At 41.4% G+C, this 136,271-nt stretch overlaps 1 protein-coding gene across 1 annotated transcript; it reads left to right on the forward strand.

The window, feature by feature from the left end:
* The first annotated feature begins 227 nt into the window (after window positions 1-227).
* Window positions 228-90,894, forward strand: LOC308284468 (E3 ubiquitin-protein ligase rnf213-alpha-like). Its single transcript, XM_080725082.1, has 73 exons — window positions 228-258; window positions 1,340-1,455; window positions 3,180-3,292; window positions 5,048-5,217; window positions 5,421-5,555; window positions 5,696-5,937; window positions 6,029-6,294; window positions 6,506-6,762; window positions 10,649-10,840; window positions 10,981-11,185; window positions 11,276-11,325; window positions 11,439-11,598; window positions 11,824-11,937; window positions 17,998-18,096; window positions 18,183-18,305; window positions 22,611-22,794; window positions 22,964-23,131; window positions 23,320-23,472; window positions 28,618-29,219; window positions 29,318-29,477; window positions 29,575-29,792; window positions 30,120-30,260; window positions 30,378-30,539; window positions 30,650-31,856; window positions 32,066-32,250; window positions 32,389-32,544; window positions 32,833-36,516; window positions 36,783-36,913; window positions 37,064-37,156; window positions 37,234-37,355; window positions 37,449-37,562; window positions 37,667-37,716; window positions 41,494-41,568; window positions 41,874-41,948; window positions 42,243-42,285; window positions 42,535-42,587; window positions 45,457-45,534; window positions 46,388-46,462; window positions 46,757-46,799; window positions 47,106-47,158; window positions 57,067-57,193; window positions 57,313-57,436; window positions 57,741-57,926; window positions 58,668-58,792; window positions 58,896-59,041; window positions 59,133-59,336; window positions 62,126-62,313; window positions 63,657-63,774; window positions 63,971-64,071; window positions 66,610-66,755; window positions 67,070-67,169; window positions 67,306-67,420; window positions 69,335-69,506; window positions 70,130-70,329; window positions 70,467-70,589; window positions 70,772-70,882; window positions 72,502-72,744; window positions 73,617-73,719; window positions 73,826-73,860; window positions 74,017-74,123; window positions 75,944-76,100; window positions 79,036-79,204; window positions 79,415-79,509; window positions 79,849-80,100; window positions 82,739-82,868; window positions 83,033-83,113; window positions 84,553-84,733; window positions 87,035-87,221; window positions 87,815-87,892; window positions 88,504-88,701; window positions 88,913-89,002; window positions 89,341-89,522; window positions 90,109-90,894. Exons 2-73 carry the CDS (start codon window positions 1,350-1,352, stop codon window positions 90,263-90,265), a joined length of 14,988 nt encoding a protein of 4,995 aa, XP_080581208.1. The 5' UTR covers window positions 228-258; window positions 1,340-1,349; the 3' UTR covers window positions 90,266-90,894.
* The last annotated feature ends 45,377 nt before the right edge of the window (window positions 90,895-136,271 follow it).

The following is a 136,271-nucleotide window of genomic DNA, read 5'->3' on the forward strand; positions in this document are numbered from 1 at the left end:
GACTAATGTAACGTTATCTTTATATGTCTATCTAAGCTCAGCCCGTTTCACAGAAATGGATCCCTGACGAAGGTTAAAGTTTGTTTTGTGTCAAGTTAATATTTACACACTGTACACTCCAGAAATGGGCTGACTGACAAAAAAAAAAAAAAAAGGAAGAAAAGAAAAAACGAAACTAAAATGCAGCTATAAAACAAGATGGGTCTGCACGTAGACATCTAGTCCGACAACAGCCTACCATGAGGCAGCACAGAAGAGGTATGTCATGTAAACACCATGATATAGTATCATAATGCTTCATAATAGCTGGAAAATTGTAGCCTTTTATATTCTATTGGCTAGGTTCATATTGTGTTATAATTCTCAACGCTGTAGGTGTAATACGTTATAATAATTGTATAATGCTATATAATCACTGTTTTAATGTATATAGTGTGATTATATGTCACTATAAATGAGTGCTTTAACCCTGCAAGGCCCGAATTAATTTCTACTGGCCAAAAAAAATAAAATAAAAAATCAGATGGTATTGTAGGAGTCCTAATCAAAGGAAAATGTAATGTTTAAAATAAATCATAAATCATGCTCTAATTTACATTTTGGGGATATCTTTCACAATAATAACATATGTACATGTTCTAGACATTCTAATGATCACGAAAAAATAAATTACAGTCATTTTACTTATGTTTTAGTGAGGAATAGCTTCAGTGAAAAAGTGAGATGTTGTTCGTCCAGAGATCTTGATCTTGAAGTTGTGTGAATGTCAGCCTCTGTATTTATATGCAAATATCGTGGCCAATGGCATTGTAATACTAAACAATAGGATCCAATGGTGATGTTAATGTGAAAAAAGAACAGGAAAACAAATTATTTAAACAAAAAATGTGTCCAAAAAGTGACAGTGGGCCTTGCAGGGTTGAGCATTACATCTTTATGACAAAACAAAATGTTTCCGCATACACCTTATTGAATGTCATTACTTTGCTTAAAGCATTCATTGACCATTTCATTATAGTATAAAACTATAAAAAATAATAGGGATTATAATTATAATAAAGTTATACAATTACCGTATTTCAATGCATTACTATGAGAATACACTATCATCCTTGATAAAATCTCTTAGAGTGTCCAGCAACAATAGCCTACGTCATTATAACATGCTTCATAATGTGGATTTATATAATTATACAGTGATTATAATGCATTAGCTGTATATATTTCTAATGCATCATACGGTAGGCATAGAAGTGTTGCCCTGCTGATAGTATAAGTTACATTTTTGATTTGGTTAAAGCTTTGGTTAAGATGTTGTGTTTGATATCATTTCAAACAGGTACATCAAGATGTATTGCCCGGAGTGCAGTTGGTGCAAAGTAGAACTATCACAGAAAGAATGCCCTGAGTGTGGATGTGACGTAACTCCATGGACCAAGGCTCTACAGTCAAAAGGTAAGGGCCAAGGGCAGTTCATGAAAAATCATCATCAATACGTATTATATTAGAAGAAACCTGGCTATACGTCATACAAGCAATTGTGGTAGCCACTGCTGTGTGTGTGTGTGTGTGTGTGTGTGTGTGTGTGTGTGTGTGTGTGTGTGTGTGTGTGTGTGTGTGTGTGTGTGTGCGCGGGGCGGGCGTGTGCATGCATGCGTGTGCAGCATGTGCGTGTGCATGTGCGTATGTGTGTTTGTGTGTGTGTGTGTGTGTGTGTGTGTGTGTGTGTGTGTGTGTGTGTGAGGGACCAAAGTTGGTCGGCCAGAGACACCAGGACAAGAGTGTAGTTTTCATTAAAAAGTACTTTTTTTGTCTTTATTTTCTAATATTAAAACATTCCAATAAATAATTTCAATAAATAATTCTGGCCCAAAATAAATAAGGGCAAACCAAAGTGCACTTGACATCATGACAGACTTCCCCAAAATGAGACAGAAGAGAAACATAATATATAGTGGGTGATCAGTCCACTCTACACACAGGGGAAAAGAAAAGAATAACATTTAAGCATACTACAAATCACTACAACATAATCCACTACAACACCAACTCATATTAAAGAAAGTACTTTAGAACTGAAATCTCAAAATAAATTTCTTCACAATTGTAATACATTCAAACTCATAATAAATCCCTGCCCAACCCCATATGCACAGGGGACATGGCGCAGTCCAATTACTAATCAGCTCCTTCACTAGATCTGAAGCGATGGTCATATTGCCAGCCATCTTAACTCCAGCACCTAGTTTCAACTGATTACTCAACAAAATCCCAATAACCGTAAATGACTTCTGATCAAACAATTTGGCATTGATAATAGAAACCTGATGGCCATATAAACCGTCCATAACTTTATCACCACAATTGCAATAAACAGTATGCAATTTAACTTGTGTGTAGTCCTTTATGTATAGTTTGTAGTACTGAAAATAAACATAAAATGAACCAATAACCCAGAAAAAGACAAGTGTCCACCATGTTTTACCAACTTTCTGTGGCTGCTGGTGTGGCTACACTAGAGCTTCATAGTGTATTATAATTCCCCCGATGTTGTAAATCAAACCATAATGCATGATCCTTAATAATAAACAATATGCGTCTTATTTACACACTGCATGTCAGGACCAATGTATTACATATTACACATCTTCACTTCCTGGGGGTGTAAACATGACAAGGAGCAATTTGTCAATTCTTTTAGCTCAAATGTATGTTTTTTAGTGCGACCGAAGGTCGCAGTTTAGTATGAGAAACGGCACATCATGTCTTCGGCCGGCCGGCTGTCTGTCCCTACACTTGTTTTACGGTCTATGGGTTTCACACACACACACACACACACACACACACACACACACACACACACACACACACACACACACACACACACACACACACACAGATGACTGACATCATAGACCACGAGACTGACACAGTATGTCCCTATATGGGCATTCCAACTTTCCAAGATATGGGCTTAGTATTGATGACATCAGGGATCTCCATGGGCATGAAAGGGACTAATGGGAAGACGCAATACATTTCCCAGCAGATCCCTCGTGACTCGCGCGTCGCGTCAGGGCCACCACACTTTCTTTCTAGTTTATATTTGCTTAGGAGAACAGAAAAGCTACCAGCAGGTGAACTAGCATGTTTATTTTATAATGTGTTTGTTAATTCAGATGAGAGAGTCTCCGAGTCTGGAGAGGAGAGGCCCAAGGGGGACAATGAAGACCAGCTGATCCCGACACACAACAACTCCACTGGAATACCAGAGGACAACGACCAGAATAAGGTAAAAAGTCTGAAAATGTTTTGTGATCAACGCATACTTTAATGTCATATATACAGACCAGAAACAGAACAACAGCAGGTCTGGTGTTCACAAGGCTTTTCAAGCGGCTGCAAGCTTTGTTTTCATTCCAAATTGACCAGTGTGAACCGGTCGAGTTAAAGACCCACTCAATCACGTTTTTTGGTATGGCGTATTCTTCTTTTTTTTTAATCTCAGCCATGAAACCCTGGTGGGTGGATATTGCTTAATCATAAAGCAATAAGGGTAATAATAATATTTCGGAGCCCCTGGGGCCTTGTTGTAATTTAGGACTCACCATTGTGCAACAAAAAACAGCTCACATACATTCATTCATTATTCATTTATTTATGGACTAAAAGGTTTCCACCTGACATTATATAGCCTATATATGGTTCTGTATCCGTATGTCAGTAAGTTTAAGCAGATTTCATTCCATTTGGCTCCTATATGAACTTTACAGGCCAGGGGTGGACAACCTAACCTGGCGGAGGTTTTCCCACCGCAGAGCGCAGCACAGCATAGCAGGGGAGAATGATCAACTGCAACTAGGAGATTGATTGACATGTGTACAGCTCAAACAGCTCAAACGGTGTCAAACTGATTAGGCTATATAGCTGCTGAAAACTTCATGCTTAAAAAAGCAAGATAGGCCTATCACCGATGTTTTTTGCATAAGGATTATATTTATTAATTGTCCGTCATCATGTGGGCGTCATGTCAGTCTCAGAGAGTTGAAGTGCGGTTGGAGGTGCAGGCTTCTCTCTTTCCCTCTCAGCCTACATGGATTTCCAGTAGGCTAATTCATTCCTGTGGCTTGCTGGATATTTAATACTCATTATTTGGGGGTTTTGATTTATTTTATCACATGTAGGATATTAATCTAGGCTGTTAAGCAATTGTCGGGTTTGCGCACCTTATGCGCTGCCTGCCACAGAGGCGCCACTCTTTTTTATCTTTTCTCTCTCTCTCTCTCTTTCTCTCTCTCTTCCTAAAAGTAATTTCTTAGCTTGATATTATAAATCTCCTTATTTGGGGGTTTTGCTGTATTTAGTCTTTTTTTAATCTATGTGCAACTGTTATCAAATGTCGGGTGCCTGCTACTGTTCATTGCAGGCATGTCACCGTGGCATGCTGCTGCTGACTCACTTGTGTTTGATTACCTCTTCTCTGGTTAGTTATTTTAGTGAAATGACAGTTCCAATGTTCTAAAAGACAAGTGATGATGATACATTTTGTGATGATGATTGTAGTAACGAGTGACGAGTCAAAAACGGACCGGTAAATTGTAATGTTATTAATCAATTTGGAAGAGTAGTGCCGTACCGCTACACTACTCGTTACCGACAAAAGTAGTATTATTACAGTAACCCCAACTCTGGTAATATAATATATAATATATCACTCTTGATACAAAGTCATAAGTAATATAATATACATTTTTAATGTTATAATAAGTATAAGTAAGTAAGTAAGTAAGTACAAGTAAATGTAACTGAATAAATGCAATGAGTTTCTACAAACCACCTGTTTAGTTGGGAATGAAAATGACAACATTCGATTAGCAATTACACTTGTGATGCTCTGATACCCTTTCACTTCTAAATCCCATGGCAATCTATCCTGTAGTGTTCTTGTTTGGATGGACGGATGGACCGACATGGCCATCCTCAGAGCTCCACTACGAGTGGGGTTAAAAGGTGTAGTGTTCCTTAACAGTATATAATTCTATGACAGGATGGAATCACGACACCAAAGACAAAGGAAGACACACAGAGATCAGCTCAGCAGCACTTCACTGGAGCTGCGCCATTAACACGTTCCTCTTCCCAAGATGGAACACCAACTCAAACAGAGGGGTCAGCAAATGACGATCAATATTATACGCCTCCTCCGTCTCCAACATTGTAAGTGTTTCGCTCAGAAACATAAACTAGTACTATAAAGATCTTTTGTGCAACAGATCAAACTGTATGTGTATGTGTGTTTGTGTTTGTTTGTGTGTGTGTGTGTGTGTGTGTGTGTGTGTGTGTGTGTGTGTGTGTGTGTGTGTGTGTGTGTGTGTGTGCGTGCGTGCGTGCGTGCGTGCGTGAATGTGTCACATTCACAGCGACTATGGTACGGTCTATTTCCATGCTGTCATTTCCAAAGGCTTCGAATTCAATCCAGAAACAGACAAAGTCTTCTTAAGATCTGGAGACCTATTTGGAACATGGGACAAGAAGCGTGAAATGCATGTCACAAGGTAGGGCCCCTGGTAATTCATATATTTCATTTAATTTCATTTGGGTTGTATATACCTGTATGTGTGTGTGCGTGTGTATACTGTATATATACACGCACACACATCTTTTATCGTGCCAAATATGTATGTTTGTTATCCAGCGTCTCAGGGGATCATCCATTCCTTGTTCAAGGACAATGCAAGATTTGCAAACCTCATGTTGGCAAAGACATAGCCTACAAGTATGTTGTTTCGAAGAAAAAATATGAGGAGGAGTATGATTACATCCACCAGGAGTATGAGTACATCTACAAGGAGTATGATGAGTACATCTACCAGGAACACTCAAAGGAGGCGTTCAACAGGAATCTACGCATCAGCTCTAAGAACTTGACCAATGCAGGTATGTCATTTACTACTTCATGATATGTTGTCAATTTTATAATGAAACTGGGATTGTAAAATTGTAATATTTGTTTTTTGTTAATGTCAAGGGGATTGGCACCAATATGACGGCATCATACAAGCAGAATCAGACCTAAAGGGCATGTTCACTTCAGCTAAGAAAACCTTGGTCAAAGGACGAGCACAGGCTGGAAGAGTGATGCTGAAAACCATCTTTGATCTGCTTAACACCTGGGATAAAGTCAATGTGGATAATTTCTTTGACCAGCTTCAGCAGTTCTTTACAACATACAGTTTCCCTAAGCTCCGTGGTCGAGAGACAAGGTCATGGAATATACGATATGGAGAGGAACAGGTAATGTACTGTACTAGGAATTATTTTCTGAATGATAATGAAATGCAAAAACATATGAGCAACAAATACATAGTACATTTCTAGAGATACATCTATCCATGCCATTGTGGCTTTTTCTGAACAAGTTTGCAAATTAGTTAATATCTATACAAGTTTAATTGATAGAGCTTCGAGAGGGAATACCAATTAAATTCATGATTTTTTTCACAAGGTAAGGGAACTTATCGGGGAGTTCCTGAAGGACAACAAGCATTTCACGACTGGAGAAGATCCAAAGCTCTCACCAGATCACCTCCAAACAGGAATAATAGCTTTACTTGTCCATTATGAGTACCTGTTTATCAAAACGAAACCTACTAGACAACAGCTCTCCAATCTCTGCCAGCTTCTCTGCCTGCCTAAGAAACCACGAGAAGAGTTCCTCTACTACTGGACACAACTTTTGAGAGTTTTACCTCATAAAACATGGTAAATATTCAATTGAACTAATTTCAACTGTGTTTAGCATATGTGAATTGTGCACAAAATCTCTTTCTCAAAGTTTGCTGTACATTAGATACAAATCAACTCCAAATACTGGCGAACAGAGTTAGCAGGTTTTTGACCTTTAATGTGGAGATATTTCCCTATGTCTTTGTCATTCTAATCAATGATGGTCAAAACAACATTGAAATTAGTTTGTTTGACCGACAGTTTAAGGATCCAATAGAGGTTTAGTCAGAAGCTTTTTAATACTCATTGGGTTCAATATTTTTAAAACCCACACATAGACGTGTTCGAGACTGACTCTCCACTAAATATTTCATATGTATGGGAATTGACAACCTCAGGGCAGTAGAGACATGGAGACTCTTTAAGGCACATCACCTGTGGTGGCCACGCTCCTATTAGCAATCAGTGGGGTATTTAAGCCCCACCCGAGCATGGCCACATGGATTATTTGATTTCCACGAGAGCAGAGAGCAGACAGCAGACAGCAGACATGTGTTATCTCAACAGTTTAGGACAGAATAATAATTTAGAGTGTGTGTTTGGCGGTCCACTTATTTTTTGTGAGAAAGGAGAGCAGGTCTCGGAAGTTAGGCACCTCTCTTGTCGCAGCGTTGGTCTTATTCACATAACCAAAAGAAAGCAGGGAGAACAGTAGCTCGACCCGGTGAGTGCTATAGCGTACTGGGCCGCAGAATCTGCACTTCAGAGGACATTCCAGACGCTGTATCGCCACTCGAACCGAGCCCTGTGCAAAGCTGACTTAGTCGGTGGATCGCTTTGCTGGTTACCGGGATTGTAGCTCGTGTTGAATTCGCACAGCGAAGGAGAAGCCAACTTACTCTCTCTTCCCGATTCGGTGAGTGGTACCTAAGCGTACTGGCCGCGAAAACTGCACCTCAAAGGACGCTCCAGCCTCTGTATCCCCGCCCGGTCTGGTTAAGCACCGAACCAAGCTGAGCGCCTAATCTAACTTTCAGAGGAAACCCCAGCCGTGGTGTCACCACCACCCCTGAGATCGATGTATCATTCCCAGATGAGGAGACTGTTCCCCTTGCTCAGCCACAGGCTCATACAGAAAATGAAGTGGTGTCAGCGTTTGGGTGTATGGTTCCGTCTGTGGACCTGGGTCGTGCTAGTTCTGTCGAACATTCCCTTGAAATCGGGCAGTCATCATAGCACACTATATGGTCATATTGTTGGTGGTGCGTCAACTCACGTGGCGGTGTTGTAGTTCTGGCTGTGGATCTGGGTGCCAGTAACACAGACAGAACGCGTTCGGTTAGCCAGAAGCATTTCCTTGAGTTAGTCATTTCGCACTATATGCCAACTGTGTAAGCTCACTCGTCCGTGGTGTAATTTCGCTGTGGAGCCGGGTTCGGGGGTACACAGCGAAGCGTGCCACGACTGTCGGGTTTAGCGCACTATATGGTGTATCACGGCGGAACCGTTTACACACCTAGGTGTAGTTTTGTGTGGTAGAATAATCCCATCATCGGAGTGAAGCCACAAAGTGATCTCCCTTTTGATCCCAATAATGAAAAAGGATGGAGCCACAGCTGTCCAGACGCAGCTAGCTGCTTCCTACATAGCAATGCTTGGGTGTTGCCAGTACCAATCCCTGCAATCCACCCTATTAGTCCATGGGCCATACAAGATGACGGTATCCGAAAGGTGGCAAAGGTTACCATGCATTTTTGAAAAGCTCTATATCTGTAGATTATATTTTGGTATGAGAACCCTTTCTGAGACACAGCTAGACATCAGCCGCTAGAGTTGGTGTCCCATTAACTTTACTGTACAGAAAAAACAAGCAAAACATTAATCTTCTTTAAGTAGCATATGAGGGGTCAAACTAGGGATTCTGAATCCATTGCAATTTGTTTTGCACGAAAAACATTCCTTGGGCTAAAAACTTCCCCACACGACTATGGTTTAGTGATGAAAAGTGATGAGTCATCACTTTTCACACTTTTGTGGGGTCCGTTTTAGCCCAAGGAATGTTTGCCCAGCAAATGCTTTCAAAAACCCTAGTTTGACCCCTCATATGCTACTTAAAGCAGATAAATGTTTTGCTTTTTTCCTTTATAGTAAAGTTAATGGAACACCAACTCTAGCGGCTGATAACACCAATTTAGCTGTGTCTCAGAAAGGGTTATCATACCAAAATATAATCTACAGATATAGAGCTTTTCAAAAATGCATGGTAACCTTTGCCACCTTTCGGATACCGACATTTCGTATATGGCCCATGGACTATATGGCCTGATCAGAGAACGAGCCAGTCAGTCTGAGCTGCACCTTTCCCTCCCTCCTCAGGGTAGTGAAGTAGGGTTGCAGTCACTGTTGGGCCCTGTCAGCCTTAATTTTCAGGCCCGTTGAGAACTCTAAGTTAGGACCCACCGGCCATACAGACAGGCATACAAGCAGGCAGGAGTACCAGTACCGCCTGAAGTGCGATGGGAGCGTGTCGCTGTTACTACATGTCATCTTTTCGACACCCGACTCTAACCCTCACCCTAACCTTAACCTCCGCGGAGTGAGTCGCTAACCCTCCGGTCGAAATGATGGGCGTTCGCAAAAGCGAGATTTCCCCAAGTGCGACCACACCACCCGTGGGATGGTGGCCTCCTGAGCGCTGAGGACCAAGGTAGCGTCTTGCGCTTACAGTAGGCCACGTGTAAGGACATGCAGAGAATGTTAGAGAGGCAGTGATTGAAAATTTTAAAAGGGCCTTTGGTAAAAATATTGAAAATAGCAGATCTCCAAGCTCACGTGTCGCACTGCGGGTAAAACAGATATGGCACACTGATGCTTCCTGGTGTAGTTACAAACTACAACAGTCTTCTGCCATCAGTGATTCTGATGACATCACTGAAACTCACCTGTATGTGTCATCAGATGAGCCTACAAGAAAAACTGCTCTCAGCAGGAAATGCCCAAACAAGGCATTTCCTGTCTACGGGGTCTTTAAAACCCCACTGATTGCTAATCCAAGCATGGCCACCACAGGTGATGTTTCTTTTTTTTCCTCCTTTATTTAGATGTTTTTGGGGCTTTTTGCCTTTATTGATAGTACGTAGGTAGACAGGAAACAGGGACAGAGCTGGCGAGTGACAGGCATCAGAGCCTATGTGGTATGGGCCTGGACCGCTAGGCCAGCGGGGCACTCCACAGGTGATGTGTCTTAAAGTGTATCCATGTCTATACGGCCTCGAGGGGGTCAGTTCCCATACCTATGAAATATGTAGTGGAGAGTCAGTCTCTCCACTCAGAGAACCTGGGTTACAGTGTAACCCTACGTTCAATAGCACATATTTATTAAAACAACAGAGAAAAGGATGAGGCTGGCAGGGCACTGTGTCAGGCACCCAGAACTAGAGGCAAGAAAATTTACACTATGCGAGCCAACCCAGGGCAAAGCAAGGAATGACAAGAAGTGCACCACCGATGTAGATGCACTTGTGTCGTGACAGCTCAGCTAACAACACAGTAGAGCTCATGACAAAAAAATGTTAGCTTTTCTGCCCCGACAGCAACAATATGTAATACGAGTTATGAAAAGCATATCAGTTGTGTGTGAAGGTGCATGATGGCAGTGGGCAATGTGAGGTGAATATTGTCCATGTAAGAAATAATACACAGCACAGCAAGTAACAACACCAAACAATCTAGATGATGAGGGCTGCAAAGACCAACATGGCATGTATTTGGCCTGGGAGGCTTGAGTAGCTTGGGAATACTGGCCAGGTCAGACACAGGGAAGAGGCAACAGTCTCAACAATGGATATGATAGGTATTGGGTCAGAGTAGAGATATAGATAATGATTGAAGAACACTAATCAAGTTCCACCTGTGATGTTAGTCTCAGTGTTGCAGATGCTGTTGAGACTCTGTGCAGGCATGCAAAAGATGAAGGACTATATGAGTGGATCTTGGTCCTACCTTTGCTTCATCTGCTGAAAGGAGACATCGAACCATTTGTTAAACCAGTCTCCAATCCAAACTTGGACAGCTGGGCAGAGATTAAGAGGGCTCTGCAAGACTATGATGCAAGGTATGTCAGACTACAGTACACAAATATTATCATTCAATGTCATGCACATTTAATAACCCCTCCCCCCCTCTACAGAGATGATTAGTCAAAATGTGCCTGCAAATGCTATTATTTATTTTTCAACGTTGACTCTCAACTAGGAAACTGATGGGGGTAATGAAAAATAACATACATCTGCTGAAGGTGGATCATCTCCTCATGCGGTTTTGGATGTATGTGCTTGGAAGGGATAAGGACAGTCTAATGACATTCCTATCCAGTACAGAAGTGGATCTGTTGGACATCCTTCACTACCTGCAGTTCAGCACCTGTCTTACATCTCCCACTACCGACCTCTATATAAAGGTATGCATTATCGTGTAATAATTATTAATGAGATAATATTAATGAACAGTTCTCCAAATCTTTTTATTAAAAGAAACATTTTATTTTTAGACTCTGGAGTTGGTGAGACATCTGAATGGGAAAGATATTAAGAATCCCTGGTAAAAAATACTGCATAGGCCTATATTACAAACACAGAAATCTTCAGTCATACATTACAGCAATGTTTTATATTTGTAACTTTTATTACATGTATTTTGTCCAATTCTGTTAGTCATGATGACAGGTATGGGGACATTTGCTTGACAACAGCAGTGAAACTTCTTATGATGATCTGTGAGAAAACAACAGATCAAAGTCGCTGCAACCTTCCAGTTGAACTTCTCAATCTCATCTGCCGCATTGTGGAGACTTATAACTGTGACCTTTCTCAGGTAGGCTATTCCCATCAGCTTGGTTAGCCAGACCACACTAAACAGTCTTTATATTTGGTTTTGGGCATTAGAGAGGACTGTAATAATATCTCCAAACATGCTTCGTCATTGGTCTCTCTCTCTCTCTCTCTCTCTCGCTCGTGTGCACACATGCACTGCACGCATGCACACAAACGCACAAATGTATACCGTATGCAAACTATTAAAGTGTTCACTGCTTTGCAGTCAGAAGGGAATCAGTTTGAGGAGATCCTGGAATCCGCGAGAAAATGGCGAAGACAAACCTTCAAAAAGAAGTTGATTAATGGCATGGAATATGCATCACCACTTGAAATTCAGGTAATATTTTTAACACCATACAATTATCTGTCTTGATTCCATGATATTTAGAGAATTCTTGAGCTTACAACCTGCAGAGAATTCATAAAGTATTCATGCCAGCCATCCAGCAATTAGCTCCTAATGTTTTCACTATCCCAGATTTTTATTTTCACATCAAATATTTAAAACAGTGTCTCTGTTGTACAAGGGATAAAGACTAGAAGAAATAAAGACATTAGGAAAACAGGTCATATGTGAAATATCCAATAATATGATCAATGCCAATAGTTATATAGGCTATATGATATACTGTATTTAAATACTTTAAGGTGCAACATACTTAAAACATTACACTATTTCACAGGTGAGCCGTTACAGAAATCAAACATGAGTGTGTACAGAAGTCGATAAGAGACAGTACACAAATATATACACAGATTAATGTTAATCCTGTATGGCAACCTGTGTCATCAGGACAGCCTGGCAAGGTCTTGGGCTTCAGATATATATATATATTTTCAACATTCCATATCTGTGCCTATAAAAAATATATTTCCACACAAATCTGGTTGTTACATCAACATTGTTCATGAGAATATGTTTGTTTATATAGTAAAACAAGAAAAAAGAAATGCTAACTAGCTTTCATGTATGGTCTTCAAGGGAAGGCGAGTGTACAGTAAGTGCTATGGGTTTAGGTGGAGTCTGAAGAGGTGAGTCTTTAGGCCATGGCAGAAGTTAGGGAGTGAGTCTGTAGTTCTAAGTGCGACAGGGAGTTTATTCCACAGTTTGGGGGCCAGGAGGGCAACTCTCTAGGCTGAGTCGATTTTTGCTGTGAGGTTTTTAGCGAGGGTTCAGTCAGCATCCCTGTGTTAGCTGATTTGAGTGAACGGGTGGGGCTGTAGGGGTTGATCAGGCTTTGGAGGTATGGAGGTGCCATACCTTTGGCTGCCTTGAAGGCCAGTGTTTTGTATTCTGTGTGGGCCGCAACCGGGAGCCAATGGAGGGCCCGGAGAAGGGGGAAGACATGTGAGAATTTTGGCTGGTTGAAGACCAGTCGTGCTGCAGCATTTTGGATCAGTTGGAGAGGTTTAAGTGCACATGCCGGGAGGCCAGTGAGGAGAGAGACAATAGTCAAGTTTTGATATGACTGACGTCTGGAATGAGGAGCTGGGCTGACTCCTGGGTGAGGAAGGGTCTGATTTTACGGATGTAGAGTGTGAACCCGGGTGAATGATGCAATGTGTGCCTTGAATGATATCTGGCTGTCCAGGACCACACCAAGGTTTTTAGCAGTTGGAACCGAAGTCACCAATGCGTTGTTTATGGAAAGTTTACAAGCAACAATATGAAAAAGACAAAAGTACTGTAGTGTATACAGAGAAAAAACAAGGAAAAAAAAAACAAGGAAGGAAGGAGAAGGTAATACCAAAAAAGCAACATATCTACCGGTATGTATAAAGTGTCCAGTGTCACGACACCCCACAAATAGTAGGCTACTATAATGGATTGCAATTTTATAGCGCTTTTCTAAGCAAGTTGTGAACTCAAAGCACTTTACGAAGTCATGGTTGCCCTTAGTAGTTGATAGATTCATCTGAAAAGCAACAAATCAAATATATACTCACTGGTATGGTCGTATGGTGTGGAGTGGTGACATGATATCGTCTATGTCGGTTATGCAACTTTGGGAAAGTTGAATAAGGTTTAGTGATGATCTTTTACAGTCTCCTCATACAGAACTTGTGTCTAATGTTTGTTTATGGGTTGATAGTTGGGACTGTGCATTCATTCCATTATTCCTGACTTAACCTGCAGTGCACGCTGTTTCGCAACCTAACGCTGAAATGGACTGCTATTGTTTCTGATATGCTTCATCTTCAAGTGCATGTGCATTGTTATTGATTTGTGGTAAGACAACTTTGTGTATTCATATTTTCAGAGACAGTTCTACTGTACGCTACTCCTTTGAAACAGAGCGGCTCTGCTCAAGTTTCTCCGACAATGTGCGTGCGAGAGAGGGAGTACGCGCGAGAGAGAGAGAGAGGGAGAGAGTGAGAGAGAGAAGGAGGCAGCCTGCCATACAGAGAGGCACAGAGGATTTAAAATGTGTCTGATTTGCAGACAGCGATAATAATAAATTACCGTTGGTTTTTAAATCGGTCAGGATGTTCTGAGGGAATTTTATCTTTCAGTCCCGTTCAAAAGCAGCAATTACCAGTCTAACGCAACCTCTGATATATTGAGGTTGCGGTAAAAAAAAAAAAAAAAAAAAGCAGAGCCGCTTCAAAGGAGTAGCATACTGTAGAACTGTCTCTGAAAATTTAATGAATACACAAAGTTGTCTTACGAGTTACCACAAATCAAGAACAATGCACACGCACTTGAAGATAAAGCATCATCAGAAACAATAGCAGCCCATTTCAGCGTCAGGTTGTGACACAGCGTGCACTGCAGGTTAAGCCAGGAATTATGGAATGAACGCACAGTCCCAACTATCAAACCATAAACAAACATTAGACACTTATTGAAGTTCTGTTTGAGGAGATGGAGATGGAGACTGTACAAGATCAATCAAAGCTTATTCAACGTTCCCAAAGTTGCATAACAGATGCGCTCCTGACATACAACATAGGACCATACCAGTGAGTAGCCTATATTTGATTAATTCCTGGCCAGATGAATCTATCATCCTTATGAAACATTTGCGCAGACTGACTTTTAGACTATTTCTCATTATTCTGAAGACATAGACCGCCCTATTTTGAAGCCGGTAATTAACGGCCGTGCTAAGGAGATTCCGGCAGGCGACGATCGTGTTTGACGCATGAATAACGATCAGCAGCTTATTACTGTATGACATTTTCGCTGTTCAAATTGTGCACCAAGTGCACAGAAAAATTATTCATGGGTGTGTTTCCCTGAAGAACCGATGGCATGACCGCAGTTTTCGGCCGGTAGGTAGTACATTCACCAATCAGAAGCTCGTCCGTCATTCCCTTTTACTGGCATTCTTGAATAGGAAGGATGAAGGGGCTAATGTGTCATATTTGCACATAAATGGACAGACAGTAATGTAGGCCTATAATTCTCCCTGGCCTAGTCCCTCTTATTCACATATCAGTGATATCACACACGTGTACATGAAAATTTTGAAATCCGACAATCCGAAAATTTATTATTATTATTATTTAATTGTAATTTCACCCAGAAAATAGCCAGAATTGAGTAGGGCCTACTCTTGATACTTTTTTCAAAGGAGGTTTGCCCTAATAGATCGAAATGTAGCTATATAAAAGTATTTTCAAATGTTAGGCTATTTGGAATCTTGCTCAAATAATCAATTGCAACTAGGTCAGATCTATTAACTCCCGCACGCAGCTGGTGAGCCCCAAAGCACGCTAGTACTGACCATGCACTAACCAGCTCTCCTCATTCCTCAACTTTACATTAAACCATAATTTATCCTATCAGCCAACATATTATTAAGCCTTCTCTGCTTCATCCATGCACTCACCTCAAAATGGATTTTTATTCTTCAAATGACAGGACAGAGGCAGCAGTAACGAGGAAAGGATTAAGGAGTGATTCACATAGGTCTTATTGAATACGATCACATAATGTAGCAACTTTTTTATGAGTGGTGTTGGGCTGAAGCCGAAGCAGAAGGGTTAGGGTTAAACAAATTAAACAAGTGGCCAATTAATTAATACAGAAAGGTGCAGCGGCCTCCGGCCACATACTGTACGAAAAAAAGAAAAAAAAAGGAGAAAAAAAAACTTCTGATGGAACCAGTAAATAAACAAAATAAAACATACAGTATCCCACCTGATTTCGTTTGATCTTGAGGTTGAATAATAATCTACATATCCTATGTAGATTATCCTAGGTATATGTGTTTTATCTTTTTCTTTTAATCGGACCATAATTGACCTTGTGTGGCGAGGTGCGCCGTGAGCGCCGCTGTTTATTTAAAGTCTCCTAATTTCTAAGGCGATATTTTTTAAATAAAATAAAAACTCCATGACCCTGTGGAATTCTTCTTCCCTTTCCGACACCAGCCATGGGTCTAGTCTACTGTGCACAAAATTTGTGCCACAAATGAAAGCAGGCAAAAAAAAAAAAAAAAGAAAGAATCTTCTGGTGGAACCAATTAAATAAAATAAAATATATCCCCCCTCATTTTGTTTGATAATGGATAAACATTAATATATGTACACATGTCAGGAAATATTTAGACATTTACATTTGTAAAATTAGACCAGAATTGACAGAATACTAGAAAAGAAAATGTCCACGAAATTTTAAGTGTGCCTGCAGCTCGCTAAGTGTGTGCAACCTTGTGTAGCGATTGATGTTAGCATTAGCGTTAGATTTTTTTGGGTGTTAGCATTAACATTAGATTAGCGTTAGATTTTTTAACATTAGCATTTTTTGCATTAGCTTAACATTATCGTCTGTACGACAAACGGTTCATGAGATATAGAGGCACTTCCTGTTTGGCGAAGGAAACTTACTGTTTGGCGAAGGAAGCACCAATTAAGGTTACAGACTCTTAATCAAGTCATTTGACGCCACCCACAAGTCTGTACGACAAACGGTTCATGAGATATATGGTCACTTCCTGTTTGGTGAGAGGCACTTCCAGTTTGGCGAAATAGGCCCCAATTAAGGTTAAGGACTCTTAATCAAGTCATTTGACGCCACCCACAAGTCTGTACGACAAACGGTTGATGAAATATAGAGGCACTTCCTATTTGGCGAAGGGCACTTCCTGTTACAGAGGGGGCGGGGCTTAATCAATTACAGCTCATCCCTATTGGCCGGAAAAACACCAAAGTTGTGTGTGAATTTTAAAGTTTAAATGACGTTGCTAGGCAAAAGTATGTCAGAGTTATGTGGTGCCAAAGTTTCTGGGTCCCCCATTCAAAGTCAATGGGGTTTTTTGCTCGTCGTTTTTTGCTAATTACGTTGCCATGGTAACGCGGATTGGAAAGAAAAGTAATAGCACCCCATTCCCGGCCGAGCCGCACGTTTTGATGTATATATTGCGGGGGTGGTGTAAATCGTACGGCAGTTATTACGTGCCAAAATTTTGTGAAGTGATTATTATTATATAAGTATGGCGGATTACAATAAGTGTTTTGCCATTGCGTTGCATGGCAGGCACACTTAAAAACGAATATAGCTATTGGTTCTTAATGCCTGCCTGCAGCGGCGCCAGCACGGCTAAACGTCACATCCTCTCCCAGGGGGAATAAACATGTCATTTAGCGCATGTGATCAAAGCACGTCTAAGCGCTATGCCATATTTTTTTAGGAACTCGACCATCATAATTGCACTGGACGCATAGCGCAGGTTGATTTCCATATGTTCCCTCCCCATGCCTTAAATATGCGTGCGAGCGCCGCTCAGCGCGCCGATATGATTCAGCACCCACTTCTTAATTGCACAATAGGGTGTGCCAAATGTAGTTCTAAGAGCGGCCATTTCTTGGGTCAACATAGCCTTACACAGGTGTTCTGATTGGAGTAAAGCAAACAATTGAAACACCTGTGTTTTTACCCAAAAGATGGCCTAAGGACTACAATTGCGTCACCGTTGGCACACCGTTGGCGCTCGCCGATCATGGCCGATTTTTCTGCCGAGCGGCCTTAATTAACGCCATTCTAATCAGGCCCATAATGTCTTGACATGAAACATGATGCAAAAGTGACACCTTGTTGTGAAACCATTACAAACACAGTATGATGCATTTAAGGTGGAGCGGTGTGGAAGATAGAGCCCTCTGTATCCCTTCAGTTCGGTATCTTCCTAGTCTTTGCGGTATAGAGAGCGGCGCTGGCCGTTCAGTGCCCCGAAAAGGTGAGCTAGGTCGGGCATGAGGGTGTGGAGGGTCGGCCCATGTGCTCTGGAGGTCCCTAGGGACCCCTGTGAGTGCTAGGGCTGTTGCCCTAGCACTCACCCTAGCTTCATGTAGCTATTTGTCTATAATGCAAATATATTGATTTTGATATTACCCCTAATACCCCTACAATGAAAACAAAAATTAAATTCCATGTTTTGTCACATTGTAGGTATGGAACCAGTTAATCTCCATCTCCTTCAATGACAAGGGCCTTACCTCACTCTGGAAAACCACATTTCTGACTGACTTCAAAGGGAAATTACAACAGGTAAGGTTGGAGGGTTGAGTTACATGATTTGCCTGAAGATAATATGCATAGTTTGCTAAACAAATTAAGGTCTATTTGTGTTTTAGGAAAAACAAATGGATCAGATTGGAATATACTGTGAAAAGAAGGCAGACATTAGCAGGACAAATCCTTCAATAAGCAACGCAATGGAGGAATGTGCCTTGGAAGCAGCTGCTGATATGTGTCAGGTAATTACTGTCAGAAATATTTGTTGCAACCATAGGTCACAGTTAACTACTAGTAAGACACCTCAGGGTGACATGCGACCTCGCCTTAAAGGGCGACGTCGTGCCAATTCTTGTTCATCTGGCCAATGATGTATATGGGACCAGTTACTCATATATGGAGAGCCCTGCATGATAGTCAACAATGTTATGTCAAAACATGCCCATATATGGGATTACCAAATATGGGCATTCCCAGATATGTCCTTAATATTTATAACATAATATCCTTAATAATGTCCTTAATATTGATAATATATAGGAATCTCCATATATGGGCATAAAACATATGTTAATTAGTAAAGCCAAGCAGGGCCTTGGCAAGTTAGGGCCTGGGTTTGATGCCTGGGGATCTCCATATATGGGCATAAGGGGGTAGCCTAACAGGGCATCATCTGGAAATGCCCATATTGTATATGGACATTTTATTTATTTTATCCTTTATTAATATATATCCATATACATATATGGACTTAATATTAACATTTTCGGCCTGGGATTGATCACATCAGAAATCTCCATATATGGGCATAAAATAGATTTTCTTTCTGGGAATGAATATATGGACTCTCTATTGTATTTTATCCTTGATTAATAATAATATGTATCCATATACATACAATATATTTTATGCCCATACATGGAGATCTCTATCTGAACCAGCCACACAGATATGGGCCATGCCTTTGCCATCTGGCCAGTGATATATCTATCTATCTATCTATCTATCTATCTATCTATCTATCTAGTATCTATCTATCTATCTATCTATCTATCTATCTATCTATCTATCTATATATGGACTGTCACTGTGATGAGGTGAGGTGATGTCACATGACATCACTTCCTGTACTGACTGAAAGACGGACAATTCCTGTACTGACTGAAAGACGGAAGCTATATATGGGCGTCTGCTGCCGTCAGTGCCATGGCTGGCTCAGCCTGGCTGCAGCGAGCTGCGTCCCGCTGTGTGGACTGGAGAGATATGTCCATAAAAAGGGACAATGACTGTGAGACAGATACTGACACGCACGGACGTATGTCTGGGGTCTCACAGCACGCGATTGGTTCTACATACAGGGATCTCCATATATGGGTATAAAAGGGATTGTATGTATGATGTAAAACGTCATAGGACTTTCACATAACGAGTAACCAAGTAAGCATGTCTGGGGTCTCACAGCACACGGTTGGTTCTACAGACTCCAACTGTTGCACACGGATAGCTCAGAATTTTGCCTATGTTCTTAGCTGCTTCCCCTGCTGTTCCCCTATTGTACTTGCACAATGTACAGTTGTATGAAACAAAAAATGTTTGTTGAACCAACCAATATGATCCAACCAATGTGCCCAATATATGCCCATATCTCCATATACATGGATCTCCATACATGGGTATCAGGGATCTCCATATATGGGTACCTGGTCCGATATATGTTAACTAGAAAAGCAAATTTCTACGAAATTTAAACGTGCCTGTAGCTCGCTATTTGTGTGCAACCTTGTGTAGCAGTTGGTGTTAGCATTAGCGTTAGATTTTTTAACATTAGCAAGCATGTTTTGCATTAGCTTTAAAATTATCGTAGCATTAACCATTTTAGAATTTTTATTAACATTAGCTTTAGCATTTTAGCAATAGCATTTTAGCATTAATTTAGCATTCACTAGCAAATAGAATGGTTGTTGGTAGAATAGCCGTGAAATTTCTATTATTGTATTGTGATCTGAGACATAATATTATGTTTATAAACATGAGCCCGCCACCATTCCTTCTTGGACCGCACCGTTGTTTTTTTATTTCCACCCCCCCCCCCCCCCCCCCCCAGGTCATTAGCTCACCGTGATTATCTGGATCTCCGTTGGGATAGAGTGGTAGTTTTGGCCGAGCATCGATCTCCCTGTGCGTTTCGCGTGCGCGATCCGTGCGCATAATAATCCAATCATATAATTCAAGAATGACTGAACAGTCGATGTGACCATTTTGGCTAGCTTAGCCCTTAGCACTCCAGCTATGCTAACGTTATCCTCCAAACAGTAAACGGACGGCAGGAAGGAAGCATGAAGAAGGAAAGGCCATGACGTCACCTCTGCTTCATGTCAGAGCAGCCATGCGCTATCGATGGACGCGTGGTGACTAGGGAAGGTTAGACGATCGCTTTAATGACACAGTACGGGAAAAGACGGCGCGGCTGCCTCACCCTTGCTCAGATGTCCGGTATATTACGGTTTTAATATTAAGGGGCTCCCCGTGGCTTGGAAAGGGTTAATCAAGTCATATGACACCAGCCACAACTCTGTATGACAAACGGTTGATGAGTAATAGCCAAAAAAGGAACAATCAAGTTTCGGCCAATCAGAAGAGGGGGCAGGGCTAAGTTAAACCAATTAAGGTAAAGGACTCTTAATCAAGTCATATGACACCACCCACACGTCTGTACAACAAACAGTTCATGAGATATAGAGTTACCTCCTGTTTGGCGGAGGCCACTTCCTGTTTGGCGAAGGAAGCACCAATTAAGGTTAAGGACTCTTAATCAAGTCATATGACACCACCCACACGTCTGTACGACAAACAGTTCATGAGATATAGAGTTACCTCCTGTTTGGCGAAGGGCACTTCCTGTTTGGCGAAGGAAGCACCAATTAAGGTTAAGGACTCTTAATCAAGTCATATGAAACCACCAATGTGTCTGTACGACAAACGGTTCATGAGATATAGAGGCACTTCCTGTTTGGTGAAAGGTTAAGGACTCTTAATCAAGTCATATGACACCACCCACGCGTCTGTACGACAAATGGTTCATGAGATATAGAGGCACTTCCTGTTTGGCAAAGGGCACTTCCTGTTTGGCGAAGGAAGCACCAATTAAGGTTAAGGACTCTTAATCAAGTCATATGACACCACCCACACGTCTGTACGACAAACGGTTCATAAGATATAGAGGCACTTCCTGTTTGGCAAAGGGCACTTCCTGTTACAGAGGGGGCGGGGCTTAATGAATTACAGCTCGTGCCTTTGGCCAGAAAAAGTCCAAAGTCGTGTGAGCGTTTTAAAGTTGAAAACACGTTGCTAGGCAAAAATATGCCATAGTTACGAAGTATCTGTTTTGTTCTGCTTTCCCCCATTCAAAGTCAATGGGGATTTTGCACATAGTTTTTTACGAATTACGTCGCCATGGTAACGCGGATCGGAAAGAAAAGTAATAGCACACCATTCCCGGCCGAGCCGCATATTTTGATGTATAGATTGCGGGGGTGGCGTAAATCGTGTGGCAGTTATTAAGTGCAGAAATTTCCCCCATTCAAAGTCTATGGGGTTTTTGGGCGTCGTTTTTTCGCGGATTACATCGCCATGGTAACGCGGATCGGAAAGAAAAGTAACAGCACACCATTCCCGGCCGAGCCGCACGTTTTGATGTATATATTACGGGGGTGGCGTAAATCGTGCGGCAGTTATTACGTGCCGAAATTTGCGGGAAGATTATTTTGAACTATATAAGTATGGCGGATTACAATAAGTGGTTTGACATTGCATTGCAGGCACACTTAATAATGAATTATGTCCTGTGTGAATTCCGTCCTGCGTGACCTCGCCCTCTGTGCGACCTCACCCTTTGGCGTCTTACTGGTACTCTTACTCAAGTAAATTTCTAGGAAGGCTGAAAAGTACAAAGTACTCTTTTAGGGAATTTACTCTTACTCTTGACTACTTAAGTACATTTAAAAGCAAGTACTTTTTTACGCTTACTCAAGTAATATTTTTACTGGGCTCCTTTTACTCGTATTGGAGTAAAGTTTTACCAGTAGTATTTGTACTCTTACTCAAGTACTGGGGTTAAGTACTCTGTCCATCTCTGCGTATAGATTCCTGGGGGCACTCCAGTCAACTAAGTACATATAATGTTGTTAACCTTAAAGTCATACTGTGTAACATTTATGTCATGTTTTTGGTGACAAATATGGTAGCTTTGTTGTCATTGTTAAAGAAATAGTCAAAAACACAAATAGTAGGGAGAGTAGTTTTTTTTTATAGAATAAAAGTAAGAATTGTATATGCCACATGGTCTGACTAAGTTAGCATTGTATATTCTATCAATACATTGTTATGAAGTGTAACTATTAGCTTGCTAAGCTTCATTTAAAACAAACAAACAAACAAACAAATAAACACACAAACAAACAAACAAACAATTTGTTGATTCTTGTGACCAACCTATGGGCCATTTCTGACCTTGAGTTATTCTTTCTGTTACTCCATGTTTTCATTAGGATAAAACTGGAGAGACAGTTGCTGAACTGTTGAAGAAACATCCTGTCATAAGGAAGTTTGGGAAGCTGATGTCAGTGATCATGCTGAAGTCATGGCCCATCAATGCTGATGGAGACAGGGAGGAGCTTGTGATGGAGCACCTTCTCAACTGGCCCCTGACCACAACAATCTTCCAAATGAAAGGTGATTCATACTGATACTACTTATTGTTAGCTTTTAAATGTAGCTACTCTAAGTAGATTGTTATAATGTTACCGATTGTTTTTTTAATTTTATATATTTGAGACACTTGATGTCATTTTTCAGAAATACAGCCATACTGTACAATTTATGAATTTTGTAATATTTCTAGGTGGAGAACTGATTGACCAGTTGACGAGTGATGCTGAGGTGAAGCTGAATATGGCGAGTTCAGCATTCAAAGCTGTGACACAGAAGTTCATTAATGGCAACATCCAAATTAAAACACTGAAGAAACTCCAGTTGAAGCAACATGAATTCACTAAGCTGCTGAAGATAGGTGATTATACACACGTGTGCACACGCTCATACGCACGCATGCTGACTGCACGCACGCACGCGCGCACGCACGCGCGCACGCACGCGCGCACACACACACACACACACACACACACACACACACACACACACACACACACACACACACACACACACCAATTATTTATCATTGGTCTATTTCTATCTCAGGTGGCTTGTGTGATGATGACGGTTGTAAGGATGACAGCACAGTGATGAGTCTTCTGAAACAGAGGATAAAAGAAGTTGAAGCTGTCTGCCATGAACAGGACTTGGTGAAGGACCTTCTACAGATCTGCCAGGACCTTCCACATCATGTCAAAGGTAAAAGTTATATAACTACTGGTTATCGGTATGGCAGTGGATATTCAGCATTTGCAAATTACATATTACCGTAAATCACCAATTAGTAGCCCGGGCGTTTATTTCGCAAAATGGGGTCGGACCCCGAGCGCTTAAAAGAGGCCAGGCGGCTATTGGTAACAGGATTTTTTTTATTTTGGCACTGGCCAGCACTGGGCCATTATTTGGTTATTTTTTCTTTCTTAAACTATATAATAGTAATAACAATAAGGGTAATAATAATAATAACATTTAATAACATTTTGATTATTATGAACACCCAGAAAATAGCACATTGTGATCTATTAGACCAAACCTCATTTAAAAAATATCAAGAGTGTATGAAAGCCTTAAAAAAAAAATATATATATATATACTATATTTATACTAAGGGAATCTTTCTCCAAAATAGTCAATTAGGGTCAACGAGTCAACGACCCAATTAGCGCAGAAGTCCTGCAGCTGGTGCTCTGACTGGACTCGCTGACGTGACCACTGAACAGCTCCACTATCCTGACATTAAACCATTATGGTATTGCATTATGATTAAGCCTTCTGCATTCCCCTTGAACCTCAAAATAATGGATTATACTTCTTCAAAATGCGGACTGGATAACAAGAGGCAGCAACAGTAGGTAATGAGTTATTCTGATCCAGCTGGTCTTTATTGGCCAGTCTTTCTCCATCACAACGTTTTGCCATTAAATTACTCACGTAAACTTTGCACTGTAGCAACGTTTTAGACAGTAATGAATGATGGTCAGTGCGCAGAGAGCAGCAGACTCCTTTTCTTTTTTTCCTCTCTTTTTTCGGTGTCCTTTGGCAATCTGTTCCCGACGCACAGACAGTGCGTCCTGCGCGTCATGGTAGCGCAGCACTGGGCTGGGCACCATATTTGGCTTAGAAGTGTCTGTCCACAGTAGAGCTGGGATACCCGACTGAAATCCGACGGGACCCGACAAGCCCGACGGGCTCGGACTCGGGTCGGACGCATTTTCACAATTAATTGTCGGACGTCGATTCGGGTCGGACATAATTTGGATTTATAGAAAATAAAGTGTAAAACGATACAATTGTCTCTGTGTGTGCTATTTCCTTGTCTTCTGGTGCACTGCACGTGACTACGCTCAGTGCGTTGTCTTGACAACCATGCACATGTTCATGGGGAAAAGGAATAAGTGGGAGTGTCATATGTGACAGAGAACAAACAAACAAACAGATACACGAGAAGAAAAGGTGAATGAGTGAGATAATGTTGCCGCCAGCCGAGATAAAAGTTAATTTGTCTACGGGAAAGTTTAAAGCAATTGAAAACGAAAGAGGGAAATCAGTGGTATGGACGCATTTCAACGTAGTTGTCAACGCAGACATAATTAAAAAGTCCGATGTTGAATGTAGCCTAAGCCTAAAACCCATAAACCATAATGGTTGGATTAATTATAGTTTTTGATTAAGAAAGACGGCCAAGGCCGCTGTTACGTGGACTGGAGTTTGTGGACGCTGGATATTAAAAGCAGAGCAGATGTCAGATTCGTCTATGCTGCTGGTAAGACTGAATACATTTTGATATTGATTGAACTGTGGAAAAGGTTTGTGTGTGAATACTTTATTAACAGTTTGTAAAAGAGGATTTTAAGTGTGTGACTGCAGCGAGTCACTGACAGCAGTCAGACCAGTCACCAGACGCGCAGTGCACGTTATAGCTTATTATTTAATATCAACGTAGCCTACTTATGTAATTATCTAAAACACTTTCACAAGCCACAATGTGGCTTAATATTATTAAGGGTAACAAACAGGCACGCTGCATGCACTCACTGCACATTATAACACGTTTGCTAGTGAGTGTAAATCAGTGGCTTCCTCAAAGAAAAAGAAACAAGGCGAAAAAGCGTTGAAAACATAAGTTTCGGGCCTCGGCTCGGGTCGGACGCTTTTTCATGATTAATGCTCGGACGTCGACTCGGGTCGGACAGAAAACTGTCGGACACGGGTTCGGAACGGACAGAAAAAATGGGCCCGATCCCAGCTCTAGTCCACAGGGCTGTGAGCTTGTAGATTTGCTGTTTTCGGCGCACTACCGTCATGCAACATATGACCAGTAGCAACGCACAGCGAGTGCGGTGCGTTGCAACGTGCTGTCACAGTAGCCTGATAAATCAGTCCGCACATTACCACCCCCTGTTGGTGGGTGGTGTGTAGTGTGGACTGAACCCGGAGATTCAATATTTTATTTTCAGCTCACCCGAGGAGCGGGCGAATTGAATGGGCCAATCAGGGCTGTAGACTTGGGGCACGTGGTTTGGCTTCTGGTGGATTCCCAAGGCTGGTCCGGTCCCAGCCCCCCCCAGCCCCCTCCCTTCAGAGCTCTTCTGCTCACGTGAGAGTCACTATTGGACTCTGATTGGTGTCCTCTGCCCACGTGAGACTCTGATTGAAAACTGTCATGGCGGCGTCAGACTCGACTCGAATTCTTTTAATAAACTATACAATAGTGCCGTTTCATTATGTTTTAAGACCATTTTGCACTAACGTAAACATGCAATCATATAATATGTTATAATAAATAACTTATTTTTGCAATGTCACGCCACGTCGCCGTCGGGGGCTCTAAGCGTGTGTGTGTGTGTGTGTGTGTGTGTGTGTGTGTGTGTGTGTATGTGTGTGTGTGTGTGTGTGTGTGTGTGTGTGTGTGACGTCAATAGGCTTTAGCCCGCCCCCGCTGAAATAGAATCTCCGTCCGAAGGATCAGACTCTCTCCCCAAAACGAAGTGAAACGTAGTGTGTGAAGAGTCTGACGCTTGCAGTTAGGCTACCGTCACAGCACTGCTGTGAGCTTGTAGATTTGTTTTCAGCGCACCACTGCCATGCAACATAAATGACCAGTTAAGTTAAATAAATACAAATAATATCAAACAACCAAACAAAGATAAAATAAATGGCAAATAATAGCCCAGGCTCTTACATAAAACCTAATAAGGATAATATTAATTGCAAATAACAGCCCGGGCGCTTATACGAACCTTGCGCTTATTTGAGACAGGCGTTTATTGCGCAAAATGGGGTCAGACCCCCAGCGGATATATGAGACCCTGGCGGCAGTTTGCCACCGGGCGGTTAATTGGTGATTTACGGTATGTGGTCCATATTACATAATGTGCTGGATTCATTAGAGAGTCATGTTTGCAATTAGTGAATCTCCTCTCAGATTCTTGACCCTCAAACAGCCCACAACAAACCCGAAACCTTACCTAACATCTAAACCAAAGCTTATACCAAAACTTGAAAACATACAGATGTCCCATTTCAAAACTTCACACATCCTGCCATTGGCAAGAAAGTAAATTTTCAGGGGATTTGCAGAACATTGAGCTTGTAGCTATTTTTGCTATTTTATGACCTTCTCTGACTTTAAATTAGAAAAAAAAAAAAAAAATACCTTTGAAGGTGGATTCTACTTTTCAATGGGAATGGAGTGGTTTCTTGCCATTTGCGAGTTTCTGCAAAAATACGCTCCATTCAAGATACAAATTTGAAAGGCAAACGGGGAAAGAAACCTGTGGAAAAAATGCTTTTGCATTTTCAAGAAAAGATCAGTGAAGCATGAAGAGTTGAAACGGCACATCTGTACTTAACCACTCCAAATTACAGATTGTTTGGGGTCACATTGCAGATTTTTTGTAAATAGACAGCACAGCAGGATTAACCACATTGATAGTAAAAAACTAAACAATTTAGGCCTATACAAAAAAGAATAAACTCCAGCACAAGTCCTAGAGTAACCAAATGTCCTGTATCCAGTCTGTATCCTCAGTGCTACCAAGACAGCATAATACTGTATGTGCATATATATATATATATATATATATATAAATATATATATATATATATATATTAAGACCGGGACTTTAACACGTTAATTTCGATTAATTAATTACAGAAAAATTATCGCGCAATTATTACGCAATTTAATCGCACTTATTTTTGCACCGCGGGGTACTCTTATTCTGAAGAGATTGACCACCGGAGGTCTCGTCTCTCCAGTCCACACATCGGGACACAGCTCGCTGCAGCCAGGCTGAGCCAGCCATGGCACTGACTGCAGCTAGGCAGTCAGACGCCCAGACAGCGTTTCATGGCTCCGTGGATTGGAAATTTGAATGGAAGCGTGGACTAAAAGCACGGTTTTGTGCATCACAATGCAACATGTTGCACCTAGCATGGAGGCTAACGTAACACAGCTCTGGTGAAGAGGAGTCCTCCTTTACGTTATGACATGGTTCTCATAGTGGGGTCCAAGGACCCCCAGGCCCCAGGGGTCCTTGAGAGAGTTCCAGGGATCCCCAGCTAAATGATAGTTAGGAACTAAAGGGACCCTTAGTCTATGGAACCAAATGGGCCCTACCGAATCCATTTGTAATGATTTTACAATATAAATTGGGGTCCCAGAGATAGAAATGCCATTAAATGGGGGTCCGTAGCCCTAATGCATGTCAAACTGGGGGTCCTTGAAATTAAAATAGTTGGAAATAAGTTCTAGGTGACGGTCTGTAAAAGATCTTCTCTTATATGGGGACCCCTGGTGTATATTTTCAAATGGGGGTCCCTGGGGCTGGGCTAATAGTCCTTGACATGAATAATTTTGAGGTGTTATGGTAGCCTAATGATGAGCCCTTCAGTCATCTGTAAAAATAAAAATAAAACGTTCACTACTAAAAAATAAGCTATGTTCTGTTGTTTAAGCTTATGTATTCACTATTAATTGATTCACTTGTACCAAAATGCATTCAAAAAATGTTTCTCACTGGGTCAAATATCGATGTGCGATTAAAATGCGATTAATTGCGATGGACATGCATGAACTGCAGATGAGGAATCCTATTGATTTTGGTGATGCCTTTCCTCACAAATTCTCAATTTCCACAAGATATCTCAAAATCTAATGGTCAGATTGCCCATTAGGCGTGATCGCATATTGTAGGAGGACCATAGAGCCATCATTGAACACAATATGATGCTTTATTGTATGAAATATACAGTATATACACTACTAAATATACTATACATTTTACTATAAATTAGAACAAAATATTTGTAGTTTATTAATAATGTCACGTTAATCCATAGCTGACTTCAAGGGACTAAATGAAAAGATTCAACACAACATTAACCTGAAGGCCCTGGATGACTTCATGGAAGTTTACAGACATGACAGAGAGAGCTCAGCTTTGACTGGGATAGTCACATATTTCAGCCTCAATGAGAACACCCGTAAGATGGCATCTGTACTACATTCCATCAAGGACAGCTACATCTTCAAAATGTGCTGGAAGAACCAAGTCGATCATCTATCAAAAGAACACACCGAAGAGGAAGAAGCAGAAGACGTTTTTACTCTAGATCAGATCCATAGCAAAATTTTCCTGAGCTGCTATGCTGAGTACAAAAGGATTTATCAAAGTGTGAAGAGTGGTACTTTGTCACTGGAAGAAGTGGACCGCATCTTAGAGGTCTACAAAGGAAGATATGATGAGATGAAGAAAGATCTAGAGATCATGTGCAGGATCAACCAATCTGACGACAGAAAATGGATCAGCGAGCGTATTCATCAGATCGAACAATACCATGGCCTTCATCTTGCAGTGGAATCTGCCAAGATAATTATGGAAGTCAAAGAGACAATATGTCCTCATGGAGACTTCAGTGAACCAAAGAAATTGCTAGAACTGGTGAGTTGATAAAAAGAAAATGTAATATTGTAAAGATGTACATATTCATCCTCTGTTCTTACATTTATTCATTCTTTTTTCCTTTATTTGTTTCACAGGACAGAATTGACTTCAAGAAAAATAGTTTAAGATACATTGATGAATCTTTGCTGATGACCAAAAAGATTCTTGAAGACATAAATGAGCTTCACAAGAAGTGTCTTCAGGAACTCAGTCTGGCGAAAGATTTTGTCCTTTGGGTTAAAGAGACACTTAATGGTGAATACCTTTTTTTTTTGCAAGAAACACAGTCATGTGCATCACTATCAGCTAATTCAAAGTTTACCAGGCATTGAATATACATGTTTTATTTCAGGTATCAAAGAGTTGAAAGTGCTTGTTGACCTAGCGTCCATTTGGGCTGGAGAGAATGCTCTGGATGTGGGTCGGGTAGCTTGTTTCCATGACGCTGTCCTTGGTTACTCTTCCATACTCTACGGACTTGAAGCAAAATCAGACTTTCCAACCTTCAGTGAGGCACTGAAAAAATTGTGGAAAGCACTTGAAAATGACAAGGATTTACCAAAGAAGCTGGTTAGATTCAAATCTTTCAATGAGTTTGTAGTTATTTGATATATCTCTAGTGTAACCCTAACCCTAACACTTTTTTTTATTTTTTCTATAAAAACTAAATATTGTCTGACCAAAATAATCTATTTAATTGCTATTCCGTTTATTAACTTGTATGCAGGTTAAATTATTCAATGTCTAATTATTGCAGCTAGATGTTTGCATTTAATTCATTAGTCACACCATGATAGTAAAATATGTCATTTGGTTTAGCTACATGTAGTGATTGGCCTTGACAATTCAAAGTGGCTTGTACATTGAGACAACGTTGTGTTTGCTATGTCATTTCAGCATGATACATCACGCAATTTGGAGTGGTTAAAGAAAGTAGTCAAGGAAAGCCATGGATCTGTCGAACTTTCATCTCTATCTTTAGCAACATCCATTAATGATAAAGGAATATACATTATCAAGGCACCAAATCAGAAGAAGGTATTTAAAGTAATATTATAGTATCAGTAAACACAGTAGATATGGGCATCATGTGTAAAAACATCTGACAGCCCTTCATGGTTGTATTAACTTGTCCCATGTCATAACCTCCAATAGCTCAGTTTAGAGACTGCGCTGACACTGCAAATCCCAGAAGGCTGTGAAAACAAGTTGATACGCGACTATGACTTAGAAAAACTCAGAGAATTGCAGAACAAGCTCATGCTTATGTCTGGGAGAGGTGACCAAAATCAGATTGAAGTAGACTACTTTGCTGAGGTATAGTATACATGGTATATTATTCATCAAGTATTATTTTTAATTGTGACTACTTTTATCCATTCAGCAGTATCAAATGTGACATATCGTTATATCGTCTCTGTCCTCAGGTTTTTGACAGTGCCCAAAGACTTACCCAAGCATTTTTAGACCTTTACGCTGCAGGGAACCCACTTTTCAGGCATTGGGAAGCTAGAATTTACTGCAACAATAAGCAAAGCCCTTGCATTACCATGAACTTCAACCTTGGTAACATCCAGCAACAACTAACAGGCAAGTTAATGGACCAGCTCACAAGCCTGTGCAGAAAGATGGAGGAGTTCTTAAAGGACTGGCAAAACTTCATGGATACACAGAGATCTGACCACTACTATCTCAACTATTTCACTGCAGAACAGATAGTCTACCTGTGTAGTGTTCTGGCTAAGACAAAGGTGGATACAGCGATAGAGGATAAGGCTTTGACTATGCTTTCTTTCATCAAAACAAATTGCTCAGCAGCAGATGTTTGGCAAATATGGAAAAAGTATCACAATCAATCTTATGCTGACTATAGACAGCAGGAAGATGTCGAATTTCAAACTTGCTTTGATCATCAGGAAGACAGCAAAGACAGTTATTCTGCCTTTGAGAGTCAGGCAGATGGTGTTGGCTTGGTAGAGTTGGAGAAGATGTGGAATTCCTTCATGAAGAACATGGGAAGTTCCCAGGATACTTTGGATTTAAGGAGGTTAGGAGGTCTGTTAAATATGCTAGCCTATGCAGAAAACCATGCTGAAGTCACAAGAGAGCTTCCAAAAGGCCTCTCCTCAAAGCAACCTAATCTCATCATCTGCCCGCCTGATGAAATCCTGGCTTCTAGCATCTGCCTGTACATGGCCAGTGATAATGAGTGCTTGCCAACCTATGACGAAGTTCTCTTGTGTACTCCTACCACTTCCTACGAGCAAGTAGAAATGTTTCTGAGAAGATGTCTCACACCAGGTTACCAAGGCCAGAAGATCTACACAATGCTCTTTGCAGACCAACTGAGCTATACTGTTAGCAGTGCAATGGAAACATCTTTTCGGAAACTGAGTTCACAGGGGAGACATGCCTACAGACTGGTGATCTACTGCCGTTCTGACAGAGAAGATGCCTACATTCCCACAGCATTTAGTCAGTTCAAAACAGACTTTGTCCCCCAAGCGGCACTACAAAGTATTCAGTGCTATCTGTCCAAACATTTCTCTGTTCCTTCAGATCAGAACAGCGCTGCATCTGTGTTCAATGGTGGACAGTGTGTTGGCATTGTTTCTTCCAGACGAGCAGGTGTTGGTGAGTCATTTCTCTGTACTCCCTAATACAAAGTATGTCCTCTGCTGCTACAGTAACAAGTATTACGTATTTTTTGTAATTGTTGATAGCAATATCTGACCGTTACAATATCATTCATATTAATCAATAGGGTAATTTCATACATGATATATACAGCCCCTTTAATGCATTAAATGCCCTAACAAAATGTAACACGGTTAACTTTACAGGTAAATCCCTGTATGTACAGAGATTGTACGAAATTATGGAGGCAAACGTTCAACATGGAGCTGCATTTAAGAAATGCATTCGATTAACCGACCCTGAAATTGATGAGCACAAGATACTTGGATATTTGTACGATTCACCAAGAGACAAAGATCACAAGCTGTTTCACTTTGATGTCACATCATCGGTAGGGATTGTCTTTTTCACTTATTCAATATCAAATCGTATGACCCTTTAAATATTCATTTGTTTTTGTTTCGTTTTTTTCTGTAAAGTGAACAATGACATTTAAAAAAAATGCAATGATCTACTTTGGTTCACCCAGGTGCGGAAAGGCTTGAATGAATTTTTATACAAGCTGTTCTTTCTACGGTACTTCATGGATTCAGATGGATTGATGTGGCAATGTAGCAACAAACACTTGTATGTCACTGAGTTACTGGAGACCACACGAGAAAAGCTCAGACGTGACACCAGACATGTAAGTTGATCTACAGCATTATATCTATATTATATTATCATTCTAGTAGATACTTTTACCTGAAAGAGAGAGAGAGAGAGAGAGAGAGAGAGAGAGAGAGAGAGAGAGAGAGAGAGAGAGAGAGAGAGAGCTCTTTGATTAGAAGAAAATACATTTTCAGAAGAAAGTACCCATTTATCAGTTTCAATTTTATATATTTTTCTTTTCCTTTTTGTTCCTTTTTCATCTTAGATTCAATTCTGATTTCTGGCAGTAATCATCTAAACATGCATCGTCATCTCTTTTTAGGTTGAAACGGAAAGCTTTCCATTCTTTAAAGTATTTCCAAACGTCCTATGCCGCCCACCAAAGGATGTTCTGACACTGGAAATTAGTAAAGAAGAAAAGCAAGACTTTGAGTGTGATGACCCTCTCATGGATGATCTGTGTTTCCGGAGTGAAGAATATCAAAGACCATACCAGTATCTAACACGTTTTCACAAGCATGCCAATCTGGACAAGTTCACTTACAGTGGCATTGAAGGAACACATGTGGAATGCTTACAAATGTTATTTTTCTACTGTGGCATAACTGATCCATCTTGGGCAGAGCTGAGAAACTTTGTGCGGTTCCTCAATGTTCAGTTGCAAGACTGCGAGAATTCTCCCTTTTGCAAATTTGAGTTTGTTGGTGACACTCTACAAGGCTTCAAAAACTTTGTGGTTGAGTTCATGATATTGATGTCCAAAGACTTTGCAACCCCGTCACTCTGCATTGCTGATGAAAGCCAAGGAAGGCTAGGACAGAAAGATCTCGCTGGACTAAATGAAGAAGACCTGGCTCCATTCCTCCTCAGAAAGAGATGGGAAACTGAACAACATCCCTATATCTTCTTCAATGACGACCTATCCATGACTTTTATTGGGTTTCACTTGCAAGTCAATAACGAAAAAGTCGACGCCATCAACCCTTCTACCAAGGAAGTAATCAAGAAAAACATAATGACGAGACGACTGTACACTGGTCTCAAACGTCAGGGCGTCCCTTTCAATGTAGAATTTGATAAACTTAAGAGATCAGAAAAGATTGGGTATCTTTGCAATGTTCTTGGCTGCAAGCAGCAAACAGATCCAGATGAAACATATGAGCTCACCACGGATAACATGCTCAAAATGATGGCGATCCACATGAGATTCAGGTGTGGTATCCCAGTCATCATCATGGGAGAGACAGGATGTGGCAAGACAAGGCTCATTAAGTTCTTATGTGAACTGAGAAGGTGTGGAGCACCCACAGAAACCACAGAAAACATGAAACTCGTCAAGGTGCATGGTGGGACTTCATCAGAAATGATTCATGCCAAAGTGCAGGAAGCAGAAAAACTTGCACTGGCCAATACAGAAAAACATGCCGAACTGCTGGAAGCAGAAAAACTTGCACTGGCCAATCCAGCAAAACATGGGTTTGATACCGTTATCTTCCTTGATGAGGCAAACACTACTGAAGCCATCAACAGCATCAAGGAAATCATGTGTGACAACACTGTGCAAGGTCAGCATCTTGACTCTAAAACAGGGCTACAGATTATTGCTGCATGCAATCCTTATAGGAAGCACACAGACACGATGATCAAAAGGCTGGAGGAGTCTGGATTGGGCTACAGAGTCAGGGCTGAGGATACTGAAGACAGACTGGGATCCATACCTCTCCGCCAGTTGGTGTATCGTGTCCATGCGTTACCTCCAAGCATGATTCCTCTGGTTTGGGACTTTGGCCAGCTCAATGACCAGACAGAGCTTATGTACATTGAGCAAATAGTGAAAAGACAGGTAGATACCAACTCAATCAACAATACGTACACCAGGAAGATAACTGAGGTGTTGTCTGAATCACAAAGGTTCATGAGAGAGAGAGACGATGAATGTTGCTTTGTCAGTCTCAGGGATGTAGAACGATGCATTCAGGTGTTTGCATGGTTCTTCAAAAAGAACTCAATGTTCAAAACAGAACTGATGAAATTCCTCCATGCAGACCTTCCTCCAGGCAGATTTGCTCATCTGACTACTGCACCTGATGCCTATGCCAGTGACAGAGTGATTTGGTCACTGTTGATGGCCATTGCAGTCTGCTATCAGTCCTGTTTGGAGACCAAAAATACCAAAAAGGCCTATCAGAACCAAATAAGACAAATACTTTCTTCAGAATACACTGCCAAGAGAATCAGAGAAGAAATTCAACTCATGCAGGACCTTCTCCTTGCTGGCATTCCAATGGTTGACACAATCGCAAGAAATGAGGCTTTGAAAGAGAATGTGTTCATGATGGTCATCTGTATTGAGTTAAGAATTCCCTTGTTTATTGTCGGTAAACCTGGAACCTCCAAATCTCTGTCCAAAACTCTGGTTGCAGATGCAATGCAAGGCCAAGCATCACATTCTGAACTTTACAAGAAGCTTAAGGAGATTCATCTGGTGTCTTTCCAGTGCAGCCCTCACTCAACTCCTGAAGGCATCATTGGCACCTTCAGACAAAGTGCCCATTTCCAAGAGACCAAAAACCTAGATGAATACATCTCTGTAGTTGTGCTAGATGAGATTGGACTGGCAGAAGACTCCCCTAAAATGCCATTGAAAACCCTACATCCATTGCTAGAAGAAGGCTGTATTGATGATAAGCCACTACCTCACAATAGAGTTGGTTTCATTGGGATTTCAAATTGGGCATTGGATCCCGCTAAGATGAATCGAGGAATCTTTGTGTCCCGTGGTGATCAAGACAAGACAGAGCTCATCGAAAGTGCAAAAGGGATTTGCTCATCTGAAGTCACGTTATGTGAGAAAATTAAACACCTCTTTGAACCCTTTGCAAATGCATACATGGAAATATGCACAGAGGGCAAGGGTTTCTTTGGCTTGCGTGACTACTACAGCCTTGTGAAGATGATATTCTCCAATACCAAGGCCTCCAAACAGAGCCCCAGTCCAGAACAAATCACTGAAGCAGTCCTTAGAAACTTCAGTGGAAGAGATGATGTGGATGTCATGAGGATATTCAGTACAGCGCTGAACGACAATTTTACTGACGTGTGCATCAATACTGTTGACCTGGTGAGGCGAAGTATCTCACCTGTTTTCCAAGCAGAGGAAAGTCGCTACCTTCTAATCCTCTCCAAGAACTATGCAGCTCTCCAGATTCTGCAACAGTTGTTCTTTTCAGATCAAATCCATCCCGAGATAATCTTTGGGTCGAGTTTCCCCAAAGACCAAGAGTACACTCAGATTTGCCGGAATATCAACCGTGTCAAGGTGTGTATGGAGACAGGGCGGACTGTTGTGCTTCTGAACCTTCAGAACCTTTATGAAAGTCTGTATGATGCTCTGAACCAGTACTATGTGACCCTCGGGGGTCAAAACTATGTGGATCTGGGATTAGGAACCCACCGCGTGAAGTGCAGAGTTCACAAAGAATTCCGTTTGATAGTCATTGAAGAGAAAGAGGTGGTCTACAAACAGTTTCCTATCCCACTGATCAACAGGTTGGAGAAACACTACCTTGACATGAACAATGTCCTCAAGGATGAACAGAACGATGCTATCAAAAAACTACAGAGCTGGGTCGATGACTTCTCAAATAATCTAATGACGAAGCAATCAGCAGACCCGAGCAGCGGCTCTCCCTCGAAGCAATATGTGCCAGGGGATGCATTCATTGGCTTCCACTCAGACACATGCTCCTCTGTGGTCCTGCAAGTATCAGAGCAACTAAAGAATGATGTTGTTTCCACGCAGAGGGTCCTGGACAGAGCTAAGCACATTTTGCTGAATTGTGCAACTCCAGACTCAATTGTTCGACTGGATCACTCAAATTTGTCTGATGAGGAAAGGGAAAGCTTGGCTCAAGAATATTTTAAAGGGGGAATTCACAGATCCCTGAGTGACTTCATTGCCATGCACACACAGCAAGAGGAGCAGAGCCACACATGTTTTACAGAGGTAATTGTCTTCATTAAGCTATCAATTGATGTCTGTCACAAATGTTTAGAGTTCTTACCAGTACTAGTACTAGTTACTGCACTGTCCTCTTTCAAACTAAATTAATTCCCTGTTACAACAAATGATCTCCTTACATTCTCACCTTATATTGTCAGGCCATGGAACCCTCATGTACATCAGTATCCAGGCCTGATTTCTCAAGAATTTCAAGTTTCATAGTTGGTAGTTATATGTGGCGACTTTTAATTGCTCATGCTGTTTTAAAGGTTACAACATTTTCAAGGCTACTGACTGCAGCCGATGCTGAACAACTCAAAGACATGGCAAAGCTTGAGGACCTCAAGCTACTCTCTCTCCATCAGTTTGACACAGAACTCTCCTTCCTCAAGGAAATCAGGTGTGTAATATTTTAAATTATTTTTTCTAATAATGTACAGTAACTACTGTACAGGAACATAATTATTATTATTACCCTTATTAATATTAGTAAGTATTATTATTATTACCCTTATTAAACCATAACAACATGCCTATATCTTGGAACCAGGGAGTTTATTGACTCAGCACAAGCAGACAAAGTGCTCATCATCCAATCAGTCTATGATGAAGAATCCCGTATGAAGCATCTTTCTTCAGCCAAGTAAGTCACAGGCATTGGTATGCAACCAACAACTCATAGTTACAAAGTGATGTGAAGTTTACATTTGGGTTTCTTAGGTACTCATGCATCAATGAAGTAAACAAGAGTGCCACTACTAAAGGCTGCAGGATGTTTGTGTACTTTGTCACCAAGCTTGCTCGAATTGACGGGGGAGCCTCTTATATTGGGTTTCAAGGCGGTGAGCAATGTTGTCTGTCTTTGGTCAACATATCAAAGTAGTGTGTTTTAAGAGACATAATAAAAACACAGTACTTTATATCTAATTTTTCAGGATCTTGGAAGTCAGTTCACATCGATGATCTCAGAAGATCAAAAGAGTTCGTATCAGATGTCCAGTCCTTGAAAAATGTACCAATCAGCCAACTGTTTGAAGATCCAGCTGAGGGTAGCATTCTTTTTAATATAATTTATTTATGTATTTATTTATAGAATGTTAAATTACCATATGTATATATATTTTTTAATCATTTTATTTATTTATTTGTGAAGCCATGGAGACAAATGTCCCCGACTACGAGCCACCAGCGCAAGAGACCTGTGTAAGTATTTATCCATTTCCCACTGGTCCTACAAACAATTTAAAACCAAAGGAATAATTGTATTAAGTCGGAATTCAGATATTGTGTAGTGCAAATATCTAACCTAATCTGTTAATGTTCCTGATAGGGATGGGTATCGTTAAGATTTTTGCGATTCCGACTCCGCTTCCGGTTCTGCTCCGATCCGATTCCTTATCGATTCTCATTGGAGGGGGGGGGGGGGGTAGTGGCCAATGGTATTTCCTACCTCATCCCCTCCTTATGCTCCTCATTTACTTCTTTTTGTAGTTTTTTTTATTTTTCACCAAAAAAGTTTTTTTTTTTACAGTGTGCTGAATCCAACATCGCGTTTTTGCAGTGCTCAGAACGTGAAGGCACAACGCCATTTTTTACAGAGTAGTCATTAATGTCGCCTGCGAAGCTTGCGGAGCTGCTGCTGTACATACAGAGCTAAATCAGAAGCACTGTCTTTTTACAGTTTGGATCAACGGATTTACAGGCTTTTCTTTCTTGCACATGTGATGTATAGGGGAGCATTTAGCAACACGGAGCACATTGGACGTGCAGCCTGTTTCGTAGTAAGAACATGGGAGGCGGCTTGCAAAACAAACTTTTTAGGAGACTCTAGCTCGGACACAGAACGGAGAGATTTGTCCATTTATGCAGCGAGCTTGAGTAACAACTGAACTATAGGAAAGCTGACGCCTCATTATCAAAACTAACGTGAAATATACAGCCAGACTTTAGAACGCTCTGCTTAGACAACATGTTGGCTGCGGTCTTACAAAACAAGCGTGTCGCGTGTGTGATGTCATCGCGCATATGCAGGCATCGATAGCGGAACCGTTAAGGACTTTGGCTAACGATTCCAAGGAATCGACAAGAACCGGTTCTCGATACCCATCCCTAGTTCCTGATTTGAAAGTTGTAGGTTTTCACTTTAAATGCAATATTCACATATTCTGAATATCAAATATTTTGTTTCCTATTTTAAAGCAATTTGACTTGATCAGAAAGGTGCATTGTATGAATAAACTAGAAAAGAACATGTCTAAGAAATTTTAAGTGTGCCTGCAGCTCGCTAATTGTGTGCAACCTTGTGTAGCGGTTGGTGTTAGCATTGGCGTTAGATTTTATAACATTAGCATTTTTTGCATTAGCTTTAACATTATCGTTTTTAGCATTAACCATTTTAGAATTTTTATTAACATTAGCTTTAGCATTTTAATTAGAATTTTAATTAGCATTTTAGCATTAGCATTTTAGTATTAGCATTTTAGCATTTGTTAAATATTAGCTTTAGCATTTATTAGCATTAGCATTTTTTTGCATTAGCATTAGAATTACCATTTTTAACATTAGCTTTTTTAGCATTAACATTTCTTATTAACATTTTTTTAGTAATAGCATTTTCACCATTAGCATTTTTAGCTTTAGCATTAGCGGGAGTAGCGGTTAGCATTAGCGGTTAGCCATTGGGGCCATGGGACCACCCACGAAGTTTGAGACCAGTAACGTGTTGGGAAGTGGAGTTATGGCCAAATAAAGCTTCGGCCAAACAGAAGAGGGGGCGGGACTAAGTTAAACCAATTAAGGCGAAGGACTCTTAATCAAGTCCTTGTAAATATTCATAGTTGCAGGTTGCTATTGTTAAAGTGATAGTTTGCCTATTTTTGAACCAAAGCTGTATTCATTACTAGCAAGGGCATTATTTGGTTAACTGAGTCCTGTGGACAGAGCTCTGGTCATTTTTGTGCTCAATAAAAAGTAGTTCCATTGAGTTGCCGGACCCATTATTTTGTAATAAACTAATCCACAAAACTGCCGTCATTATTATTGTTGACATATTCTACTTTATAGAGCAATGCTCATTCAACTTTGACCCCTCTGTCACATGGTACTATTTCTTATCTCGATAGATCACTGTGCCGCATCACGGCGTATGCTCTGTGCTGCAGCAGACGCCCCCATAACATGCTGTGTTGTGGTCGCTGCTGATCGCTCCTACTAGCCTTAGAAGCTTAGCTAACCTTTATCTGCCTTTGCTAACACAAGGGGGATATATCCACGCATTATTGGGTAAAAAAACTTCTTCCACCATTTCCCCATGGATAAAGACATCCGACAATTTTGGCTTGTTAGAGCCAGCGAGCTTTCCTGTTCTTTTTAGCTCTGGTCCCGTATCTAACGCTACGCTATGTCACTGGTGAGCACTTGCGCTCAGAGCCGCGGCAGCCCAGGCTGCTCAGCCTCTCGTCTGTAGTAAAAATAAGATATACACTTTCACTACTCACCAAAACAAAGACGGATGTTGAAAGCCTACTTTCCTTAGTGGCAACACTCGTAGCCCCCCACCTCACGTCAAAAATACATATTTGGTCCAGAAAAGAAAATATTTCACTCTAAGTTTAAGCTACTCCACACCGCCCTCTACAAATCTTGTCAATAGAAACGTCCATTGACCAGATTTTGCCTTCGGGTGAAATATTCTCTTTTATGGCGATAAGTGCATTTTAGATGTGAAATAGATTGCCCCCACTACGGAAAGTAGGCTTTTTACTCTATGAAGACGTCATTGTTTTGGTTCAAAAATAGGCGAACTATCACTTTAATGTATATTTTGCTTAGTGTAGTTGATTACTTGGGTCTTGCTTTCCATATTATTAAATTAAAAAGCTGATGTAATAGGGCTAAAGGGGTAAAAATGGTCGCTTCTTTTGGGCTTGTATTCATAAACCAGTTTGCTTGTTTCACTCACAAATTGGGTCAGATGTGGCAACACTCTTCAGCCTCGTAGCAAACAAACGGTGCGATGCGGCTATTACTAGCGTTTTTTTGGAGTTGATTAGTATAGGAAATTGAGAGTTGACATTGTGAATATGCTATTTAGTTAAAATGTGCGACGGGAAAATGTCTCTGGCTTATTTAGACTTGGTTTTGCAGCAGTAGCAAACTAAAGGTCCACTCTACAACTCCCTCAATTCTAACCGACGGACAGGGGCGACAGTCCAGTCTTCCAGTTTTCCGTCGATACTGGTCGATAGCGTTCCCTATACCCGCTGCCGAAAATCTGGCGATGAGCTCCCTGGTGGCAACAGATGCTTTCCGTCTTCTTCCGCCGCCGATTCGTGGCCGAATCTGTTTGGTTAAAAGCCAGTTTTAGAGATGGCACACTCTTTAGAACAAATAGTCTTTATTTAAGATTTTAACTTTTCCAATTGCCATTTATGCTGGACATTGTGAGATGGTAAACCTCATTCCACAATCTTGGTTTCATCTATTTCAACATTAAATGCTTGCCACCAGAGAATCTGTCCAGCCTAAACTCCCAGTTCTTGCTGCCTGTGTACAAGACTGAGGATGTGAAAAAGTATAGAATGGATGCCACAAGTTTCCCAAGACAAATCTGCGATGTCCCCGCCATGCTTTTATCATAAAGTGGCTCAGGGATGGAAAAAATAAAACATTAAAATCATCATGAATCCATGGCTTCATGGGAGTGTAATTGATAGAAAATAAATCACTTTTTGAATGAACTACTCCTTTAATGCTGCTGTTGTTACAGTTGTTACATTGTCTAGGATTCAGATTGGGTGAACTACTCCTTTAATGCTTCTGTTGTTACGATGTCTAGGATTCCGATTGGGTGCTGCTGTTGTTACGTTGTCTAGGATTCAGATTGGGTGAACTACTCCTTTAATGCTGCTGTTGTTACGGTGTCTAGGATTCAGATTGGGTGAACTACTCCTTTAATGCTGCTGTTGTTACGTTGTCTAGGATTCACATTGTTCTGTCAACGATGCTGATGAAAAGAAGGAGGTGGACAAAGAGATGAAGAAGAAACGGAAGAAGGTAATGGAAAAAAAAACACTTTTGATGTTCAAAAGTTCAAACTCTGGCTGCCACATTTTTAACAAGTTATAATTTGTCAGTTGCTTTTTTTGGCAGGCCAGAAAGAAGAGCATTGCAGTAATCAAACCTGATGTTAATGCTGACATATGGTTTTGTTATAGTTATAATTATCTTTATCGTGCCCGGTGGGAATGACCCTTAAAACATCTGACACATTGTGTGCAGGGACGGATTAATCCCCGCGAGGGCCCTGTGCCCCCCCCACTGGCCCAATGGCTAATCCAGCCCTGATTGTGTGTTTGCAGGACTCTGGTTCCGGTAATGACAGTTCCTGTGGGCGAGACCAGAAGAAGCAGAAGAAGAAAAATAAGAAGAAAGAGGTGATTTATTTTTAACATATAAAAGTAAAATGGCATCATGTAAAAGTCTAGTCTTGTATAATCTTGATCCCAGGACTACAGAGATAATGTGTTATGTATTGTACAATACCAATTTGCAAGAGGTTTCAACAAAACCTGCAAGAGTAGGAGCAAAAAGTGTGTTTTACAAGAATCAGAGGTACCTCTGTAGCTACTGGCAGCATGCTACTGGTCAGTCCAACAGTTTGTGAGATTAGACTGATGTGTAGTCCTGATAGAATGTATTGTTGATCAATCTTTATTTTCACACATCAGCAGAAAGCTACAGACGCTGAACCAGGAGTGTCTAATGATGAAGGTGAGCTGAAACTATGACTAGATGTCTTCAATAAACTGATTAACCACTTGAACCCCAGCATCCATATTCTGGGGGAACATTAGACAAAATAGCTTGTGTTGTGCTGGACAAACAGTCAACACAACACTGTACTATACTGAACAAACACTCTATAGCAATGACTATCACAATATAAAGCTATTTAACACTGTTACTGAACAAACTGTGGTACTTGTAATGAAAGATTACAATTTTTCTTTCCTCTTTCAGCTGTGCCTCATCCAGAGAAGACCATGGCTTCCACTCACTTAGACACTCCACAGGTAGGTTTACTCACAAAGGGTTCCTCCCTCCCCAGGTTCTATGTTCCCCACATCCCCCCAAAAAAGGTTCTATATCCCCCATGTTCTTCCTCTCCCAACCTCCCCAAAAAAGGTTCCATGTTCCCCGCTAAACAAAAAAAAAAAAGGATAATTTAGGTGCCCACTCGTCCAGTTGTCCATGTGCAAAGATGTCCAGGTGCCCACTCATCCAGATGCATACAAAAATATGGTGCCCAGATGTCCGTAGTGCCCCCCTGTCCCACTAGTATTAGAAGTTAGAAATGTATGTTTCCTGCATTTGTGGATGAGCAGGGAACAATTAAACTTTTTTTTAGTTGAGTGGGGAACATAGAACTTTTTGTGGGGGTAAGTGGGGACATAGAACCTGGGGAATATAGGTAGGGTCCCCTGGCAAATAGCAACTCAAATAAGATTTCATTGTAACAATTGTTGCATATTGAAAACATTATAATACCTGATACGAAGTTCTATAGGGCTAGTCTGAGAACATATCGGTCACCAACGAGGTGAAACTTGTCGAGTGCTACATGCTTTTTGCTTTACCTAGGGGGAGGCGGGGGTAAAGCACCATCCAATTCATTCCCTATGGAAGTCACATGCTTTGACGAGGCAAGCTTGCTCTGTGGCTTAAGGACAGCCTTAAAGAAAGCTTAGAGCAAGCTTGCCTCGTCAAAACATGTGACTTCCATAGGGAATGAATTGGACACTGCCTCCCCCCAGGTAAAGAATAAAGCATGTGCCTTAAATGTGTGAACCCAGCCCAGGAACAATGGAGAAATCAGAGTGGAGAAAGTACAACAGCCCTCGAGGATCTTAAGGTGTCTCCACACCAACAAGAAACTCTTTCCAACTCCTGGCAGACTGGTGGTCGGTGGCATTTACTCACACAATCTAAGCACAAACTCTAGTCGGCAGAAATAACATTGTTTTTGCATTGATCTCCTTCTGCCAGTGTGTTGCCAGGTCTGCTCATTATAAGCGACTTTAGGTCTTCCTGTAAAGTAGCTTGTAAATATTCATAGTTGTGGGTTGCTTTTGTTAATGTTTATTTTCCTTAGTGTAGTTGATTACTTGGGTCTTGCTTTCCATATTATTAAAATAATATGTAATAAATAAAATGTAATAGGGCTAAAGGTGTTAAAATGGTCGCTTCTTTTGGGCTTTTATTCATAAACCAGTTTGCTTGTTTCACTCACAAATTGGGTCAGATGTGGCAACACACTTCAGACTCGTAGCAAACAAACGGTGCGATGCGGCTATTACTAGCGTTTCTTTGGAGTTGATTAGGATAGGAAATTGAGAGTTGACATTGTGAATATGCTATTTAGTTAAAATGTGCGACGGGAAAATGTCTCTGGCTTATTTAGACTTGGTTTTGCAGCAGTAGCAAACTAAAGGTCCACTCTACAACTCCCTCAATTCTAACCGACGGACAGGGGCGACAGTCCAGTCTTCCAGTTTTCCGTCGATACTGGTCGATAGCGTTCCCTATACCCGCTGCCGAAAATCTGGCGATGAGCTCCCTGGTGGCAACAGATGCTTTCCGTCTTCTTCCGCCGCCGATTCGTGGCCGAATCTGTTTGGTTAAAAGCCAGTTTTAGAGATGGCACACTCTTTAGAACAAATAGTCTTTATTTAAGATTTTAACTTTTCCAATTGCCATTTATGCTGGACATTGTGAGATGGTAAACCTCATTCCACAATCTTGGTTTCATCTATTTCAACATTAAATGCTTGCCACCAGAGAATCTGTCCAACCTAAACTCCCAGTTCTTGCTGCCTGTGTACAAGACTGAGGATGTGAAAAAGTATGGAATGGATGCCACAAGTTTCCCAAGACAAATCTGCAATGTCCCTGCCATGCTTTTATCGTAAAGTGCACGATTTTTGCCCGAAACGCTCAGACTAATTGGATCATGGGATGGGGGAAAAAAATACATTAAAATCATCATGAATCCATGGCTTCATGGGAGTGCTATTGATGGAAAATAAATCACTTTTTGAATGAATTACTCCTTTAATGCTGCTGTTGTTACAGTGTCTAGGATTCAGATTGGGTGAACTACTCCTTTAATGCTTCTGTTGTTACGATGTCTAGGATTCAGATTGGGTGCTGCTGTTGTTACGTTGTCTAGGATTCAGATTGGGTGAACTACTCCTTTAATGCTGCTGTTGTTACGTTGTCTAGGATTCAGATTGGGTGAACTACTCCTTTAATGCTGCTGTTGTTACGTTGTCTAGGATTCAGATTGGGTGAACTACTCCTTTAATGCTGCTGTTATTACATTGTCTATGATTCAGATTGGGTGAACTACTCCTTTAATGCTGCTGTTGTTACATTGTCTAGGATTCAGATTGGGTGAACTACTCCTTTAATGCTGCTGTTGTTACATTGTCTAGGATTCAGATTGGGTGAACTACTCAAGTGCACGATTTTTGCCCGAAACGCTCAGACTAATATTATTGGCTCATGGGATGGGGGAAAAAAATACATTAAAATCATCATGAATCCATGGCTTCATGGGAATGCTATTGATGGAAAATAAATCACTTTTTGAATGAACTACTCCTTTAATGCTGCTGTTGTTACAGTGTCTAGGATTCAGATTGGGTGAACTACTCCTTTAATGCTGCTGTTGTTACAACGTCTAGGATTCAGATTGGGTGCTGCTGTTGTTACGTTGTCTAGGATTCAGATTGGGTGAACTACTCCTTTAATGCTGATGTTGTTACGTTGTCTAGGATTCAGATTGGGTGAACTACTCCTTTAATGCTGCTGTTGTTACGTTGTCTAGGATTCAGATTGGGTGAACTACTCCTTTAATGCTGCTGTTGTTACATTGTCTAGGATTCACATTGTTCTGTCAACGATGCTGATGAAAAGAAGGAGGAGGACAAAGAGATGATGAAGAAGAAACGGAAGAAGGTAATGGAAAAATAAACACTTCTGATGGTTTGACAAAATTACAGTAATGATTGATTGTAATAAAACAATACATTTTCAAGACAGTGCGGACATGAATAACAACACAGACATGTAAACAAACTAATAGCAAGAGTGAAGAAATAGGTGTTGAGATGTGCTTTAAAGCTATCCATAGATGCTGCCTGTCTTGGTGTAATGGGAGTTTATTCCAAGCTGTCGGTCCGTAGAGGCAGAATGCTGCTTCACCGTATTTTTATGCCATTGTAGAGCAGGTCTTCACTAGAAGACCTGAGGGGCGGTTTGGAACGTATCAAGGCAGGCAGTCATAGAGATACCAAGGTGCCAGACCATTGAGAGCTTTATTCACAAGTAAAATACATGTCAAATGAATGCTAAAAACACCTGGAGCCAGTGTAGCCAGGCTAAGACTGGAGTAATGTGTTCTCTCATCTTAGTTTTAGTTCAAACTCTGGCTGCCACATTTTTAACACGTAATTTGTCAGTTGCTTTTTTTGGCAGGCCAGAAAGAAGAGCATTGCAGTAATCAAACCGAGAGAAAACAAAAGCATGCATTGACAGTTAATCGTCATTCCCACCAGGCACGATAAAGATAAAGATATCGTTCTCAGTCAACTCAAGAAAATGGTAGCGTCCACACCACAACGATACCGCTGACATAATTGATGTTAACGCTGACGTATCGTTATAGTTATAATTATATTTATCGTGCCCGGTGGGAATGACCCTTAAAACATCTGACACATTGTGTGCAGGGACGGATTAATCCCCGCGAGGGCCCTGTGCCCCCCCCACTGGCCCAATGGCTAATCCAGCCCTGATTGTGTGTTTGCAGGACTCTGGTTCCGGTAATGACAGTTCCTGTGGGCGAGACCAGAAGAAGCAGAAGAAGAAAAATAAGAAGAAAGAGGTGATTTATTTTTAACATATAAAAGTAAAATGGCATCATGTAAAAGTCTAGTCTTGTATAATCTTGATCCCAGGACTACAGAGATAATGTGTTATGTATTGTACAATACCAATTTGCAAGAGGTTTCAACAAAACCTGCAAGAGTAGGAGCAAAAAGTGTGTTTTACAAGAATCAGAGGTACCTCTGTAGCTACTGGCAGCATGCTACTGGTCAGTCCAACAGTTTGTGAGATTAGACTGATGTGTAGTCCTGATAGAATGTATTGTTGATCAATCTTTATTTTCACACATCAGCAGAAAGCTACAGACGCTGAACCAGGAGTGTCTAATGATGAAGGTGAGCTGAAACTATGACTAGATGTCTTCAATAAACTGATTAACCACTTGAACCCCAGCATCCATATTCTGGGGGAACATTAGACAAATTAGCTTGTGTTGTGCTGGACAAACAGTCAACACAACATTGTACTATACTGAACAAACACTCTATAGCAATGACTATCACAATATAGAGCTATTTAACACTGTTACTGAACAAACACTATAGCAATGATTGCTGTAACAATATAGAACTATTTAACACTGTTACTGAACAAACTGTGGTACTTGTAATGAAATATTACATTTCTTCTTTCCTTGTCAGCTGTGCCTCATCCAGAGAAGACCATAGCTTCCACTCATGTAGACACTCCACAGGTAGGTGTACTCGCAAAGGGTTCCTCCCTATGTTCCTTCCGCAGGTTGTATGTTCCCCACATCCCCCCAAAAAAGGTTCAATATCCTCCATGTTCTATCTTCCCCTCCCAACCTCCCCAAAAAGGTTCCAAGTTCCCCGCTCAACCAAAAAAAGTATAATTTAGTTGCCCTCTCGTCCAGTTGTCCATGTGTGTTCTGTTCCCACAACGTGTTGTATACTTCCAATATGTTAACAAGGTTAAACAGACAGCCAAACTCGGTTTTCACGAGCCAGGAAGCAAGCGCCTTGCTCCTTTTAATAATTACAATCTTCAGAGTTACAGGTGAAAATCGTGTAAAACTGCCCGGGTAGCTCAGTCGGTAGAGCTCTCGCCTTTGTACCGCAAGGTCATGGGTTCGATTCCGGGCACCGCCAACTCAGCGTATGAGTAGCACGGCTTGGCAAGTCGTGCGGCAAGTACTGGGAGCTGATGGTAGGTGTGGCGCTCCACCTCAGCAGTCCATCTCCCAGGGGTCTAGCGCATTGTAACGGGGACAGACTCCCGCGTGTTACCGGCTGATACCGACAATAAGCCACTCCCGACCTACTTGTATCATCAAAATACCACTATATAGTCGGGGGTCCCAGGGATATTTTGGTTCAGATTCTCGCAAATTCGCCAAATTTGGCACAGATGTTGTCCATAACATACTTAATCATTTTAAGATGGGTGCCAAGATGGGCACCCCATGGTACTGCCGTATTGCGCAATCCAATTGGGCTCCCATTGACTTTCTATACAGGAGGAAAATACCCAGAAAAAGATTTTTTTTCTGGGTATTTAAGGAGGATCTGAGGGGTCTAACTAGGGGTTTGTCATGATGCTGAATCCATTGCAGGCATTTGTTTTGCACAAAAAACATTCCGTGGGCTAGAAATGGTCTCAGAAAACAATACACGTTTGGGTGAGTATTCATGTTAGTCGGAGGCCTTAGGGTTTTTTTTTTCTCGTGCTAATCAGTCTAAAAGTTCAAAATTTTGCACAGATGTAGCTCAGGGCATGCTCTAATGATTTAGCTAGGGCGCCCGAGTCTGCGACATTCGGGGTCGCCACAGCGGCCAAATCAAGTTGGGCTCCCATCGACTTTAGTGTTGAAAAGTGATGAGTCATCACTTTTCAGACTTTTTTGGGTGCTGTGGCGACCCCGAATGTCGCAGACTCGGGTACAAAAATGTATATGGCAGAAATGGATTCTACAGGGAAATATACATTAGAATCAACTGTGAAAAGTTTGGTAAACCCTTTTATCAATTTTTTATGATTTTCTTTTTTCTGTTCTTTCTGCCCATGTGTCAAATTATTTGTAACATGGGTGGAAATGACAGGACAAACCCTATTTAAAAATGGTAAAAAGGTTTACCAAACTTTTCTCAATTGATTCGTATGTATTGTTTTCCGTAGAATCCATTTCTGCCATGTATACATTTTTGTATTGTGCATAATTAATGAGATAATTAGCATATTTGACACAGGGGCGGAAATAACAGGGCAAACCCTATACTGGGGGAGCCAATCGAGCAGATTCTGTTGGTCGTAATATTGGAATGTTAATTTTTGGAGCCATGTATATCTTGATTCTTGGGGTTCTCAGAATGTAAAAAAAACATGTCTCCAATTTTTCTTTTTGGGTTTAGCTTGTGTAATTAGCATAATTAGCCAATTAATTGCCAAAAACAGTAAATGGCAATAACTTTGCTTCTAGGTAACTTATAAAGGTGATTTAAGAGTCTAGTCCATGTTTGTGAGGTCCAGAAATTCATCTCTTACCATTGTGAAGTCATACAACATTTCCTAGTTAGCATAATTAGCATAAATGATGCAAAAACGAGGCGAAAATAAGCAAATTGCTGCATTTCTTTAGTTTTAGTCAACTTTGAAAGCTTCTCACAAACTCTAAGATGTATGTTTACAAGTCATCAATTATCATCATCCTAAAATAAATCATGCAACCCTTTGTCTGTGTAATAATTATGTAATAATCAAACCGAAACCAGAAATAGCTATATTTCTTTGCTTTAAGTTAATTAATAAAGATAATCTTACAGACAGTGTAAGTCTCTTTGCATGTCTAGAAAATATTCTCTTTCGATAACTAGGATATCTAACCTTTCCTTATTAGCTTAATTTGCATATATATTGTAACGACCCTGCAAGAGATCGGGCCGTAACTCGCCATGCCAAGCGAGCTGCTTGCCTTGTCTGCTGAGTGGGGGGCTGGGGTTCGCTTCCCGGTTTGGGAGCGAACTGCCTCACTCAGTCTGCAAAACGTTACATTAGTGTCAGACGGGCGGGCCCGTGGAGCATGCTTTTGCGTGAGGGACGTGAGGGACTCGGCCGTGGGCAGTGAAGTGATATAAAATAAAGAACAATACGAGAAATGGTCACAGAATTATCTGATTGTTTATTCTCCGAAAGTTCTGTAAACACATTTAAATAGAAGGGTCTCCATCTTCGTCGTTGTCATCATCAATCCCCAACAGATGTGCCTTGCTTACATTACAACACACCTATTCATCTGCCCCACATGCACATCTCAGAGCAGTTAAAATGTTGAGATCGACAAGAACAATGTGACATGCACTGGGATTTTTCGCAGACACATTTGATCAGTTGGGTAATGGTGGCTGGAGCTGGGGGATCATGTGTTGTGACTAGCACCAGTTGATCTCCATCCATATTCAGTTGCTGGTGGTATCTGTGGGTTATGTACGTGGTCCTGACTCCTATACCATACCATTGCCTGGTAACGGGCACGGGCAATGGCTTGATGTAATGCTCCTTGTGTAGGTTGCAGCTTCTCGGCTTCTAATTGTTTCTTTGTGAATAACCTCCACCTGAGCTCACCAACATCCACAAGATTTGTACCGGGCTCGTACAGCTGGTAAACAAATGCTTCAATCTTGTTTTCTGCGTCAGAACTGAGCTTTTTTGTAGTACCTAGAGTAGCAAATGCAAATGGGAAAGCCATAATGGATCAAGAGATGTTCCCAGTGGGCTGACCACTTCATAGCCACACTGGACAGGAAGACCAAAGAACATAGTGAGACCCATGTAGTATTTGACCGCCATGACATTGCATCTTCACTGGGGGAGGCCACATGTAAGCGATGCCAGGGTGGCAAGCCCCCTACCACTTATCATGTGGAAGACAACACACTGATAGGGAAGGAGTCAGAAAAAACTGTCAGGTATCCACACCAAAGATGAGCTGACTGTCTATATGACTAAGAAAGCCCTCCAACACTTCCAGGGGAAACCCAACATTTTCATAATCACGTCAAGGCAACATGTCCACTCAAACTCTATGAATGTAAAACATCTCCACAGCTCACAGGAAGAGGCTGACACAAGGATAATCCTGCACAGCCTGCTGTGTGTGGGTTACCATCAGCTGTACAAGGACCCCCATTTCATCACCGGTGTGGGGAACAAAAAACGTATCATCTCACTGGAGCCAGTAGTGCACTGGGTAAAACAAGGACTTCAGCCTTACCAGGGTTACATGCTATTTCTGGAGCTGACCAGCCAGGCCATTTTGCTGGCAAGGGAAAGTTAACCTGTTGGCAAGCCCTACACCCGTGTCCTGTGGAGGTGGTATCTGCATTTGCTACTCTAGGTACTGCAAACAAGCTCAGTTCTGACACAGAAAAAAAGATTGAAGCATTTGTTTCCCAGCTACAAATACAATCCCGGTACAAATCTTGTGGATGTTGGTGAGCTCAGGTGGAGGTTATTCACAAAGAAACAATTAGAAGCAGAGAAGTGTCAACCTACACAAGGAGCATTACATCAAGCCATTGCCCGTGCCCATTACCAGGCATTTGTATGGTATGAGGAGTCAGGACCACGTACACCCACAGATACCACCAGCAACTGAATATGGATGGGAGGCTGAGGGAAATCAACTGGTGCTAGTCACAACACATGATCCCCCAGCTCCAGCCACCATTACCCAACTGAAATCCCAGTGCATGTCACATTGTTCTTGTCGATCTCAAACGTGTAACTGCTCTCAGATATGCATGTGTGGGGCAGATGAATAGGTGTGTTGTAATGTAAGCAAGGCACATCTGTTGGGGATTGATGATGATGACAACAAAGATGGAGACCCTTCTATTTAAATGTGTTTACAAAACTTTCTGTAAATATTAGAACAAACAATCAATCTGTGACCATTTCTCATATTGTTCTTTATTTTATATGAGGGATATACAGTATATATAGGCCTATATATATTGTAACGTTTTGCAGACTGAGTGAGGCAGTTCGCTCCCAAACCAGGAAGCGAACCCCAGCCCCCCACTCAGCAGACAAGGCAAGCAACCCGCAACGCCAAGATGGCGAGTTACGGCCCGATCTCTTGCAGGGTCGTTACACTACCCCCTCCTCATGCTTCACTGCCCACGGCCGAGTCCCTCACGTCCCTCACGCAAAGGCACGCTCCACGTGCCTGCCCGTCTGACTAATGTAGCGTTTTGCAGACTGAGTGAGGCGGTTCGCTCCCAAACCGGGAAGCGAACCCCAGCCCCCCACTCAGCAGACAAGGCAAGCAGCTCGCTTGGCATGGCGAGTTACGGCCCGATCTCTTGCAGGGTCGTTACAATATATATGCAAATTACGCTAAAAATGAAAGGTTAGATATCCTAGTTATGGAAAGAGACTATTTTCTAGACATGCAAACAGACTTACACTGTCTGTAAGATCATCTTTATTAATTAACTTAAAGCAAAGAAATATAGCTATTTCTCGTTTGGGTGTGATTATTACATAATCATTACACAGACAAAGGGTTACATGATTTATTTATAGGATGATGATAATTGATGACTTGTAAAAATACATCTTAGAGTTTGTGAGAAGCTTTCAAAGTTGACTAAAAATGCAGCAATTTACTTATTTTCACCCGTTTTTGAATAATGTATGCTAATTATGATACCGTAAATGCTCTAATAATATCCTATATTTAATAAAGAACCGGACCTGCTTTAATTTCCGGGTGCGCAATTGAATTAAGTAATTAAGAGCCGACGCTCCAATAAGAGCCTCCTTTTTCCTCTTTTTTTTACGTTACGTATCATTCAGGAGTACCTTTCTCCACTCTGTCTGACTGTCACTCACATCCCAAGCCAGCTGTTACGGTGATTTACCGTACACTGTCTACAAACTGCGCAGCGATATTTGGACGCCGCTCATTTCACGTTCCGTTTGGCAAAGACGGATGACTTTGGCAACTTACCGGGGCGCGTGCGTGTGCGTAGTCCTCGCGAACATATACACTCTTGTGGATGACGGCCGCACATGAGATCTTTAGCGTGGAAGTTTAATCCAAACAGTAAATGAAGCTCAATGAAGCTAATGCGGCTATACTAGTATCCATGCTAGTATCCTGTGGTTCCTGTTTACCAGGGAGAGTCGCATCTGAATGACGAAACGAGCCGCTGAGCTTGATGGGAAATGTAGTGTTTTTTATTCCCCAGCAGTATGCTGTGTGGACTGTATTCTATTCTGATACACATTATGAGGAGCTGATTTTCAGTATGAATTGGTTAATGCAATACAATACAGCAGAATGTTATCTCTGTATGAGCCTTTCTATGATGATTTTCCAATAAAAACGCTTTTCTTTATAAATAACCTAATATATAATATATAATATTTATATTCTTTTCCAAAAATACGGTATCTAATAAAAAAATCTGATCTGAATCATTCTGATATTTTTGAGAAATAGGAATAAAAGCCTTGTCTCTTATACTGTCCTGCTTCCAACAAGAGCCTGGTGCCCGCTACTCTTGAGACAAATAATAGCCCGGGTTCCTATAAGAGAATTTACGGTAATTAGGAAAGGTTGTATGACTTCACAATGGTAACAGATGAATTTCTGGACCTCACAAACATGGACTTAGACTCTTAGATCACCTTTATAAGTTACCTAGAAGCAAAGTTATTGCCATTTCCTGTTTTGGGCAATGAATTGGCTAATTATGCTAATTACACATGCTAAACCCCAAAATAAAAATTGGAGACATGTTTTTTTGGCATTCTGAGAACCTCAAGAATCAAGATATACATGTCTCCAAAAATTAACATTCCAAAATTACGGAAATTGATAGGCTCCTCTACTACTATAACAATTTGATGAAAGGGTGTAACAAACTGTTCTCAGTTGATCCTTATGCATTTTTCCTGTATTATCCATTTCTGCCATGTACATTTTTGTATTGTGCATATTTAATGAGACAATTAGCATATTTGACACATCAGTGGAAATATTTGTATAATAATCTTATCCTGTGTTTCTTAAACTGGCAATAGGCAGACATAATTATGTATTTAGGCCACAGAATATTTATATTTGATCAAAATAAACATATTTTTATATAAAATGTTTTATATAAAGGTTATATTAGATTGGCTGAGCAAATATGCAAAGTAGGCAATGATTTAAGTGTACACAAATGTGTTTGCTTACTTGTAAATACCGGTACTTATGAAATTATATGCAAATCCACAATGCACAAAGTAACGCAAACAATATATATTTATGCTAATTCATCTGCTTTGCTAAAACTCAATAACTGTAATACTACACTAAGGAAAATAAACATTAACAAAAGCAACCCGCAACGTGCCGAAATTTGCGGGAAGATAATAATGATGATGATAAGTATATAAGTATGGTGGATTACAATAAGTGTTTTGCTATTGCATTGCATGGCAGGCACACTTAATGAATAATACTGCTTGAATGTGACGCTGCCTGCGTCATTAAGTGTGCCTGCCATGCAATGGCAAAACACTTATTGTACTCCGCCATACTTAGTTTTTTTCGATTGCTAAAACACGTTTTTCAAAAATGTACGTTTTTTTCAAAATTGCAAACACAAAACTCCAAACATCACACACAAATTGCTAAACCCTGGCATCCCTTTGCAAAACAACTCTTTGCCATCAAATCTCTTAACATGTTCACAAAATGGAACTTTTTTTCATTTGGTAAACACAGCCATATTTTCACATAACACACACATACCATTCATTGAATAAACACAACTAAGCTTTTGGCTGAACACTACCAAGCATGTACAGAACACTGAAGAGCAAAATTGAAAACACAATTATAGAAATGGAAAACACTGAATGAATGACAATTACTCTGGTAAATGAACGAATTCCCTCTTTGTAAAATGACCCAGTGTATGCCCACTTCTCTCATAGACAAACATAAAACAGCACACAAATATGCAGACAAAACATTTTATTGACTGATCTACAAGCACACAACGCCTTGCATCGCGATCGCGTTGTGTGCTTGTAGATCGGCTGTTTTCACTATTTGCGCGACAGTCTTGTATGATGAAGCAGGGCTTTACTTTACCAAAAGACGTATACATTTGAAACTTGGTGATACGAGGTTTCTGCCAGACAGTGACGATATTTTTAGTGATTATGTTGCGAGGAAAATGTTGAGATAATAGGCATTTTGGTTAGAACTGACTGAAAATAACTTTGTACTTCAAGTTTAAAATGATACTAAATATTTGTTCAAGTGTCCAAATAAATTCCAAATATTATCAAATTATCTCGCGGCACCCCTGGACTGCCGTCACGGCACCCCAGGGTGCCCCGTCACCCACTTTGAAAACCCCTGGCCTAGAGTGCCGCATGAAGCCCTGACAGGCCTCAAAGCCCACATCTCCACAAATTGCTCGCCAGACCCGAAAGTTTAGAGATTTGAATATTTATGTGTTGTGGATTGATGCTTTGAGATTTTATGTGAGAAGTGTGTGCAAACCTGAAAATTATGTGTTGTGTTTTGACAACAAGGTGATGTGAAAATTGATCAGAGTGTAAAGAAGGAAAGTCAGAGTCTAATATGATAAGGAAATCTAAAGTAGTAACAAATTGAGTCAAGCGATTGGGGACAGAAGTAAAGGTTGTGAAAATTGTGCCTAATTTTAGCTTTTTGTGTTTTAGCAATCGAAAAAAACTGTAAGTAAGTAAGGAAGTCAGTAATGTTCTTGCAAATTTCTGCAAGTAATAACTGCCGCACAATTTATACATCAAAACGTGCGGCTCGGCCCGGGAATAGGTTGCTATTACTTTTCTTTCCGATCCTCATTACCATGGCGACGTAATTCGCAAAAAACTACGCCCAAAAATGCCATGGACTTTGAATGGGGGAAATTTCGGCACATAATAACTGCCGCACGATTTACGCCAACTACGCGCAAAAAAACCCTTTTGACTTTGAATGGGGGACTCGGAAAAAAAACCCAGAAACTTTGGCGCTACATTACTCTGCCATACTTTTGCCTAGTAACGTCATTTAAACTTTAAAATGCACACACAACTTTGGTCTTTTTCCGGCCAATAGGGATGAGCTGTAATTGCTGAAGCCCCGCCCCCTCTTTAACAAGAAGTTCCCTTCACCAAACAGGAAGTGCCTCTATATCTCATGAACCGTTTGTCGTACAGACGTGTGGGTGGTGTCATATGACTTTATTAAGAGTCCTTAATCTTAATTGGTGCTTCCTTCGCCAAACAGGAAGTGCCCTTCGCCAAACAGGAAGTGCCTCTATATCTCATGAACCGTTTGTCGTAAAGACACGTGGGTGGTGTCATATGACTTGATTAAGAGTCCTTAACCTAAATTGGTTTAACTTAGATTGTTCCTTTTTTGGCTATTACTCATCAACCGTTTGTCATTCAGAGTTGTGGCTGGTGTCATATGACTTGATTAACTCATTCATTGCCTTTTCAAAATGGCTGCCAAGTTCCTCACTGCCATTCCATGTCATTTTTAGTGCACGGATCCGTGCACGCCCATGCCTAGATCGTGCACCATGTTTGTGCAGGCTGTTCACAGCTTTCAAACAAAGACATCCGCTTGGAAATCTGTTCAGGCATTCATGAGATAGCCATTATGTTTTCTTCAAATGTAAACAAACATGGCTGCCATGTTTGAAAGATATGGTTGGTATGGGGGTTAAACATACAATTTCGCGATTGCGATCATTTCTACTACACTACAGTTTTCTCGGGAACTCTGGAAACTCTGCCCATGGCACTGGGGGGTACTGTAATAACTCGGGAAACTCGGGAGGGGGCAGCAAATGAGTTAACTCACTTAGTGCCAAACGACTTTCAGATCAACTATCTCACTATGGACTTCCCTGCCAAGCGACTTTAATCGACTTTTACTTATAAAAAAATATATATATATTTTTGGACCCCATTAAATCTAGTAAACATGATTTCAATCGCGATTTTGCATGTTCCACCCCCATACAACCCCATCTTTCATACAGGGCAGCCATCTTTGCTTACATAACATGAAAAACATAATGGCTATTTTCTCAAGAATGCCTGAACGGATTTCCAATCTGATTTTTTTGTTTGAAAGCTGTGAACAGCCTGCACAAACATGGTGCTGATGATCTGTGCATGGGCGTGCATGATCTGTGCACTATAAATTACATGGAAGTCTATGGAGACTTATGGCAGGGAGATCCCAAAGAAGGCATATTTAAATGGCAGTAAATGTGTTGAAATGCTGTTTAAATGCTAAAGCTAATGTTAATAAAAAATCTAAAATGGTTAATGCTAAAAACGATAATGTTAAAGTTAATGCAAAGAATGCTAAAAAATCTAACGCTAATGCTAACACCGACCGCTACACAAGGTTGCACACACTTAGCGAGCTGCAGGCACACTTAAAATTTGGTAGAAATGTTATTTTCTAGTTTTTCTTACTGTTGAAAGTGGAGTGAAAGCCATATTCACACTGGCAGTGAGTGGCAGAAATATTTATAATATTACATTATTATGTTTATTAGTGCCATGGGTAAACTATGTGCTTTTCAGGTTTTTGACACAGCAGGTCTGGTGAGGAGTTGTGTGCAGAGTGCAGTGAGCATGCTCAGTGACGACAATGACAGTGGAACAATAAGCACCAAAAGAGTTGAGAACCTGCTCACACTTATAGGCGATAGTGAGTTGGAATTCTTTTTAAAATATTAGTTCTTAGGATTTCCATAAAGTTATATGGGTTTCATTGCTGATGTTTCTGTTGCTTTAATTAATAAAATGTCATATATTTTCCAATTTAAGCAAAGTTTTTCCACACCATGAGGAGACGTCTGCACTCACTGTTGGAGCACCATAAAGACAACAAGAACTGGGTTTTCAGAGAAGCATCAAACATCGATGCTCTGCAAGAAGGAGGAACATTCACGTAGGCTTTCCCTTGCTAGCTCCCATGACACCGTTTATGTCCCAATGCAAACTTTATACGTTTTAAACATCATCATAGACACTAGTTTAGCTCATTTGAAAGCATGATAAGTAAGTAGGTCATGAGGTTCTGTCCTACTCATTGAGGCTTATATTTGGCATTAGAGAGAGAACGAGGGGATCTTTATCTCTTTTTCCCAGCCCTTGGAGTAACATAAACCTCTTAAACCATCAATTTAAAACAAAACAATGACTTGCTGGATAAATCATATATAATAATGGATGGATGCTGATGTTTCTTACAGACACACTCTGTGGAGGAAAATCCAAGGCGTCGTCACGCCTCTCCTGGCTAAAGTGGTGTCAGTCATCGACCGTGACTGCAATCTGGACCTCTTGATGGACAGCGGAGATGACATAAGGAACTTGTGGCTTGAGATTTTTGACCACAAAGACATGATTGATGTGCCCTATGTTAAGACAGACAGCGAGTAAGTTATACTTAAAAGGATATTTCACTTTCAAATTTTTTTTTTTCATTGTATCAGGCTTTTGGGTACTCCCGGGACAGTTTCAGAATGTCTTCATTCAGTATTTAGATATTTGATATTAATTTCCCCCCTTCCAGGACCTTCCTATACAAACCCATTGTAACTTCAAACTCCATTTTAACCATGATAGATTTTATGAAAACAACTGTCCTTTTTTCTGGTGACTCCTGACACCCTCCGAATACGTGAGCAGGCCGTAACTTTTTTTTTTTTTTTCTTTTCATTTATTTTTTATAATATTTTATTGTATTTAATCATTTTCATTTCCCCAAAAGATTAATAGAAATCAATGAAAAATGTTATCGAAAAAAAAACATGGCTTGCTCACGTATTCGGAGGGTGTCAGGAGTCAACAGAATCAATCATGGTTAAAATGGAGTTTGAAGTTACAATGGTTTTGTATAGGAAGGTCCTGGAAGGGGGAAAATGGTGGGGAAATGAATATCAAATATCTAAATACTGAATGAAGCGAATTAAAAACTGTCTTGGGTGTTCCCAAAAGCCTTATTAGATGATGAAATGACTGAATTGAAAGTGAAATATCCCTTTAATGCCTGATTACAGAACATCATAAGATAAATACTGACATATCTTTTCTGCTTGTAGAATCAGATCGAAAGTGTTGCTATTGTGGGGAATAAGTCCGCTAATCCTAATTCTAAGAATCTGCTTGCTTCACAGTACCAAGGTCTTCAAGGTACAGAGCCATGTCACTGCTGGGAGGACCATGTGCTGTGCTCTGCCCTTCAGCTGGAGGATCAAAGAGTTCCTGGATGAACTCATGATGCAAAGTCTCAGTTACAACAGTAAATCGCTCATTATACGTATTGTTCCTGTCTGTTGCATAACATCCATTGTCTTGAGAACCTTGAACTCATCATCCAAAACTTGTTTATTTATTTATTTTAGATCCCAACTGGTGTCAATTTGAAGGTTGCTTTCAGAAGTCACCAGTTGGCCGGTGTGTTGCCCACAACCGGAACGAATTCTTTCAACGGTACCTGCAGGATTTTATCTCAATGACAATGAATGTAACAACTGATGAAGAGCTACAGGTAATTCCCATAAATTCCTACTGCAAATCCTTATTATTATTTTTATTTTTTATTTTGTGCATCTATTTACTTCTTTGCATGTTCTCAACAGCTTTGTTGTGAAGCCCTGACCTGCTGTGTAAATGAACTACAGAGAGGAGGAAACCGCAGTGAAAGCCCCTCTCTTCCTCAGATCCACATAGCCTACCATGTCTACCGCAGCCGACTACAGAACCTGTCCAGGATGACTGCCCTCCAGCCTCAAATTGTTTCCCATTTGTTGGGGAATGAGCAGAATAGAAACGTCCTAGAGATGGTAAAGCCATATTTCTAAGAAAGTTTTGTCCGAGCAGATTCCACAAGTGAAAAGTGAATATCTGTTTGAAATTGTTAGTTTGTCACAGTTAGTTTGAGATTCAGTTAGATAGAGATGTAGTCACTGACTACACAAGTGAATGGCTGTGTTGTCTACAAAACGCTCTTACCCCAATCTCACTGAGTTACCCAAACTAACTGTAACACATACATATATATATATATATATATATATATAATATATATATATATATATATATATATATATATATATATATATATATATATATATATATATATATAAGCCTGTATATAGGCCTATATATATATATTAAAGAATTGGCATCGGACAGTGTTTCAAAACTAAGAATCTCTTTACATTAGTCGACTGGACTTTTTTTTCTTTTTTTTTCCTTTTTATGAGCCGCTCCTATATTTCACTTTTGGTTTATTTAGCTAAAACATATTAGCACGGGACGATTCTTTCATTATTCATCGATTGGCTAGTTGATTAACTAAACATTAGAATTGACCAATCAGAAACCTTTCTACCCATGACGACATTTGTTAGCCAAACAGAACAGACCAATCAAATGCTGTATTGTTCATGTCAATTTAGATCAGGAAATTCAGCACTTTTTTGGCTTCGGCCGCAAAGTCTGACCAACCCCATATCCAGGACTTTTCCTGAACTTCAAACCGAACTTCAAGCTGGTGTGGCCTGGGTATAGTCTGTGATCCTAGACAGTGACCAGACCACACTACATTACACTTGCAGATTACAATCGCTGTTTCAGATCCCAGGCTACACCCAGTCAACATCAGGCCAAAATTCGAGCACCGCTGAACAAAAAGCATTCTGGGGTATTTACAAGTCTTGGCAATTCCAAATGGAATGTCATATTTCATGAATACAATAGGTGGGTCTCTCTTTCTTAGGTCCTGAAGTGCTGTCTTTTTGTCATTGCCGGTCTGTGACTGTAAGAGGGAGGGACTATCTCTATACCTCTTGCTTTATAACCCACAAGAAACTCTATTTGGGAGGCAAAAGGTGGGTCTCTCTTAGGCCTGAAATGACAGATGTATAGAAATTTGTCTTTTCCTGTCTGTTTGTCTGACCCCCTGTCTGTTTTCAGACAGCGACATTTAGGAGTTTCTCCTGCATCTCGGCTACTCCAAATGGAGTTTCTGGTGACACATAAATGTGCACATGAATGTGCACGATAAATTGTTATTAGCCTTTGGTCTGGTCAAGGATGCTAACAAACCTGGCTGGTATGTTGCACATAATATACTCCTGATGGTGTAACCGACCAAGAGGCAACCCAGCACTTCTTCCTGGTCGTCAGTCAAAGTTAGAGGGAAAAGTCTGACCAAACCAATATCCTGGACCTTTCCTAAACTTTAACTTTTACTGGCAGATCGAACACCACCAAGGATTCGAGACAGCGACCACGCTACATTATCCTTGCAGACTATGGTTGCTGTTTCGAATCCTGGGTGGTGTTCAATCTGCCAGTTTAAAGTTTAGGAAAGATTTGTGACGGTTTAAAGTTCAGGAAAGGTCCTTCCATCTTTCTGTCTGTCTGACCCCCTCTCCGTTCCTCCCTCTGTCTGTTTTGTTTGAGCTTCTGGTCTGGACTGCATATTATTTTTCTCTTCTATTCACTCTTTGACTGCCACCAGGCTGTTAATGGCCAGGCTGTTTGTCTGACCTCCTGTCTGTTCTCCCTCTGTCTCCCCCTTGCTTTATAACCCACAAGAAGCTCTATTTGGCTCTATCTGTTTTCAGACAGCGACATTTAGGAGTTTCTCCTGTATCTCGGCTACTCCAAATGGAGTTTCTGGTGACACATAAATGTGCACATGAATGTGCACGATAAATTGTTATTAGTCTTTGGTCTGGTCAAGGATACTAACAAACCTGGCTGGTATGTTGCGCATGATGGTGTAACCGACATAATCTGTTTCCAAGAGGCAACCCAGCACTTCTTGGCGTTTGCCGTCAGTCAAAGTTAGAGGGAAAAGTCTGACCAACTATCCTGGACCTTTCTGGCGCAAATCGACCCCCACCCAGGATTCAAGACAGCGACCACGCTACATTACCCTTGCAGACTATGGTTGCTGTTTCGAATCCTGGGAGGTGTTCGATTTGAGCCGGTGTAAAGGTCAGGACACACGAAAACCTTATATAGTCTGAGAAGACCTCTAGACTGACATCATACACAACACAAAGAATATTGCCATGCATGCCTATCAACACTGATTCGCGCCGGCGCCCTTGCAGGAATTAGTTTGCACCGCTCACTTCGCACAGGTGCGATTTTTTTTATATAGCCTACAGTACAGTATGTTAAATAATGTTGGACTGGTGTAACAAAGGGTTTGACTGTATCCACATGACTGTCCAGTGTCCACTAATGAAAAATCAAGTGAAGCGGTGAACTTTTATTCTATGTGTTCTAGAGTTATGAACTCTGTGATCTATACATTCTTTATATTCTGAATGAATTAATGATTTTATCTGGAGGGCCGAATTGTCATGTGAAGCTTGACCAATCCTCAAAGTATCCAATCATCAGACTGGGATGGACACTACACACATACGTACGTACGTACGTACGGACGGACGGACAGACGGGACAGATAAAACCTGTTCATTCTGGACTGATATGACCATATATGGGCTTGGGACACAGAAAGCCACTCATTGGAAGCGGCTTTCACCGCTTCAAAAATCACACATTCTGCATCTTAACTGAACCCTCAACTTGTGCAACTGTCTTTAAGGTTCAGGACGTTCATGCTGCAGTGGCTTGTACTGAATCCCTGGAGCCGCCTCAGTTCCATTCTGAAAGTCAGTGCCTGGACTGGCTGCAGCAGGTCAAGAGGATTCAAGGCTCTATAGAGCTGATTTGTTCTCTGCAAAATGAGAACAAATATGGAGAGAGATGCAAAGAAAGACTCCAGCACATTCGGTAAATATGTTTTATTCATTCATTCATTAATTCATTCATCCATCCATCCATCCATCCATCCATCCATTCATCCATTCATTCATTCATATACAGTATATATATATATATATATATATATATATATATATATATATATATATTTATGCCTTTATGTTGGAGTATTAGTGGAGGTGGACAGGAAACAGGAAGAGAGAGCCTTATGATGTGGTATATGTGCCTTAACCACTAGGCCATCTGGGCCCCAGTGTGTGTTTTAACTACAAATAAATTATATTTGATAATGAATATACACCTTGCAGAGCATGACATTAAGGCTTGTTCTGTTGTCCAGGACAAGTAATACATCTTTATGGACAAGTTCATAAAAAATGTAATTGTCCGTTGGACAAGTGGCTCTTGGTTTAAGACAAGTGGCTCTTGGTTTAACTTGTTCTGCTCCTAGCTTTGGACTGCCCATACTATGGAGTGGAGGGTGGAGGGGGCCAAGGGGGTTCGTTAGCAGTCCTTTTGTTATTGTCAAAGGCATGGCTGAGACTATGTTCGCACCATGTCCGTCCGTCCGTCCGTCCGTCCGTGTGTGTCCATCTGTCAGTTACCAGCTAATGTTAAGGAGATTCAGCAAGAAAAACAAAAGCAAAGAACAAATATTTCTATATATTATATAAAGGTGCATGAGCATAGCAGCAGAAGTGTTATATATATATATATGTATATATATGTATATATATATATATATATATATATTAGGGCTGGGACTTTAACTGATTAATTGTGATTAATTAATTACAGAAAATTAACGGGATTAAAATAAATACGCATTTTAATCGCACTTAGTTTTTGCACCACAGAACCTTCAGTTTCGGGCATACCGATCATCAAGAAGAGACAACAAACGCAAAGGGAGAAGTAGCCGATCAGAGCGCTTTGATGCCGCAGTGGATGCGAAATTTAGATTTAAAAAAACTCACTCGTTGATTCACTCATACAACAAAATGTGTTTTACTTGAAAAATAAACGCTTCACGGGTCAAATATTAATATGCGATTAAAATGCGATTAATTGCGATTAATTAAATACAAAGCCTGTAATTAATTAGATACATTTTTTTAATCGCATCCCAGCCCTAATATATATACATGATACGTATATTTATGATATGCTTATGCATAGCAGCAGATGTATACTGCCCCCCTTTCCCAGGCAGTCATTGTAGGGGTTTGAACAATTTGTGACTTGGGTGTTGCTTGTCCTTGATGAACCAGAACCAAGGACGGGTGTTTTCGATGAATCTATCTATCAAGTGAAATATACTGTACCTTTAACTTGAATGTGATATGTTGCAGCAACGCCTGGAACCGTATCCACATCCTGTGTTTGTTTGTGGAGCACTTGCTGCTAGGAGTTTACTCTGAAGACAAGCTGAAGGACCTGGTCCTTGAACACATTGGTAAATTAGGCAGGGTGAGTGTCTCTACTGATGCCTCAGAACAGCAAGTGTGAATATTGTTTTAATATCAGTATGGCTTTGTTAAATATCTGTTTAAGTGCATTTGATTAGTGTACAGGAACACACATTATAAACTGCAGCAGTAGGCTATTATGCTCTCAGTAATGCTTAGGCCTACTGTTAAGTTTTGTTCTCTTTCTACTGTATAAGGTGCTTGATGGGAACTCAGATGTTAAATCTGAAGAAGGTTTTCGAGCTGTGATTGAAGTCTTGCATTTGTGCAAAAATGGGGCGATTGATCAGCTTTTGAAGTAAGTTTTTGTTTTCGTAGCGTCACAGTGTCTGACTGTCTCTATTGTAGTTTGATACAATCCTTTTTGATGAAGGTTTGGTCTACAATGCTGGGTTTGCCTGAAAGAACCACAAGAACCGGTGGAGCTACCTTGCCATCACATCCTCTGCCTACAGTGCATTGAAGGATGGCTAAAGAGGGCCCAGGCTGAACAAAAGTCCTGCCCTGTGTGCAGGCAGAACATTCCCCGTAACTTTGATCAAAAAGTGTCTGTAGATATTCTGTAAGGTTTCATTTATTTAAGAATGACTGCTAATACTATATATTTTAGAACTGAACTGAAAATGTGTCAGGCATGTTATATCATTTTGGCACAATGTCTCATTTACTATTCCTGGGATTGCAATTAGGGATGGCCAACGGTTAACCATTACCGTTTAACCGATAAGAAATTGGTTACCGGTAAACTCTAACGGTTAATTTTGACCGATAAAAAAAAAGAAAAGCAACCCATGTGTCACACCAAAAGCCCCGTACACCAATGTCTATGCAACATCAAGTTATCAACCATGCATCTATACGTGCTGCGGACACACATTTCTGGGTCACCAATGTCTGTGTAACATCCATGCATGCAACTGCCTGCGACGCTTGATTTGGATTGGAATCGTACACGGCACATCAGGAAACAAATGCTCCGATTGGATTTTCCTAAACAGACCGTCACATTGAATCCTGTTTAAGAAGAGCTTAAAACACAACTTTCTAATGTTACATGACGTGTGGAACGCTAACGTTGACTCGTCTTGGTTACAGAGTAGGCTATGCGAAAATAACACAAAGCTCAGAGTCGCAACGATCGCTGCATCGTTCAGCACACACAAAACACGGGCGAGAGAGAAGAATATGAATGAAATGGACATCACGTTTAGCCGATGTTTTTTCAACCATTCCAAAAGTCATACGATTGGAAATTATTGCTCTACACAACAAACACAGAGGAGAGGGGGAAGTGAAGTCTGAGTGTCTCGCTGGCACGCTGCTGCTGCTGCTGCTGTTAGGCGACAGACTACAGCCAGGGACGTGCAGAAAATGTTAGAAAGGCAGGGGCTGACATTTCTAAAATGGCCTTTTGGTGGAAAATTCTCTTGAATGCAGCCTTCAGTTATGGTATGGAAAGGGGACATTTGCATTTCTTTTATCATAGTAAAAAGAGGCAATTTTTACAGACGGATAAAAGGGCAGGGGCTCAAGCCCCTTTTGTCTATGTATGCACGTGCCTGGCGACAGCGCATCACATTACAGACGATTATTTCAATCCCACCGTTTCTTTGAAAAAACAAATTTCTTTTAGAAAACATTTGCATTCTTGTTTCTCCTAGTTTTATTGTTTTTAATGTGTAAATATGGCACTTTATTATGGGGGAAAAACTGGTGTATTTTCCTTTTTAAAATAGCGCATTTTTTAACACATTTCCTTAAAGCTATACTGTGTAAGTTGCTCAACTAGTGGTCAGAGCTGTATAGCAAACCGTCTTTCGGCCGTTTTTCGCCGCGGACCGGGCCTCACACCACCGCGTCCGCCTGCACCTTGCCGAGATCAATCTTTAGAGGGGTCCCTGGTTCCTGTGCGTTCAGGCATTCCGGAGAAACAGACTCCTTATGCTGTATATGCTGTTGTTATGTTGAGGCAAGCTACTTCCTGAGAAGTCATCAAGATGCGCTGTGATTGGCCGGCAGTGTATAACCCTCGCTGTGATTGGCCGGTAGTGTATGATGACGTAATTTTGCCACGAAATCCGGTCCCCGGCGAGAATCATAGAAAACATTTACAGAAGGCTTTAGGGGATGAAATTCACGGAATGGGTGTTCTAAAACTTTAGCGATTTAACAGTTAGGACAATTTTAAGATTTGTTTTATAAAAAATGTTACATGGTATAACTTAAACGGTTAACGGTTAATTAACCGAAAAGGCCTTGCGGTTTTAAGTTAAGAAAAATTCTGCATTTGGCCATCCCTAATTGCAATGTGACACTGCTTAATAACAATAATGCAAGAAAATCTATGTATCTGTCTGTGGGATGGGTGATGGCTGATTTAAGCAGCCACACCCAGCTTTGAGGCCAGTTAGTTTGACTCAGGACTCACTTTTAAAGATGCTATTTCTTCCTGGCATATTCCTGCTGTTTATTAGAGGCAGGAAATAAAGATGGGATCATATGTGTCAAAGCCTTTGACTATCAAAGGTCATGAGGTTAGAAACAGGACATCACTGATTGGTTCTGTCACCAGGAATGCAGAGTATTTGGGACCTTCTAGTGGTATTTGCAGGGTGCCCCTGGATCACAGACCACATAGCATTATAGCCTAAATAAAAAAGCCCTTCCCGCAGCTCATCCCCGTTCGACCAAAGTCAAATCCTATCCTATGTGTCGTCTTCATATTGTATTGTATATTATTTTATGTTATTATTATTTTTAATATTTTAGTTTTCTTCATTTTCTTTTTATTTTATTATTATTATTATTATAATTATTTTGTATTATGTGACTATAGGGCTTCTGTCAGTCGGAACAAAGACTTCAGACAATGCTGTGATTCGTTTTTCATTGAGCTGGTGTCCATGGTGTGCTTCAAAGACAACACCCCACCAGCAGAGGGCGTTGTCAGGCAGCTTTTCTCCTACACTATGGTTGAGACAGGTATATGTTTTATTGATTATAAAGGTTTCTGTGCGGTGTTACAATGTCAACTGATGCCTTAATAGTAAAACCCAGATTGTCTGATTGTGCAGTATGCTACCTACTATAAGCTACAGTCTGGGACTTATTTTAATGAATTGCATTAGTATTTCTGTATGGTAAAGTACAGTAAGCCTACATGTAGCTATGTTAGATTATATAAATATAATATGTTTATGAAAAAAAAAAAAAAAAAAAAACTAATACATCATTGGAGATTAAAGGGTCTGGAATCACAGTATTCAAACCAGAAGTTATTTTATGTTTTACATCAGAAAACCAGATTCAAACCAAAGACCTGTCACCCTTTGATGAGACTGTGGACAAGAACCCTGTGGTTCGCTCTGTGATTCTGAAGCTTCTTCTAAAGTACAGGTAATTTAACATTAGCGGATTATGACACTATAATGTTGAACCTAAATGTATGTTAAAATGGATTGATAGAATATATGCCTCAGATTAATAGAATTTGTGTTGTAGTATATAACCTTGTTTTTCTCTTTTGTTTTAGTTTCAATGAAGTCAGCAGATATTTGCAACAGCATTTGTCATCTGTTGAAAAGAGTAAACTTGTGGGAGAGGAGGATAAAACAGAGCTCTATGCTTTGTACATCAACTGCCTTGAGGTAAAGATCCCTAAAGGCTTAACAGTATGGTTCTGGCCAAAGTCAGTGTTTGTCAACTTGGATGTATATTCATTTAGTTTCACCTTTAAATGGACTTGAAACCCCGCCTCTTTATTTATGATGATAGAATATGAAAATAAATAAATCTAAAATGTAGGCGTGGTTATCTGTTGTTGCGGGGGAGAGGGCGTAGTTGAGCGGATATCATTAAACTCTAGCCACAAGGAAGCTGTTCCGCACTTGCTGTCCGCATTTTGGAAACAAAAAATAAAACTAGCCAATGCATTAAAAATTATAAAGATTCCGCTACTCCATGGTACTGTATATTTACCAGTAAAATGCTTTTACAAAGAAGCCCTCTGAGATTTTATCCATGGTTTAACTTTTTCACCCGTGCTCATGTGAATTGTTTACCGCACGTCGAGCTGTCTTATCCGCAGGGACAACCAGAGCGATGGACGCTGGTAGCACTGTCGGCTATTTTCTGTGTCAGTGTGTGTGTGTGTGTGTGTGTGTGTGTGTGTGTGTGTGTGTGGGTGTGTGTGGGTGTGTGGTTACAGTGCGCGCACACACAAGACTTTCACATGCATGAAAAATAGGCCAAGCTCACAAAGTGTCGTTGTGAGCTTGTAGATCAGCTATTTTTACTTTTACTCTACGACGTTTACTTGTAACAGAGTGTTTCTACATCACAGCATTTATACTTTTACTCAAGTAAAAAAAAAAATGTATTTTTCCACGCCCCCCTGATACAAATCTATATAAAACAAACATTAGATATGCCTAAGTCATGTCGCTGAAATAGAATGGATTGAGCAAATATATAATGAGTGGCACCAAATATTTCTCAGAAATAGCTACAGAAACAGCAGAAAGCTCTGAATCCACAATGTCACTGTGATGTCAGGGGAACCACTCTAACAGAATGGGTTTGCTGCTCTGACATCACGCTCTGTTTTATGCCCATGCATGGAGATCCCTGATGTCATCAATACTACGCCCATATCTAACAGGTCTTCATATGGGAATACCCATATATGGACACCACATCGGCCTCATACCACACTAACAGAATCCATATATGGCCAAGACAGATGGCCAAGACAGGGATCTCCATGTATGGGCATGAAAGGGATTCTGTTAGTGTGACATCACAGTGGAGCCAGAGCGTGATGTCAGAGCGGCACACCCATTCTGTTAGAGTGGTTCCCCTGACATCACAGTGACATCAGAGCATGATGTCAGAGCAACAAACCCATAGAACCACATACGGACAAGCTGTGACCGTTCACGTACTAAACTTGCGACCTTTGGTCGCAACTACTATTACCACTACTATTACTACTATTACTACCACTATTACTACTATTACCAGTAAGACGCCCTAAGGGTGAGAAGCGACCGTCAGGGTGGGCAGAAACAACAGAATTGTAAGAGGGGGCGGGACACCAAGAGACGGTACCATATGCTGCAAACTGGAGTTATGTCTGTTTAAAGCCCAGCCAATAGGAGGAAAGAAGGGGCGTGGTGTCAACAATTGCAGCTCTTCTCTATGGTCTAACTCCAGGCACCAAGCTTCGAGACGGTACCATGCTGGGAACTGGAGTTATGGCTGTTTAAAGCCCAGCCAATAAGAAGACAGGGGGGCGGGGCTAGGCAAAAGTATGGTTATGTGTGAGAGCAAAGTACTTTATTGCAAAAACGCATTGATTGTAATTGGGGTCATTTTTGACCCCACTCATGGAAGAGTGTATTGGTAGGTCATGCATCCAAGGGTTAATGTGTGTCTTTGCTATAGACCCGTTTTCTCTGGTTTCATCATCGTCTTCATCTTGTTTTGAAATGAATTGCTTGTGAGACACTCTGTAAATAAATGTATAGCTTTGAAGAGTCATCTTCACATCTTGTCCCCAGGACTCCCTGTGGGACAGAATTCCCCAAGAATACAACAGAGAGACAGCATTCTTAAACCAGATTGTGAACTCCATCACCCAGTCGCCTGCAAAGGTGTCCATCAACCACCTGCAAGAAGTCGCAAGAATCCGTCTGTCACTCAACATGGCCTCTCAGATTATCAATAACTTTGGTGAGAAGCAAGGTTTTTCTATGGTAAAGGAGAATTCCGGACTAGCTGCTTCATTACGATCGGTAAATAATGGGCTAAAAGGCGAACGGCCGCCTGTGTTAGAAATTGACTTTTTCTTCTCGCCTCTACAACTGGTTAATTGATGGAATAACATCAGATTACAGTAAGAAAGGCACTCGTCTGGAATTCTCCTTTAATTAGGCCTATTTGTGATATGTGAGATCGTCTTGTCATGTAGAAAGAAGTATTGCAGTGTGCGACTGTGCATGTGAGTTGTATTGTCTCTGCCAGGCTGAAAGTGTGGCGGAGACTATGTTTTGCACCCTGTCGGTCTGTGCGTCCGTGTGTATGACCGTCTGTCCGTGTGTGTCCCCATCCGTCTGCGAGCAGCTAATCAACGGCACCATTGGCCCAATTACAGCGAAACTGTTGTGCACACACATTCCCTGGAGGCGACAGCAGAACCTATGCCCTAAACCAGGGGTCGGCAATTAGGTGGCCCGCGGGCCAAAACTGTTACATACATTTCAGTAAAGAAAACTAGGATTGTCAAAGTTGGGTGTGCATGTTCTAGACTCCGTTGTTATGTTTTCTTTTTTTCTCTCTTTTTTTTCTCCTGTCAGATAAAACCATCCCAGATGACATTAAAGAGTTCCTGGATGCCATTGCTGTCCTGTGTAAGAGGAGTGGTAATGACTGGTACAGGGTCTACCTCATCCGTATGATCAGTGGACAGCGAGGGATCGAGGCAGTCCAGAAGATGGTGAAGGAACCACAGTTCAGTTGGCTTTTCCCGTTTGAGGTCCATCAGCAGGCATACAAGGTGATGATAATACAAAACAAGACATAAAGATGTATTTATTTAATATAATATATTTTAGATTGTACAGTTATAACTGTGCATTGGACAGTTAGATCAGGACAAACAACAACATTTCTTCTGTACTCCTGGTGGGACAGAATACCGATGGATGCCAGATGGACCAGTACCTTGTTTACGGACAAGAATACAAGGTCATACATGACACAGTTACCAAGGCTGTGATGGACGGCAGTGCTGATGAAATGAATGCAGCATGTGAGGTATTGCATACTATGACATTTTCTCAATCTAGTTGTTCTCAGTCTGAAAGTAGTGTACTTCAATACAAAGATCACCCACATATTAAATATAACTGTCAGACGGACCTCAATAACTGTGGTGCTTTGAAAACATTCAATTTATTGCCAATGATTCCTCAACACTTTACCCTGGTTTATTTCAGAAATTAACTTCACCTCCAAGAAAAAGGACTCTATATATCCTCCTGGCTCTTTTCAGAGAGGTGACGTGTCTGTACAGATCCGCCAAAACAAACCTTCATCCTACCCCTGAGGTAAGAACAATGTAGAACCACTGTTTAAAAGGAAGGTCCACACTGATACGTGAAGCTCATGAATGGGAGAGACATTTACAGTGTCTATGACATACAGTAGCCTACTGATTGACCCATGACTCCAGGTTAAGGATTATGTGTGATCACACTCTTTTACTTTTACTATTACCCATAGCCTTATTTATCTTTCTGTATGCTTTGCAGATCGCAATGGGAGTAGATCCTAATTACTTAAAGATGCAGTGCCATGATCCCCCCCCCCCCCCCCCCCCCCTCCCAAAAAAAAACAAAAAACAAAAAACAAACAAACAAAAAAACAAACAAAACATAGGCCTACTATTAGGGCATCGCAGCGGCAGTGGTGGTCCCACTAAAAAATCTCCCATTCATTTTCCCCATAGACTTTTATAAAAAATATTTATAACAATTATGTTAAGCCTAGAACGAAGCCATCCAGGATTGCAGTGAATCATGACCATACAACCTTTGATCCTATGTGAAAACATATGTTAATATTACATTATTTGATTATGACATTTAATAACTACCCTTTGATTAGCCTCGTAAACCGCCCTCTTCCGGAAACCATTTCATACCCTTTGTTTAGGGTTTTTCAAAATGTTCTTTTCGTAGAAACAAGGTTTTATGGTCATGATTCACTGCAATCCTGGATGGCTTGGTTCTAGGCTTAACATCATTGTTATAAATATTTTCGTGAAAGTTTATGAGGAAAATGTATGGGATATTTTGTTGTGGGACCAGTAAACTGCGATGCCCTATACCACTGAACCTTATGTTACATGTCATTTAAAGAGAGGACAGAGGCCCCTCTGTGCCCAGCTAAGATCTAAGAGCTGGCAGTTGAGGTGGGTAGGTATAGTATTTCAGCAATTGTGTGTTCTTTGTGACCTGGGAGTTGTGGAAGTTGAGTAAAATTTAGTTTTTCACTGTCCATTGTGCAATGATTTAAGAAATTATTTATTTGAAAATCAATCCAGATTAGTTTTGGATGTCTGAATGTTATATGTTAAGTTGGCTGTTCAATAAGGAAGTTTTTTGTTTTAGGAAGATTCATAGAGAAGGCATGGCAGTTGGGTTGGAGAATGTTGTATCTGTAACTTATAGCTTGAACCATCAATATGTTTATGTATTTGGTTTGTGGTATATATTGGTGTTTGTAAATTATGTAAATGTTGTGAGTGTCTTGTAAGGGCTGAGCATCTTGTGGTGCAGGACACTATAATAAAACAATCTATCATTCATCTTTGGACGCAGCTGTTCCATAATGTTGCCTGACAGAAAGTTAAATCATTCAATCACAACATCTGTCTGTGAGGCAGAAATACTTTGGACGGAGATGTTTATAATATTGTCTGGTATAAAGCTAAATCACTTCTGACCAATTACTTGGGCAATATAGCATATTTGGATTGAACTTTCAGAATTCAGCTCTTGGGGCAAGAAGAGCACGTTACATAAACATCAAAGCTTCTTCCTCACTTCTCAATGTGTAGATATATCTTACACATTCAGCCAACTTTAAAACAGCATTAAAATAGGCTAATATGAACAGGCTTTTGATCGATTGAAACATATATTAATATCTTATCTTTCACCAGCAATGTGAAGCATTTGACAGACTCATCCAGGACGGCAGATTCCTGTCTAGTGGACAAGTCAGGGCCTTTGCAACAGACTTGGTACACAACAGGCTGGGGGCCTTGAGAGTCTGTGCTGAAAAGGGGACTGAAGAACACTCTGTCATTGAACTGACAGTCCACATGGCTGCTGTGCTCCTCACTGGGACTGACAAGTTACTGGCACCAGTCCAGCAGCTTGGCTTGTCTCCTAGCAAAATGCTGGTAAACAATAATAATAATTAATAATTTATAATTGAATATTATTGTTATGAACATGTTTTGTTTTGTTTGCTATGACCATTGTTCCATAATTACAGTTGGTCCATGAGAAATGTTTTTAGAAAGATAAAGGTATTGTGTGGGGGGAAAAGGCTTGAAATGAAATATTGGCTGATGAGGGCTTGATGTAATTTGTTATGCAGTGTTACCCACAGAAAATAGCAGATCAACAAGCTTACAATGTGTCAGCTCAATGATGTGTTTTGAGCTTGTAGATTGACTATTTTTGGTGCACAACATCAGTGTCCAAGAACAGTATAAATCTAGCTTTAATCGCTAAAATTCGGGCTGGTGCCTGTGGCAACGCAGGCGGTCCAGTAATCATTGGGGGAAATTAAATGGTTGGAATAACGTGTTCCTCCACACGCTACTTCCAACCCCCTGTCAGGTTGGCAGGGGAGCGTGTCGCTGTTACTACATGTCATCTTTTCGACACTCAACTATAACCTTCACCCTAACCCTAACCTCCGTGGAGTGAGTCGCTAACACTCCGGTCGAAATGATGGTCGTTCCCGCGGTTTTGCCGGTTGGCAGAGGGAGTGTAGTGCCCAGGATTACATTACACAATTGATACAGGGTAAAAAAAAGGGTTACAAAAAGCTTTTTAAGTGAAATATCCCTTTAATTGTGTCTTTAAAATTAAAGTGCCTTTAGTAACTCAATTTCTATAGTTGCCTTTTTTCCATCTTTGAGTCGTTGGGTGATGTCTGGTTTTAGAATAGTTTCCTTTCTTGTTATTCTAAGTATTTAATCTTGTAAGAGTCTAATTTTGAAGATGATCAATGAAAATGATCTGATTTTCTGATTGTCAACAGCGGTCCTTTATACCCACAATGCCTGATGACATGCTGGCTGCAGTCCAAAGGATTATTATGCAGAGTCGGTCTCAGCATGAGACTGGGCCTGGGGGCTGGTATGGTAAGTATTATAGATCACCTGATATCAATAACATCATGGACTGATTTATTTGAAAATTGATTTGAGCTTGTGTCCTGGATTGTCATGCACTGATTTTCTTCCACAGTGTGCCCAAACAATCACCCATGTTATGTTGGTGAGGTAAGTTATTAAACCCTGAGCACGTGATTGTTGTAATCTCTCTCTCTCTCTCTCTCTCTCTCTCTCTCTCTCTCTCTCTTTTTATTTGTTGTCTAAAAATGATGATGATGATGATGATGATGAAAGATGAAAGATGATTGGTGTGTTTCACTACAGTGTGGCCGGCCCTATGGCAAAGGGAAATGTTTGGATTGTGGGCTTGAGGTTGGAGGACAATCAATGCACGTACCTATGCAGGGATTCAATCGAATGCAGGAACAGCAGTAAGTAGAACCAGAAACATTTGTACTTGCAACGACTTTGACATGCTTAGTTGACTTCTACACAAAATCAAACAGGGATAAAGAATTACAAATACAGTATCTCCGTTAGCTTAAGGCGGGGTAACTGTGTGTGTGTGTGTGTGTGTGTGTGTGTGTGTGTGTGTGTGTGAGAGAGAGCGCACACTCATTACCATATAATTATTGCATTACTGTACCAGCGCAGTATCACATTACCATTCCTGTTAATTACCTCTGTGTCATATATTCTTTCTAACCAACGTGTGGTGGCCATGGAGAACCTTCGGGATTAAAAAAAATGTTTAATAATCATTGGGATTGCATCTTTGAGCAAACTGGGAGGTTTTGAGGTTAGATTTGTGAACCCCCTTTTTTCTTTCTTTTTTGTCTCCACCAGCCGAAGGCATGGGGAAGAGTATGTTTTCCCCTCCGTCCGTCCGTGCGTCCGTCCGTCCGTGCGTCCGTCCGTGCGTCCGTCCGTCCGTGCGTGCGTCCTCGCAGTTTGTGAGCACCTAATCTCAGTCGCCGTTGGCCCGGACGCTGCCAAAGTGAGCACACACACTCCCTGGATGTCAATCTAGAACCTCTGCCCTAATTTTTTCAAATGGGCCTTTTCTAGCGCCACCTAGTGGCCGATGTTCGCAAAACACATTTCTGTGCACTACTCTTACAGATTTTGTCCAAAAATCCTACAAATCGGTAGACAGTATCTCGACAGTCATGTGATGGACACGGATCTGTCCGATTTAGCATATTCCATCCTGATTGGCTAAGGTTGGCTTCCAAACCGTCCGTCCGTGCATGCGTGCGTGCGTGCGTCCTCGCAGTTTGTGAGCACCTAATCTCAGTCGCCGTTGGCCCGGACGCTGCCAAAGTGAGCACACACACTCCCTGGATGTCAATCTAGAACCTCTGCCCTACATTTTTCAAATGGGCCTTTTCTAGCGCCACCTAGTGGCCGATGTTCGCAAAACACATTTCTGTGCACTACTCTTACAGATTTTGTCCAACAATCCTACAAATCGGTAGACAGTATCTCGACAGTCATGTGATCGACACGGATCTGTCCAATTTAGCATATTCCATCCTGATTGGCTAAGGTTGGCTTCCAAAGTTTGCAGGATTTGGCAGTTTTGAAAAAAATGCCTCAAATCCCAAACACAAAGTGCAATTATCATGAAATCGCGCACACACGTTCCCACTAGGTCGAGGAAGAAATGCCACAGCATTTTTTTTTATCAGCCTCATGGTGGCACTATAACAGGCCGATTCGTGGTTTTACCTATAACTCCACCGATCAGTTTCAAACTTTGTAAGCTCAGTCCCTATAGGCCAAGGAAAAACCCATTCCCTGCATTTTTCACATCAGCCTATTATAGCGCCACCAGGAGGCCGACTTATGTAAAACACAATTATTCCTATTATTCCTTGAGATTTTATCCAAAAATCATGCAAATCGGTACACAGTATCTCTATAGTCATGTGATCAAGTCCGATCCGTCTGATATTTCATATTCCATCTTAATTGGCTAATATTGGCTTCCAAAGTTTGCAGGATTGCTCAGTTTTTGGAACACAATGCCTCAAATCATGCATGCAGTGTCCGATTGCCATGAAAGGTCTATGGTGAAGAACATATGCCAGCCTTTTTACATTGGCCTATTATACAGTAGCACCATCAGGACGCATGGCCTGGTGGAGACCTGTGCTCGGAAGAGCACTGCTTCTAGTTTTCTTTTTTTTGTTTTTTTTTGTTGAGGCTGCATTTTCCAATAGATTGACCTCACCATCTGTTCTTTTAGGGGGGATTCCACGAGGCCAGGCCACATCCTGGGTGACCCACAAAGGAGGAACAATCCAGACACCCTGGACACTAAAAACATGTCCCTCACCCCTTTCACCTTGGTCAGGTTGGTGACTCATTTAGCCATGCTGCTGGGAGCCTCAAAGCATCCACAGGTAAGCAAATTAAGTTTGAAAACAAACAACTACAGTATATGTGTGTGTGTGTGTGTGTCTACGAACCATCACAGAGCTAGGCTATAGGTGCAATCTATTTGTGTTCATCTTTGGCAGCCTTGGACATGTACATAGGTTGGTTGTTAGAGGCTTCCAACAACTTGGGATGCCAAAAAAAGCAGCTAAACGGTTTGCAAAGTTCTGTGCAATCTCTTCTACTATCTGTAGTCGCCAAATATGGCAAAGGCGTTGTTATATATTATGTACCCTTGAATGGTGTGTGGTTATTGAATATTTGTCCAGGATTTGCTGACTATATTATTTACAGCACCTTGTAATATTTGTGTCCTTGTACTTGTATCTCTTATGTGGACATAAATAAATGCGTGCGTGCGTCCAAGCACAGGTCTCTGCCAGGTCAGGTAGTTATTGTGAGCCCCTGGCTGGTGGCGCGTAATAGGCAACTGTGAAAAGGGTCATCTGGGGTCATGATTTGAGGCATTTTGTTCCAAAAATGTGTTTTGCTTGAATTGAGCTGCTGGTGGCTCTATAACAGGCCAATTTGAAAAGGGTGGCATTTGTTCCTTGACCTATTGGCAAGAAATATCGGACTATAGAGATATTGTGTACTGATTTGCGTGATTTTTGGATTTTTGTAACAAATCTGTAGGAGTAATATCAAAAGATTGTTTTAGATAAGTCAGCCTCCTGGTAACACTATAAAAAGCAGATCTGAAAAATGCAGGGCAAAGTTTTTCCTCTCCATAAAAAGGCCTGTTATAGCACCACCATGAGGCTGATTTGAACATTTTGAAGTGGCATTTCTTCCTCGGCCTAGTGAGAATGTGCATAAAAAAATTCACGGAAATCACACTTAGTTTCCATGATTTGAGGCATTTTGTTCAAAGTACTCTTGTAAACTTTGGAAGCCAATCAGGATGGAATATGAAAAATTCCGGAAGACCCGTTTTGTTTAATGACTATAGAGATACTGTGCAACAATTTGCGTGATTTTTGGACAACATGTGTAGGAGTACTGTCCAAAAATGTGTTTTGCACAAATCCGCCTCCTGGTGGCGCTATAACAGGCCCATGCAAACAATTGGGGGCAAAGGTTCTGCTCTGGCACCCAGGGAGTGTGTGTGCACAGTTTCACTGCCATCGTTGGCACGATTACAACGATTACAGCGAACACACACGCACGCACACACACACACGGAAGGACGGACATGGGTATCATAGACTCAGTCATGCCTTTCGGCCTGGCGGAGACAATAAATGTTTCACAGTTGGCTACATACAAACTATGTTAAAAATGTATTTCTTAATATATACTGTACTAGATGATCGGCCGGCTTTGCCGGCCGAACCTCTAGTGTCACCACATAACGTCTATGGGATTATATATTCCTTGCAAACAAACCCCTCAGGCACAGGTTGGCTTTGAGCAGATACCATTACAATTGGCCACTAGACAACCTGGCCTGGCAGAGATATTCCACTGCTGTGCACAGCTCACCAGGCTAGCGCACAGCAGCAGTGACTGCCAATGAATTTCACAGGCCTGGGTAGAAAACCTGGCCTGGCAGGGATATTCCCCTGCAGTACACCGCTCACATAGGCTCTACAGCAGCACAACAGCAGCTGAAACAATTGACTTAACTGAGGGACTTTGTGAGAGAAAAACAACTGCTTTGTCAAACTGTCATAACTCTAACAGCTGAAAACATCCTATTTGGATCTTGTTTTAAAAAGTAACAAAACATGGATTTTTTTTCTTTTTTTCCTTTTTTTTTTTTTTTGCAAAAGGATTAGCCTATAACTTTTTGTCCATCAGAACAGTAAGGTTACAGGGGCTTTGGATTTGTTTTCAGTAATTAATATTTATTGCTTGCTGGATATTAAGTGTCTATTAATGTGGGGATGTTACTGTATTTTGACACATTTAATAATCTATATTCTGCTGTTCATCTGACATGGGGTTGCGCAGCCTACTTTGATTTGCACACATGTGCTGGCATTGACAATCAGATGATTGCTAAGCAGTTCACTTGTGTTCGAGTAAAATAGCAGTTCCAATGTTCTAAAAGACAGGTTTAGGGTAAATTAATGATGATAAAAAACATCGGAACATCGGGGGAGAAATGAACGATGTCCGATGTTCTTGTTTGCAGAGGGGGGCGCGGGTGGCACAGACACATACAAACAGTACACACACAGTAACTAACAAACACGCAATGCACATACACGCACCAAGCTGATGACATGTTCGCTGTTCTTTGTGGAAGCAGCCGCTCACACACCGAGACACACACACACGTGCGCGTAATGCACGCAGTCACGCACGCTCGCTCGCTCGCACATTCGCACTCACAGACAGACACACACAATGTTTGTTGCCATTGTGTGTCCCAATGGCCAGCAATGCTGTTTTCATAAGACATGCAGCGGAATAGCAGCGATTAGTTGTGCTGCCACACTGAACGGTGTCTGAAAACGGTGTGTGGGCGGAGACTTTGAAACTACTTGGGCCAGGCGCACGGATGAAGGAGTCGTGGAAAAGGATAAGATAATGACGTATCAGGAAGAAGGATATGTGACGTAGCACCGTTCGCGGCTGAGGCAGAAAAGCGGGGCAAAGAAGGTAAAAGAATGCATAAAGACCCAAGAAATAGCGACGGTCCAAAAGCGAGAGGTATGATTGTGCTGTCGGTGAAATGGTTTTGGGAATTGGGCCGTGGGTCTGTGCAGTGTAGTAGCGGGATACAGTACAGGGGGCGTGATTAACTTCTGGGCGAGGCTAAGTTCTAAATTGTATATAAGGATTATTAGTGTTTTCAAATCAAGTGTTTAAATTCATCCAGTTGTATTTGTAACATTTAGCCACAACCAATGTCCAGTTTACTTTCCTGTCATAATTAGTATGTCCTTTCAGTTGATACAGCAGGTGATTCAGCCTGCTGTCCAGGATCCTTGCTTGTTTCTCCAACAACACGTTCATAAGGACATGGAGAAGCTGGGCCAAGCCTTGGCGAAAGGCCTTGATGACACGGTCACCAGTGTCCATTGGATGATCAAGACCCTTCTAGAAGCGACATGCACCAGTCAGTGTACAGCAATGCAATCTTTGTCTGTTCTTTTCCTATAATGTTAATGTTAAAAAGAGGAAAATAGTTTTCCCTAACCATCACCAAAACAATAATACACACACGCACGCACGCAATTATACTTTGACTTACACTTTGACTTATACTTTGACTTAATTACTTTCTATGCTGTATTTCACTAAATATTTCCTGTTTGGCTTTCTTTAGTGCCTGCTGGCTTTGATCCCTGTCTATTGACCAAAGAATCCAGAAATGCCTGGGAGACAACCGTTGCTACACACATCATTACACCAAAGCTAAGGGTATTACTATTTTCTTCATCCTGCGATTTGCATTTGGATATTTCAGTATGATTGTTTTTTGGAGCCTTGATAAATACAGTAACGTTTATCAGCATGAACAAATGTATACTCACATAGAATATGGATCAGCTACATTACACAAACCTGGGTGGCAATCATGGCAGAGATTTGCATTCTGTGGAGTGTACCTATCTATAGTATTCTCTGCAGGAAAGTAAAAAATATTATTTCTTGCTATGTTTGCTATGTGAAGCGGTGGAACTATAACAACACAATACCACACAAATCCAACAGCACAGTGCTTTCACACATTCATATCTTGTCTCTGTATGTAATCAGTATCTTGATGGTGAGCTGAAGAAAGTCAACACTGCTATCAGGGCAGACTCTCGTGTCTCGTCCAACTTCCTCGTCAGCCTGACCAATGAAGATGAGGTCCCCAGGCTGAGCTCCCTGCCTCGGGACTCCCAGCTCCACAGTTCAGTGGTGTGGAGCTGCAGAGAGAGACTCTCCCTGCTCAACCTCACACACACTGTGGAGCACCATGACCAGAAGGATGACCTTCTTCTGCTCTTGAGTTTCCTGCAGAAGGTGGGCAGCTTGCTGTGTTCAACCGTCCTCATTTTGGCTTTTGGTGCTGCCCAGATGTTGTGACATCGGTAGATTGGGAGAGACACAAGTCAAATTCCAGGAGGAACAAACACCTCAGTAATCTCTGTCTAGAGACCATTCATAAACACAGCATATTGCTAGAAAGCAAGCAAACGCACACACGCACACACGCACGCACGCACGCACGCACATACACACACACACGCACACACACACAATCTGGGGACAGAGTAGAGTGGGAGCCTTTTGATTACATTGTTCAAGTAAAGCAGTTTGTTTATGCTCATTCATTGAAATGAGTGCACATTTGAGAACAAAGAGGCAGTATAACTAATAAGACACCTCAGGGTGACTTGCGACCTCAAGGTGACATGCGACCTCGCCTTAAAGGGCGAGGTCGCGCCAATTCTTGGCCATCTGGCCAACCACAGCGTTTCTCTGACGATTCTAGTTGTTGTCATTCTGGGGGGAGTTTGTTCATGTTTTTGTGAGGATATGAACCCTAGGAGACACAGGGAGAACATGCAAACTCCACATAGAAAGGCCCTATCGCCAACCCCACCTAGGGTGTGGGCCCTGATGACGCGGAGGGAGGAACACGCCGCCCATATATGTCCTTATTATTGATAACATAATATTCTTAATAATGTCCTTAATATTGACAAAATAGGAATCTCCATATATGGGCATAAAACGTACATAAGTAATGCCAAGCAGGGCCTTTGTGAGTTAGGGCCTTGGATTGATGCCTGTGGATCTCCATATATGGGATTTATGACATCACAAATGTATGGGCATAAAAGTTTTTTTTTTTTTTTTTCTGGGAATGACCATATGGACTTTTTATTTTATCCTTTATTAATAATAATATGTATCCATATACATACACCAAGCAGGGCCTTGGTGAGTTAGGGCCTTGGTTTTAAGCCTGTTGATCTCTATATATGGGCCATATATGGTACCCTAACATTCTCATTTTCGACGTGGGATTTATGACATCAGAAATCTCCATGTATGGACATAAAAGGTTTTTTCTTTTTCTGGGAATGACCATATATGGACTTTTATACCCTGAGAAATCTCGTAGCTTGTCTGACTGTCAGTACAGGAAGTGATGTCACGTGACATCCTTTTTATGCCCATATATGAGTCATTCTGTACCACATCACTGTGACTCACTGACATCACACTGACATCAATTCCTGACTGTGACTCACTGACATCACACTGACATCACTTCCTGTACAGCCGGACGGACAGACAGTCAGACAAGCGACAAGGTTTTTCAGGGTATAATGCGACCTTCGGTCGCAATAATCAATCTTTATTTCAGACTCAGGTCCATATCACATAAAACAATTACATACTACAATAAATACAGATTAAAAAAAAGTCAAATAAAAGAGGATATACTGTATATATATATATATATATATATATATATATATATATGCTCACAGTCTGTAGAGGCTGTTGCTGATGTCTCCTGATCATGGACAAGAACCGATAGGAACTCTTCATAGGGTTGGTTAAAATCTCAATGATACTATTATCAGACTCGTCTAAACGACACATACATTTATACATTAGGTTTCGCTTGACCCCCTACGAAACCTTGACATTAGGTTTCGTAGGCACCCCCAAGTTAACAAACAGCTGGCTGGCACTGTGCCTTCTTGGTACCCTCACCAGTAACCTTAAGGCATCATTGTATGCCACTGCCATTGTCTACAATGGTGTACAGAAAAAGCGATACCTTGACATTTACAGAGCACTTGTGAAATGTACGTATTAACATGTTTGCCTGGGCATACAGTTTGCAACGTTGTCTATGGATGTCTTTGTCATCAGAGAGATCATCAGAGATATGATGACCAAGATACTTAAACTCCTTGCAAACTGTTATTGCTACTGAGAATAACATTTGGGAAAACAGCCCTTTTATCATCTTTACTACGCACAATCAGGATGCTACTCTTCTTGGCGTTATACTTAATATTAATATCCGAGTATATGTGGCGGAGAGAGTCGCAGCCCCAGCCTGAAGCCTCAAAAAGTCTAGTATCTGCCGTTATTCCATAGGGATATTCCTTTGGAGTAACGGTTAAGATATTGGACTTTCACGCGGAAGACCCGGGTTCGAAGCCGGGTGGGGAAGTTCGGATCACCTCCGTTACATATATATAATATTAATTAATGTTGAACAACTATATGACATATTTATCGGTTAAAATGAACAGTTTGTTTAGAAGTCTTTAGGAGTCTTTCTCTCTCCATTTCTTCCCCTTACCAGTCTATCCCCAGTCTGTGCGCACGGCCAGCAGCAGCGAGAACCAGCTGTATCCGCTCTGCGGAGCTCAGTGCATGGCCTCAAACATTTTCATGTTAATGACCCCCAATATTTAAGTGACTTCCGCGCAACCCTTGATCACAAGCCACATTAGTATGAATTGAGAGCCGAAATAGAATCGTGTCGGGGACCCCTCCCGAACTGATTTTATAAAAATTGTTCTATGCATCGACCTAGCGGTATACTGTTGAGGATTCACTCTGTGGGCAACATCACGTTGCATGCATGTCCGAATTCACATTCGCATTTTCACATTCTATTTTACAGGAAACTGAATTTGGTCAAATTAAGTTCCTTCCAGATATACTGAGCCTCCAGAAGCACCTGGTGAAAAATGTCCAGAATGCATCTGATGAGATACTTGGTTCTATTGGAGAATTTATCGGCAGACAGAAAGGTATCACTGATTTGTATGATCAATAGTATTCTCTATCGATAGTATAGTGCTATATATTGTAACCATAGTCTATACGTTCAACATTGTAGGCTGCATTGCAATTCACTTCATTTGTCCTGCTTCCATTACAAAATATGAGATAACAAACTAATGTTTTGTTCCAGGAATGAAGACTTGGTATGAAAAACAGATCCAGATCTTCCTGAACACATGGAACCTTCTCAGAGTGTCAGCAGTAGCCAACAGTGAGTCAATAGGGAACAGTGTTGCCAGATGGGAAATGTTGGATTATCGTACCGGAGGCTCAGAATTATCGTATTTGACATGAAACTATCGTACACAGCCAAAAAAGATAAATCACTCGCGTAAAAACGTAATTTCACCAAAAAAATGCGTCTTTAGTTTAAGAAACAACCTTGTTTGAGTCTCCTGCATGACAAAAACGCATCACATTATGCTGCGTGGAGGCAGGCAACTTCCGGGAGCTTACACAAATAAAAGCCTGAAACTGGTCTGGAAAGACGCGACTGGTGTTTTTAATGCCTCCAAGTACAGATCTAGGGTCTGATTGACTGATTTCCTGGCTTATTTTGAGAAGCCAAACCTGATCCCAGATCAGCAGCCAGGGATAATAGTGAATTCACGCTCTTTTTGGTGATATGCCGAAATGATCGTACATTTGGGCATTTTTGGAATTATTGATCGTACATCGTACAGAGGGTCCAATTATCGTACAAATACGATAATTATCGTACATCTGGCAACACTGATAGGGAATTTAAGGAGCCCATTTCTACTACCGCGACGTGAGGCGGGACAGCGGCTGCTATGACGCAATCGCTGTTGCGATCCAAATCGTTAAAGTTATACTATGTAACTTTTTTAATAAAACAAATCTTAAAGTTGTCCTAACTATTTAAATCGCTAAAGTTTTAGAACACCCACTCAGTTAATTTCAGCCCCTAAAGCCTTCTGTAAATATGTTTTCTATGATCCTGGCCGGGGTCCGGATTTCGCGGCAAAATTACGTCATCTGCATCATCCGTATACGTTGTGTATACGTTGGCCAATCACATCGCGGATCATACACACATGATACACTACCGGCCAATCACAGCGTGTGCTGCGTCTCTTCAGGAAGTAGCCTCCCTCAGCAACAGTGTTTACGATGGTGAAGGATTCTTGCCTCTTACTCCCCAAATCCTGGCCAGAAAATTACGTTCTACCCCTCTACGGATTCGTATCGGTCGCGGTGGTTTGCGGCGGTGGTTTGCGGCCCCGCTCTGGTGGTCCGCGGCGACACCGGGCGAAAAACGGACGAAAAAAGCAATACCGCTACTGACCATTAGTTTAGCAACTTACACAGTATAGCTTTAAGTAAACGGGGTCCCATCCCTATTACTGAACGCTTTGTTTCCCATGGCGACGGGTCTATACAGCCGACGTTTTAGGCGCAACGTGGAAAGGCTTCTGGCATAGTAGACGGCTGCTACGGTTGCAGGTTGATCTATCGAGCGCTGATCATTTCCGGTTACCGTTGTCATCTTCCGTAGCCGTCCAAAGCTTAAATAGCCTAATCACTAAACCATTGTCCACCTGCTACAAAAAACAGGTCATGCTGAATTCAATATAATTGTATTTGAAACAACTCATTTGTTGTCGCTGCCTCCTTTCTGACTTGTAGGTGACATTAAAATCCCAGAAGAGTTCTGTGGAAAGGACCTGGACATGAACAGTGGCCTCCAGTACCTTGTCCCCACGCGTAAGGGAGCAGGCCTGTGTGCCACTGCTCTGCTCAACCACCTGGTGGTGCTGCACAACGAGCTGGTCAAAGCTGTGGACCGTCACACTGGGGAGGACAGCAGGTACACTGCATGACAACACAATGAGCTGCTTAGAGCACCTTTAGCCATAGGCGTATTTGTGGGTTCCCAGTTGGTCCGGTCCACATGCTCGCACAAAAGTGTTTGGTTTGGTTTGGTTTGGGTGTCTTTGTACATTTTCCAGGTCAGTTCGGATGTTTTAGCGCAATTCTAACTCGTCCCCCCCCCCCCCCCCCCCCCCCCCCCAATCTTTTTCTCCACAGAATGGCGTAACAATGAGTTATAGCACACACACACATAGCACAGCATGTAAGGACAGTGTTCTATTTCACCAACAGTGTGTGTGTTTAATTTTACAGCCTTGTTAGACTACGCAGCCCTCCCTTTGGAGTGTCGGCGGCCACATGGTCCTAGTGCCTTGTTTGAGGCATTTTTTTCCCTCCAAATACCGGTTTGCGGCCCACGTCCTTCCTATGCCCCTGCCTTTAGACATTCACAACCAGTGTTGGGCAGTAACGAATTACTAATAATATATTACTGTAATATTATTACTTTTTCCAGTAACGAGTAATGTAAGGTATTACTCTAAAAAAAATGGTAATATATAACGCTTTACTCCGCAAAAAAAAAGCCTCGCTACTCTGTTACTAGCCATTTTAGCCGATTGCAGAAAAAGAACAGATCTACAAGACATCAACATACATCTACACTTCTACAGAGATGCGATGTAGCTTGTAGATCAGTCATTTGCGCAGTGCGCACAGTTATGGCGTTGCTTATGTCATGAGACCAGTGCATGGACCAGTGTCAGCGCTGCGCTGCCTGTCACAGTCACAGAGCGAGCATCAGCGTGCGACGCGCTTACATGAATGGGACATTTACAATCTACAAGCACTCCTCTCGGCCGCGGAGGGGTCCGCGGGGGTCCGCCGCGGAGGGGTCCGTCGCGGGGGTCCGCCGCGGACCGTCCGCGGAGCTCAGCGGGACCACCGTGGACCACTGCGGACTGAGTTGCTGCTGTTAGCCACTAATAGCCAGTTAGCGTAGCCTCCACTGTCTGAGCCCAATAAGCCTCATGTCTGTTATAAAATGTAAAACTACTTACCGAAATAGACGGTTTTAGGGAGTTGAAAGCCTACTTTCCTTAGTGGGAACACCCAGAGCCCCTGCACCTCACGTCTAAAATAGCCTACACTTTTTAGGCAGAAAAGAAAATATGTAGCCTATTATTTAAGGATAATATAGGCAGGGGTCTTCAACAGAGCCGAGAGTTTTAAATGTAATACAAAATAAGCAATGTTTTGTTGGGTTATATATTATATGTCTTAATTATTACTGTAATTGATAAAATCCATTAACCCTTAAGTTCTGTTCAGATTCACTACACCTTCGTTCTGTTCGGGTCATTTTGACCCGGTGGATATTGGGTTAAAAAAAACAACACTAATATAAATTTTAACTTAACAAATCATCATGATACATTGACTTTGACTCAATACCAAACAATTCATATAATATATTTGGTAAATGTTTGCATTTCTGCTTTGCTATATCACATTAAACAATGAAAGAGCTAGGCGTTTTTACTGATTTAGCTGAAATCCATGTAAAAAAAACTACTTCATTTAATACTGGGCAATATTGCTCATGCTTATAGGAAGGCGGGGAGGGTTCGGAATGGGGCTTCGGAAGGGGGGTGTTAGAAGTGGGGGTGACTGTGTGTCTGTGTTTTGGCATAATACTGTGTATTTCTGTGCTTCCGGGTCAAAATGACCCGAACAGCACTTAAGGTTCAAAAAATATGAGGGGGGTGTAGCATGGGTGTAGTGCAAAAATATTTTTTTTACATGTTCATCTCAGAAGATTCTTTAAGGCCAGTGAGTTTCAGGTGGAAACATTTTTAACTTCTACCTTTTTTTTTCCAAATGAAAATGTAAAACGGGTCAAAATGACCCGAACAGCACTTAAGGGTTAAAAAAGTTTCTAACTGTTCCCAGGTCAAATATTGATGTGTGATTAAAATGTGATTAATTGAGATTAATTAATTACAAAGCCTGCAATTATAATTTCTTTAATCGCATCCCAGAGACTCTTATTGTTCCAATAAATTGGATTCAGTTCTAAAAGGAGCTGGCTAAACAGATTTTGCAGGTTAAAAAAAAAAGTTAATATATTACATATTACTCTTGATTCCAAGTAATAAGTAATATAATATTATTACTTTTTCCAAGGAGTAATAAGTAATAAGTAACGATTACTCTCCTAAGTAATATTGCCCAACACTGTTCACAACACAGAGATGATGGAATCCCGAAGGGTAACAAAATGCTTGTGATGTTCCAGCAGTTACAAGGTGGCCGTGGCAGACCTGATGGACCAGCATGTCATCCGATACGAGCTGGAGAAAGACCTGCTGCCTCTCATTCTGTCCAACTGCGGCCGTGAGACCATGACAGAGTACGACCTGCCCAAGATCCAGCATCTGATCCTCACCCGCTTCCTTCAGGGCAAACCTTTGATCACACGCATTGTGAGTTTTAGCAAGGAATGCTGATTTGGCTAATGATGCAATAAGTCAACTGAGAGAACATTTTTAAATCAATTTAAAGTGAGGTCATCTGTGAATACATTTTGCCAGTGAGTACAACACAAACATGAGAATCATAAAAAAATAAAAAATTGCCCTCAGTGATATATTAGTCTGGCCATGCCGCGCTAACCAAGAGCATACAGCAGTGTCTTGGTCAGTCGCTAGCATCTATCACCAGAGAAGATGTCAAGAAGGGGTACAGGGAGAATGAAGTGCTAGGGAGTCTGAAGAGGAGTCTTCAGATTAAGGTGGGAAATTGGCAGTGAGTCTGCAGTTCTGACTTTAATTCTTGTTTACATTGCTCCATAAACTTTGGTATGGCATGTGCTAAAAATACATTTGTCTTTTACCTATAATTAACAATGATTTTACACTGAGATAATATGTAGTCTATTTTAGATTTATCCTCTTGAAGAATTCCTTTTGTTGACTCACCACCATGTATACAGGACAGGTGTCAGCGCCATTGAATGAATGTGTTTACACAGATCTGTAGATCATTATTTCCTGAATCCCTCTGTGCTTTGTTACAGAGAGCTCCTACTGTGTTCATCAGACAAGAGAGGGACTATGAAAACGTCTTCAACGCCATTAATGGAAAGGTGCCTCAGGCAAGTTACACTATGTTTCCTCCTTTATTTTAACCTGACTGCGCCAGATGGTGGCAGCAGTGCGTATGCCTGCATAACGCTCTGCCTTTGCCATCTGAGACTGCTCGGGGAGAGTTGATAACACTCGTAAAGTCCCGGGCCGGACCAATCAGCGGCAGCTACGGGCAGGCTCTGAGCGGCTCTGAGCCAATAGAGTCTGATTGCAGACCACGTGGAAACCCAGGAGGCAGATTCTGGGTGTAACGTCATGCAGACAGGCCAATATGAGTGGTTGTAGTTGGCACTCCCAGACTGTGATAGACAGACGGCCCCATCCAATCACCTGCTAAAGAATTTGAAAAAATGGCCCGCCCATTACATCGGGTCTGCCCGAGCGATCCCAGATGTAAGGCAGAGCGTTATGCAGGCATACGCACTGCTGCCACCATCTGGCGCAGTCAGGTTACCCCCATTTCAAATATCATGTATATTTTCACGTTTCCATTGAATGAAATGTGGTTAATTATGTGGAATTTGGGGTTGTATAATATACTCACTGTCTGTTTCAAGTTGTTTCAAGAAACAGCATCCAGGTGTTTACTGTTGACACATGGATTTGCTGTTGTCCACAGGAGCCTCTGTCCTCTCAGACCAGGTGTGCTCTGTCCAGAGAGCTGGCGTCCTACGATGTGCTGTGTGACTCTCTGAAGGTTGCAGAGCTGCTCGTTGATTTCCTGTCCAAGACTGGTGGAGACACCACGATGCCCCTGGACCATTATCTCAGGGAACTGCTGAGGATGGAGGATCAGATTGACCCTCATGTCCTAAAGGTTAGTAGCTGAAGAGGTTTGTTCAACTCTCTGAACCCAAGAAGCATTAGTTTAATAATATTTCTTATGTTTCTTTCCAGAGGATCAGTGTTTTTTTTTTTACGTGAAGTGTAACCTCAAAACATTTCCATGTGTTTCAGTGGTCCTCTAGCTCTATTGAAAAGGTGATCTAAACATGAATGTAATACTATTGTACTGTGTGCTTCCACAGGCTCTGGGCAGGTGCCATCTGAATCACTGCATTTCTCTGTGGCAACTTCTATCCTCCTTGAAGTCTCAGATGATGCTGCACTTAAATAAGGTAATCCTAGCCTAGTAGTGTTTCTCATCCAGCTGGTTGGGAGTGGGTTTGTAAGGCATTCTCACAGGCATAAAGAACAACTAGATAGATATGTGTAGATAGATAGTGGTTGCAGTTGTAAGTAGTCCTGTGTGTGTTTTCTAAATGTTGTTATGGCATTGATGTAATGTAAAGTAAGTAAATAAGTAAAAAATAACAAGTTGCATTGGCTTCACACAGGCATGTAGACTCCTTAAAAAAAAGGTTTAGGAATTGCTTACACACAACCAGTGTGCGCTCCTATAGGCCTACACATATTGGTCTATAACTGCTTGCATCTCATTCTATCTCTAAAAAAGGAGCCATTCTTCGGTCACTCGGCTGAATACCGGAAGCCATTGGAAGAAGAACAGGAGAGGCAGCTGAAGGAGTTTGTGTCCAAGAGGAATGATGTGGGAACATGGCTGCTGGAGATGCATGAATTCATCCTGCTCAGACTGGGGAGACCACACGCCACCACCAACTACAACCCTACCTGGAGGTGAGCTGTCATTTCATGATTAAAACAAGGCTTTTGTCTAATAACGTTTCATGTGAATGTCAGACTTCTTGTGGCCAGTCTATCATGGCAATTGAATTCCTTTATGAAAATGTAAGTTCAACTTTATAAAATATGTAAAACTTTGCAGTGTGCTGATCGGTCCAAACAAACAAACAAACAAACAAACAAACAAATTTAAAAAATGGTAGTCCTACCCTTCTTTTTGTATCTATTCCCCCCCCCCCCCCGTAAAAGCCTGAATCCATGAGTCCATGATGAGTCTTGTGATCATTACATTATTACAATAACTTACATTTGGAACAACCGACAGTTTTGCAGTGCTTCATTAGACAAAAACTAAATACTGGACTGGTTATGGAGATGGACAGCTCAGTCACAACCAACAGCAGCTGTTTAAAACAGTACACACAATACAAGGCTGGGGTGAAAGAATGTCCCTGTACTTGCAGATTAAACCTAAGATAATAAAGCTGTTCAATGTTTTCAACTCACTGAACTATGTTTTTTTTAACTATGTATTGTATTTCCATAAAACGCATTCACTCACACTCTGCATTCTCTCCAGTGTTCAAGCAGCTGTGGAAGCTTACACATACATGGAGTGGAAGCAAGTGGAGGTGTCTTCTGACATTATAAACTGCTTCCCAGACTCCATCCTTCTGTCACAGGCTGTGGAAGCATGGAAATGTGCTGTTCGAGCCAAACAGGAGTGGATGAAGTAATGCTTCTGACGTTTCATGTTTCAGAAATTAACAGATTAGTGTCATTCTGTTAACATACCTTGAAATAAGTAAGCAGAAAGTTAAAAGATGTGTCCCTTATTGAACTGATCATTTTAAATCATTTTTATCTGATATTTTTCTAATCTAATGTTCTCCCCAGAATATGGAGGCTGAGGTTCAAGTGGTTCATATGATATATGCAAACTGTATGCAGTAACAGTTTATCTTTTTTCTGGGCATGCTTTATTTTTCTTGGTAATATGACTGTGTTGGGTGAGGAGAAAACAAAATGAGCTTGAACGCTCATGGAAAATAATAAATCAGAATTCAATCAATATGACATGAATATGTTTGTTATTCCTGTACTGCCAATGATCAACATGGAGGTTGAATGAGAAAAACCTTCTGGAATATAACTTCGGGAAGGAAAAAAAGAAACGTTTGCAGTCCAATGTTAATCACAATTCCATTATTACAGGGTTTGCATTGATCATTTGAAGATGACAAAAGATGTTCAGGGTGCTCGACGTTCAAAGTGCAAAGAAATGCTTCTATCAAATTGGGGATTAAAAGGGTTTATTTCTTTTGTTTAATAATGTGCCCTACACTGCTTTTAAAACAGCCGATTGTGCCTTTCAATAAAATGATTCAACTCATCAGTGCATGTGGAATTCTTTGAAGAATGTATGAAGTATGAAATGTAGTAGCCTATATTTCCTTAAGTGTGGACTGTGAACAAGTGAATTAACATCTCATTCTATAATTCACAAGAAAGACGCCACTTGGATTGGTCCTCTGGTCTGCTGAGCCTGGATTGGGTCTGTAGTGTAATCTACTGCTGTCATGGTGATGACTAGTATTTAGTAACACTTACCTGACACAACATTGTTCTGTAAATAAAAAAGAAAGAAAGTTGTACCATAAAGCTTTGCACCTTTAAAGTTATACCATGTAACTTGTTTTATAAAACAAATCTTAAAATTGTCCTAACTGTTAAATCGCTAAAGTTTTAGAACACCCACTCCGTTATTTTCAGCTTCTGAAGCCTTCTCTTTATATGTTTTCTATGAGCCGTGAGGGGGGTAGAATTTCGCGGCAAAATGACGTAATCTGCATCATCTGTATACGTTGTGTATACGTTGGCCAATCACATCGCAGATCATACACACATGATACACTACCGGCCAATTACAGTGCATCTTGCGTCTTTTCAGGAAATAGCTTGCTTCAACAGCTTTGTTTACGCTGGTCTAGAAGTCTAGCATGTAGCTCCCCAACCGCTGCTCGTAGAGGCACATGAGAGACCTCGATGGATGAGTCTCGGCGAGGCGAGGCGGACGCGGTGGTCTGAAGGCCCGGTCCACGGCGAAAAACGGCCGAAAAAAGCAGATGCGACCGCGGTTTGCTATACTGCTACAGACCACTAGTTGAGCAACTTACACAGTATAGCTTTAAGTTGCTATATAATGATGAGTATATTTTAGAGAGTTGCTGAGTGTAGTGCAAATGATTATTATTTATTTAAAAAGATTATTGTTAGAAAGGTCATTAAATCATCACTCATATCAACAACACAATTTTAACTAAATATCACATATTGCAGCTGTAATCTAGATGTATTCCATCTAATGTAGTAGCACTCACCTTTAGATGTGTGTCTACGCAGCAGGCCAGTAGAATCACAACCACAAGTCCTACAATCAGACCTACTGTGACAGGTCCAGTCACTGAAGGAGGATCTATGGATTTAAGTAGATTAGTATTAGATCAACTGGTTTGAACATGTAATATGACAAGCTGTTGTGTATGCCTGAAGAAAAGGTGATTCAACCACAGTTGTAAGCCTGGGAGTCCACTGGCATGTTAGTGTAGAGTCCTACAGAATATAGGAAATGAATATGTAGTATGTCCACACATTTCCCAAGGTGCTTACTGGGGGAAAAGTACGCCATTTACCATGAGAGGGAGTGAGTTGTTGGCTGATTTACCACTGTTTCAGACCCTCGAATGGTAAATTGCTTTTCTACCACTTCTACCAGTTAAATGAAAGAAAACACAGTTGTAACTTGCAATGTTATTTAGTTACAATCAACAGCAAAACAACAGTGTTGCAGTTGCCAACTCAAGGTTGTTGACTGATTTACCACTGTTTTAAGCCAATCAGAATCCAGTATTTGAACATGTGACCACAAAAAGTGGTAGAATGTGTGCTTCACTTCCTCTACACAGCTGATTCAAATCACTTAAAGGAGTAGTTCCCCCCCAAAATGACTTTTTTTTAAGTCATGCCATGGAGACTTGAGTTCAATAATATCTTTGTTTTGTATTTGTCACATTCCTAAGACAAATATGTGATTGTAGTAAATTTACCCCCATTGATTCTGGATGGGGACCCAAATACAAAGGCCTTAAATGGGGACCCAAAGCATTTGGGTCAGAAACAATGGGGGTAAATTTAGGTTCAAGGGTAAAGTACATTTTACCCCCATTGATTCTGACTCTGAGCTTCTGTCCAGGGCCTTGCATTTGTGTCCCCATCCAGAATCAATGGGGGTAAATGTACTATAATCATTTATTTTTTTGTCTTAGCCCATTCCCTGCGAACCCAAAATATGGCTGTGCGCTAAAACTGCCGGGAAATAGCTATAATTTATTAGTATTATATGTTACGATTACATTGATTTCAATCCTATTATGATGAACCACCACCCTAAGACCACTAGAGCGCGCCATCGTAACACTGAAACTTTAAAAGCATTCCCTGTTTAAAGGATGCATAAATGATGTCGCTCAATGGATTCACAATGGGAGACACGGCTATAGAATTTGTGCGTAAGGCGGAGTTAGGGAGGAGTTTCGCTCCAGATGACGTATTTCCCGTCGCCATCCTCGAGGGACGTCACTTATAATAATAATAAGTGCACTACAACGTTTACACAACCTACCCATGACGATCCTATTACTGTATGTATTGAGATAGATTGTTGTAGGCTACAACAGTTATCATCAAAATAAACCATATCAAAGTGTGCGGGACATTTCTCTCTCAAAATAACAACTTTTCTAGTGTTATTTCTTATCCTGGTAAACATCATGGGTCTGTCTGTCTGACAGACAGCGTTCCTTGTTCAGCCATGTCAGATATATTTTCTCTTTAAACAAAACTGTTTGCTCAATCTCATTGTAGGCTATATCCTAATATATTCAATAGATATATTTTTATGACAGATTTACTGGCCTCAACCTCCCGTGTAATATGTATTAGCCTAGACACTTCAGTCAACTCTGCCACTTTACGCAGATCATCTGAGAGAGAACATTGTGGTCAAGCAAGGATCACTTTGTATTGAGAGAGAGAGGTGCGCTTTCTCTAATTATCCAACAGAAGAGAGAGTGAGAGAAATGGTCAAGCCTATAATAAATAGAAATATAGCTGCAAGCAGCGATAAAGTGGCCAAGGCATAAATAGCAGGAAAGCAAAAAGGCATCAAGGGAAAGCAAAGAGGAAATCAAAGAAAAACTGGAAGCAGTGTTCTTCCGAACAGGTCTCCGGCAGGTCAGGTGTTTTTTTTTTGGCCTAGTGGTGACTATAATAGGCCAAAGTCAAAAGGGTACCACGTGTTCTTTGGCCTTTCACGGCAATCGGACGCTGCATGCGGGATTTGAGGCATTTTGTTCCAAAAATGGGTTTTGCAAAAATTGACCCGCTGGTGGCGCTATAACAGGCCAATGTGAGAAGGGTGGCATCTGTTCCTTGGCCTAGTGGGAATGTGCGTGCAAAATCTCACACAAATAGCAGGCTGCGTTTGAGACATTTTGTTCAAAAAGGAGCAATCCTGCAAACCTTGGAATTCAATGTTAGCCAATTAGATAGAATATGATATTGGACAAATCCGTCATGATTACATCACTGTAGAGATACTGTGTGCCCATTTGTGTGATTATCGGATAAAATCTGAAGGAGTAATATCGAAGAATGCGTTTTCGGCCTTCTGGTGGCGCTATAAATTACAGAGACTCTGCCGATTTTACACTAATCGGCATAGTTATTGGTGAAAGCACAAATTGACCTCTACACAACATGTATGCAAAAGACTATATGCAACAGACATAAAATAGTTCCAAAGAACTCCTCAAGGTTTTAACTCAATATCTTTATTTTCCAACTTTTTCATTAGTTGTCTTTGTTGAAGAGTTGGTCATCAGGTTGTAAACCTTCAAAACAGAGGGTTAACAACCTAGCCATTTTCAGGCATGTCTTTTAAATCACAATGTTTTCAAATAATTCAAGTAGTAAACGTCTTCAAATAAAGTTTTTAAACATTAAGTATTGTGAAGTCTGAACCCAAACCAGCACACGGAAACAGTTCTCAAGGTGAAAACGCAATAAGCGTTGTTTTATTCAATGGGGCGTTCCCCTAAAACATGAAATAAAGTTCTTCCCAAAACCGGGGCTTTTAACTCAAAATATGCTTCTTTCCAGAACTTAACAAACAGGGGTTACATTCGAAACATATGTTTCACAGTATGCTGTTGCTTCCATTAACACATGTCATTTCTCTTCCAAGACTCAGATGCAGCTCCTAATTTGCCTACAATGGGAACAGATAGAACCAACATTAGCAATGTGGCAAAATACAGAGCAAATGTGCGACAGAGGAGAACATAGTGGAGTTTTGCTTACTGCTCGATGGAAGAGTCCCTTCGAGAGCCAGCTACACAGTGAAGCAGAGCTCGGTGGTTAAGAGCAAAAACATTTGGATTGCCTGACTCGGAGAAGCTGTGTTGCGGCCAGGTGCTGACAAATCAAACTGATTGCAACAAGCAGCCATCTTAGCTGCTGCATTCTGGGAAATGTAGTTTTTCTGAAAACCAAGCAAAGCCATCAGTTAGATTCAGTTCACATGCAAAAACAGGGCCTGGATAAAAAAATTAAAAAAAATCAACTAATCAGCCGATCTACAAGGTTAAAACAAAATAAAGTCAACAGATCTGCTGATTTGGAGGTTGTGATTTGCCATCCAATTTGCGTGATTTTAGGCCAAAATCTGTAGGAGCAGTGTTGTAAAATGTGTTTTGCAAAAATCTGTCTGATGGTGGCGCTAGAGAGGGGCATGTGTGAAATCAGGGACGGAGGTTGTGATTTGACAATCAATTTGCGTGATTTTAGGCCAAAATCTGTAGGAGCAGTGTTCGCAAACGTTTTGCAAGAATCGGCCTCATGGTGGCGCTGGAGGGCCATGTGAGAAATCAGGCAGCCAAGGAGTGTGTGCAAAGTTTGGCATGGATAGGGGCAATGGTAACGGAGATATGAATAGGGCAAAAGTATGATGTCACACGGACAGAGTGACAGCCGGTGGAGGTTTCGATAGTAACTGCGACCTAACAGTCGCAATAATACTTACATCTCTTTAGTTAAATGCTTACATTGAAGAAAGAGATGAGGCCACACCCCAAACAATAGTGGACACAGGCAATAATCCACAACTGCACACTCCTGACAATATAAAACACATTCTCACTGTAAACGATAGAACCAAAATAACACAGTAAAACGGTAAAAGAGACCATACAAAATACAAGCAAACAGTCTTACCGGTTAACAGAGCAGCACACACTCAACTCAGCAGTGTTTTGTTCAAACTGTTCAGATGGATTCAATCGGCTGACGCCCAACAAGCAACCATCTTAGCTGCTGCATTCTGGGAAATGTAGTTTTTCTGAAAACCAAACAATTAAGATTCAGTTCACAGGCAAAAAAACAAAAAAAAATCAACTAATCAGCCGATCTACAAGCTTAAAACTAAATAAAGTCGACAAATCTGCTTATCTACAAGCAATAATTACATTACCGAAATGAATCTTTTTACATTCCAATCCCAAAACCAGAAACAAACATTTCCGAGCCACATGTTCACTTACCAATTATCTTAGTCACGCAGCCTCAGTGTCAATATCAGAGTTGGTCAGGTGGATCTAAAAGCAATATAGTGTGGGTTAAATATAAATGGAGCAATGCTGTTAGAAATTGGAATAGTCTTGAAATGAAATGTGTACAAACCTGCAGCAGCTCCAATGAGGTTACTGAACAAACTGAAAAAAGACTGGCTTTATACAGGGTGTGGTGATTACGAATGCTCTGCAGCTGTGACTCAGGGACCGTGGTCAAAACATTGCATGTGAAAAATAAGAATATATTCCATTTGAAAAATAAAATAAAATGACTGTAATTCCCGCTGAACCGTGGGTTACAAGTGCACAAGTGCACAGTGCACTAACCTACATTATTGCAAAGTGTGATTTAAATGTGACTTTGAATGTATGTTTTAGAGGCAGAAGAATAACGCACGCACGCACGCACGCACGCACGCACACACACACACACACACACACACACACACACACACACACACACACACACACACACACACACACACACACACACACACACACACACACACACACACACACACACACACACACACACACACCTGTGCCTAACCATTCTGCATTAGAGGTGGGATTTATGGCTATTTGAAGTGAGACAGTACCATCGATCATAAAATGTGTGTGTAAATTAAGCTACCTTGACTGTTGTTATTCATAAAACACCTAAAAAAAACAAGCAGGCAACAATGAACTCGCTCCTCCACTTGTTCTCTCTCTCTCACTCACTCACTGTACTCAGTCAGTACTCAGTGGAGTAGCAAGGAGATGTTGAATTGGGGGGAGGGGGTCTCCCCCCCAAATGAACGGCTCTCTACTGCGCGAACCGGATCCCAACGTTCACTTCAAAGAGCCGTTCAAAAGGTTTGATTCGTTCGCGAACGTCCCAGCTCTATTCTGCATCTAGCCTAAGGACCAGATCATGGGAAAACCCTACTCACGTCAGGGTGGGGGGTCCCCAGTTCAAATATGATTCTTTTTGGTTTCAGTGATATTTGGACTTACCCTCTACGGTAGTTCATCATGAAAATGTTACTTTGCATGTATGTTTTAGAGGCAGAAGAATAATTTGCATACAACTTGCAATGTTGATTGAACTATTAAAAAAGCATGTTTCAATGTTTAAAAAATCCGATCTGACAGATCTTTAGATATTGGTCCAAAGTTCATGTAAAAAAAGTTCCGTGCACATGACGCGAAAGTTCCGGAATAAAAGCGGGTTTAAGTGTTTTACGAACTGCTCCAAAAGGCGGAAAATCGAAGGGCGGAGCTTACTTAACAAAGACACAGATGTCTTCAGCTTGAGTCAAGGCACGCGTGTAAGCAAGTTGCATGTCTTCAAACCAAACGAGGCATGACTTATGCCCCTTTAAAGTTTGAGTTTTCAAACGCTTCGTATAGCGCCCCCCTTTGGCCAATTGGAGTAAGATTGCTTTCAGTGATATTTGGACTAATCCTCTACATATTTGCCAAATGCCATGAACGTGTCACTTTGCATGTATGATTTAGAGGCAGAAGAATAATTTGCATATAACTGCAACATTGAGTGAATTATTAAAAAATAATGTTTCGCTTTAAAGAAAATCCGCCTGAGTTTTCAGACCGTATTGGTCCAAAGTTCATGTAAAAAAAGTTTCGCGCACATTACGCGAAAATCCCAGGAGGAGATACATTTTTACTGTTTTTCATATAATTCAAAATTGTGGGAGAAGTAAAGGTCAGAGGTCAAAAGTCAGAGCGTAAAAGTTGTTCGGCATGAGGAGACGCATAAGTGTATACAGGTTCCATTGCTGTACCTGAAACAGGGCATGAGCTACACCAGTTCAAAGTTTGCACTTTCGAAGGCTTCCTACAGCGCCACCCTTTGGCCGATTGTTGCGAGCTTCGCGTTTTAGCCGTTTGGCATGGTCCTCTGCCATACTGCCATGAACGTGTCACTTTGCAGTATGATTTAGAGGCAGAAGAATAATTTGCATGAAACTGCATTATACGGTTAATTATTAAAAAATAATGTTTCGCTTTAAAGAAAATCCGGCTAACTTTTCAGACCGTATTGGTCCAAAGTTCATGTAAAAAAAGTTTCGCGCACGTTACGCGAAAATCCCAGGAGGAGATACATTTTTACTGTTTTTCATAGAATTCAAAATTGTGGGAGAGGTAAAGGTCAGAGGTCAAAAGTCAGAGCGTAAAAGTTGTTCGGCATGAGGAGACGCATAAGTGTATACAGGTTTCATTGCTGTACCTGAAACAGGGCATGAGCTACACCAGTTCAAAGTTTGCACTTTCGAAGGCTTCCTACAGCGCCACCCTTTGGCCGATTGTTGCGAGCTTCGCGTTTTAGCCGTTTGGCATAGTCCTCTGCCATACTGCCGAGTTTCGTAAAAAGCGACTGCACGGTCTAGCCGCTAGAGCAAAAGTGGCGGAAGAATAATAATAATAATAATAGTGCTGAAGTCCAATAACAATGAGTGGCCAAGGCTTTTGCCACTTCGTGGCCTTGGCCACTAAATATATTTGTTATGCCAAATTACAAAACCAAACCCGAGTGGCCCCGTAATGGTCTTGTCCAGTTCCGTCCCGTTCTGATTCCCTTTTTTTTTTTTTTGAGACCTGTGACATTGTCCTGAAATCCGTTTATTTCCGAGGTTCAGAGAGACCCGAGCTTTTAGCTTATTATTAGGCTATTAAAAGTCCATGCGTGCCTCTGCCTTTCATGTGGTGAGGTCTACTCATATACTGTCTGCAGCTGTGTGAACTGATTGACAGGCACTGTCAGAAGTCAGAGCGGTGTAAACGTTATCATGTAATGTAGACTTATTATTGTCCAATGCTGCTGGTTGGTTGCCTAGGAATCTATAATATTAACATTGAAACAAAAGCCAGGGAGAAAGGAATGCTTTTAGGCTATTTTCTATCTACAGAGGTAAGTCATTTTCCGTTTGTTTGTAATAGTAGGCTAGAAAGAGAGAGAGAGAGAGAAAGAGAGAGAGAGAAATGGTCGAGTGAGCTTCACTTTGTATTGTGAGTAAGACGGGACCTGTGTTGCATTGCCGATTAAAATATAATATCTTTAGGCCTAAGCCTATTTATTAAATCACAAAATGTTTCAACATCTGATCTCTCAGTACTGTTGCTTTAAGTTTTTTTTTTTTTGTTTGTTTTTTGACTGGTCCCCCTCAGCAATGGCGCTGGTTTTGTAGGCCGATAACTCCAAATCGGCCTACAAAACGTCATACGCACGTTCCCCATAATCAACGGGGCGCCATTTGTGCTCATTACTGCTCAATTTGTGCTGGATCGTCTAACCCTTCTAGGTCTAAGCCTATTTGGGCCGTTTTTGCATGTTTTTGCATTTTCCTATAAAAAACACATTTAACTCATTGAATGCTTTTTCAAGATGGCCCCCAAGTACCAGGATGCCACTATTCTAGATTTCTAGTGCACGGATCAATTTTTAGTGCACGGATCGTGCACGCCCATGCACCATATATGCATCATATGTGTAGTACTTTTTAACAGCTTTCAAACAAAAAAATCCGCTTGGAAATCCGTTCAGGCATTCATGAAATACAAGCCTTCAAAGTCAGACAAAACAGCCATTTTTGACATTTTGAAAGATGTGTTTGTTATGGGGCTAAACATGCAATTTCACAATTGCGATCATGCCTAATACATTTGAGGCATTTTTAGATTTTTTTTTATAAAAAAAGTTTTTGAAAAAAAAAAATATATATCTTTTTTTTTTTTTTTTTAAATGGCTTCCAACTCGGGAAACTCGGGCTCTGGCATCCTAGGGGTACTGTAATAACTCGGGAAACTCGGGCCTTGGCAGTCAATGAGTTAATAAGTGTTCACCCACCAATGTGTGGTACCATTTTTTTCAGGAGAACCTCAGCTATAATGCCAAACCATAATTGTTTCACTTTTACATACTATAAAGGCATTTTGAACCACAAAACACATAAAAATAACAAAAATCGGAAATGGAAAATAAGGTTTATGGCTTTGTACAAATCACAAAGATGCTCAGCTATGCATTTTGTATGTTGAAATTGTCAAAATAGGTTGTCCATATGAACATGAAATGGTGAAATTCAAGTCAAATAAAGCAATATATATGTATTTTGAGCTGATATTAGGTCTAATCTATGTTAGGCGTTTTTACTGATTTTCATTCTGTCTTTATATCCCACACTGGTTTTCCATAGCAATACTTGGTATCCTTTTCTTCAGCAAAACCCAATTTATATGAACCAACAATTATTTCTTTCACTTTTACCTAATATATCAATGCATCTGACCCAGAAACAGACACCATTTACAAAAACGGATTTGAAAAAGTCACCTTTTTCACTTGTAAAAAGGACACATATCCTCATCAACTGATATTGAAGCTAGGAAATGTTGAACTTTACTTGTCCAAACTGATTGATTGATTGAAGAATTTATTAGAAGTTTGCAATAGAAAAAAGTACAGTTTCATGACAGTACAAATCACTGGTACAAGGTCAACTAAAAGGAGATCCTAGAAAGCCGAGGCTTATTTCCACAGGAACCACACTTTAAGTATCTCATATAACATTGAAAGACAGACGGATAGAACATAGTACTTTATCTAGGATAATATCAGTTTCAAAAGCATAACATCAAATACAAAAACGAGAAAAGGGGGGGGGCATGGGGGCTTAGTCTATTTACAAGTCACGGGTAGCAGCTGTCTGAAGGTGACTTTTCATACCAATTTGGAAGGAGGCTAGGGATTTGCTCTCCTTTAGGGCTTGTGGAAGGGCGTTCCACATGTTGATGGTGTAGCAGGAGAACGAGTTAGAGCCTTGTTTAGTGTTAAATCTACGTTGATGATGATTAGTGGAGCTGCCTCTGGTGTTGTGATTGTGAACATCCTTGACCTTTAAGAAGTAGTTTGTCAGGTACATGGGAATCTTGGAGGTGTAGTGTATCTTGTACACCAGGCCCATTGCAAGATGCTGTACTCTGTCAGCAACTTTGAGCCATCCCACGCTTTCGTGGTGATGATCGGTAAGGTGGGTCTGAGGAGGGAGACCAAGCACAACCCTAATTAGTTTGTTTTGGGCTGTTTGGAGCTTTAACTTTAAGGCAGCTGGGGCGTCGCGATACCAGACAAGGACTCCGTAATCAATGAGGGGCCCAATAAGAGCACCTCCTAGTGTCTTTCGGGATTTAATATTGATCAGCGGGGCAACCCTTTGCAAGAAGCGAATTCGTTGGTTGACTTTATTGATTACCTTGGTGGTCATTTTTTCACTGGATAGGTTAGCCTCCAGGATGCAACCCAGGTAGCAGATGTAGTTTTTTCTTTCTATCACAGTGTCACCTACTTTAATTGTGAAGTTCTCAACTAGGCTAAGTTTCTGACTAGATCCAAAGAGGATACATTCAGTTTTGCCTAGGTGAATTGAGAGTCTGTTGTCATTGAGCCAGGTGCAGATCTTATTAAGTTCACAGTTAAGGGCCTTTTCAACCTGCGATATGTCTCTGCCTGAGACTAGGAGAGCCGAGTCATACGCGAACAGAAACAGATTGCAGTCACAAGCAGATGACATGTCGTTTACGTATATTAAGAACAACAGTGGTCCTAGTATACTCCCTTGAGGTACTCCACAGTTTACTGGGAGGGGGGGGGGGACAGGGTTCCGTTGACTTCCACCATCTGTTCCCTCCCCACCAAGTAAGAGTGCATCCATCTCACTGCTGTGCTATCAAGACCAATAGCTTTGAGTTTTTCAATCAGAATAGAATGATCGACGGTGTCAAATGCCTTCTGGAGGTCCAGCATGACCATGCCGCAATATTTGCCATCGTGAATTTCACGTTTGATGTAATCATTCAAATAGATGAGGCATGTATCTGTGGAATGGGACTCTCTGAAGCCAGACTGGAACTCGTAGATCAGTTTATTCTCTTCAAGATATTTAGCCACCTGTTCATAGACAATTTTTTCCATTACCTTAGAGATGGAACTAAGGATTGAGATTGGCCTGTAGTTGCCAGGGTCAAGTTTACTGCCTTTTTTGTGCAGGGGGGTTACCTTAGCTAATTTGAAGTCCTGGGGGACATAACCCTGCTTGATAGATAGATTAATAATATGGGTAATGATTGGGGCAATGGTGGCAGCTGAGTCTATGAGAAATTTGGGGGCGATTTTAGATTAGATTAGATTAGATTAGAGTTTATTTGTCATTGTAACAATACAGTACAGGTACAGGCACAGTTTCATTGTCAACGATCAACTCATTTCCAAAGTACAGTACACATACAAGCACATTCACAGTACAACGAAATGTATTTGTGCATTTAAGGGTGCACGGCTGCTGCCATGTACGGCGCTGCCACTAGCCCTTTCTTGCATGAAATAAGGAGGTGTAGTTAGGAGAGGGGGGGGGGGTGCAAGCTTTGCGTGCGGGTGAGGGGGGGTAGGTTTGCTTGGGCGATAAAAAAACACTGCTACCATACAAAACCTCCAGTGGGAGGGACTGCCTGGGAGAAGGAAAAAAAAGAAGCCCTGACAAACGTTGGGGGGGGGGGGGGGGGGGTGAAGGCGGGTGTATGGTTGTGTGTGTGCGTGCATGTAAGTCAATTCATGTTTGTGTTAGCGTAAAGTCTGTGTGGAAGCTTCCAGATAGCAGCTAGGTCAAAATGTCTTTTCGCTGGTGTCAGTGCGATAACACAGCAGAGCTATGCAGACGTCCTTGGCCCAGCCCCAGCCCGAAAGTCACAACACCAGGTGTCCGTGGGGGAGAGGGGTGAGGGGGTGTGGGGGGGGGATAGGCTTTCTTCACAGTGTCTTCTTCTTGGGGGAATGGGGGGGGGGGTCCAATCCGTTGAATTCAGCTTGTTTTAGAGCGAGTGAAATACAATAGAGTATTCACTCTAATGTCCGTTTCCTGGTCCTCCGTATAGGGCAGTGAATCTCTCGGCCCTCTCGTTTCAGTTCATTGATCGCCCCGTTCAGAGTACCCACAGCCCTACCAATTTCAATTAGCATGGCAGGCAGCCTGTTGGCTCCTTGGATTGCTGCCGTCTTGCAAATCTTCCGATAATCCAGGGCAATACTCGTGCCAATCAGCAGAAAACCTGTTATCATCGTTCCGAAAAGATACGTTCCGAAAAGATACTTGACTCCCCCGAGCCAGTTTTCTTGATGAGAAGTAATCAAAAGCAGGAACCAGGTAACAATATCCATTGTTAGTAGTTTGGTAATTCCGAAGACAGTCTAGAGAAAAAACTCTCCTTAAAGCAGCGGGAAGACGAGGGAGGGAGAGAGATAGAGAGAGAGAGAGATGCGACCGCCTTCGTTGAGAGCTGGAGCAAGAAGCCATCATCATCATGGCCAGCGGCCTTGAATTGAGGTAGGGTGCGCAGTTTTTTAAACACTTCATCAGTTGTCACCGTGGCAAGTTTAAAATTGTCTTTGCATACCCCAAGGTTCCTGTAGAATTTCAAGATGTGTCTAACACCAAACAGCCCAGATGGAGCGGGCAGTTTATTGACCAGATTTTTGGCCATGGAGGTGAAGTAGATGTTGAGATTTTTGGCTACATCAAGACTGTCAGTGAGGAGGGTTATGGGAGTTTGGATGGATATGTTGCTGGCTATGGATCTGAGTTTAGCACCACAGCCTAGCTGGGTTTTAAATAGCTTCCATAGATCTCGTGGTTTGTGGATGTTTTCCTCAACTTTCTCATCCAAGTAGTTTTTTTTTGGCAGAAAGGATTAAGGAGGTTGTCCGATTTCTCAGTTTATTTGCCTCTAAACTGACTATTTTTAATTTGGCTTCAAGGTGTTTATTGGGGCCTTTTTTGAGTTTGTGATTATATTTGCGCTTCTCAGAGTATTTTTTGTCTCTGAGTTTCATTGATTCACAGATTTCCGAATTCCACCATGGCTGTGAGCGGGCTTTAACCCTGACCCTACGCAAAGGAGCCACTTCGTCTAGGGTAGTGTTGAAAATGGATTTAAAGCCCAGCCGGGCTTCATCGACCTGAGTGCTAGCTAGTACTGGGGACCAGTTCACACAGAAAGGCCAAGGTAAAATAAATTCAAGCTATGTACACATAGTTCTCCCCTAAATGCAGGTGAGAAAAATAGGCGTTTTTACCCTAAAAGAAATAAAAACATAATTCTAACAGTAATAAATATAATATAATATAATATAATATAATATAATATAATATAATATAATATAATATAATATAATATTGTATAACAATATGATTAGTTCAACATCTCTGTCTTTATTCAACTACACTGGCTATTCTATCATCTTGGTTGTGTGCATGCATCTCCTTTGTCTAAATAGACCTCCCCCAACTCCAGGGGGCTGTATTCACACAACATGGGCTTTTGAGTGTCACCATATTCTGCCTTCAACCCCATGGTAAGGCTTGTAAACCATAGAAGAAGAAAAGCCATGTGACGTTCATTTCCATGGCAACCCCAAGGTTCAGTCCACAGACAAGGTTTAGTTGATGACATCATCAAAGCATGAAATCTGACCAAGTGGGACAAAATGGAGTACAAAACGGATACTTTATTTTGGAGAGAAGCAGAGAGACTATGGATGTGGCTTTTTACAGCTGGGAAATCCGAAAAAAAAACATCAAAGTTACAGTAAGTCATGTTCCAATTACCATGACGCATTACGTAATTATTATGTAACTTTTTATGTAAACTTTAAATGACCGTATCTCTGTGAAAGCTTAGTGTTTTTCATTTCTAATCACAACTGGAATAAAGTTTGATTTCTGCTGTTTCGGAATAAGGGTCAGCTGTGTAACATGATGTAATCATTATGTAACAAGGCTTTGAAGTCGTGAGGGCTAAACCACCATCGGTCTGGGCAACGGATCTTATACAGACGCCACGCACAAAATTTCCGAATCAAAATCCGACCTAGTGAAGCTGCGTTATGGACGCTAGCTTGTATTGAGATAAACGGCTAGCAGACGCCATTGTAAACAGACGAGGCCTCGATTACCGGTGACGTCATCATCGTATCCTTTTTTTTCCACGGTCTCTTGTTATAACCAGCTGAAGGTAAGGGAAACCATCTGCTCCGCCAAAATATCCATATACATGCTAAAAGATTGCTTTTTATATAAAAGTCGATTACAGTCGCTCGGCAGAGCCGCTCCTATATGTCGATCTCGGAGTCGACCCGCAGGAAGAGAGTTAGGAATGCTACAAATACAAAAAATATATATATATTATTGTACTCAAGTCTCCATGGTGAGACTAATCAATAGAAGGAAAAAAAGTCATTTTGGGGTGAATTACTCCTTTAAGATTCAGGTGTCACGGCAGCAACAGTGCAGCTATACAGCTAAGAGCAGGGGTGTCAATCGGGTATGGCAGGGGTATGCAGCTGCCATACCCTGGGTCCAGGGGGGGGAAGTAAAAGTTACTTTTAAATATAAATCCATGAATGTCTCTTTGTCTATATGTGCTGGTTATTATGTTGTTAAATTACAGTAAAATAACTACAAATGCAACATTTAACAAAATGGTCACTTTAACAAGGTATTATAATTTTTTCTCCACACTTGTATTCTCCCCATCTTGACAGAATGGTATATTCCCAGGTTCCGCAAGTCACCTGCACAGGTGCAATTCATTATTGTTAATTGTGGCACGTTTACTAACATGCCAAGTTTAGCTGCGCTTGAACAACTGTTCCAGGCTGCCCAAGAAAACGTAGAAACGGAGGAAAAAATAAAATGTACTTCTTAAAATAAATGTATCATGCCTGTTGCTAAGGTATGGCAACATGACTGGTGTCTTGCACGTGCGCCTTCCATACCTTAGTTTTTTCTGAACTGATGCCACTGGCTAAGAGAACAGGAAGTGATGCCCACCTTTCATGCAAGGGCTCATGGGAAGCTGGAAACTTGTGGATACATTTCTTTATTCTTTTCTTTTCTCAATGAAGTATTTCTTTACTTGAGCTTTTATGTTGTTAACTCTCATTGTCCTGCCCACATCAGCTCTTTGTGCCAATGTGTAATCAGAGCTGGTGGGTTGTCTGAGCCAATTGTATAACTTGGGTGAGAGGGGAAAAAAACAAAACGTGAAGGGATTTTCTGGTTTTGTGGCAATGAAGCGCCACATGATAAGAGGGATCATATATCCTGATAGTCTGTGTAAAGAAAGTAATTTTCTTTGTTAAAACGAGAGTATGGAAGACATTTACAGTATTGGCACAAGTTTGGCGACCGGGAGCGCTGGAGACGGGAACTGTCCGCTGAAACTGTCTTGTAGGAATATAATCATTTGCTCATTCATTGGAGCCTGTGGAGCCCTCTCAAAATTGGTCGTGACTCGTGAGTAACTTGGCCGTGACTCAAGTGACCGGAGGATATCAGACACTAGTTGCCTTTCCATGAAGCCTTTAAAATAATGATAAGCTAATTCGCTATTCGCTAATTTGCCCCCGGTGTGTACAGACCTTGAAACCATTCATCATTTTTATTCTCCATTCTGCGACGGCGTCGCGTGTACAGAACGCCCGAGAACAGCAGACCTCCAAGCTCACATCGCATCCGCAACGAGCTGTGCTTTTGTACTGTATATCAGCTGTTGTCGTGCTCAATGCTGTTGGGGGGTTCTCTCTCTCGGGGTTGCAGGGTTCTCTCTCTCTCTCTCTCTCTCTCTCTCTCTCTCTCTCTCTCTCTCGCTCTCTCTCTGTCTCTATCTCTCTCTCTCTCTCTCTCTCTTATCTTATATGAAATCTATAGGCTGAAGAGCAGTGTTGTAGTGCTAAATTTGGAAGTGTGGGCACGCACCGACGCAGGCACATGCACGCGCGCCAATGCGCGTGCACGCGCGCCAATGCGCGTGCACGCGCGCCAATGTGCACGCGCATTGCGTGACGTTTTAAAACAGGTCTGCGCGGCGGCAGAAATAGACAGATAGATACCTTTATTATCCCAAGGGGGAAAATCAGTTGCCCAGAGGCAGCACAGCAGTAGGCTATAAGGTTATTTACAAAGTTACAGAGAAGTAAGAAAAAGATAAAAGAAAAACAAGAAAAGAAAAACAAGAACAGAGTACAGTAAAGAGCAAGGTACATCAAGAGAGTGAACAAATAATATATAAATATATAGGCCTATATAAATATATAGACTACATAAAGTGTCCTTAAGCACAACTATCAAAATAGTACAGTGTCCAAATCAAAAGTGACCATAGCAGTCAATGCTAGTTAGTGCAACAAGTCAATGCTAGTTAGTGCAACAAAATAAAAGAAATAGCCTTGATATAGACCAGTGGTTCTCATTCTCAACCAATAATTTGATGACCAGATCATCATCTAAACCATGCAAAATAGCTGCACAACTGATATTTCCAATTCATTAATCCATTCTCAAATATTCTATTACCATCTGCTGTGTCAATCATGCTCATTTCAGCACGGCAGGCGAGCCTATTTCAACCAATTGCTGGGTCAGAACGACCTGTAATATAATATCAATATTTCCTATGGACTTTTCACAAGAGATATTTCACAATTCACACGGTTAATGCACGGCGGCATAACATAACCGTTTTAGGCTTAATATAATAGTTTTAATATACCGGTAGGCATTATGTCTTACCTAACCAGCCCTCCAGTAAGAATAACACATGTTTATTTACTCACGTGTAGCAGCTGATGAGAATGCACCACGTTGCCGTAGTACAGACAGTGCTGGTGGTGTCTGCATGTTTGACTGGAATAATACTCGGGTAGATAATCCAAGGTAACAAAAATTCACAACAAACAAACAAACTAACTGCTACAGGCTACAAACCGCTTTAAGTTTGAAGAAGTAAACACAGACAGTGTAGTTGGTTGGTTGGTTGGTTGGTCAGTGACAGTGAGTCTTATCCCATAGCCCGAAGGGGCAGTCAGCTTGGTGGTTGGTTGTCATGGCGATATTACAACCAATCGGTGGACGATCTGCTCTGTACTTGCCTGGCTTCTGCACTCTGTCTGCGGTACACTAGGTACTTGTCGTGCCCATGCATGCTGTGGTTCTATTGGAGGTGGTTGGTTGTTGTCAGTGTTGACATCACAAGTTCATGGGTAATCACGACCAATAGATAGATTTTTTAAAGATAAAAAAAAAAAAAAAAAAACATTTTTACCTCCCAATTTTTTTTTCGGGGTGTGTGAGAAGTGTGGGCACGGCGTGCCCCCGCGTGCCCCCCCCCCCCCCCCCCCCCCACTACATCCCTGCTGAAGAGCCCTGGGTTAGAGTGCATGTTCAATAATGTGTCTCACTTGACTGGAAAAATAGCGCCTGTCTGACTGCTTATTTCATGAACTATCTTCCAAAGTTTTTGGACTTTAATGATAATTCGCTTCCTAATTTGAATAAGCTTTTTTGAAATGCAATTATTGACTGAACGTGTTGTTTGTTCTTTTATTTTGTGCACCAATGTTTTTTAGTTTATTTGGATTATTAGGGACCTACCACCTTTTTGGGGTTATTAGTGCTAGACACACTAACAGTGTTAAAATAGCCTATCTACATGCTATTTTCACAATATTTATCTGCGGTTAGGGTTAGGGTTAGGCCTATTTGATGGCTGGGTACTCACCGATCACCTTAAAGTAGTGTCTGGTGCTGTTCATAGGCTGAACCAGAGAATCGTTTTGGACTACAGCCTACAGACTACGTACAGCCCTACAGAAATAGTAGCCGTCAAGGTCTGTGGTGACCACAAAATTGAAGGTTGCTATCTCTTCATCGATGAACGTGTATTCACTCAAAGGCTCGGATTGGTCTTCCTCCCTGGCGAATATGGACGTTTGATTTTGATTTGATTTGCAGGTACTAAATAGGCCCATAGGAACATCTAGCCAAAATAAAAGGGGAAAAAGCAAATATATGATTTTAACTGGAATTCCTTCTTGAAACAGAATATAGAGTGCTTAGAGTTCAATACAATTCGAGCATACACAGCCCACAAGAAAATCCAAATCCCAACCCTAACAGTATTAATACAATTACGACATTTGAAAACCCTCTTCTGCATGATTTTTCCATGACTGTGGTTTCACACTTTGATGCATTTTGCTTCGCTTTTCTCCACTAAGATTTCAGTTGAAACCAGTTGAAACTACACATACTTGTATAGCTGCAGCAGAATGAGTTCGTCCTTGTACTTCTGTGTTGTAGGTTGATGCTTTGAGATTTTACATGAGAAGTGTGTGCAACAACGGAACATTGTGTGTAGTGTGTTGTATAGAAGTAGACAATAAGGAGATGTGTAATTGACACCAGAGTGTAAAGAAGGAAAATCCGAGACTAATGCATGAAAGTAGTGAAGTAGTGCCAAATCGGGTCAAGCTATAGGTACATGAAGTTAAGGTTGTGAAAATTGTGCAGAATTTTTGATTTTTGTGTGTTAACAATCGTGAAAAACTGTAAAGCAGCACTATGTAACATTCCCCTTCTACCCCAGATTTGAACACGGTTTTCCCGACACAATAGCTGACATGGGGAAGTAGAAGGTTGTTCAGAATAGTTCATCTCAGGACAGGATGAGTCTCACCCTGCCCTGTGTTTTCCTCTGTGAGTATAAAACTATTATTACTGCTGTAAATATGATTATCAATATTATTACACCTACAGCTCTGATATATCAATGTTATTACTACTATAATTATGATATATCAATACTATTACTACTATAAATATGATATATCAATAGTATTACTACTATAATTATGATGTATCAATATTATAAGTAGCTCTGATATATCAATATTATTACCCCTATAATTATGATATATCAATATTATTACCAAAACTCTGTTATATCAATATTATTATAGCTCTGAATTATCAATACTGTTACTACTATAACTGATATATTAATATTGTTACTACTAGTAACTCTTTTATCTCTAATATTACTAATAGCTATTGTAATATTTGAACATTTTAATGTAGAAATGTATACAATGTTCCCTGGGGTAAAACCTAACCCTTCCTAACCCTTTTGGTAAATGGGAACATAGAACCCAGGGAACCATGAACTCAGGGAACATAGGATGACCCCCCTAAACAACAATATTTTGTTACGTTAAAGGAGTAGTTCACCCCCCAAATGACTTTTCTTCTATTGATTATTCAAGCCATGGAGACTTGAGTTCAATAATATTTATTTGTATTTGTCGCATCCATAAGGCAATAATTAGATTACAATAAATGTACCCCCATTGATTCCGGATGGGGACCCGAATGCCTTTGGGTTTGGAACATTTACTATAGTAAATATTTTGTCGGATAATATAGGAAAATGACAAACACAAAACACTAAACATTATTGAACTCAATTCTCCATGGCGTGAGTAATCAATAGAAAGAAAAAGACATTTTGGGGGTGAACTACTCCTTTAAGCTGAAGGTTAAGGACTCTTAATCAAGTCATATGGCTCCACCCACGCGTCTGTATGACAAACGGTTCACGAGATAAGGGTCACTTCCTGTTTGGTGAGGGGCACTTCCTGTTTGGCGAAATAGGCCCCAATTAAGGTTAAGGACTCTTAATCAAGTCATTTGATGCCACCCACGCGTCTGTACGACAAACAATTCACGAGATATAGGGTCACTTCCTGTTTGGTGAGGGGCACTTCCTGTTTGGCGAAATAGACCCCAATTAAGGTTAACTCATACAGTGCCAGGCGACTTTTAGAGCAACTTTCTCACTATGGAGTTCCCTGCCAAGCGACTTTGGGCGACTTTTACTTAGGAAATTTTTTTTTTTTTCTTTTTTTTTTTTTTTTTTTTTTTTGGCACCCAATTAAATCTAGTAAACATGATTTCAATCGCGATTTTGCATGTTCCACCCCCCATACAACCCCATCTTTCAAACATGGCAGCCATTTTTGTTTACATCTGAAGAAAACATTATGGCTGATAAATCATGAATGCCTGAACGGATTTCCAATCTTTTTTTTTTGTTTGAAAGCTGTGAACAGCCTGCACAAACATGGTGCATGATCTGTGCATGGGCGTGCATGATCTGTGCACTATAAATTACATGGGAGTCTATGGAGGCTTCTGGCACTAGGGCCACTCGAGGGGCATTTTAAATTGGCAGTAAGTGAGTTAAGGACTCTTAATCAAGTCATTTGACACCACCCACGCGTATGTACGACAAACGGTTCACGAGAAAAAGGGTCACTTCCTGTTTGGTGAGGGGCACTTCCTGTTTGGCAAAATAGGCCCCAATTAAGGTTAAGGACTCTTAATCAAGTCATTTCACACCACCCACGCGTCTGCAAGACAAACGGTTCACGAGATAAAGGGTCACTTCCTGTTTGGTGAGGGGCACTTCCTGTTTGGCGAAATAGGCCCCAATTAATGTTAAGGACTCTTAATCTTGTCATTTGACGCAACCCGCGCGTCTGTACGACAAACGGTTCACGAGATCAAGGGTCACTTCCTGTTTGGTGAGGGGCACTTCCTGTTTGGTGAAATAGGCCCCAATTAACACCTTCTAAGCCAAGGGGAGCCCCTTAATGTTAAAACCGTACTATATCGCACATCCCCCCAGGGACTCTCAGCCACGTCGTACATTCCCGGACTTTGTCTTTAAAACCGGAATAAAAGCTTTTGATCCGAAAATCGGCGATCGTCTAACCTTCCCTAGTCACCACTCGTGCACTGATAGCTCATGCAGACCGTGCATGAAGCAGAGGTGACGTCAGCGCCTCTCCTTCTCCAAGGCACCTTCCACCCATCCGTTTACTGTCTACACACTCGAGCTCCTCCTGCAGCCATGCTTGGGGCTATGCTAGCGAAACTTTTCAGTTCTGTTCTTCAGTCACACATGGACTATTTGCGGGGACATTTACGTGAAAGGATCGTGCACGCGAAACGCACGGGGACATCGACGATCGGCCAAAACCCCCATTCTATCCCAACGGAAATCGAGAAAATCATGGTGAGTTACTGGCCTGGGGGGAAAAAAAAAAGAAAAAACAGCGGCGCTGTTCAAGATGGAGGGGCTGCGGGGTCATGTTTATAAACATAATATTATGTCTCAGATCACAATACAATAATAGAAATGTCACGGCTAATCTACCAACCACCATTCTATTTCGGACGTCAAGGTGTTAAGGTTAAGGACTCTTAATCTTGTCATTTGCCGCAACCCGCGCGTCTGTACGACAAACGGTTCACGAGATCAAGGGTCACTTCCTGTTTGGTGAGGGGCACTTCCTGTTTGGCGAAATAGGCCCCAATGAAGGTTAAGGACTCTTAATCAAGTCATATGGCTCCACCCACGCGTCTGTACGACAAACGGTTCACGAGATAAGGGTCACTTCCTGTTTGGTGAGGGGCACTTCCTGTTTGGCGAAATAGGCCCCAATTAAGGTTAAGGACTCTTAATCAAGTCATTTGATGCCATCCACGCGTCTGTATGACAAACGGTTCACAAGGTAAAGGGTCACTTCCTGTTTGGTGAGGGGCACTTCCTGTTTGGCGAAATAGGCCCCAATTAAGGTCAAGGACTCTTAATCAAGTCATTTGATGCCATCCACGCGTCTGTACGACAAACGGTTCACAAGGTAAAGGGTCACTTCCTGTTTGGTGAGGGGCACTTCCTGTTTGGCGAAATAGGCCCCAATTAAGGTTAAGGACTCTTAATCAAGTCATATGACGCAATCCGCGCGTCTGTACGACAAACGGTTCATGAGATGTAGAGGCACTTCCTGTTTGGCGAAGGGCACTTCCTGTTACAGAGGGGGCGGGGCTTAATCAATTACAGCTCATCCCTATTGGCCGGAAAAAGACCAAAGTTGTGTGTGCATTATAAAGTTTAAGTGACGTTGCTAGGCAAAAGTATGGCAGAGTGTGGGGAAGTTTCTGGGGTTTTTTCAGAGTCCCCCATTCAAAGTCAATGGGGGTTTTCGCACGTAGTTTTTTACGAATTACGTTGCAATGGTAACGCGGATCGGAAAGAAAAGTAATAGCACACCATTCCCGGCCGAGCCGAACATTTTGATGTATATATTGCGGGGGTGGCGTAAATCGTGCGGCAGTTATTACGTGCAGAAATTTCCCCCATTCTAAGTCAATGGGGTTTTTGGGCGTCGTTTTTTGCGAATTACGTCGCAATCGTAACGCGGATCGGAAAGAAAAGTAATAGCACACCATTCCCGGCCGAGCCGCACGTTTTGATGTATATATTGCGGCGGTGGCATAAATCGTGCGGCAGTTATTACGGCTCCAAATTTGCAAGAACGTTACTTAACTCATCTAGTGCCGATCCCGAACTAGTTCGGCTTTTCAAGACGCATCCTGTGGTGCCGATCCCGAACTAGTTCGGCTTTTTTTTTTTTTTTATATTTTAAAAGAATTCATTCTGGTGCTTAATCTGACAAAAATCTGTTGTTCTGGGACATTTTCCATGTGTCTAGGACAACATGGAAGCATGTGATCAAATGTTTCCTCTATAAAAGCAAGGATATCTGCCTATTTCTCTGTCTTTTTATTGTATATTATACAACAGTACGGCATTTGATTGCAAGCACATGGACTATGCCTGGTGGATTTTAGATACAGGCTGCTGAAGCCTGGTGGATTTGGCAGCACGCCTTTGTTTTCAGGTCGCTCTGACCTAGGAACCCCGCCCACCCACTATAAAAGCACCCTCCTCCCTCTGTTCCCCGTGGGTTTTAGTAGGTTGGACTGGTAGTAGACGAACGTCGAACGCAGGGTTTTGAGCATATTGATTGATAGTGAGTATAGTTAGATAGATTGGATTATTACGGTGCTGTGAGAGTGAGAGAGAGAGAGAGAGAGAGAGAGAGAGAGAGAGAGAGAGAGAGAGGGGGTGTGTGTGTGTGTGTGTGTGTGTGTGTGTGTGTGTGTGTGTGTGTGTGTGTGTGTGTGTGTGTGTGTGAGTGAGTGTTTGGTGATCGAGAGAGGGTTTAGTTTTTGTCTATGTATAGGAGTTAGGTTTAGTTATATTTCGGTTATTGTGTTTAGTGTCTTGTCTTTCTTCAGTGTTTAGTGTAGTGTTAGTGCTTGTCTGTGTCTACTTTCGTCTACGTTTCAGTCCATCTTGCTGTGTGTTTGTCCTTTGTCCTGTGCGCGTAATGTCTGGTCGGCGCGGCAGAGCGCCTTCCCGTGCAGGGAAGTCTGCACGGGGACAGAGCAGATCTGCAGGGCGGCCTGGGCCGTCTCATGGGGGACAGAGCGCCTCTCACCAGACACTGGTCTCTGACTTTTTTGCGCTGCGTGACCCTGGTGAAGAGACGGACTCTGATTTTGCATCAGACACTGAGCAGCCATCCCAGGCACAGCCTGCACCAGCTGCCCCTCTGCCCGAGCCCGTGGAACATGGTGGCTCTGTGGCTGAATCTGATCCGGAGCCTCGCAGAAGCTCCCGGACCAGGATAACGCGCATTACAGGACCCATTCTGGAAGCCTCTGAGGACGAGGAGGACGGGGTGGATGATCCGTCCTGGGAGCCTTCCCGTGATGAGCTGCTGCGACCCCGAGCTGGACATGGTAACTACACACTTTATTTGCTCATGTTTGAAATGAATTCAATTGAATAAATAATCGTCGCCCGCATGTCTAAGGCTGTACACAAAGCATTGTGTATAGCCTCGCACACCAGGGTAGCCTATTGTGTGCAGTGATTTGAAACTTGTTACAATTTCAAGTGGTTTTATATGCTTATATGCACGTTTCCCTTGCCCTGCACGCTACTATATCAACGTGCCGCTTTGAAAGGGGTTACTGGTTTTCACTTTCATGTTTGAAATGAATTCAATTGAATAAATAATCGTCTCGTGCGTGTTTGTATCCAAGCATCGCTTCTGAGATCAAATCAAACTAAACTAAACTAATGTGTCGTCTAAGGCTGTACACAATGCATTGTAGCAAACCTCGTAAACCAGGGTATTGTGTGCGAGTGATTTGAAACTGTTACAATTTGTTACAAGTGGTTTTATGAATAAGAACGTGTCTTAGCCCTGCAATCAACGTGCCGCTTTGAAAGGGGTTACTGATTTTCTCGCTTGGGATAAATAAAGGTTGCTATGATCTACATACAAAATATTCATCGCATCTTTTTCTTTGTACTATTGTTAGACGGCGATGAAGATGAGGATGATGAGGATGATGATGATGATGCGCCCATTACCCGACCCCATCATCGTCGTGGCCGTACAGGTAAATAATACATATTCACTCTATTCAAATGGGCTTTTTTGGCTTTATGTGAGCTAAAACAAAGTCATGTTTACATGGCTTCAAAGCGGAACCTGTGATTGACCCAAAACAATACGTTGTCTAAACAAATCTTCAAAGAATGAACGACAGATTTGACCTGAATGTGACAACAATTGTAAAATGTCACATAAACAGAGAATTTGAACCGAACAGATGTGATGTGATGTGTACATATGACTGATAGGTGGCAGTGCTGCTCTGTGAAGTTGTGTGGACATCTCTTGAATTGAAATGGAATTGAAATAGAAAGATATTATACAACATCCTGCAAATTGTTAGCAGATTTACAGGTTCACAGCATGTAATGCTGTACATTTTATAATTTGTGCTGCTATCATTATTGAGATATTCTAAGTTATAGTTTTGCTGAGGCTTGCACCCCAAAATGTTGGCTCCAAATAGGGGAAAAAAATGGGCTCAATCTTTAGTGCACAAAAGTACATACACTGTATGTCACATAAAATGTCACATAAAATGTGACATACACAAAAGTGTAGTCACATTTTGTTTATTATGTGTGATTTTATTGTATTTTTATGGGACTTAGTTGTGCCTTGAATGAACAGAGACATATATTTAGGAACAGACCTATCCCAACTTTCGCCAGCAGGTGGCAAAAGCGCCTGGTGAGACAGATAGTAGTAGGTGGTCACGTCTCAGATGGAACAAGGAAGCAGAAAGTAACAACACAAAGCTGACTGTCTCCCTTTTTGTCCTGTTTTATCAGGTGAATACTGCAGAGCAGTTTTGAAAATATAATCTGAATACATTAGCCACACCTTTGGGGCATGTAACACGTGTGCTCTCAAATTTGTGCCACTGAAATCATCAATTGTGCTTTTATATATATTTATATATATATATATATATATATATATATATATATATATATATATATAAACATATTTATACGGTTATGAATTAGCAGATTTAGCAGTAGTATATTGATTGCCCTACAGAGGGTGGAGTATAGCAGCAGTGTTTCATTGTAGAAGAAAGGAGCAGAACAGAGCAGTGGTGTGTTGTAGACAGTGGTTTGTTGTAGAGCTTGTAGATTAGCTATTTTCAATGTCGACATGTTGTGAGCTTGTAGATCAGCTATTTTCAGGGTGTTCACTTCAGGTGTTGGTTCCATGTCCTTGGTGCTCAAATAGTTTCATGTGAAGCCAAATGTATTTGGCCACGGACCCCCATTTGAATTCATGTGTATATTATATTTTATAAAATCAAGTCATTACGATGCCATGCTGGCATGACTAAAACTAAATGACATTTTATTCAAAAGACTATTGACTAAAACTAAATAAAGATTTCTGTCAAAAACAACACTGCTACAGGGTGTAACGCAAGGTGAAGAGCTTGTATATCTGCTATTTTCACAGGATGAAAATATATATTCTTTGATTTTGCTCATTTCAGGCAGGTCAACAACACCAGCTGCCAGAGACGTCTCTCCAGCTGTCTCTCAGGGGGCCAGTGCAAGGAGCTCTCCGGGTCCTGACCAGGTCTCCGCCAGCGACGCAGGGCCTTCCTCCAGCAGGAACACAGGTAAGAATCAACTCATTCATCCGTGACACCCACTAGCAGGCCTGCCTGATTCCCTGATTGTTGTAAATACAGTATGTAAATATTCTCCCACTTTTGCCAGACAACCATTTCTACAAAAACTACACTAAAACATTAGGGAGGGACTAGTGGAGATTCTGTAGAAGAGTCATTTTATGTTTGGTTGCTCTCAGGTGTTGCGTGCCGAAAATAGCTGATCTACAAGCTCACATGTGTCGCAGCGCAACGGATTGGGAATCTTACTCGTAGTAAGTGTATATTTCTATAATTTATAGGTGGCAGCTGTGGTCCTTGGCGTCATGATGGTTGGTCACCAAGGGACATCCCCTTCACTGGCACGCCTGGTCCTAGAGGGAGAGCTGCTGCCATGCCTGATGATGCAGAACCGGTGGACTACTTTGGGCTGATCGTGACAGACAAGCTGCTCGACTATATCTGTGAAGAGACCAACTTGTATGCTCAGGAGTACATCACAGAGGTCAGTACCATAATGTTTCTATGTCCTTAGTGCTCAAAGAGTTTCATGTGTTTTCCACTGTCGTGCTGTGCGCTTGTACATCTGCTAAAACTTTGCAGGATGTAAATTCATATAGATATCTTTCTATCAATTCAACTCATCTCTGCAAGCGTAGCTGTGAGATGTTTAGGCAAAAAAGGCAGATATACAAGCACCCAGTGCGAACAGCTCGTAATTCAAACATGGGTTTGATTTTTTGGGGGAAATGTTCAGTCCCTGGATGTTGGGGATATGGTAAATTTGAACACTAATGGTGTTTTGGCCTGTCTAGAGATTTCTGTCTGGTGGCTCATTCATCACTGACACCCACCAGCACCCAATTGAAGACATACTGTATCACACCTTTTACTAAAACCCTGCCTGATAGGATGATTACAGTATATGCTAGTGCATTCTGTCACTTCAAGTTGACGGCGTGCTGTGAGCTTGTATATGTGCTTATCTGCTGGCAGTGTTGATTTTGTCCACTAAAACATTAGAGGGCCCATTTTCTTACTTATCTGTATCTTTGTACATAACCTTATAGTGCTGTGCTGCCTCTGGGCAACTGACTTTCTCCCAATGGTCTCAGAAGTTGTGTGCTGAAAATAGCGGATCTACAAGCTCACAATGTGTTGCTGCGCGATGCATTGAGAGCTTGTAGATGAGCTATTTTCAATGTCGACACGTTGTGAGCTTGTAGATCAGCTGTTTTCAGCACGGAACACCTCGGGTGTTGGTTCCATGTCCTTGGTGCTCAAATAGTTTCATGTGAAGCCAAATGTATTTGGCCACGGACCCCCATTTGAATTCATGTGTATATTATATTTTATAAAATCAAGTCATTACGATGCCATGCTAGTATGACTAAAACTAAATGACATTTTATTCAGAAGACTATGACTAAAACTAACTCAAAAATGTCTCAAAAACAACACTGCGACAAGGTATAAAGCAAGGCACCGAGTTGAAAACGATTACATTCAGATGGGGTACCAAATATGTTTTCAACGTGCCAACTTCACCTCTGTGTCAGTACACACTACACAGGCCTGGTCTGCCCCTATATATATTGTAATGTAATGCTGCATTGGCCTCTATTGTCTGCCCTCTTCTCATGTAAGCCTGTCTGGTGGCTCATTCATCACTGACACCCACCAGCACCCAATTGAAGACATACTGTATCACACCTTTTACTAAAACCCTGCCTGATAGGATGATTACAGTATATGCTAGTGCATTCTGTCACTTCAAGTTGACGGCGTGCTGTGAGCTTGTATATGTGCTTATCTGCTGGCAGTGTTGATTTTGTCCACTAAAACATTAGAGGGCCCATTTTCTTACTTATCTGTATCTTTGTACATAACCTTATAGTGCTGTGCTGCCTCTGGGCAACTGATTTTCTCCCAATGGTCTCAGAAGTTGTGTGCTGAAAATAGCGGATCTACAAGCTCACAATGTGTTGCTGCGCGATGCATTGAGAGCTTGTAGATGAGCTATTTTCAATGTCGACACGTTGTGAGCTTGTAGATCAGCTGTTTTCAGCACGCAACACCTCGGGTGTTGGTTCCATGTCCTTGGTGCTCAAATAGTTTCATGTGAAGCCAAATGTATTTGGCCACGGACCCCCATTTGAATTCATGTGTATATTATATTTTATAAAATCAAGTCATTACGATGCCATGCTAGCATGACTAAAACTAAATGACATTTTATTCAGAAGACTATGACTAAAACTAACTCAAAAATGTCTCAAAAACAACACTGCGACAAGGTATAAAGCAAGGCACCGAGTTGAAAACGAATACATTCAGATGGGGTACCAAATATGTTTTCAACGTGCCAACTTCACCTCTGTGTCAGTACACACTACACAGGCCTGGTCTGCCCCTATATATATTGTAATGTAATGCTGCATTGGCCTCTATTGTCTGCCCTCTTCTCATGTAAGCCTGTCTGGTGGCTCATTCATCACTGACACCCACCAGCACCCAATTGAAGACATACTGTATCACACCTTTTACTAAAACCCTGCCTGATAGGATGATTACAGTATATGCTAGTGCATTCTGTCACTTCAAGTTGACGGCGTGCTGTGAGCTTGTATATGTGCTTATCTGCTGGCAGTGTTGATTTTGTCCACTAAAACATTAGAGGGCCCATTTTCTTACTTATCTGTATCTTTGTACATAACCTTATAGTGCTGTGCTGCCTCTGGGCAACTGATTTTCTCCCAATGGTCTCAGAAGTTGTGTGCTGAAAATAGCGGATCTACAAGCTCACAATGTGTTGCTGCGCGATGCATTGAGAGCTTGTAGATGAGCTATTTTCAATGTCGACACGTTGTGAGCTTGTAGATCAGCTGTTTTCAGCACGCAACACCTCAGGTGTTGGTTCCATGTCCTTGGTGCTCAAATAGTTTCATGTGAAGCCAAATGTATTTGGCCACGGACCCCCATTTGAATTCATGTGTATATTATATTTTATAAAATCAAGTCATTACGATGCCATGCTAGCATGACTAAAACTAAATGAAATTTTATTCAGAAGACTATGACTAGTCATAGTCTTTTGAATAAAATGTCATAGGCACGTATACAAGCTCACAGCACGCCGTCAACTTGAAGTGACAGAATGCACTAGCATATACTGTAATCATCCTATCAGGCAGGGTTTTAGTAAAAGGTGTGATACAGTATGTCTTCAATTGGGTGCTGGTGGGTGTCAGTGATGAATGAGCCACCAGACAGGCTTACATGAGAAGAGGGCAGACAATAGAGGCCAACTAGTTTTAGTCATAGTCTTTTGAATAAAATGTCATTTAGTTTTAGTCATGCTAGCATGGCATCGTAATGACTTGATTTTATAAAATATAATATACACATGAATTCAAATGGGGGTCCGTGGCCAAATACATTTCATTAGGGCTTCACATAAAACTATTTGAGCACCAAGGACATAGAACCAACACCTGAGGTGTTGCGTGCTGAAAACAGCTGATCTACAAGCTCACAACGTGTCGACATTGTGAGCTTGTAGATCAGCTGTTTTCAGCAAGTGTAAAACTCTAGTGACTAAAGTGCTTTCTAAAGTTTGTATGTGACCTGAGGGTCGCTTATCTCCCGATTTGGGAGTCTTACTGGTAGTAATTGTATATTTCTATAATTTATATGTGGCAGCTTCTTTGAACACTAATTGTGATATGAAATGTTTATATCGCCACTACAGGTCCAGCAGCGGGAGATAGCAACGCCAGAGGCCAGGGTGCTTCTCTGGAAGGAAGTTGCCTTGTGGGAAATGAAGAACTTCCTCGGCCTATTCATCCTCACTGGTATCCACAGGCTCCCACAGCTCTGGATGTACTGGAGCACTGAGGAAGTCCTCAGCACCCCCATCTTCCCCAAAACCATGGCTCGGAACAGGTTTCAGAACCTACTCCGATGTCTCCACTTCGCCCACGGTGGTAGTGATGATGTGGACCGGTTCTGGCGAGTGAGGCCGATGGTCGACTACTTTGTGCCCACGTTCCAGGAGCTGTTCACCCCTGCCAAGAACATCTCCATCGATGAGGGCATGCTGCTGTGGCGTGGACGCCTGGCCTTCAGGGTGTACAATCCCCTCAAACCCATCAAATACGGGATCAAGAGTTACATCCTGTGTGACTCAGACACAGGCTACTGTTACGCCCTGAAGCCGTATCACGGGAGCAAAGCCAAGCTGGCCGACACGGTGATGTTCCTGTTGGGCGACCTGAAGGGGCTTGGCCATCATTTGTACATGGACAACTATTACAATTCCACACAGTTGTCCGAACGCCTGCTCGCTCTGAACACCCACACCTGTGGCACCCTCAGGAAGAAGCGTGGCGAGCCACAGATGACTGCTGCATTGACCCTGGGCGCCATGAAGGTGGGAGAACACGTCATGGTCCACAATGGCAGCTGCATGATTGTTGTGTGGAGGGACAAAAAGCTGGTCAAGATGGTGTCCACAATCCACAAAGATGTGATGCTGTTGGTGGAGGAGCGAGTCACCACGGACGCAAGGGAGAAGGTCATCAAACCAGCTTGTGTCCTCGACTACAACCAACACATGCACGGAGTTGATTCCTTGGACCAGATGATCGGCTACTACATGTGCGCCAGGAAGTCGGCGAAGTGGACGACAAAGTTTTTCTTTTATTTGCTCCAGGTATCTCTCTTCAATGCCTACGTCCTGTACAAGAGCAAGAAGGAGAGCATTCCGCTGAATGAAGGAGAGAAAAAGAAGAAGGTAATGTCCCTCGTCCGCTTCATAATGAGCGTCACCACTGTCTGGACCAGTGTGAGGGAGGGTCGGCGTGGGGTGGATGAGGTCCAACCTCCCCAGCAAGAAGCCGGGGAAGCAGAGGAGGGGGAGATTGAAAGGCAGGACGAGGCCGGAGCTGTAGGGGGCCAGGAGACGGATGAGGAAGAACAGGAGGGGGCGGGCCCATTACACAAAACCCCTCGGTGCCCCCGTTATGACCCCTCTGAACGACTTGATGTCACCATGGCTGGACACGAACTGGTCCTCATCCCCCAGTCTGAGGGGTCCAAGAAAGCACACCCGTCAAGGCCGTGCAGAGTGTGCATGAAGGCGCTGGGTTTGGGCTCGAAGAAGAGGGGACAGAAGCAGCCCAGACCAGAGAGTCTATTCTGGTGCAAGGTGTGCAAAGTGGCTCTGCACCAAAAGTGCTTCAAGGCATACCACAGCAAAAAGCACTATTACAAGTAGGACACGGACACGTTACAAGAGGAACATTGTTTTTTTGTTTTTTTTATGTCATAACTTGACCTTTCACTCTGTACTTGGTCTGCTCTTTTTCCCCATTGCTGAAAATGCAAAATGACATGAATCCAAAAAACACTGATGATTGTGCTGTCAAACGATGAAAAGGTCCCTGCTTCATCATTTTAGGGCAAAATGTATAGGAGCAGTGTACAAAAATGTGTGGTGGTGGCGCTATATGGGACAGATCCATGTTGATGACATGAGTGTAGACATACTGTGTAACGATTTGTGTGATTTTAGGGCAAGATCTGTTGGGGCAGTGTCCAAAAAAAGTGTTTGAATAAATTGGCCTGATGGTGGCGTTATATGGGACAGATCAATGTTGATGGCATGAGTGTAGACATACTGTGTACTGATGTGTGTGATTTTAGGGCAAAATCTGTTGGAGCTGTGTCCAAAAATGTGTTTGAAAAAATGGGACTGATGGTGGAGCTATATGGGACAGATTCATGTTGATGACATGAGTGTAGACATACTGTGTACCGATTTGCGTGATTTTTGGGCAAAATATGTTGGAGCTGTGTCCAAAAATGTGTTTGAAAAAATGGGACTGATGGTGGAGCTATATGGGACAGATTCATGTTGATGACATGAGTGTAGACATACTGTGTACCGATTTGCGTGATTTTTGGGCAAAATATGTTGGAGCTGTGTCCAAAAATGTGTTTGAGAAAATGGGACTGATGGTGGTGCTATATGGGACAGATTCTGTCTCACATAATAAAAGTGGCTGTCAATTGGCAGAACAAATGTATTTTTGTCTAAGCTTGGCTTTACTTCATTTCTAAAATAACAGTTGAAAATGGGGAACATGATATGATATAGTACTTTATTGTCAGTTCATACTGAAATTTGTCTTGTGACACAGCAGCCATGTATGCGAAACATATACAAAAAATTGACACGGAACAAAAACAAGACTGTTATTAACTGTTATTCATACACTGAATTCTCAAAGTGCAGCAGTTTTTACTATTGTGACCTCCAAGCTCACAAGCGCTTGGAGGTCAAGTTTAGGACAGGCCCAGGCAAGGCCAGTCTAATAACATAATTTTTACCAGACTCGAACTCGCAACCTTGCACATGAGAGGTGAGTCATTAGCTCAGTTGATAGGATTATCAACTGAGCTAATGGACTCATAAACATGTGATTGTTTATGAGTACCCAGTGCCGCACTGTGAGCTTGTAGATCTACAAGCTCACAGTGCAGCACTGGGTACCTTCTCTCATCTCTATTGCATTCTATGATCTTATAGCTTACTGATCCAAACTATATGATAATGTAAGGCAAAGGGCATAGAGGCACAGGGAAATAACAATTGTTTACCAGACTTGAACCTCAACTGAGCTAATCTATCATAAATGTGTGGTTGTAATATGTAATAAATACACACACAGATCTGCATTATGTGTGTTTATATATACGACATGTCACCTGGACATGTGAATTTTACCCTGAAGGCCACCATTATTGTTTCATGGGTTCAAAACTCATAATGAACATATATAGAGCAGGACATGACATGGGGTGTGTATGTTTTTGTGCACGTGCGCGTGTGTGTGTGTGCAGGTTATATAGGTTCATGGCCAGGCACAAGGACACCTATACAGTAGCTCAGCTTGTAAAGCGGATTAACCAATGATTTGAAGGACAGCAGTTCGAACCCCAGCCTCTACTGTCAATATGGTGAAATGTGTGAAAAAATGCACCATTTATCATTTTTGTGCACATGTCTGTGTGTGCATGTACCTTAGCCACAGCCAACAATGAGTCTGCGGTGTTTCTGAGCAGGACATGACATGGGGTGTGTATGTTTTTGTGCACGTGCGCGTGTGTGTGTGTGCAGGTTATATAGGTTCATGGCCAGGCATAAGGACACCTATACAGTAGCTCAGCTGGTAAAGCGGATTAACCAATGATTCGAAGGACAGCAGTTCGAACCCCAGCCTCTATTGTCAACATGGTGAAATGTGTGAAAACATGCACCATTTATCATTTTTGTGCACATGTCTGTGTGTGCATGTACCTTAGCCACAGCCAACAATGAGTCTGCGGTGTTTCTGAGCAGGACATGACATGGGGTGTGTATGTTTTTGTGCACGTGCGTGTGTGTGTGTGTGCAGGTTATATAGGTTCATGGCCAGGCATAGGGACACCTATACAGTAGCTCAGCTGGTAAAGCAGGTCAGCCAATGATCTGAGTGTCGGCAGATCAAATCCCAGCCTCTACTGTCACATGTCGAAGTGTGTGAGTGGGTGTTTGTGAACTAAAATGCACCACTTATATTTTTTGTGCATGCGTGCGTGTGTGTGTGTGTGTGCGTGTGTGTGTGCGTGTGTGTGTGCGCTTGTGTGTGTGTGTGTGTGTGTGTGTGAAGCGCCTTCAATGAAGGCTCTAAATGCACCATTTATCATTTTTGTGCGGTGTGTGTGTGTGTGTGTGTGTGTGTGTGTGTGTGTGTGTGTGTGTGTGTGTGTGTGTGTGTGTGTGTGTGTGTGTGTGTGTGTGTGTGTGTGCAAGCACAAGGTCAGATATATATAGGGGTGTCTATTAGCTCACTGAGTAGAGCGGGTGACCAGTGATCTGAATGACAGCAGTTCGAAACCCCAGCCTCTACTGTCATAATGGTGAAATGTGTGAATCATTGGATGTCGAGCTGTAATGGCACTAGAAATGCACCATTTATCATTTGTGTGCATGTGTGTGTGTGTGCGCGCGTGCATGCGTGCATGTGACACTGTGAGTCCCCATGCTATCTTATTTGACAGTCAAAGCTCTAAAAATGGAACATTTATCATTTTTGTGCATGTGTGTGCACGTGTGTGCACGTGTGTGTGTGTGTGTGTGTGTGTGTGTGTGTGTGTGTGTGTGTGTGTGTGTGTGCATGTGCTCAGTCAACAGCGATGTGTTTGTTCCCCTCCAACACGCCCTTTCTGTAATGCAATGTTGTTTTTTGTGTGTGTGTGTGTGTGTGTGTGTGTGTGTGTGTGTGTGTGTGTGTGTGTGTGTGTGTGTGTGTGTGTGCATGTCACAGTATCACAGTGAGAGTGAAGTGTTGCTGCCCCCTGCTGGCCTCCTGACAGACTGCACACAGACTGCTGTTTGTATCAGACAGACAATACTACCATCTGGTGGGGCCCTTTTTGTTGTTATGAATGTGGCCAAGTTGAACTAAAGTCAGCGTGCGTCTCCGCACGTTTTCACATCTTGTGACAAAAGTATGCAAGATCGAAACTCAAAATTTTGGGGGGTAAGAGAAAACAACCTCAGCTTTCCAGAAATGTGCTGCATGTTTGCATAACGCCTTTATTACAGTCAGTTACAGCTTCATACACGTTTTTTTTTTTCAAATGGCTCTAACTTCAAAACTAATTCCCAGGGGACATTTTGAGGGAAAACGCGCTTCACTGTGGGGCTTGTAACTAAAAAACTATACAAGATAAAAGCTCACGGTCTTTTTCAGGTGAAAGTATGCTTTCTAATCTATATATACAATGAAATTCACTCATATATGAATGTTTTGGGATTGGATTTTTGGATGGCAAAGTTCTGGCAAAATGGGCAATATTTGGCTGGTCACCCAACCCACCCAATTAGAGAAGCTGGTGGCACTCAAAGAGTTAACTAGAAAAGAAAATTTCAAAGAAATTATAAGTGTGCCTGCAGCTCGCTAAGTGTGTGCAACCTTGTATGTGTTAACATTAGCATCTTTGTTAGCATTAGCATTTGTTAGCATTAGCATGTGTTAGCATTAGCAATATGGTTTCTTGTTTTTAAGAAATAGGCTCCTCCCACAAGTTCCGCAAGGCGATTACGTTGTCCCGTCGCTCCCGAGATCGTTTGTGTTTCGTTTTGAGAGGGTCGTTCCCCCTGAAAAACACGTTTTGGCATGAAGCGGTTACGTTTTGCGCGTTTGTGGTGCCCCCTATGGGTCGAAGTGGACATGCTTTTGGGTATATGTTCAGTATAGCGCCCCCCACTTGTGGTTAAAATTTGGTGTTGACTGGATGTTTCGTTTGTGATTTATGGCTACTTCTTACAAAACGGGCTCCTCCCGCTAACTTTGGAACCCTGTTACGGAAGAACGGTATGGACTATCAAAATATCGTTTAAATATGTGTCCCAGCACCCCCAGCAGCTAGTCATCTCGGGGACTGTCATTATTCCCTGTAGCCAAAATGATTTTTTTTTTTTTTTTGCCCTTTTTTTTTTTATGCCACAACAGCATCTCATAATATCTAGGCTACATTTCACTTAAACGCCAGAGCTTAACTCTGCATGTAAATAAGACTTTTTTAAATTAATGTGAGAGATCGGTACATAATTCTGTTAGTCCTCCCAGTTTATATTAGCTAAAATGCTAACTAGCCAGCCTTTGTTAGCCGTTTGTAGCCAAATGCGGTAATATCGGGACTCCATTACTTAGCGAAGCAACCCACAGTATTTATCCCATTAATTTAATGCCACGTGTGTTCCAAATGAACAAGTATTAACCACGTAATGTATGATTTTGTGTATTATTATTTATTATTCTTCCGCCGTTCTTCCGCTGTTTCTTCTTCTACGCTGGTGAAATGATCCGTTCCTGCCTGGAGGCGTCTGTGACGTATGCGTTTGTCTTCTGTGAAGCTCCGGTGCGGAAGCTTCCTTTGTCACTGAGTTAGCTTAGCATTGAATAGATCAGCATCGTCCTAAACTATCTAATTCTAACGTTCAGGGTGTTTGTTTTTTTGGACAATAAATTGACAGCCAAGAAAACATGGATGGAATGCAATCGTTCACTCGCCGTCGGAAAGTTGACTTTAGAGTAGACTATTCTGGTTGACTGGCTATGAGTGGCTAACGGCTAACGCTAGCTAGCGTTAGCTAGCGCTAGCTGCAGCGCTAGCTGCAGGCTATAAACAAATAAAACGTGACCCAACTCTATTGTTGCTCTCTTCTACAAGCTCACAACGCGAGGCGGTTAAGCCTGTAGATTGTGTTTTATTATCAGGTCAAATAATCCTTCTGACTTAAGTTACACAAACACTGATTATGCTACATTTAGCACAGTTAGCCCTGTTGCACACGTCATAAATTCACTTCAACCTCGTGTTGAGCAGTTAATCCTATTTGCTACGTACGTCTACAAAAACCTTCATATTTCAAAGATAACGTGCTTACTGAAGTCTCACAGATGTCACAGTATGGTACGCTCAAGCAGAATTACCCGTATCTTTCGTATTGTTTAATAAACTGCATTTTAATCCGATCAGATGCCATTTTCTGTTGTTTTTCAGCCATGCGACCCCATCGGTTGCGAGGTGTACTGCACTTAGATACATTAATACCTTTTTAAGGAAACGACGACCGATCGGATTAAAATGCTCCTCATTAAATAATACGATCATTACGGGACATTCTGCTGGAGCGTACCCTATGGTGACATCTGTGAGCCTTCACTAAGCAATTTATCTTTGTAATCTGACCGTTTGTGTAGACGTATGTAGCAAATTGGTTAAACTGCTTCACGGTTGGCGCACTGTAGCGTCTTTACATTTAGCCCAATAATGCTTGAGATGCTGTTGTGGCATTATCTTTTTAGAGAGCAATAACTAAAGTTTAAAACATACATAAACCACTTTAGCCCTATGTTATACCAAGGCTATTTGAAAATAGACGATCTACAAGCTCACAACGCATTGCGGTGCGACGCGTTGTGAGCTTGTAGATCTGCTATTTTCAAACATTTTGTACTTTTACTTTTGGTACTTTAAGTACATTTGGATACCAATACTTTTGTACTTTTACTCAAGTACATTTTTTATTCTGGACTTTTACTTGTAACAGAGTGATTCTACATTGCAGAATTGATACTTTACTTTATTATAAAATGTTGGTACTTTTTCCACCACTGTGTAAACGTTTGTGTTCTCATGCCAATAAAGCTTCTTTGAATTGAAGATTGAATTGAAGATTGCTCCCCATGTGGCGGAGTCAGGTCATTGCAGGTTAGAAATTTATTTAAAACTTGAATATCTCAAAAGTCCTATTTCAGCATGGCATCATTCTATAAGCCATATCTTCAAAACTGTTGGGTCAATCTCCACAACCAATATATCATTTTGTAGCTATGATCCCCAGCTTTCAAATGAAATGAAAAAATGAAAATGAAAAAAATTGCAATGACTGGCTCCTGGGGAGATTGGGACACATATGTTTATCGCATGAGTCCATAGATCGTGTGTATCGATTTTTGTGACATTTGGAGAAAATATGTAGGAAAAGGAGCAAAAAGTGTGTTTTGAAGAAAATGGCGGAAAATCTATCCTGACGCAAATGGGCGTGGCCTATACGAGGAGATGCGTCATGACCCAAGGAATCCAGGGAAAAAGGAATTTTAATTTTCCGACCCACGGTTCAAGAGTTACAGGCCGAAAGGTAAAGTGGACTGTTATAGCGCCACCATGAGGCCAACTGACAAAATTATTTTTTATTTAATCCTTGATATCATTATAAATCTCCTCTCCAAGTTTTGAAACTGTAGCCCCTATGGTTTGCGAGAAAAAAAGATATTGAATGTGAGTTTTTGCGATTCCCATTATAAGTCAATGGGTAAAATTAATTCACTAATAAATTATTATCAATTAAACGATACAACTTTTCTCTTAGAAAAGTAATAGCACACCATTCCCGGCCGAGCCGCACGTTTTGATGTATATATTGCGGCGGTGGCGTAAATTGTGCGGCAGTTATTAGCGCACCAAATTTGTGGGATCATTATCATCAATTAATTAATTAATTAAGTATGGCGGATTACAATAAGTGTTTTGCCATTGCATGGCAGGCACACTTAATTAATGACTTAAGTATGGCGGATTACAATAAGTGTTTTGCCATTGCATTGCATGGCAGGCACACTTAATTAATAATGATTATTATGTAACCAGGGCAGGAATTTCCTGGAGGCCATGAAGGCCATGGCTGCCGTTGCCCCTAAATTTGGCCTTGTGCCCCTCAAACCAATGGCATGACCTGAGGCCACAGTGGCCTTAATGCCCCAGCTGACTGTACCACTTTCTCCTCTGTCTCTTTCTTTTCAATATGTAGATAGTAGACACCAGTGTCTTTTTTTGAGATTCTTAATCTCAATCCAGCGACTTTAATTGGGGCAGGGCTGAGCATGGATCAGATTGTAAATACCATAATTTATCTATTTCACAGCAGATTATGTTATCATCCATAACCCTTAAATTCAACAAATTCTTTCAATGGACTAAAATCTTGTTTTATTTGATGGCCTTCCTGCCCTGGCATTTGGCCTTTGTGCCCCTAAAAGGATGAAATTCCAGGCCTGAATGTAACTCTACAGAACATATATTATAATATTAATAATGATGTAACTCTACAGAACATATATTATAATATTAATAATGATGTAACTCTACAGAACATATATTATAATATTAATAATGATGTAACTCTACAGAACAGATGTAACAGCAGTGGCTCAGAGCCTGTGCCGGATGACCTAATGTCTCCCTCTCCCCCAGCCAAGGGAAATTCCCCTTTAGGCTAGTGGTTAAGATGCTGGCTTTCCCCATGGGGGACACAGGTACGATTCCCAGGCGTAACATTCTCTAGCATTGCTGAGCTCAGGATTATGGTTTTGTTTTGATGTCTGTTGTCCTTGAAAATGCTAATATTCAGGTCATGTTGATATTGTCTCATCAAACATCTTTCAGTCCTGAGTGTCATCTCCTGTGGACACGGTCAAGGTGAATATACATTTTATTCATTCACTCAGTGAAGATCATTATGGTGAAAGACTTGTCCTCTGTGTACAAATCCATATATGCTGCATCTCCAAAGGCTTAATTATACTTTCGTGGTTCCGCACAGCGAAAATGACTACAACCACACAACGCATCACAATGCAACGTGTTGTGAGCTAGTAGATCGGTGTGTGCCGCGTACATGTTCAGGTGATCAGCCCGTCTTAAAGATTTTATGACAACAAATTTTAATATTTTTTCATCACTGCTTTGTTTCATGTTTCCTGGCTTCAATTACAAAAAAAAAAAAAACTTTCAACATTCAGTGTTTTTTCTGTAGTCTGTAGTTTTTGGAATAATTAGGCTCAGAAAAGCGAGTTCATTGGCCTTTGGACGTACGGATCATCGTCCAGGGGAGGGTGTGGTTGTAGGGGAGGGTGTATCACCTTTGCTGTTACTTTCCACTGTGTTTGTAGCGTTCCGATGCACCATTTAACATATTAGTTGCGTTCCAAAAGAGGCGAAGATTAACAGGAAAGTGTCTGAACTACAACAACTACATGAATCTAGGTATCTTTGCAAGTCAAAAGGCCTCAGAACACAGAGAGAAAAAACGTGCCATGGCCCACTGGAGTGGAGTTTTCAGTTGAAACATTGTAATACACGTTTTAAGGACCAGGACAAAGACATATAGGGTATATGATTTGTTTCCATTGTGTTCTTTGGTCTGAGTGAGACATGCATTACAACAAAATACGGACAATACAGCAATAAATAAAACAATAGACTAGAGCTACACCGCCTACAGCATTAAACAAAAGGATCTCATTAACATAAGTGACCATACTATTCTGCAATGTTTTCTAAAAGCAATTTTTTTCCCATTTCGGTGGTGAACGAGGGCATGGCCAGGTCTGCAATGCATGGCTCTGGTTGGGTGGTTATGAACTTTGCTATGCTTCTATAAAGGCTTACAGAAGTATAGGGGAGCTGGTGATGTAGATCTTATGTTCAACTGTCTGAATCTGGCAACTGGCTGCCAGAGGAAGCCCACCCAATTATTATTAAGCTCATATGCCTTTTCGAATTTCGATCTAGATCTAAAGATCTAACTAAACTAACCCAGTAAGCCAAATGACGTCATAATGACGTTATGATGACGTCTTCTGGCGACGTTCAGGACTAGGCCAGATCACAGCCCATATGGGGATGATCATGACGTCATTTCCAGGACGTCATCTCCAGGACATGGCAGACCTTTTTTGTTCTACAGCCATTTTGGGTACTGAAAAAGCCGTTTAGATGACGTCCCGCTCAACACGTCATCATGACGTCTTTCAGTGACATTCAAGACTAGGCCAGATCACAGCTCATTTGGGGATGATTTGGACGTCATCACCAGGACATCTTATGGACGGCTTTGTGGTGACCTCAAACAGACACTTTGATGGCCAGTATGGGTGATGAAAAAGCTGTTTATATGACGTATTGAAAATTACGTCCAAATCATCCCCATATCGGCTGTGATCTAGCCTAGTCCTGGACGTCTTTAAAATACGTCATCATGACGTCTTTCAGTGACGTTCAGAACTAGGTCAAATCACGGCCTATGAGGGGATGATTTGGACGTCATCACAAGGACATCTTATGGACGGCTTTGTGGTGACCTCAAACAGCTGTTCATTAGCCAATGTCGGTGATAAAAAAGATGTTTATATGACGTCCTGGAAATGACGTCCAATGACGTTCAGGATGAGGCCTATATGCGGATGATTTGGACGTCATGACCCGGACATCTTATGGACGTTTTTGTGGTGACCTTAAATATCTGATATTACAGCCAGTGTGGGTGATTAAAAAGCCGCTTAGATGACCCTAGATGACCCCCCCCCCTCGGCCTGATCTGGCCTTGTTACAAATGCCCGTGTCATCATCGGGACATGGCGTTTTAGTGAGGTCAGATTGGGTCATTAAAATGGCTCTAAGGTAACATTGATTTAATTGTTTGCATAAGGGCACCCCACATTGAATGCGCAAGCATTAAATAGCAATGTGTTGCAAGGCGAGAGGTTTGGTTACCTGTCAAGTCATTACAACTCTCTAATGGAGGAACCAGCAACACACCCATACCAACACATACTATACTTAAGAATAGGAAATGGGGAGAGGGCTGACCAAACAAACAGACATTGACACTCGTGGTTTTATTAACAAATTACATAGAGCAACATAAATCACCAAATAACACCACAACAAAACACTAAACACATAACCCATAACATAACCCCCAAACACATTCCCTATTCAAATAATAACACAGATAAGAACAATAAAACACAGTCATTGTGCGCCCCAGTGCATGCTGGGTAATAGACTTCCTCTAGCCACTATAATGTCATTAAAAAGACGTCCATACGATGTCCAGGTGATGACGTCAAGATCACCCCTATATCGGCTGTGATGTGTTTCAAATATTTTTATTTGTTTTGCGTTTAAATATAGGACATAATGTCAATGTTTTTTTGTTTTTTTTTTCAAATGGAGGGTGTTTGTCAACTCTGTCAGCCATCTTTTCCTTGTGGGCACCTCCTTCCCCTTCCAGCCCATTAAAATAAGCTTAGCTGTGATTAAACCTTTGCTGATGTGCTCTTAGAGATTTTAACACTTCTGACACTCAAAAATCAAAAATGATTAATACAGGATCAGCTTGTAACTGTATTTCGAATATTCTTGAAAATAAATTACCGGTAAATATGTCAACCCAGAAGTCTTGTAGTTTAGTACAGAGTGCAAAGCTGTGCAACAGGTCAGCCTCAACCAACTAACATTTTTCGCAAATGGGGGGAGATGTTATGTAACCTCACTTTCGAATAATAGATCCTATGTATAACTTTAAACTGGATTAGACAGTGTCTAGCATTAAGTGAACACTTATGGACTTCTTCTAGACTGGAGTCCCAGATGTCATCAGGAATTGGTAGTCCTAATTCAGATAACCATTTAGTTTCGATCCTTGCCATGTCGGGGTGACATAGGCCTTGCAATCTGTCATACAGAAGGGATATGATATGATCAGAGCCTGTGCGCAGCCTTAAGCAGCCATCCAGTTTATCAGGAGTTGCATTTTCAAATCCAGGCAGATGCTCCCTTACATAGTTCCTAATTTAAAAATTCCTAAAGTGATGACTCCACGGCAGATCGTATCTTTTCCGGAGCTGCTCAAAAGAAGCAAAAGTCCCTTCTATATAAAGGTCACCAATGTTGCCTATACCCAATTCTTTCCAAACATTAAAGAAACCATCCATGTTCAAGGGAGCGAAAGGCGGATTAGATGCAATGGGTAGTAAAAAAGAAACTTTCCTGAGAGTAAAGTACTTTCCCAGTGTTTCCAGATTCTTATAGTGTTGTGTATGATTGGGTTGTGCCGGTACGATTTTTACCAATCTCCAGATAGTCCGGAGGATAATGACCAGATTTTAGGCGAATCGTTCACTTTTTCATACAAGCGTGAAAATTGGTACACTTGTACAGTTTGGGGCCCTGAAGAATTTCAGATAAGGAGCCATCGCAGAAACGCCCCCTGGTGGCCATGGTGGCCATTTTACTTTCCGCCATTACCAATTAATATATTTAACATCATAACTCCTGAACTAAACATGATAATACAGAATAGAGGATGTCTAGACCTATGTTTTGATGGTCAAGGATTCCATTAATATCATGTAAAACATCATAAACTGTCCAGGTGAATAGTTAATGGTCAATTTGGTGATGTTTTGAGGTAGTCCACTGGTTTTGTTCGAACATTTTTCACTTTTTCATAAAAAGTATGAAACTTGGTACACTTGTACAGTTTGGGACCCTGAACATTGTCAGATATGGAGCCATCACAAAAACGACCCCTGGTGGCCATGGTGGCCATTTTAATATCCACCATTACCAGATAATATAATTTGCGTCTTATCTCCTGAACCTAGCTCTGGTCCATCGCGTCTCCTCCCGGAGACGCTCTGACAGACCCGTCGGGAAATGGCTAGACTCGAGATTGTCGGCCCCTCCGAGCGCTCAACATCAGTCAAAATAAACAAAACTGTTTCACTACTCACCAAACCAAAGGTAGTTTTGCGTTGTTGAAAGTCTATTCTCCGCTCCGCTCTCCCCTCAGCACCCCACCTACTCTGTAAAATACATTATCTTGGGCATGAAATAAAGTGCATCCAACTCGACCGCCGCTTATCTCCGGGTTGTGAACCATTGTATCTGCGGTGGCCGCTAGGTGGCCTGAGGTGTGTGCGTTTTATTTCATGACAAAAATAATGTATTTTACAGAGTAGGTGGGGTGCTGAGAGGTTTACCACCGCGGAGAATAGACTTTCAACAACGCAAAACTACCTTTGGTTTGGTGAGTAGTGAAGTAGTATAGTTTATTTTGACTGATGTTGAGCGCTCGGAGGGGCCGACAATCTCGAGTCTAGCCATTTCCCGACGGGTCTGTCAGAGCGTCTCCGGGAGGAGACGCGATGGACCAGAGCTATCCTGAACCATACATCATAATACAGAATATGTGATGTCTACACCCATGTTTTGATGGTCAAGGATACCATTGATAATGTGTACAACATCATAAACTCTCCAGCTGAATAGTTAATGGTCATATATATTCATGGCGGAGGGGTCAACCGTGATACAACTGGATACGCGAATGACATCGACAAGTTGGACACCACCATAATGGTCTGGGCTTTAATTAACACCTGAGGCCCTTGAGAAAACACATGGTGATGTCATCCAATGGGAAAACCCTTGAAATAACACCGAGCGATGTCATTAACTGGGTGATGACATCACCCAGTTAACATCCCAGGCCATATATAAGGGCCACGAGAGGGGCCTTCTATGCCCGGAGCCAATCTGATGGGCATAAACGGGCATATGTCCAAAATCTTGAGGATTCCCTAGTCAAAAAATCCTATAGGATCTTCGAAATTTCCAATATAATCCTGGTTTTTCACAAATTTCCAATACAGTCCTATAGGATTCTATCTGTACTTTAGAAAATCCAATAGGATTTTGCAAATTTCCAATAGGATCCTATTGGGTTATATCTAACTTTGGAAAGTCCAATAGGATCCTATTGGAACTTTACACAATCCTATTGGATTTTGTAAAGTTCCAATAGGATCCTATTGGGTTATATCTAACTTTGGAAAGTCCAATAGGATCCTATTGGAACTTTGCAACATCCAATTGGATTTTGTAAAGTTCCAATAGGATCCTATTGGGTTATATCTAACTTTGGAAAGTCCAATAGGATCCTATTGGAGCTTTGCAAAATCCAATTGGATTTTGTAAAGTTCCAATAGGACCCTAGTCAAAAAATCCTATAGGATCTTTGAAATTTCCAATAGGATTCTATTGGATTTTGAAAATCCTATAGGATCATATTGGTTTTTACAAATTTCCAATACAGTCCTATAGGATTCTATCGGCACTTTAGAAAATCCGATAGGATTTTGCAAAGTTCCAATAGGATCCTATAGGGTTATATCGAACTTTGGAAATACAATAGGATTTTTCAAAGTTCCAATAGGATTTTATTGGAACTGTAGGATTTCTGATAGAAAAATCCTTTAGAAAATCCCATTAAGAATCCTATAAGAATCCTTTACAGTTTTGGAACAGATCCTATTGGATATTTGCTTATAGGATAATAATCCTATAAGAAAAAAATCCAATAGGATAGAAAAATCCTTTAGAAAATCCCATTAAGAATCCCATAAGAATCCTTTACAGTTTTGGAACAGATCCTATTGGATATTTTCTTATAGGATAATAATCCTATAAGAAAAAATCCAATAGGATTTTGTAGGGGAAATCCCATTGGATCCTATAAAATGTCAAATAGGACCAAAAACCCATCCTTACCAACAGGAGCTGTGGCGCAGAGGATCAGGGCAGGATTCAAGCACCGGAGGTCGTAAGTTCGAATCTCGCTCAAGATGTCAATGATAATGTCAAATCTAATACTGTATGTCTTAACACTGATAGCCTGATAAATCAGTCCGCACAACACCACCCCCTGTTGGTGGGTGGCAGCCAGACAAGGCACCTGAGGCATTACAGTACCACAAAGATGTACAATGCCT

Source organism: Nannobrachium achirus, assembly GCF_963921795.1.
Source record: "Nannobrachium achirus genome assembly, chromosome: 4".
NCBI lineage: Eukaryota > Metazoa > Chordata > Actinopteri > Myctophiformes > Myctophidae > Nannobrachium > Nannobrachium achirus.

What these genes read in the sequence shown, in the direction of transcription:
- LOC308284468 (XM_080725082.1), top strand. Translation starts at nt 1,350, where the DNA reads ATGTATTGCCCGGAGTGCAGTTGGTGCAAAGTAGAACTATCACAGAAA. An exon ending in TACGATATGGAGAGGAACAG is followed by an intron (nt 6,295 to 6,505) that starts GTAATGTACTGT and finishes TTTTTTCACAAG; the next exon opens with GTAAGGGAACTTATCGGGGA. An exon ending in CTCATGTAGACACTCCACAG is followed by an intron (nt 47,159 to 57,066) that starts GTAGGTGTACTC and finishes TGTGCTTTTCAG; the next exon opens with GTTTTTGACACAGCAGGTCT.